At 38.4% G+C, this 144179-nt stretch overlaps 8 protein-coding genes and 1 long non-coding RNA gene across 13 annotated transcripts; 4 read left to right on the forward strand and 5 right to left on the reverse strand.

Annotated features, from left to right (window-relative positions):
- Positions 1-252: 252 nt before the first annotated feature.
- gprc6a (G protein-coupled receptor, class C, group 6, member A) lies at positions 253-4629 on the forward strand (the record flags this gene model as incomplete). The annotated part of the gene is made up of 6 exons (XM_084386031.1): positions 253-449; positions 986-1283; positions 1366-2121; positions 2208-2405; positions 3133-3253; positions 3590-4629. The coding sequence occupies 6 exons, from the start codon at positions 253-255 to the stop codon at positions 4627-4629; spliced, it is 2610 nt and encodes an 869-aa protein (XP_084242157.1).
- Positions 4630-11866: 7237 nt separating this feature from the next.
- Positions 11867-23368, reverse strand: kpna5 (karyopherin alpha 5 (importin alpha 6)). The gene is made up of 14 exons (XM_084385222.1): positions 23267-23368; positions 19411-19544; positions 19125-19226; positions 18337-18436; positions 18162-18256; positions 17941-18072; positions 17744-17832; positions 15975-16074; positions 15646-15809; positions 15474-15552; positions 15252-15377; positions 15037-15164; positions 14212-14390; positions 11867-13746 (listed from the first exon to the last, which is right to left on the reverse strand). Exons 1-14 carry the CDS (start codon positions 23268-23270, stop codon positions 13559-13561), a joined length of 1620 nt encoding a protein of 539 aa, XP_084241348.1. The 5' UTR covers positions 23271-23368; the 3' UTR covers positions 11867-13558.
- A 25-nt stretch (positions 23369-23393) lies between these two features.
- zufsp (zinc finger containing ubiquitin peptidase 1) lies at positions 23394-27907 on the forward strand. Its single transcript, XM_084385221.1, has 12 exons — positions 23394-23489; positions 24098-24644; positions 24722-24823; positions 24945-25004; positions 25086-25193; positions 25349-25458; positions 25599-25767; positions 26101-26286; positions 26360-26522; positions 27014-27177; positions 27310-27530; positions 27720-27907. Exons 2-12 carry the CDS (start codon positions 24107-24109, stop codon positions 27765-27767), a joined length of 1869 nt encoding a protein of 622 aa, XP_084241347.1. The 5' UTR covers positions 23394-23489; positions 24098-24106; the 3' UTR covers positions 27768-27907.
- Positions 27908-30249: 2342 nt separating this feature from the next.
- Positions 30250-33559, reverse strand: rwdd1 (RWD domain containing 1). The gene is made up of 7 exons (XM_084385762.1): positions 33166-33559; positions 32763-32828; positions 32502-32632; positions 32224-32376; positions 30802-30934; positions 30659-30721; positions 30250-30549 (listed from the first exon to the last, which is right to left on the reverse strand). Exons 1-7 carry the CDS (start codon positions 33236-33238, stop codon positions 30437-30439), a joined length of 732 nt encoding a protein of 243 aa, XP_084241888.1. The 5' UTR covers positions 33239-33559; the 3' UTR covers positions 30250-30436.
- A 5845-nt stretch (positions 33560-39404) lies between these two features.
- Positions 39405-42186, reverse strand: LOC311275527 (calcium homeostasis modulator protein 5-like). The gene is made up of 2 exons (XM_084384617.1): positions 41494-42186; positions 39405-40349 (listed from the first exon to the last, which is right to left on the reverse strand). The coding sequence occupies exons 1-2, from the start codon at positions 42049-42051 to the stop codon at positions 39960-39962; spliced, it is 948 nt and encodes a 315-aa protein (XP_084240743.1). The 5' UTR covers positions 42052-42186; the 3' UTR covers positions 39405-39959.
- A 758-nt stretch (positions 42187-42944) lies between these two features.
- Positions 42945-44986, reverse strand: calhm6 (calcium homeostasis modulator family member 6). The gene is made up of 2 exons (XM_084384616.1): positions 44405-44986; positions 42945-43680 (listed from the first exon to the last, which is right to left on the reverse strand). The coding sequence occupies exons 1-2, from the start codon at positions 44942-44944 to the stop codon at positions 43252-43254; spliced, it is 969 nt and encodes a 322-aa protein (XP_084240742.1). The 5' UTR covers positions 44945-44986; the 3' UTR covers positions 42945-43251.
- Positions 44987-49327: 4341 nt separating this feature from the next.
- On the forward strand, positions 49328-66948 carry klhl32 (kelch-like family member 32). 5 transcript variants are annotated; one of them, XM_084435509.1, is made up of 12 exons: positions 49328-49514; positions 50169-50397; positions 52863-52975; positions 54118-54298; positions 57929-58036; positions 59174-59272; positions 60210-60425; positions 63201-63927; positions 64062-64120; positions 65281-65473; positions 65815-65909; positions 65993-66948. In XM_084435509.1, the coding sequence occupies exons 3-12, from the start codon at positions 52953-52955 to the stop codon at positions 66152-66154; spliced, it is 1863 nt and encodes a 620-aa protein (XP_084291635.1). In that variant the 5' UTR covers positions 49328-49514; positions 50169-50397; positions 52863-52952; the 3' UTR covers positions 66155-66948. The 5 variants fall into 5 exon arrangements, with proteins under 5 accessions (XP_084291635.1, XP_084291636.1, XP_084291639.1 ...); XM_084435510.1 differs by having other exon boundaries at positions 49360-49522; XM_084435513.1 differs by having other exon boundaries at positions 49360-49514; positions 52914-53031.
- A 2390-nt stretch (positions 66949-69338) lies between these two features.
- mms22l (MMS22-like, DNA repair protein) lies at positions 69339-87102 on the reverse strand. Its single transcript, XM_084384618.1, has 25 exons — positions 87027-87102; positions 86483-86680; positions 86271-86396; positions 86126-86178; positions 85951-86038; positions 84970-85147; positions 84071-84164; positions 83835-83965; positions 83626-83739; positions 83374-83550; positions 83229-83291; positions 82949-83068; positions 81582-81817; positions 79280-79789; positions 74616-74803; positions 74193-74343; positions 73967-74097; positions 72890-73029; positions 72656-72812; positions 72346-72515; positions 71971-72182; positions 71648-71814; positions 69894-69990; positions 69645-69812; positions 69339-69523 (listed from the first exon to the last, which is right to left on the reverse strand). The coding sequence occupies exons 2-25, from the start codon at positions 86656-86658 to the stop codon at positions 69448-69450; spliced, it is 3723 nt and encodes a 1240-aa protein (XP_084240744.1). The 5' UTR covers positions 86659-86680; positions 87027-87102; the 3' UTR covers positions 69339-69447.
- Positions 87103-122832: 35730 nt separating this feature from the next.
- On the forward strand, positions 122833-139475 carry LOC311275804. Its single transcript, XR_014624989.1, has 3 exons — positions 122833-123011; positions 133470-133580; positions 139376-139475. It is a non-coding gene; the product is annotated as an uncharacterized lncRNA (long non-coding RNA).
- Positions 139476-144179: the final 4704 nt, after the last annotated feature.

Genomic DNA, 144179 nt, shown 5'->3' on the forward strand with positions numbered 1-144179 from the left:
CTATAATAACCCAATGATTGTTCTTTCCTGTACACGTGTGTATTAAGAAACAACCTGATTTACAGGAAGATACCTGCTTTTTTTTAACAGAAGTTACCTCAACTTCCTATAAGGGAGGGACTTGAGAAACATGTGGGAGGTCTGCATGTTTTTTTTTTAAAGCTATATGAAGCGTGTATTATAAACAAAGATGTATGAGAGCACACCTGTCATTTGCCCGGCTGAACTCAGGGAAAACAGCCTACAGCAGTGATGGCTCGTTTGGATTTGACGATCCTATTACTCATGTTGTCTGTGCAGCTGGAAGTCACAGATGCCTCTCTGACACAATTCCATGGGGCAACAGCCCCTGGAGACATCATCATTGGAGGTCTTTTCCCCATCCATGAGGCAGTGACGGCAGTGAACTTCAACAACTTCTCTTCTCCTCAGCGTCCCACCTGCAGCGGGTGAGTGTTCATTCTGGAGAATCCAGTTATGAATGTCAGAAAAAAGCGGACTGGACTGAAAAGATCATTTTTGTGTCTGTAAATATATGTTGGACAGTAAATGTTTTTTTTTTGTTTTTTTTTTTATCTGTTAATAGGGAGATTTGTAGATGTAGAATTTTTTTTTTTGAAAGACGTATGTCTCTTATTTTCACCAGGTCTGCATTTATTTGATCAAAATACAGTAAAAACAGTAATATTGTGAAATATTATTACAATTTAAAATAACTGTTTTCTATTTTTATATATTTTAAAATCTAATTTATTCCTGTGATGGCAAAGCTGAATTTTCAGCAACCATTACTCCAGTCTTCAGTGTCACATGATCCTTCAGAAACCAGTCTAATATGCTGATTTGGTGCTTTCCCCCTAAAAATATATTAGATGGTGAATAATCATCATTATGTACATACTAAAGTCTTCTCTCGAGTATTTTATATGCTTTAATCTGAAGAATCTTGTCACAATCATCTCGACGTGGTTTTGGTTCTCTCTAGATTCTATACAAAAGGTCTAAATCAGGCTCTAGCTATGATTCATGCTGTGGAAATGGCAAACAGATCCCCCGTGTTGAGCAGTTTGAACATTACTCTTGGATACCGCATCTATGACACATGTTCTGATGTCACAACTGCACTTTGGGCCGTCCAAGATCTCACACGGCCTCTCTCAGTCTGTGATTCACCAACAAACTCTTCTCAACCTGTCCGGCCCATAACGGCGTTAATTGGGACCTCTTCTTCGGAGATCTCCATCGCAATTGCCAGAGAACTCAACCTTATGCTGATTCCACAGGTAAGCTCTTGCAAGTTCTCCACTCATAGAGCTCAAAATTAGGATGGGGTAATATATTGTTGTCTGTTTATCTGTTCTGCAGATTAGTTACGGATCTACAGCTACGATTCTAAGTGACAAAAGTCGTTTCCCAGCTTTCATGAGGACCGTCCCCACTGATGAGTACCAAACCCATGCCATGGTAAAACTTCTGAAGGACAATAAATGGACCTGGGTTGGCATTATCATTACAGATGGAGACTATGGACGTTCTGCCATGGAAAGTTTTGTTAAGCACACCGAAACCGAGGGAATTTGTGTGGCCTTTAAGGCGATCCTACCAGACTCCCTAGCAAACCAACAAAAATTAAACGCCTCCATCAACAAGACCGTGGACATCATTGAAAAAAATACGAAGGTTAATGTGGTGGTCTCATTTGCTAAATCATTTCAAATGAGGTTGCTTTTTGAGGGTCTACGGAGCAAGAATGTTGCAAGTAATAAGGTATGGGTGGCCAGCGATAACTGGTCAACTGCTAAAGATATTCTGAAAGATGTAAAACTCTCAGATATTGGAACAGTGCTGGGCTTCTCCTTCAAGAGTGGAAATGTTACACCCTTTCATCAGTACCTTAAGGATCTACAGTTTAAAAGTAAAGATGAGATGAACAGTTCATTCCTGAAGGAATTTTTTAATCAATCTGATATAGGAAATGCTACAAACGCAGTACAGAAACTGATCATGAATTCGGCCTTGGCCTTCAACGTTCAGATGGCGGTCAGTGCTATTGCTAATGCTGTGGCTGAACTTTGCGTAATAAGACAATGCAAAACCCCAACAGCTTTCCAGCCCTGGGAGGTATTTTACCACACTAAAAAACACTTGCTGCCAAATTCTTGTCACAATTAACATCCTAAAAAAATCATTGCATGTTTGTGTTTCAGCTCAGTAGACAGTTGTTCAATGTCACTTTTGAGAAAGAAGGAGTAATGTACAATTTCGATGAGAACGGCGACATTAATTTGGGCTATGATATCCTCCTATGGGGTGATTACGAATCTGAAGGACATGGCAAAATTGCAGAATACAATTCATTCTACAGCAATTTCACTTCAACAACCAAGAATCTAAGTGATTTTAAGGTAATTTGTACTCTTTAATGATCATTTTTATAGAGACAGATTTTCTACTGAAGTAAGCTGTTTTCTGAGACCAGCTAAAGTATCATGACACGTAGTATCACAGTATTATTGGGAAGTGTTGTTAGGGGAGGATTTTTGTATAATTCTTTACAGTTTACACAAATGTATTACTGTTATTAACTTTTTTATTATTATTGACGTCACGTCTCAATTTTCCAGTGCCTTTGAGCATGTTTTTACATCAGTGAAGTTTCACAGTTTTATCCAGTGAAACTTTGCGTTCGCTTGCAAATTTTTTGAGTACTTTGCGAGTGAGCGCAAAGTTTCTTGAGGAGTTCAAAAGGTTTGGTAAAAGGTTCTTGGAAAATAACAAAAGTCTTTCAGGCGAATGCTGATTTTCCCAGGGGAACGTAAAACTATGAGAATGCAAAAGCATTGAAATATAGATTTTTTCATATCTAATTTTTTCCCCCATCACCATGCCTGTTTAGGGGCTCCGTAGTACCGGAATACTATGGAAGGACCGTTATACCATTTAGAACGTGTTCTGCTTCTTTTTTTCTTTTTTTTACTGTTCGCACATTGTCCTCTCAGAGGAAAGGTGAAATGCCTGGAGACTCTTCCATTCATCAGCACTGTGTTTTTTAACCGGTTTTGTGTTGAATGGCCATAACGGTATTTTCTAAAAAGCATTCTCTAACGCAGTCTTCCACTTGTTTTTTCTCAGGTGGTATCTAAGTGTTCAGAGAGCTGTTATCTAGGGCAGTACAAAAAAACAGCAGAGGGTCAGCACACTTGCTGTTATGAGTGTCTCACCTGCGCGGAAAACCAATATTCCAACCAAACAGGTTAGTTCCTTGGTATCAAGTTCCTTACTCTAAAAGTGAAGTCACATTCACCTTTGCTGGGCGAAATTTCACTGTAAAATTCAGACATTACAATCAGAATGAATGTGAGGGAAAATAATTTCACCACACAGATTTCACTCATGTTCAAGGTGGTCATGCAAACTTGATTTGAAAATGACTTCTGTGTGAGCAATGCGTCATAGATCTCTACGCTATCGACAATGAACAATGCACGAAAAATTTAGCTAATTCGACAGCACCTTTAGGATGAAAATCTTTGATCTTCATTTTCAGTTTAATCCCAACAGTCAAAAATGTTTTTCAATTGTCTTTCAGATGCAGATGCATGTTTCCAGTGTGACCCCAAGAGTATGTCAAACCAAAATAGGTCACAATGTCATCTCAAGCCTTATGAGTACTTAGAGTGGAACGGTGGGTTCGCTATCGTTCTGTTGACGCTGGCTGCCGTCGGCGTCCTCCTCCTCTTCTTGATGTCTGCACTGTTCTTCTGGAAAAGGCACTCTCCGGTGGTAAAGGCTGCAGGCGGACCCCTTTGTCATCTGATCCTTTTTTCGCTGCTGGGAAGTTTTGTCAGTGTCATTTTTTTTGTGGGTGAACCGAGTAATGAGACGTGTAGGGTGAGGCAGGTCATCTTTGGTCTGAGCTTCACGCTGTGTGTCTCATGCATCCTGGTCAAGTCCTTGAAGATTCTTCTGGCATTCCAGACGAACCTAGAGGTGAAGGAGCTGCTGGACAGGCTCTACAAGCCATATGTGATCATCTGCATCTGCACGGGGCTGCAGATCATCATTTGCGCTGTTTGGCTGACCTTGTACACGCCTTTTAAAAACGACGCAGTGCAGCCCAAAGTCATTCTGCTGGAATGCCAAGAAGGTTCAAGTGTGATGTTCGGGTTAATGCTGGGATACATAGCGTTGTTGGCACTTATATGTTTCACGTTCGCTTTTAAAGGCAGAAAACTTCCGCATAAGTATAATGAGGCCAAGTTCATCACGTTCGGTATGCTCATCTACCTCATGGCCTGGGTCATCTTCATCCCTGTGCATGTCACCACCAATGGCAAATATGTACCTGCTGTGGAGGTGGTTGTTATTCTTATTTCAAACTACGGAATCCTGAGCTGCCACTTTTTGCAGAAATGTTACATAATTATTTACAAAAAGGAGCACAATACCAAAGACGCATTCATGAAGAATGTATATGAATACGCTAGGAAGAGTGCTGAGAAAATCAGGGGCTTGAATGGAACTGAGCCACAGAGTAAAATGGAGAATTCAGCCTACATCATATCCAATCCGTCACTTGTGCCTGAGGAGGAACAAGTTTCTGAACCAAAATTAGATACCACACCTTAAAATAGTATTAAGAATAATTGGATGCAAGAATTCAAGATCATGAGTCAAAGCAACCATTTTGATGACATGTTGTCTTCATTTAACTTAAATAGACTGAGTTAAAAGAAATTAACATAACATTATGATGATTAATCTGAATGAGGATTAATACTTTAATTTAGTTATGGAAAACTAATAAAATGTATGTATGTATTTATTTGTAAAATATGTATTGTGTATATACTGGTTAAATTGTTTAATTTTCAAAAATGTAACTAATAACTTAAACTTTCATTGCTCATGGTTAGTTCATGATACTTAATGCATTAACTCGTGTAGAATTGAACTGTATTGTAAAATTTCACCTGTTTAATTTTGCATATCCACCATCATCTGGAAAGAAAAATGTATTTGTAAAATGTACATATTTGTTAAATGTAGCTATATATATTTATGTGTATATACTGTTCATTGAAGCAAAATTTCAAGTTTCATTTGTTGATATTAGTCAATGCATGACAAACAATCAATAAATCGTCATTTTACAACATTATTGATTTAATTAATAAACTTTATTAACTTTAGAAATGTAGTAAAGTTAATTTTAAATGAGTTTCATTACATTAAATAATGTTAGTTTATAGGCTATTATAACAAATATTTACATTAATATCAAATAAAAAAAATAAAAAATAAACTGTTGAAAATTGTTTATTTATTCAAATGAATTTTCGGGAAGCTGGCACTTTAGTACTTCCAGACAACAACATCATCCATATCCTTTTCAGAATGAATCATTTCTGTTTGCTCTTCTTTACATGTATTTCACGTGACAGAGTCTCTCTTGGCTAGACTCAACACATCACTGATGATACTAAGAGAGAGACAGTGAGAGTGCCAGAGGCTTGATGACAGCCCCAAACTCTCGTCTCCGACAGGGAAATAGCTCAAGTTTCTTACGTCATGCTGAAGTAAAACCTTTTTTCCTCAATCACCTGCTTAGTAATTGGCTTTTGTTTGATACTTATAGCACTATGTCCAGCTCAGGCATTCAGTTGCATAAGACAATAAACAGAAGATAATAATGTTACGCAGTGTTTATTCAGTCATATATCACTTTGAATGTAGCATTACATTTTAAATTGGATAATTTGGATAATTTTAATTGGATGTCTTTCTCTCTGAAGGTTTGTGTAAATGCAAAATGTTTAGGTTTTCTTTTTATCTCTCACCCTGAACATAATATTACAGGCTTCAGTATCAAATGTCACCCGGTATGATAAAGGTCTTCCTCGAAATATGAGAAATGGGAGCAAATATGCAATGGCTCAGAAGGGAAACTTTTGCAGCGGTTCTAAAAATGTGACGAATCAGTTCTTTATTGTTGCTTGAGTGAAACGTCACCTTTACACTCGTAAACGCAGACAGTGGAGCGATTATTGCCTGTGGCATGCAGTCAGATGTTGTTTTGCGGTATTCCCCTCTCTGAACAAGCATGTCCAGTTTTGTCACCAGCACCACCACAGACGTCTTTCCGCTTCAACACAAAAATAACAATTATTCAGAATTTTTAGATAACGTTACACTGAAGTCGTAAAGATGACAATGTCGAAAGATAAAGCTGCGCCCATGTTAAATATTTGTCGAGATGATTATGATGATCTAAATACACAATCTTCAAGAATGATACCCAGGTTTATGTAGACAAGTAAACGAAGTTGTAAAAACCAAGACAAGTGGCAGTGCATTAAGTGAGCTTCTCAACACTCTGTTTAGTGTTTACTATATGCTGTTTAAAATATCCTTTCCATAAATTAGGGGTTTTCAGTATCACTCATAAACCAATGCAAGGATAGAGTAAAACCTCAAAGAAAAAGTAAATTAAACACACACACACACACACACACACACACACACACACACACACACACACACACACACACACACAAAACGGCCCCCCCTAAAACGGTTGCAACAATATCATTAATTTTTATAAACGTCATTACATTGCGACATAGAATGTTGAATCATCTTCACTGGAATAGCCAAACAGGTAAATCAGCTCTGAAAACAAACAAACAAACAAACACAATTTGTTCATGTAACTTCAACTTCATGCATGAAGTCATCTTCAGTGACCCATTAGTCTCGAAGAGAATTTGAAAAGATTCCATAATTCAGAAAATCACATTTATATATTCTTTCATTCATTAAGACGTCACTTATTTTTAATGTCCCCCAACTGAAAAGATAGATTTTCTCAGAGAGAGCACGCACACCTTTCAGTGCTTCAGATCTCATCAGTGGGGAAAAAAATGATTTCCTGTATCTTCCATAGTTGTGGGAGATAATTCCACCAATTTATAGTAAAGTATGGTACGTAACAGAATTGACGCAAGATTTATGGACATATTTTCATAAGATAAAAGTTATTTTGAAACAATTTCATGTTGTAGAATTTGGGCAAATACCATTTAGGGATTTTATACATAAAATTAAATATTACCAAAATTAAATATTTTACACAATGGGAAAAATACACTGACTAATTCGGAAAAGAAATCATGATTTTCAGCTATATAAGACACTTTTTACACAACATATATTGTTATGGCCTGTAACATCTTGTGATCCATGACAATGATTAACAAATGATTAACTAACAAGCACCGCCCAGCTTCAGTTAATGCAACACAAAGCATTCATGTAATCCAACACAAACGGATTAAGTAATTTTATATTTTACATATAGCAGATTGAACACAATCAAATTAAATTAGGACAAAATGTATAACAAATGTGTTGTTTAAGCTCATTTTAATTAAGCAATTTGAACAAGCAGCAAAAATAATTTTGTTCAGGGAGGGGCCTCGATAAAATACTGCATACAACCTTAAAGCCTGTTTTATGCTTCTGCGTCGAACTGCCGCCGTAGCTACGTCGTAGGCTGTGTGTAGCGCGCGTACCCTACGGCGTACCCTGACGTGCACCTCTCCAAAAATGTAACAACGCGTCAATTCTACGCGGACACAAGCGCTGTGATTGGTCTGCCAGAACCCCTCCCTCGGGGTTTCACACGCTCCCTAGGTACGCGTCAACGCGGACAACGACACAGAAGTATAAATTAAAACCAACACGTTGCCTACGGCGTATAGGCTCCGGCGTAGGTCCGACGCAGAAGTATAATGAGGCCTTCAGGCCTCATTATACTTCTGCGTCGGACATACGCCGGAGCCTATACGCCGGAGCCTATACGCCGTAGGCAACGTGTTGGTTTTAATTTATACTTCTGTGTCGTTGTCCGCGTTGACGCGCACCTGGGGAGCATGAAACCCCGAGGGAGGGGTTCTGGCAGACCAATCACAGCGCTTGTGTCCGCGTAGAATTGACGCGTTGTTACATTTTTGGAGAGGTGCACGTCAGGGTACGCCGAAGGGTACGCGCGCTACACACAGCCTACGACGTAGCTACGGCGGCAGTTCGACGCAGAATATAAAACAGGCTGTAGGCTGTGTGTAGCGCGCGTACCCTTCGGCGTACCCTGACGTGCACCTCTCCAAAAATGTAACAACGCGTCAATTCTACGCGGACACAAGCGCTGTGATTGGTCTGCCAGAACCCCTCCCTCGGGGTTTCATGCTCCCCAGGTGCGCGTCAACGCGGACAACGACACAGAAGTATAAATTAAAACCAACACGTTGCCTACGGCGTATAGGCTCCGGCGTATAGGCTCCGGCGTATGTCCGACGCAGAAGTATAATGAGGCCTTTCACACATACTCCGTGTGCAGTGCGTATGCGGTGCGTGTTGCAGTGCGTATGCAGTTCACTATTTGTATTTCAACTTTTATTTAAAAAAGAGTTTTTTCATTATGTTGCCTTGTTGAAGTAAATTGTATTTTCCCTTGATTTACGCCGGTCTTAACGTCTCAGCATTGCGATGCTCTTTACACTCTTTAATAGACGAATGCACGTTTAAACACAATTTAAACAACGTCAGCCTATTATTCAATGCATTCTACTTATATTAAGTTGCTCAAGCAAGTGGTCAAATATTTAACCATGTAGGCTACTTATATTAAATCGCAAACATTTTAAATTAAAACTTAAAATTGACAAAAACAGCCGACTCTCATGCCTTTTCTTTTTCATTTAAATTTTAATACAATAAATCTTGCATGTCACAAAGAACTTGTTTTTCCACCTCCACGAATGAGACAAGTGTTGTTCATTATGTCGCCTTGTTGAGGTAAATTGTAGCTTTCCTTGCTTTACCCTGCATGGTCTTAAAGTGAAAAAAGTAGTATTTAATTACATTTATGGTGAGATTACTATATTTAATTTAATTAATCGCATTTACGCCCGTTTCACACATACTCCGTTTGCAGTGCGTATTTTTTTCCGTACCCATGTTAACAGGTTCAAGCTCACACTGCACGCGGTTGCAGTCCGTCGATCCGTTCCAGTTGCGGTGCGTATACAGCAGTGCAGCGATCGTTTCCGCACCGAGTCTATTTTTGCTGTGCTGCACACGCTGAATTAAAGTGACAGCGCATGTTTCATGGTCAAAATGAACACAGAATGACCTAAAAATGTAGTAATTTCACCATAAATGCGATTAATTAAATAAAATGTAGTAATCTCACCATAAATGTATTTAATTAAATACTATTTTCACTTTAAGACCGGGGTAAAGCAAGGGAAACTACAATTTACCTCAACAAGGCGACATAATGAACGACACTCGTCTCATTCGTGGAGGTGGAAAAACAAGTTCTTTGTGACATGCAAGATTTATTGTATTAATAAATGCAAAAGAAAAGATATGAGAGTCGGCTGTTTTTGTCAATTTTAAGTTTTAATTTAAAATGTTTGCGATTTTTATATAAGTAGCCTACATGGTTAAATATTTGACCACTGCTTGAGGAACTTAATAGAAGTAGAAGTAATGCAATGAATAATAGGCCTATGTTGTTTAAATTGTGTTTAAACATGCATACGTCTCGTCTATTAAAGAGTGTATATGTGTACAAAGAGAATCGCAATGCTGAGACGTTAAGACCGCAGGGTAAATCAAGGGAAAATACATATTTCAACAAGGCAACATAATGAACAACACTCGTCTCATTCGTGGAGGTGGAAAAACAAGTTCTTTGTGACATGCAAGATTTATTGTATAAAGATTTAAATTATGCAAAAGAAAAAGTATGAGTCTGCTGTTTTTGTCAATTTTATAGTTGTAATTGAAAAATGTAGGCTATGCGATTTTAATATAATTACATGGTTAAATTTTTTACCACTTGCTTGAGCAACTTAATATATAATTATATAGAAGTATAATGCATTGAATAATACGTTGTTTAAATTGTATTTAAACGTGAATACGTCGGTCTATTACAGAGTGTATATGTGTACAAAGAGAATCGCAATGCTGACAAAAAAACTTTTTTAAAAATAAAAAGTTGCTAATAACTTGAAATACAAATAGAGTATGTATTTTGTACAGCCGCGGATCAGTTACGCACTGCAAACGCAGCATATGTGAAAGCACTATTGCGCGTGCTGCTCCTGCACCGCATACGCACTGCACACGGAGTATGTGTGAAACGGGCGTAAGTTCAAATCTATGCGTAGGCCTACGCACGTTTTATAAATGAGGTGTCCACATTCTTTTTGCAGTAGTGTTCCAAGACCGCATGCTTGTTAACTTCCTTGACATGCTTTTATTAGTGCACAGCACAACAATCGAAGTCCCACGTCTACTTTTGTCTCTGTGAAATTTAAGATGCAACACATGACTCATGTTTAATCTAAGTTCTTGTCTGTATCTTGCCAGTCACACACCCCCACCTGTAAACCACAGAGAGAGTGATTCAAATGTTATCTGACGTCTTTTCGCTGGTATAAATATTGTTTTTGGACTTTACGTCTCACGGAAATAATGTGTCTCACTTACATAACACTTATAAAAGAAATAGTGTTACAGTGTTAATTATACGACATAAAAAAAAAAGAAGTAAAAAAAAAAAAGGCTCTTGTCTTGGCATCTGACTGACCGTGTCCTTTTGTATTCAAAGCCATTAATTTGCAGTTCACTGCACTGCTTTTCTGTGCAAATATATGGACACCTTTGATACGCATGAGCGTTGTCCATAAGCACAAGGGTGATTCTACAATTGCAGGTAACCTACATTTGGTGTCTTTTTTCAAATGTTCTTTTTTAAATTTGTAATTATTTCAATAATTTGTTAATCATTGTCATGGATCACAAGATGTTACAGGCCATAACAATATATGTTGTGTAAAAAGTGTCTTATATAGCCGAAAATCATGATTTCTTGTCCGAATTAGTCAGTGTATTTTTCCCATTGTGTAAAATATTTAATTTGGGTAATATTTAATTTATAAAATCCCTAAATAGTATTTGCCCAAATTCTACAACATTAAATTGTTTCAAAATAACTTTTATCTTATGAAAATGTGTCCATACGTCTTGCGTCAATTCTGTTACGTACCATACTTTACTATACATTGGTGGAATTATCTCCCACAACTATGGAAGATACAGGAAATCATTTTTTCCCCACTGATGAGATCTGAAGCACTGAAAGGTGTGCGTGCTCTCTCTGAGAAAATATTTCAACCTAAAAAGTTCTTAAGAGTTTTGTAAAATGTCAAAATTGTTAGCACAGCATCAAAAGGAAAAAATAAATTTATCACAGATCACACAGTGGGTTTTAATCATGATTTCATTAGTGCCGTGTGCTCTTAGCATTTATACTAGCAGTTTTTGGCTACATTTTTTTTAAATTGTCAATTCTGTTACCGGCAAACCAAGCTAGAGTAACAATGTTGACAGTATGTAACACAATTGACAGTAACAGAGTTGATTGTTTTTGTTACATACTGTCAACATTGTTACTCTAGCTTGGTTTGCCGGTCTCATCTTACAATAAGATACTGGAAAGAATTTCTTTTAGTGAACAGTTTTTTCCTTAACTTTTTGAAATGCAAAATGTATCTCAAATTATAGAATCACTCACAAGGTGTTGACCTTGTGAGTGATTCTATAATTTGAGATACATTTTGCATTTCAAAAAGTTAAGGAAAAAACTGTTCACTAAAAGAAATTCTTTCCAGTATCTTGGTTTAAAACCGTTTTTGGTCGTGACTCGAGGCTGCGCTTCGCAAGAAAGCAGACTATGTTCAGCAAGGACTTCTGCACCTTATTGCTCAATTAAACCACAGTGCACTTATTTAAATGTGTAACAGAACATTTTATTTCCTACATTATTTCACACAATATCAACATTTGTCCTCGAGGAAAGCAATGATCTCCTCTCTCCTCTATACTGAAGGGTTGTACCAATGATAACTTAAAACACAGATGTTTTTTTTTTGTATGCAAAAAAAACCAACAACCCAAACTTAGAAAACATTGTACAAACATGATAAATTTTACAAAACTATACACAATTGAATGTGCTTGATAAAGTTTAATTTTACAATCTCAATGATTTTTTTTTGTAAATATACCGACTTTCCATTATTATAACTCTTATTTGGATCAAACTTGTTTCAAAGGAAAATGGGTGAAAGTGATTTACGGGCAGAACATGAGGAAGTAAATAATCACACCAAAAACAAAGGAACTTTGTGCCAGACAGGTTTCATGACAAAGGCAATCTTCTGCATGTAAAAATTCAGTTGAAGCGATTAAAAAAAAAAAAAAGTATACAAATTCCTTAAAGGAATTTTGAGCACTAGTGGGGGACATATGAGAAAAAGTTCTTCGAATGAAGAATGCTATAGAAGACGCTTTCCTTATATTAGTATTTCACTGCACACCAAGACCATTTCGCTGAAAAACTTCTTCCTCCTATCCTCAATGTATATATAATATACACATTTCACTACATCTCAACACTTTCTAACATGTGACATTAAATAAATCAAATTAAAGCCAGTCAGCACAAAAAGAAACACCTTCAGGTGAGATGAGAAACCCAATGATATGCATACATACAAACAACTGCATCTTGGTGATCACGTGACCACACTTAAATAATTTCATGCGACGCTTTTAACGCTTTAACAGCATTAGCAAAGTGGGTGCTGAGAGGAAGTGGGCTATGTGCTGGTCTCCCAACAGCCGGAGCCCACAGACCGGTTCCTTCCAAATAGCAAAATAAATACGGCTATGAATCTCCAAGGTCAGCAGTTTGCTGCTAGATAACAAAACGCCAAAATAAATAGTTTAACTAGGCTTGACATGCCATCAGGATGGATGCACTGTGAACAAACACAGTGGGTGTGATGGAACATGAAGGCAAGGAATACATCCAATGCAAATGTATCAATGCAAATACATTAGTTACTCTGTCTGGCCAAACACTACAATAGACCTTATGGTTTCTGCCACCTCAAAATTACATATTTGTTTGCATAGAAGCATTTGCTTAGCAAGATAAGAGAACTGTCAGAGCTAAAGGCTGGGTGTTTGTCAAACATTTTGTTTTCTGATTGAAGAGGTAGTTTCACATTTCTCAAGGGACATGGAGTAAAGTTTACTTTACAGGACACCAGTGGCAATGTCTAATAATAACAACAACATCAACAACAATAATAAAAGCAAGATGCTTTCTGTAAGTCTCAAATGGACTTAAACTACAGACTCTGAGCTTTGCCCTCCTTGGTTCACCTCACAGATCTTCTCTCTCTCGATAAAAGAGCTTGGAAGATGGGCAGGATGGAAATAGAAGATTTAGTGGGTTGGGTTTGGGGGGGGGGGCGCAGGTGTCATCTCTGCTGTGAGTAGCAGGCCCGGGCCTTTGTGTCTTGGAGCGAGGCTGGAGCGGAGGTCCTGCACTGCAGAGAGGGAGGGAGAGGAGACTCCAAGCAGGATGGAGGAAGCAAGGCCTGAAGATTGGCCAGTAGCACAGGTGTAAGGGTTAGAGCTGGAAGCCCTCCATCGGTCCCTCAGGCTGCTGGAAAATGTACTGGCCCTGATTCTGATCCACCTGCGGAACGATGCTAGCGTCCTCCTCCTCCACCCCGAAGTAGTGCTCGATCAGGTCAAAGGCCTTCTGGTAAATCTCCTGGTTCTCGTGACTCTGCAGGAACTCAATTTTGTCTAAGCCTGAGGGGGAACATCAGTCAAAATAGAAACAAACAAGTGTTTGCATGAATGAAAAGCATGACAATTCAAAATGTTTACATAATTAAAAAATAAAATAGGCCTGCAAAAAACAGCAGCTAATCAAACACAAATATGCTATTTAATAAAAATATAATTATAACTAACAACAATAATGTTTTCAAGTATAAAATATAATAATATCCACCACCACCAACCTGATAATCATATGTTGTTCCAACACCTCTTTTAGTTTTCCAGTTGTTTGAGATTATTGGATAATGATTTTTAAATCATTTTCTAAAGATTCAATTGCTCACAAAAGTAAATATTTTAGAACTTAATTACAAATATTTATAATGTTGATAATTATTTATAAATACAATTTCTAAACCTGGAAATCAAAATTCTCCAAAAAAAAAGAAAAAAATGCATAAGGTGACAAAGTATGAGGTGACGCATGCCTACCGTAAGCCTCTTCAATGAGGGCACAATAAGGGTTGAGGCCCGATCCGTTCTGTTTGGACTCTTGTTCTCCCAGTCTAAGAATGTTCTCCAGACCGTTCAGAGCCACCTGCACAATCTTGGAGTCCATCACCGTGAGCAGGTCACACATGGGCTTTATGGTGTTGAGAGAAACCAAGTACCTGTGTGTAAAACAAAACATTACAACCGTTTAAAAAGTATGCTTTAAACCCCAGAACACATAGCTTTCACTCCTATAATGTACATGAAGGGTTACGTATAACATATCTAAATGAGAGGGGGAAAAAGTATTAAATAGTAATTTAGGACTTCAGATAAAAAAAAATATCTCTTGGATTTTGTTTTCCTGCATTTTAACATGATTAATAGTGTTCATGTTTTTATTATTAAGTGAAGTAAATGACTGTGTTAAATTGGCAGCCCTAGTATTTACATAAGCACAAAAAATATTGTATAAAAAAAAAAAAAAAAAAATCACCTTAATGATGACTATTACTGCCATCTACAGGCCAGAAATGTATCATGCACTTTGATCCTACTCAGTGGTTTAATGACTGTTATTAGTCTAACTCAAATCCCTTCATAATTACTAAGCTCTTCGAATCCTGTCTTAAAACAGATTATGGGTAGATGATAACCTGAGGCAGCATGTGGGTGGTTTAGCATGCGTTACATAAGCAAACTAAGATCAACATTCTCAGAACATTCGAAAAATAATGAGCGACAATGAGTCCTCCTCAATAAGAATGAATCCTTTCAAATTCCTAGAATGAGGTAAAAAGCAAAGCAAAAGAGCCCACAGTGCACCTCATCTGCTCTGGCGTGCCTCCCGAGGTGGCGTTGGTTATTGCCCACGCGGCCTCCTTCCTGGTGCGGAACTCTGCTTTTTGCAGAATCTCGATTAGCACTGGGAATATGTTGGCATCGATCACCGCCTGCAACAGAAAGAGCATCAAGACACAGGTGTTCAGATACAATGTGTTGTGTAATAATCTTCTAGTGTCACAGTCTGGCTGAAGCACCTGGATTTGCACTCTGTTCCCAGCAGTGATATTGGAGACTGTCCAACAGGCCTCTTTTTTGATGGATTCCTTCGGACTGCTGAGTAGATGGAGCAGGCAGGGCAGAGCGGAGCAGTTCAGAATCACCTGACACAGGACAGAGCAGCACAACAGATCAGAAAACTGCTCCTAATGTTTGACTCTATGTGGACAACTTAGCATGTCACAAAGGAGCTACACTACCTGGGTCTGAATATCATCTCCTGTTACAATGTTCCCCACCGCTCTCAGTGCAGGAGACACCACTTTGTAATCACTGTGCCTGTGAATGGCCAACACACATGGATTTTATGCCTAAGTCAGTGGTAAAACAGATACAAGGTTTATTGCTTGTGTTAGCATGCCTGTTCCTCACATGAGCAACTCCACCAGCCTGCGGCACACGCCCGAGTCAATTACTGTCTGGATTTTGTCGTTGGGTCCATCTGACAGATATGAAAGTGCCCAGCAGGCATCTGCAAGAACATCAGGATCACTGCTGAAGAGCAATCTGGAGAGCACGCTCAGACAGGGCGACACCTGTGTAGCAGGAACATTTGCTTGTTCAAGTATATGTATCATGTTTACAGAGGAAAAATCTGCTTGTTCTCTTGTTAGAACAAAGAGTGTGTTTATGTGCATGACTGAAATGTGATAACTATCCATTTAGAATGTGGTTTCTCTAGAACTGGTTTGCGAACTCACCTTTGCAAAGTCCGGAGGTGGATTTTTCCCTCTGCACAGGTTGGACAGCGCCCACACGGCGTTCCGGGTGGTAGTGAGCCGATTTGATTTGGCAAGCAACCTGCAGAGACAAGGGGATTGGGGAGAAATAAAACCGATGTACTTCACAATCAGACCACTACATGGGGGTCATTGGAAAAATCTTATGTAACAGACAAACTACCGCTGTAAAAATGCCATAGCACAGTGAAACATAGGCACGCCATCTCAAGTAACAAAGCAGCACACACCAGCAATTTGAGAGTGGGAAACATCAGAATGACATGAGGAAGTGAGGTTTAATTATTCAGTGTCAGCTGTTCTTATAAGGACATGGCTCGTAATCAAAAGACTTCAAGATTTTAATTCTTTGAACACGGAGAGATTCCACGATTTTTAACCCTTTTAAAATCCATACAATGAGAAAAAAAAAAAGAAAAAAAAAAAAAGTAAGAACAGGAAGGGTTTTTTGGGAACCTAGGAAATAAACCAAAGTGTTAAGGTTTGAACTGTTAGCTTGGTCCAGTTAGACATCTGGGGGCGCATTACAGAAAGATACTAACTTTAGAATCCTATCTTATGTTTGGAAACCATAGCAATTTCAGTTAGGCCCTCATTTAGGACAAAAGCTATTACACAATGACATTTCTTAAGTGCATAATCTTATCTTAACTACTGATAGGAAAAGGGTATTACAGAAGCATCCTAACTCCACAAAAAAAATCCTAAAAACGGTCTTAACTTTAGGACGACGACGACAGTGGAGGACGAGAGAGGAAAAGGCCTGGCTTATTTTGCGTTATGCTTAGTTTAGTTTATGTGTGTGGCAGTCAGCTGTGAGGGGCTGCCGCCTTTACTGTTGTTTTGTTTAATTATTTTATGATTGTTAAAGTTGTTAATTGTTCTCCGGTTCCCGTCTCCTTCCCACAACAACATACCTTCATTACAACCACTTATTTTGCTTCTTCATTTTAATCTCTAGACTAGAGTTTTTCTAGTCTTGAGTTGGAGTTGGAAACATGTAAGTAGCAGCCTAATGTTAACATGGCCGATCGCTCTAACATTAATGTTAACCTAGATAAATGTGCGCTTTATTTGTGTTTGTGCGTTGTGGAAGCTAAATTAGTACCACGTTTACTGCATGCTTAACTTAATGTGCATTTCCTATACTGTGGAGATGACGAGTCAGAAATCACTAGTTTATTAATAAATTGTTCAAACGTTCAGTCTCTCTGCTGTTTTTTCCAACACATTCATAATGTTCAGCAAGCTGTGTGTGCACGCTTGAGTGCCTAATTTATATTTTAAATGCTCATTATTATAGTTTAGTGAGTATTTCTCTGTAATGTAGAACAATGTAACAATATTCTTTCTCAGCTCAAAAACTGAAATCAGTTTCCGATGCCACTCCATATATACAAGTAATCAAATTAGATCATAAACGTCAGACTAGAAAACTTTGTAGTCGGTGGCAGCCCTAGTTAACGGTGTCCATTTGTTTGAAGGGCTCTTTTAAACCGACTTATATTTTCCATGTCTATATTTAACATCACAGCTCAAAATATTTGCTTGTTCAGGGTTTGGAACTGTGTGCGTTTATGCCATTTTCATGACATTAGGGATCGGCAAATATGTAGGGACCTGCGCTATTGAGATAACGAATAGCTTCCAGCAGGTATTATGCACTTCTTTAAAAGCAACGAATATAAACGCATGCAATTGCAGTTTTGGGATGAGAAGAAGGGACTCACTGCTGAAGAGAGGGCAAGATGCCACAGTTGAGGACATAGTCTCTGCACTCTGCATTATCCCCGGCAATATTTCCTAATGCCCACACTGCCTGCAAAAACAGTTATACACAACAGATCACTTTCATGGTGCTGTGGAGATCTAATAAACCAGCTATTGTCTGAAAGGCATGAACTAGGTTACAATCTGCAAATATCACCTGCTCTTGTACATCCTCATACTCTGAGTTGAGCAGCTCTATGAAGATAGGCACGGCCCCCGTCTCAATGACCACCTTGGTGTGTTGGAAGGTCCCTGAGGCAATGTTGGTCAGGGCCCAGGCTGCTTCAAACTGGTAAAAACAAGCAACAATACCATCTTAAAGCTTGGCTGTAATGGCAATTTAGCTTTCAAAGGGCTTGTAATATGACATGTTCTTACCTGCAGAGTGCAGTTATCACTCCTTTTTAGGAATTCAACAAATCGGTTGACGACACCAGGTGTGAGGATGACCTCATCAATGGGAGGATTGGGCTCTGAGGGAAATTAATAACATCTTAATCTTTAAATGATTGTAATCCTTGAATCTATGAGACTTAGGAATGAAGACACCAACCTTTAGAGAGTAACTTTCTGAACTTCTGAGTGGCTATGAGCTGCTGGTCTGGATCCTCAGAGAACATCATTTGAATCATGTCTTGGGTTATAACTCCTTCCTGCACAGATTGACACAATAATGTTCATACTAGATGTGCTTTTTTTAGTTAAAAAGTTTTAAAATGTACCAGGAAAATGGACAAAAATGTGCCAGTATTGGTTTTGTAATGCAAGATGTAAATGTGTTTCCACAGAAATATTAAGCAGCACAACCGTTTCACATTTAACACTGGTATAAGAAGAACATTTTCTTGCGCACCAAATCAGCATATCAAAATGATTTCTGACAGATCATATGACATTGAAGAGCCATGGCTGCTGAAAATTCAGTTTTCCCATCACAGGAAAAAAATTTCAAATATAAAAATAAAATAAAATAAATCAACATTTTAAAATGTATAAAAATGGAAAACAAACTCATTTTAAATGCAGCCTTTGGAGTATAAAATATATATGACTTGATATGATTAATTTATATTAATATAATGATATAATTTATATTACATAATTCTATAACATGCTTCCTTATTACACAACATTTACAGCTGTGCTAGATTTAAAGTGCTGTATAGTCAAATCAATATACTTATAATTATGATAATAATATAAATATTAAAATATAATAAATATATAAATATGGCAACCATGGCAAAAGTACAGACACTTATGTCTGTTCTCTGTGAATTTGACTGTAATCATCTGTGTAAGGGAAAGATTGTTTAGATATTGTTTGACTGGATTACTTACACCTGATACAGGTACAGTGGAGCTGATATCAGGGTCTTGAATGGGGCATTCAAGCATGGACTCATCACCAGGTGGTATACACACATTCCTCCTCTTGAACAGCTACAGAGAAGATATAACAATTTAATTTCCTATGTACATAGAACTGATATGTTAAATAAACAAATCCAGTAATATAACCCTTCAATATACACAGTTTTATTCCATAATGTACAATCAATCCTTCATAAACACAAAATGTAATTTAATGTGTTTGTATAATAAGGAAGAAACAATGATGGCAAACCTGCTCCTCCCTCTTCTGTTTACGGAGCTGTATCCCCTCCTCCTCTCTCCGTCTCCGCATTTCCTGGGTGTTCAGGGCTTTATTCTTGTAGCTCTTCATTCGATAGTTTTCTTTGCCCGGGCTTGCCATTGCATCTTCAGATTAGAGAAAGGAATGAGGTCAGATGCACATTCTGATACTCAATTTCTGTTATCTATTATGCACATCAACTTTAGAAATGCATACAAGATACATAACTGGTTGAGCCAGTATGCAATTCTCCTCATAATTTGAGCCAAATAGCATGTGAAGACCAAAGGAATGGTTTATCTGAAATCAATTATGTTTGTCACATTAATATTGTCACATTGTCAATACAAGCATTTCCGGTATAACACCAGTGCTAACTGACACTTTGCATGCTGAACTTCCTTCATTATCCGTTTAATGTTCTTCTTGTTCAGCTTCTTTAAGAACACAGTTCAGAACAGTGTTGGGTGTAATGCATTACTAACTGTAATTAATGTAATTTAAAGGAATAGTTCACCCAAAAATGATAATTCTGTCATTATTACTCACACTCATGTCGTTCCAAACCCGTAAGACACTCGTTCGTCTTCGGAACACTAATCTTTTTGATGAAATCTGAGCGATTTCTGTCCCTCCATTGACAGCTACGCAACTACTATTTTGAACTACTACTTGACTATTTTGAATGTTTTATTCCAACAGGGTTTCTGCAGGTATCTTCAATTTAAATGTAATGCTTTTTAATGCCATTTTTTTCATTTTTAATGCCATATATGACCCATGACTAACCACGGATATTTTATATATCCTTTTTCCGTCGATTTGTGGCTGTCAGATTGCATATGAGATTTTACGGTGTTGATTCCCATTGTTGCTACCCAACTTAAATACCTTTTTACAAACGCTGCAAAATCCTTCTTTATTTTGACCACCAACAGGCTGCAACCATGTCCTAAATTGTTTGTCTTCCTTGCACTTTCCCATTTTTCTTGTCTAGTTTTATTCCCGTTGTTCCTGCTGTTCAAAATCCCCGCGTCATCTCCGCATCACGGCAATTTTGCTTCGGCCGGAGGCAATCAACAAACTGGTTCCACGTGTTTTTAATCACACTAACGTACATATTTTGTGACAGCAAATAAAAATTATTAATTATGAAGGCTATATTCAAATAAATTGATAATATAAAATTTTCGTCAAAACGATTTTAATGCCTGTAGGATTACAATTTAATGCTTTTTAATGCCACTTAAGGCCTTAATTATTGCAAAATCCATTTAATGACTTTTAATGCTTTTTAATGCCCCGCGGAAACCCTGTTCCAAATTCTCTGAAGAGACACGATCACTTTATATGATGAACAGATTGAATTTAGGGTTTTATTCACATAAACATTAATCAGTGAACATAAACAGAAGCTCAACCGAATTTGTACGAGAACAAACCTCATTGGTTCTTGCGGAAGCTCAAACATGCTGCGTAACCAAGCGGCAACCTGCTGTCTGTTAGCTCTGTTAGCCTCAGCTAATTGACCCTTCGCTAAGCCACGCCCGAAAACCGCCACAGGCCAATCGTGGCTTAGCAACCGTAACTAGGTGCGGGAGGTCTGGCAAGCTTTCGAGCGAGGGAAACATGCCGAAGCGTTGTGCGTATGGATTGTGCAAATCTGATACCCGGTATCCTAAAAGTTTGGACGGGGGGTGGAATATTTTCCCTTCCCGAAACCTAAAACCTAAGGGGAGAAATGCCGAGCGTGGATCAAGCAGTTTGGGAGGCCCCATTCACAACTAAATGTCGACAGGATTAACAAAAACACCGACGTTTGCTCCACGACGTGTGAGCAGTAGCCTGGCGTGCTAAAAATATAAGCGGGCGAATGTTATCATTGCAAAGTGGTCAGGCTAATGTCTTGTGTTTATTCCACAACATTTATGGATAAGCTGTTTGATTTATAATTATTAGATTATTTTCAAATTTCACTTACCCTGCTGTGCATGAACATAGCTGCCTGAATTTGTGTTTCCCATTTGAATGGTCAGCGTATGAGGCGGCTGCTGCTTGCACTGGGACCTATAGGCCTTAGCTTCAATTGTGATAAAATTATTCTCCAACCGGTTGCATATTATGTCGTGGATAGGGCGGGGCTTAGCGAAGGGTCAATTCTAGCCGGTTAGGGCCTCTTCCATGTTTTATTTTGGGGGGGATTATTTCATACAATTATCAAATAATATGGCTTGCTATGCAGTTAACTGTACTAACAGACCATCCAAGAAGTCCGGGCTCCATTTTATCCAGTGAGTGAAATTCTAAGATGATTTTATTTATTAATTTATTTATAATTTTATTTAAAACTTTACTACAATTCAGAATGCGACAGACACTGTGATTAGCTGTAGGTTGAAACCATAGACCGTATACGCTGTCATATAATGTTACGCATGCATTTCATAATAGAGTAACATTTACTAACACAGACTATATTGGAAGTATTTGTGTTAATTATTGACATGTCCTCAAAAATGTGTGTAGGAAACAGGCCTGTAATTACCATAGACTGTATAAAACGAGACACCTCAGCTCCACCCACATCCCGCCTCTTTTCCCATTTCCAGATATACTGGAGTGAGGGACTGCCAAGATAGGGACAGCCGGGTCCGCCCACTTTGGGCTTCAAAAATGCTCTTCAGAAACCTACGGGTGATGTCACAGACACACCATTGTTTTATACAGTCTATGTGAGTAACACAAGAGAATGAACCTCATTGGTTCTTACGGAAGCTCAAACTTACTGCGTAACACACGGAAATGAACCTCATTGGTTCTTGCGGAAGCCCAACGTAACACACGAGAGTGTACCTCATTGGTTCTCGCACATCAAGCGAACATAGTTGCGCTTACGTTTACCACAACTGATGTGTGAGTTGATGAATGTGTTATGTGAATAAAAGCCTAAATTCAATCTGTTCATCATATAAATCAATCGTGTCTCTTCAGAACATTTGGACAAAACCGCTCAATTCATATGGATTAGTGTTACGATCTCTTTATTAACTTTTTAAAGCGTTAAAGTGGTAGCCTAGTTGCGTAGCTGTCAAAGGGACAGAAAGCTCTCAGATTGAATCAAAAAGATCTTCATTTGTGTTCTGAAGAAGAACGAGTCTTACATCTTTTGTGTAACACAGTGGAAGAAAGAAAATCATTCAGGTTGTGATTGGAACAACATGAACACATGAAGACAGCGGTTTCATATTTAGGAAAAACTTTCTATTTAAAGGTCAAACCATACGTCCATCTTCTCTACCTTATAAATACTCGGTTTAGACAAATGCAGCACTTGTAAACAATGCTGTTTTAATCGGATCAGCTTGTCATGTATGAATATGGGAGGACTTGACTAATACTACACATAAAATTTTACCACACACTACATAACCAATCATGGTGCTCATTAAACGTATAAGCCTGAGTACCAACATTGATACCACACAGTTTATTTGGCTCGTCAAAAAACTACATATTCCTGGTATCCATCTATTTCCGTTGCGCATTAGAACATAATTTAGTGTACAATAGCTGGACAGTTGGAACCAAGACCATACAGGTCACAAATCAAATCAGTCATATAAAGCCACAAACACACTTTTAATACGTTAGAGGTTTATAATCACTTAACTCCAGCAGGCTTTTACACTTTCATCCTAAACTGTGCTCTATGCTAACATGCTAACCGTGTTGTGCTAGCTTGGCATAAACGTCAAAATGTTTAATTACTCTGTCTAAGGGCCATGTTACCTCATTCGCTCCCTGAAAAGAAAAAACATTTACATCTTAGATAATGTATGTTTCTCACCCATTTGTCGTGGTTCGAAGAGGGAAACGCTGGTCGTGTGTTTTTAAATTTCTCTCAAGACCCTCCCGCGTTCATCCAGCTGAGGGCAATATGGCGTCGACTGTTGGCGTGAACGTCACTTCCGCTGCTGTTTCCGGTTTTTTCATGAGCGGCCTCATTCAATAAAAATAAATGGAAAGCGAAACGGGTTATTGTTCAAGTCAACATTTCTACCTCTAAAAAGGTAACTTATGTTGCATTCAAATAGCGATTTCGAGATAGTTTCAGAGTGGATTTTTGTTGTTGTGCAGTCAGTAGAAGAAGACTTTTACATGTTATATATGTTATTGTTTGTGTTGCAGCTTTATTGTCCAGTTTTGTTGACAGAATCGATGCATGATAATGTCGCGTCTGGAGCGTCTTAGTAAAATCCAGGTCAAATAGCCGCCTCTTGGAGTTTTGCTATTAGCTGATAATGACATTTTAAATGCGTCCCTTACAAAAATATACCAAGCTAAACATTTGTTTCAGGTATGAGCTTTTGGCTGTCGATTGTCACACAAATAAATGCGATTATAATTTCCTTTATGGCTTTATAAACAAACGTTGCACAGGAGTATGATAACATGAATTATACATATTATATACAAATAATTGTTTAATAGTATTTATATTAAAATATTAACAGACGTTTACCATATTTATCTTTTTCCCCCCACCACTTTAGTTTTATTCCACTTGCCATTCACACTAATGTTTTTTAGAGTTAATTTGCCCCAGTTTTAGTGTGCTAACAAAATCTGTTGTAACTGAAATTTTGGCTGAAACTATTCTTCCGTTCGTTTCATCCAGGCTAGTGTGATGCCTGTGTGTGACATCTGCTGCGAAGAGCTCCCGTCTGAAGCAGAGATGAGAACCCATCTCCTCCTGAGTCACATGGAGAATGTGATGACCTGCCCGTTCTGCTCTTTGTCCGGGGTCTTGTACGATGAGCTGAGCTTCCACATCAACACCGCACACATAGAAAAAGACTGCAAGGACATGAATGCAACAGTGGTTGACAGTGGACAGAAAAACTCAAATGACTGTTTTGCTCAAAGTCTCAATACTTCAAGGACTTCCAATGTGAAAAATACGCACAAGGTATCTCAAGTCTCACCCCCGTCATCTGGCCACCCTTCACCCTTTCAGGTAAACGGGATGGCCATTCCGATTACAGGGACCACCCTTTCTCAGGAAACCTCGACTAGTTTGAAGAGTTCACCACCTGCCGCAGCCACAGCGAATGGTGCAATAAAACTGGTCAGGACTACACAAACACCCAGCACTTACCCCAGAAGAGAGAGTGAAGATGGGCATCGGAAATCAAAGCAGAAGCGCTTGTCCTCACCTAATAAAGGTGCTCTTGACTTTACAACATAAAACTGATTTCACAGTAAGCCATTAGGCTAATACTTTTCCCTTTGTATGTTGCAGAAGGGCAATTTCCATGTCCAATGTGCAGTTTGGTCTGCAATGACTGCTTTATTCTGCAGGAGCATGTTGAGCTTCATTTACAGGACCAAGATGTGACTGAAGGTGTCTTAATTTAAAATATCAAGAATATTTGCATGTTTACAAAGTAACAAATTGTTTATTTTACCCTGTTTTTATCACTAACGGTCTATGATTGATGTCTGATATGGTTTGCCCTCTTAAGGGGCCGATCCTGATGTTGGCACTTCAACAGAAGCATCTTCTACAAGCAATGGTAGATCAGGTGAGTTAGCAAGGATATGGCAGCTCTGCTCATTCAAAAAGTGAATGACCAAACTAAACTGTGTATAATTGGAATCTCCAGGTGTGATACGTTATGAGTGTCCAATGTGTTCTTTGAGCTGTCCCAGCAGCACCTCCCTGCAGGAGCATGTTGAGCTACACTTGGAATACGGCTCAGCGTCTGCAACAGGTATGTAGATATTATTAAGTACGCAAATGCATATGACATTTTTCATGGAATTGTTTGTAAGAGTTGCAACCTAAGTAGGTTGTCTTCACAAGTACAATCCATCAAGAAAGACACTATTGGCACAGCAGAACTTCATTTGGTTTGGGTGTTTTAAGGACATTCGTCTGGAGACCTGAATCTGGCTAGGAAGCTTCAGGAGGAAGAGGAGCAAAAGTGGAGGGAGCTAGAGAGCAGACGGGAAGCCGAGGACTTTAAGAAGCTCCAGGTAAGCTAAAGACATCTTCACTATTAGAATTCAAGGAAATGTGCACCCAACATATTAAAATTCTGTCATTTACTCACCTTCGTGTCAAATCCACCACAAAAAAACAAAAAGCTTTATTTTATCTTCCTGTGATTTTTTAGAAGCAGTTTGGACTTGATAACAGTGGTGGTTATCGCAAGCAGATGGAGAGGAATATGGAGAGGGCTGTGTCTCGAGGTCAGATGGTTCCTGCAGAGTTCCACAGGAAAAGAGTGGAGATGCTTGAATCCCTGGCCTCGGGGGTGGATGATGGCAGAAGCAAAACATCAGGTCTGATAGGGACTGCATCATAGCTATACCAGTAATCTACACATATGAAAATCTGTCCAGTTCTATATCTTTATAAGTTCAAAGTCTTTATATGTTCAAAAGTTTGAATTATCTGATGCTCATCAAAACTACAGTAAAAACCATAATATTATGAATTTTTTTAATTTTTTTTTATTAATTGTACATGATTCATTTTTTTATGAATTAATTTGTTTTTAGATGTTTTTTTTATTGTATAATTGTTTTATTTAAATTATACAGAAACCTGTAGAAAATGAAACTGCATAAAGCAACTGATGGTTTAGATTTAGCTGGTTAACCTTCCTGTTTCAGGACTTATGGAAGCTCTGTATAGGTACTACCAGAGAGACGCCTCCGACTGTTCGCATGTGTGGCTCTGTGCTGAGACTGATCACTACTCCTCTTCGGAGGGGGACAAAGGTTGGGGATGTGGTTACAGAAACTTCCAGATGCTTCTTTCATCTTTGCACAGGATGGAGCAGTATAACCTTTTACCTGGTACAACATCAGCAACATCATGTATTCTCTTAGCTCTTTGTTGAGTAGTACCTATCATAAAATGTTCCTTCAGTTTCAGTTCCCAGCATCCCGAGAGTGCAGGCCATGATCGAGGAGGCGTGGGCTCAAGGCGCAGATCCTCAGGGTGCTTCACACTTCAAACATCGGCTGCAGGGGACACGGGCTTGGATAGGAGCTACAGAAATCTATGCAGTCCTCACCTCCCTTAGTGTGAAGTATATATGGAAATCCCAAGTTTACATTCACACATACACTACCATTTAAAAGTTTGGGGTCACTAAGATTTTTGTTTTGAAAAAAAATTATACTTTTATTTAACAAGGGTGCATTAAATGTATTAAAAAGGACAGTAAAGACTTCAAATAAATTGTTCTTTTGAACATTGTATTCATCAAAGAATCCTGCTGTTTCCTCAAAAACATATTTCTTGAGCACCAAATCAGCATATTAGAATGATTTCTGAAGGAACATGTGACACTGAAGACTGGAGTAATGATGCTGAAAAATCTGATTCGACATTACAGGAATAAATGGCATTTTAAAATATATTAAAGTACAAAAGTTACTTTAAATTGTAGCAATATTTCATGAATGCAGCATTAGTGAGCACAGAAGACTTATTTCAAAAACATTACAAAATCTTACTGACCCTAAACTTTTGAACAGGACAGTACATTTACATCTTAAATTTCCTTAACATTTTTAGAGCCCGAATTGTGGATTTTCACAAGCCCACTGGCCCAGGAGACACACACCTCAGAATGTTTGAGTGGGTAAAACAATATTTCTCACATTCTGCCAGTAGGAGTGCAAGACTGCCGCCCAAAGTAGTGCAGACAACATTACCACCTTTATACCTCCAGCACCAAGGTATTTCAAGACTCGGGTTTCTCTTGTAAACTACAGCACTTGTCCCTCATGAAAGTCTAGATAGCATTGACCTCACAGGAAAAGAATCGCCTTTGTAAGATGACGTACATTTTGTTCTGTCTTTATGATCAGGCCACAGTCGCTCGATTGTAGGAGTGGAACAGAAAGTAAATGGCAATCTGTTTCTACTCCTCTTTGATCCGGAGTTTGCACCTGGGGAAATGAGGAGAGTGTTGTCACAGAATACAGTAGCTACTATGGTACGCCGTATGCGCAAATTGCCCAGTGGCCTGAAACACAGACAGTATCAAGTGGTCGCCGTAGAAGAGGTGCTAACACCCGAAGAGAAACAGGTAATTTAGACCTAAAGCCTTAGGAATTTGTTGCTTTAGTTATTTATTTGGGCATTATAACTGCTGAAATTAACTATTATTTATTTATTTGATTAATTAACTCTTAATCTTAACTCTTCATCTAGATATTTTTGTATGGTTAGTCTATGTTAAACTGTTCAACTACTGAATGGCGTGTTTGTTTTTCAGAGCCGCATTCTCAATTCAAGATCACTATGTGCTGAGAAAATTCCTTGATGGAGTTGTGCACATCTGCTGCAGTTTTATGTAGTCCCAGCTACTTTTATCTACTAGTCTCTTGAAACAGACTATGAAACACTGTATTTTTGTATAAATGTCAAACAATAATAAATAAAGTTTCATCTTACTAGCTGCATAATAAGTCAGTCATCATTGTCTCATCATGTGTGTGAATCTTCAGTTCTTCAGATTTTGATTCATTGAATTAGTTCATTTTGTCTTTCAATTACAGTTTGATGCACGTGGTATCCATTGTTGACCCTATCAGTGGTCAAGGGATGTTTGTCAGCCTTTAGCCTAACGCACTCTTGAGTCGATCTGAACTATCAGTGTACGACTCTGCTTTTACAACCCCGGAGGTGAAATTCTAATCATTTACAGAACCTCACTTCCTTTCTCTGTTTTATGACCAAAATATGCTTCCTGATTAAATTAGGGCAGATGACCTGCAAGTCACAGGACAAAGAGAAATCTCACGGTCACTCCAGAGGAGAGAAAGATAGAGAGAGATGGCAGGTAACACAGCAAAACCTTAACAGGTAGGCAGCAAACCAGGGTTTAAGAAATTCTAACACACCCAATGTGGTTTTTGTACAAAAGATTACCGGGGGGGAACCAAAATTCTTATGCTATACTTAATAAGGAAAAACAATATTTTTAACATTAAGCTTTTTCACATTTATAACTGTTATACAGAAAATCCTTAACATGGCTTAATGCATGTTTAACCTTAAAACAGTGGTTTTGATTGAAATAAGAATTTTACAGTAGATTAAAGAAAAAGCATTTTGTTTACCATTTCCTTCCATGAATTTCTCAGAAAAATGTATCAAATGTTTTGGGGTCTCTAGCATATTTGTGAAAATGGAAGTAGGACACCAAACATCCTTTGGATTTCTGGCCATATTATAGATGACCTATGGGTCATTAGGAAAAGTGAAGAGACATTAGTCCGATTTTTAAGGAGATTGCAAATGCAACACTGTACACTCTTAAACCTTTCAATGGGACAAAAGGGTCTCTATAGTGGAAAAAGGTTCTTTAGGTTATTGTAATGTTCTTCACACTGAGAAAAACATGCTTCTTTTGAGAAACGATGACTGAAAGGTACTTTGAGGAACCCAAAATGGTTCTTCTATGGCATTATTGTAAAAAACACCTTTTGAACATTAGAATGACTTATGTTGGTATGGCAGATGACACACAGATCCTAGGGGAGGAGAAAGAAACAAACTGTTTCTCACAGTCTGAAACCTCAATCCATGGTACGTGCTCAGAATAGACTTATTCTGCTGATTTTGATCCTGATTTAGAAAGTTATACAGGTGTGGAAAAACATGAGGGTGAATAAATGATGACAGAACCTTAATTTTATAATCATGAGAAGTTTTTACTGATAGTGAACTTTATACGACACATTAGCTGTGTGCTAATGTTTGGGTTGACTATATCTCTTTACTTAAAGTACCTCTTGAATGTTTCCACCCATCTTATCATTCCTACAGTGATTATATTTGAGTAAATTATTGTATACAGATAAGAATTAAATCTGTTCTAATTGTGTACTGTTCTAAGACAGCCATTAATCTATTCGTAAGGTAGGTCATTTTTGGAGAGGCTAGTAGCAATAGCAAGCTAGCTTTGAAATAAGATCCAACCCTCCTTTTACAGAGGAGTCTACAAAGCCACGCCTCCTCCAAAACACTTGAATGCACAGAGCAAGGAGGATTTTATGGTCCTTCGCCTTACACATGACATACATATTAAATACATTTAGACCACTTAACTTAGTGATTGCAATCAGGATGTGAAGAGACTTTCATTTAGCATAACAAAACAAGTCACCTACCTTGCCTTTAACTTATAGATTATATAATCTCACTGCTTAACTGAACAGGAACTGCTGGTGACTAGAAGGCTACTTCACTGAGAGATTTGACAAAGTGTACCAACAAAATGAAAGACATTCATGTGAAGTTAGGAGTTTTTCTTTTGCTATGTGAGCAAATGGGAACACAAAAAAAACACAAAAAAATAAATGTATTTAATGTAGTCTCTCATTCACCGCTATAGAAGTTTACCCAACTATGACAACTAATGCTTCTAAGAAACCCGGAAATGTAAAAAAGGTACGTCTATATTATAAAAAGCCATATATATATATATATATATGAAAGATAATGTTAAAACAGCTGTTTAACCCAAATGCTAAATAAAGTGCATTTCAAAACATAATATTGAAAGGTAAAGAACCTCTGAATTAGAGGTACTTCACAAAGATTTAATTTTACTCAGTTTTTCCTAAGTGTTTTTTTTTAATAAGCTTAATAGCCTTATATGAAGTAGGAAGAGACAGTGGAAAAAGAGGTAAAGGATTTTACTGAAACTCAGGTTGCACTACCTTGCCAGGCCACATTCCTGGGAAGCCTCAACTTAACATAAATCTTGTGTAAATTAAGCCATTCATATGAATAAGAGAACAAGTCAATGGTTTTTAATGACAATAATTGTACAAATGAAAATGTTTGAAAGTTTTCATAAAATATTCTGCACCATAGATGGTAGTGACTGAAAAGTTTGTGTTTAGCGTGGATAAGCTGAAGTCCTGCTCCACAGGAGGATATTGGCATCTATACCATTCATATCAGGTTGAGAGTTAACACAATTCAGTCTTCATCGCTGCCCAAGTCCAATGGGTTGAAATCAGGGTCATCCTCATCCAAGTCCAAATCATCCATGTCTTGGAAGAGCGACTCATCCACTTCCACACTGCTCCCAACTACACGGAAAAAGCAGAGAAGGGCCATTTTGAACTACAATCGCAAAAAAGCAAATGGGAGGATCCTATAAAACTTGTATTTAGAATAATAACAATTGACATTTCTTACCATCCTCTAAGAATTGGATATCTGATGTGTCAAGATTATGGTCTGTCTCAAAGAGCTGTTTTCCTGTAATAGAAAAAAATAAATGAGCAGAATGTGACAACAGGTGGTAAATCAGAGGAGAAAATATCAGATTAGTAATTCACCTGTGAGTTTTACTTTTCCTGCCTGCTCCTCTTCTTTCTGCCTTTTACTCTTTAGTTCTGTCATTTCTTGCTCAAATTTTGCTTTCCATGATAAGAAGTTCTCAATTGTGACCACAGTGCCTTGGAATGCAAACTGTGAAAAACAAAACAGAAAGAAAGATAAAAAAAAAAAAAAAAAAAAATTTTTCCATTTTAATATAAATTGTAGCTATGTACACTGGAGGTCAATTTCTTTTTTATAATTAAGATATTTTATGTCTTTGAAATTAGTCTCTTACCAAGGCTGCATTTATGTGATCATAAATAAAGTAAAAACAGTAATATTGTGAAATATTAGTACTTTTTAAAATAACTATTTGAAATGTATTTTAAAATTGAATAATTAATGTGATGGCACAGAGTGTCTACAGTCTTCAGTGTCACATGATCTTTCAGAAGTCATTCGAATATTCTGATTTAGTGGTCAGTTATCAATTATTATTGAAGCTCAATAATTAATAATGTTATAATGTAATAATGTTAGGTTCTTATTTTTTATCAATGTTGAAAACATTTTTGCTGCTCAATATTTTGTGGAAAATGAGATACATATTTTCCAGGATTCTTGGATAAATTGATTATTTATTTGAAATAGAAATGATTACTTACCCCAAACTTTTAAATGGCAGTACATCATGGTTACCACAAAAATATTAAGCAGCAGAACTGTTTTCAACATTGATAAGAAATGTTTCATGAGCAGCAAAACTGCATATTAGAATGATTTCAGAAGGATCATGTGACACTAAAGACAGGAGTAATGATTCTGAACATTCAGCTCTGTCATCACAGGAATTAATTACCTTTGAAAATATATTAAAATAGAAAGTTTTTAAATTGTAATAATAATAATAATAATAATAATAATAATAATAATTCACAATATTACTGTTTTATACGTAATTATTCCACCTTAACTTTTAACCTCCAGTGTAACTACTAACAAATCTACCATTCGAGACAATAACATTCTTTAAATTATACAAAAGCAACATTGCCTCAGTTGGGATGGACTATTTCAACCCAAATGGTCGAACTTTTGTTGGTTCTTATGGGCCTCTACTGGCAGATGCTGTAATTACATCTGGCACAATCTTGCTTCATTGACAGCACAGTGCTCGTGTATTCTGGCTAAACAAATGTTATTGAAAGTAAAATGTAAATCACAAATCTTTCATTATATAATAACAGTCTTATAAAACAGTCTTTCCATGGCCAGTTTTCGAATGGCTCTGAAAAAGTATGAAATTGACTTTGCCCTGTCTGTTGAATTTCGTGTAACAGTTCAAAACAGTCAATATCCTGAGGGTAATTATAAAAGATGCTTTTGGATTTCATGATTAATGTTACACTACACTCAGAAGGTACATGCTCACAACAAACCTTCTCAGCTTCTTCGGCCTCCCTTTCTTTTCTTTCTTTTCTTTCTTTCTCCTCTTCTCTTCTGCTCTTAATCTGGTCTACTATTTCATTAAGTTTCTCCTGCACAGCTGTAACTAATGTGAATATCATGACCATTCCCAGGTTTTCTTCAGCCTGCAAAAGAAAGAGGTTATTAGAAAGGGCTACAGGACAGCAAAAGAAGCATAAGCCATCATCAGTATGTGCGCTTTATCAATTGTTAATGTGTTTTTGCTGGGTATGATGTCAGGTGTGCAGACCTGTTGCTTCAAAAGCGTTAGAATGCCTTCAGCGTCTGAATCTTCCAGGTTCTCCTGTGAAAAGATCTCCCAGAGAGGGGGCTCATCTGGATATTTCTCCAAATATGTAAACTTCAGGGTCGCCTCCACCGCTGAAACAGACAGAAATCAGTGCTGGTGGTGTTTTGAGCTAAACTTTAATGATGGTAAAAAAGATACAGTAACATTACGTGCACTGACATTGTTCTACTTTTGATGAGATAATAAGGCACGTGAACTTACTTTCATCATTTTCTCCCGCATCAGAAGTAACTGTGATGGTGAAGCTTGTGGGCTTCTCGGAAAGCACTATATGAATATAGATATTGCAAAGAAAAACAAACAATCTAATGAAACCTTAAGAGATCACCGCTTCCATGTTCCGCAAGTAAACATAAATCTGATGTTTAACATAACAGTTAGCCAGTCAACTTCTGCCTGACATGATATCGTTGGCCATCGGTTATCGTTTGCATTGTTTCTTAACCTTTGACAGCTCAATCTGCGGCTATAAAGAAAGATATCAAAGAGATGACTGAGTCGCTCGTATGATTAACTAACTTTGTTTCATGAAAAGCTAGGCAGCTAATGGAAAGCGTAACGAAGTTATGGACATAAAAACCAAATACTTTGCGCTCTATCTTACCTGTAAATGAGTCTGGGTAAATGGACTCTATTGCTTCTAGTTCATTCCTCTGCTCCTCGCCGTAGTCTGTCATTTTACGTTACAAATGTCCATAGATTAGAGCTTGCATGGAAGAAACGTGTGCTAAGGCCTGTCCAGCATCGATGTCATCTGGGATCATCAATGATGTCTGAGCTTGTGTCTGGGTGGCGTGAGTAACACCCCACTTTTACTCGTTCTGCTAAACATTAGTACAATTGTAGTAATTCGTGCTATCACGCTATTGAATCTGTTGCAATGGATTGTATATACAATAAACAATGGATAAAAGAAAAACAAATATAAAAAGGCTCGAATCTGGCATGGATTATTATAGCCTGACGGTCCAGCCGCTTTCCTAAAACTGCCTCTCTACTCCACTACCAAAGCAAGTTTATATTTATTTAATAAATGTCAACTTATATCTGTAATAATATTAGATTTAATCAGTTTTAAATCATAACATCCAGGAATTCATTTATAATCGTTGTCTTTTATATTAGGCTACTTCTTTATTTAAAGTGTAATTTTAGCTGAGCATGCTGACCATTTAAAAACCCCTTTTTAAATCCCTTTTTTGAATTAAATAGACGCTGGTAGGTCAGAGGTAATAAAAAAAATAAAAATAAAAAAAAAGATAATGATAATAATAAAAAAAAAATATATATATATATATATATATATATATATATATATATATATAGTGAGGAAAATAAGTATTTGAACACCCTGCTATTTTGCAAGTTCTCCCACTTGGAAATCATGGAGGGGTCTGAAATTGTCATTGAAATTGCATGTCCACTGTGAGAGACATAATCTAAAAAAAAAAAAATCCAGAAATCACAATGTATGATTTTTTAACTATATGTATGATACAGCTGCAAATAAGTATTTGAACACCTGAGAAAATCAATGTTAATATTTGGTACAGTAGCCTTTGTTTGCAATTACAGAGGTCAAACGTTTCCTGTAGTTTTTCACCAGGTTTGCACACACTGCAGGAGGGATTTAGGCCCACTCCTCCACACAGATCTTCTCAGTCAGGTTTCGCAAAAACTAAACCAACGAGCGAAATACCGGAGTGAACATGGCTGTGAACGACTTTTGCAGATTATGTGAAGTAAATCTACGCATCCACCACGGTACAATCAGAGTCTACGTCATGGCTCTCAGCCCGCCCTCTGTTCGTTGATTGGCCGGCCGTCTGAAGGCCAGTGGAAAACTGAAAGATAGGCTGCTATCTCAGACTGACTACAGGAGCGAAATGAAATTAGCGGAAGTAGGAAGTCTGACGTAGTCAGGCTAGAGACTGGCTAGGCCACGCCAGAACCTTGATATGCTTCTTACAGAGCCACTCCTTGGTTATCCTGGCTGTGTGCTTCGGGTCATTGTCATGTTGGAAGACCCAGCCTCGACCCATCTTCAATGCTCTAACTGAGGGAAGGAGGTTGTTCTCCAAAATCTCGCAATACATGGCCCCGGTCATCCTCTCCTTAATACAGTGCAGTCGCCCGGTCCCATGTGCAGAAAAACACCCCCAAAGCATGATGCTACCACCCCCATGCTTCACAGTAGGGATGGTGTTCTTGGGATGGTACTCATCATTCTTCTTCCTCCAAACACGTTTAGTGGAATTATGACCAAAAAGTTCTATTTTGGTCTCATCTGACCACATGACTTTCTCCCATGACTCCTCTGGATCATCCAAATGGTCATTGGCAAACTTAAGACAGGCCTTGACATGTGCTGGTTTAAGCAGGGGAACCTTCCGTGCCATGCATGATTTCAAACCATGACGTCTTAGTGTATTACCAACAGTAACCTTGGAAACGGTGGTCCCAGCTCTTTTCAGGTCATTGACTAGCTCCTCCCGTGTAGTTCTGGGCTGATTTCTCACCTTTCTTAGGATCATTGAGACCCCACGAGGTGAGATCTTGCATGGAGCCCCAGTCCGAGGGAGATTGACAGTCATGTTTAGCTTCTTCCATTTTCTAATGATTGCTCCAACAGTGGACCTTTTTCACCAAGCTGCTTGGCAATTTCCCCGTACCCCTTTCCAGCCTTGTGGAGGTGTACAATTTTGTCTATAATGTCTTTGGACAGCTCTTTGGTCTTGGCCATGTTAGTAGTTGGATTCTCACTGATTGTATGGGGTGGACAGGTGTCTTTATGCAGCTAACGACCTCAAACAGGTTCATCTAATTTAGGATAATAAATAGAGTGGAGGTGGACATTTTAAAGGCAGACTAACAGGTCTTTGAGGGTCAGAATTCTAGATGATAGACAGGTGTTCAAATACTTATTTGCAGCTGTATCATACAAATAAATAGTTAAAAAATCATATATTGACTGTCAATCTCCCTCGGACTGGGGCTCCATGCAAGATCTCACCTCGTGGGGTCTCAATGATCCTAATAAAGGTGAGAAATCAGCCCAGAACTACACGGGAGGAGCTTGTCAATGACCTGAAAAGAGCTGGGACCAACGTTTCCAAGGTTACTGTTGGTAATACACTAAGACGTCATGGTTTGAAATCATGCATGGCACGGAAGGTTCCCCTGCTTAAACCAGCACATGTCAAGGCCCGTCTTAAGTTTGCCAATGACCATTTGGATGATCCAGAGGAGTCATGGGAGAAAGTCATGTGGTCAGATGAGACCAAAATAGATTTTTTTGGTCATAATTCCACTAAACGTGTTTGGAGGAAGAAGAATGATGAGTACCATCCCAAGAACACCATCCCTACTGTGAAGCATGGGGGTGGTAGCATCATGCTTTGGGGGTGTTTTTCTGCACACGGGACAGGGCGACTGCCGACTGCACTATATTAAGGAGAGGATGACCGGGGCCATGTATTGCAAGATTTTGGAGAACAACCTCCTTCCCTCAGTTAGAGCATTGAAGATGGGTCGAGGCTGGGTCTTCCAACATGACAACGACCCGAAGCACACAGCCAGGATAACCACGGAGTGGTTCTGTAAGAAGCATATCTATCAAGGTTCTGGCGTGGCCTAGCCAGTCTCCAGACCTAAACCCAATAGAGAATCTTTGGAGGGAGCTCAAACTCCGTGTTTCTCAGCGACAGCCCAGAAACCTGACTGATCTAGAGAAGATCTGTGTGGAGGAGTGGGCCAAAATCCCTCCTGCAGTGTGTGCAAACCTGGTGAAAAACTACAGGAAACGTTTGACCTCTGAAATTGCAAACAAAGGATACTGTACCAAATATTAACATTGATTTTCTCAGGTGTTCAAATACTTATTTGCAGCTGTATCATACAAATAAATAGTAAAAAAATCATACATTGTGATTTCTGGATTTTTTTTTTTGGATTATGTCTCTCACAGTGGACATGCACCTACGATGACAATTACAGGCCCCTCCATGATTTCCGAATGGGAAAACCTGCAAAATAGCAGGGTGTTCAAATACTTATTTTCCTCACTGTATATGCCAGATTATATATATATATACACTACCGTTCAAAAGTTTGGGGTCATAGATTTTTTTTAATGTTTTTAAAAAAAGTATCTTCTGCTCACCAAGCCTGCATTTATCTGATAAAAAACAATAAAAAAAACAGTAATATTGTGAAATATTATGACAATTTAAAATGACTGTTTTCTATTTTAATATATTTTAAACTGTAATTTATTCCTGTGATCAAAGCTGAATTTTCAGCATCACGATGATTTGATGCTCAAGAAACATTCAGAAACAACAGTTGTGTAGACATTTTTTTCAAAATTCTTTGATGAATAGAAAGTTCAAAAGAACAGCATTTATTTCAAATAGAATATTTTCTAACATTATAAATGTCTTTACTGTAACTTTTGATCAGTTTTACTCATCCTTGATGAATAAAAGTATTGATTTATTTTATTTATTTCCCCCCAAAAATAAAATAAAAATTCTTACTGACCCCAAACTTTTGAGTGTTTAATGTTACAAAAGCTTTAGATTTCAGATAAATGCTGTTCTTTTGAACTTTCTATTCATCATAGCATCATGAAATAAAAATGTAAATAACTGTTTTCAACATTGATAATAATCATTAATGTTTCTTGAGCATCAAATCATCATATTAGAATGATTTCTGAAGGATCATGTGACACTGAAGACTGGAGTAGCTATAAAATGACTAGGCCTACATGTGAGCTTAAATGTTAAATTTTCTCTACCTTATCAAATGTATAAACTAACTTCACAACTTTTACTTGCACTGATATAGCAAGACTAGACAGCTATTTTCTTCTTGCTGTGTACATTTGTTTAAATTCTTTATATTTTTCAATCTCGTAATATTAGGCTTGTTCGAGATGAGCAAAATCTGCGCAGAACCGATCACCGATGATCACCGCGAGATGCATGCCGGTTAGAAATGTCCGAGTGCGGTCCGACTTGCTCTGATGTCATGCTGACGTATCGTATGTAAAAAATAAGGCTTGTTTGAGATGAGCAAAATCTGCGCAGAACCGATCACCGGTGATCAGCGCGAGATGCATGCCGGTTAGAAATAGGCTTGTTTGAGATGAGCAAAATCTGCGCAGAATCGATCACCGGTGATCAGTGCGAGATGCATGCCGGTTAGAAATGTGTCCGAGTGCGGTCCGCCTTGCTCTGATGTCATGCTGACGTATGTCAAAAATCTCTCGCGAGCGCAAGGCGCACCTGTCGGATTCTGCAGTCGAGCGCAGTTGCTCTCCACTGACTGCGCTGATCAAAAGCATGATGGGAAACGACTTGCTGACGACACAGCTTGATGTTCATTGGTTTAAACAACCGTGATGTATTGTTCTCTTTTAAAATGTTTGATTTTAAAACTCTGATATCATGTTTTATGTGTAGCTATACGTTATGTGGTAATATTCCCAAACTATCTCAGTGCGATCTCTATGGGTTATGCAATGTAATTTTTATTTAAAAAAAAAAGAAAGAAAAAAACAACACATGTCTGTATTAAAAAAAAAGAGACTGATAAACATGTAGGCTATTTGGAATGGAATTAAATAAGTAGGCTACTTTGGGTGTCTTTTTCATTATATTTATTTTCATATAGGCTAAAAGCTACAGAACTTTACAATTCCATCCAGTTTATTAGCAACACTGTGCACGTGCGTGAATCCGGTAAATCCCGCGTTATTCATCTATGATCTCGCAGGTGTCAGATCCACTACGAGAAGAGAGAACTGTCCGGCTTGCCTGCGCTTTTTTCACTCCTCCTCTCACTGCAGCCGCCTACTCTCGCATACATTTCAGGCGAGGCAAGGCGCATCTCAAACAAGCCTATTCAGTTTATTACCAACACTGTGCACGAGCGTGAATCTCGTGAATCCCGCAACATCCGCCTTCGATCTCGCAGGTGTCAGATCCACTGCGAGAAGAGAGAACTGTCCGGCTTGCCTGCGCTTTTTTTACTCCTCCCCTCACTGCAGCCGCCTACTCTCGACTACATTTCAGGCGAGGCAAAGCGCATCTCAAACAAGCCTATTCTGTAGTGAATCGCGCTACTTCTCTCGCGAAAAATTAATCTCAGTTTCACTCTTTCTCAGCATGTGATTGGTTGTTAGCTACTGATGTCACACCTAAACTTCTAAACTCAGGATCAAAGCCTGAGTTGACAGAGAAAGTTGATGATCAGCATGGTAGGCTACCTACAAAGCCTGGTTGGATTGGTTTGGTTTTGTCAACTCAAAACTAATCCTGTAACCCTGAGTTTGTTCAACTTACCATCATGGTACAGGCCCCAGGTTTTGTTAGTTAAACTTTTTATTGTTAATTTCAAAGTCCTTTTTTTTGTGTGTGCCATATTTGATAGTGAAGAGAGACAGGACAAGACTATGTTTTGTTACTTCTAATCAGTATTTTTAACTTTTCGCATACAATGAATAACATATATTGTTGTTATTATTATTGTTATGTTTTGACTTGCAGTCCACTGACCAACAACCTGAGTATGTGCTTCACTTTCACAACAGGAAATAAACACCACAAACATGCCAGAAACCAGCATTTTACCATGTGTAATAATTTTGATATTCTATAGTAACTGGTAGGCTACTGTTTATGCTTTTTGAAAAGCTATGCTAATAGAAACTTGTTTTGATCAAAGGGTCCCTATTCAGATATGTGGGTCAAAATGACGGCAGAAATGTGTGTCGGGGACTCTAAATGTGGTTTTCCTGTTTGTCAAAACTTAAAACATGCAGAGGAAATAAGCAGTGTGGTTTACATGTTGTATATTATGTTGGGTGGCAATGTGATAGAAAAGTACAATGTACAAAGCAAAGTACAAAGTACAATGTGATCATATTGTACATTTTAATCAATATTGTTCAACTGGATAATTACATACCAATACTACATATACAAGAGGTATACACTGCTTTATAAGAGCTCTTGATTCACAGAGAGCCTAAATGACAAATGACCTTAGAATAAGTGTGTTTTTCCTTTCCTTGACTTTGTAAAACCTGAAATGCAACATTCAAACAATATGCAAATTGGATGTTGTTATTGAAAACACAGACACTCAAATCTGTCTGAATTTTTAGGGTCTGAGACCTGTGTTTGTTCACTGAAGTATAAAATGCTACATAAATATTTTGTCTGAATTGCGCCAGGACCACCTCCTAAGTGGACAAAACAAAACATCCAGTTACTTTACAGGTTGTTGCTACCAAACCAAAATCTAATTCTGCTTAGATTCATAGTGGTTTTTCGTCTTCAAGGTCATATTCTTGGCTATTCAGTTATCAGTCCATGCAGCTTTGTGCTTCTAAGCCATCTCTATGCCATCTTCCCCCTCTAGAACAGGACGCTTCTCAGGGCTGAAGTCTCGATCTGTGCGCTCCACGTATCTCTGCAGTGTGCTGTAGTACTGTTCGCTTTTTTTAAAGGTGTATACAGTAGAGACTGCCTCCCAGGCCTTGTGATTTGGAAAGTGAAATTCCTCAGGGCATTCGTTGTCAAAGAAACTCTTGAGGTTTCTCTCTGCTAGTTTGGTGGCATAGTCTTCCGCAAAAGTCTGAAACTTTTCATTTTCCTTCTCCATGTAGATTCTCTGGAAATTTGATTGAAGGTAGCTTACTTGAGAGCGACAGTTCTTAAAGCAAGTCCCGATCAGCGCTACTATTGCTGATATGATAATGATGGACCAGCCGAGCATCTGCGAACATAAATCAATCAGTTGAATGTTATAAAATATTTAAGTTTTTGTCATAATTATTACACAGCTCTTTGGTAAACTTGATATGAAATATTACTAAGTTGTGATAATTCTAAAATGTTAAGATGCGGTCACATTAGGCTACCCAAAATTTCCAGGCAAAAAATATAAATAGTATTTGTCAATATTGTAGCAAAGCATAAAGCATGGTGCACACAGAAGTCACATACAAATCAGTTACAAACTGTGGTGAATCCACATGACCAACTTAAACCTGTTACTAAATCTGCGGAAATCTTTCGCTCCCACCTGAAATTCTCAATTCGTGGATTAGAAATGACAGCATTTCGTCGGTGAAAATTTGCAAAAGACAGTTATTGTGACCATATCTCTAAAGCTTTCCTTAAAGCCCCCCTGTGGTGAAAATCAAGCTTTTAATGTTGTCTATATCTATGTGGTGTTTTTAATATGCTCTTAAAGAAAACAATGTGCAAATTCATAAGTCAACACCATTGCTGAGTATTTTCTCCTTAAAAACTGCAGTGAACCAAAGATCACAGTTTGAAATCGCTGCTGTTTTTGACGTCACAAACTACCTTGTAACCAGTCAGGGGTGCGTTTCCCGAAAGCATCGTTGGCCAACTATGGTCGCAAGTTCATCGCAATGTCCATTGAACTCTATTGGTAACGACGGAACTTGCGACCATAGTTGGCCAACGATGCTTTCGGGAAACGCACCCCTGGTCAACGTGTGATCATCAACGAGTGGATCTCTGAGCTGGGGCGAGTGAGTGGAGGCGGGGCTAATTTGCATATACATTGAACCGCTTATACTAAATGAGGCAAGGGTGTGGAGTTACATTCAAGCTATTTTAAGGCAGGAATAATTTTTAAAGGAAAGGAAAAAAGGTTTAAATATGTAATTTTGGTGATGAAAGATGAGTTTTAAGGGATAAAATTATTGACTGGGGGACTTTAAGAAAAAATAGTCCACTACACTGAGCAAAACAAATAGCTTAGCCATAAGACGAACACTGCAATACACTGGCCTTTCGTGGAATGGATGTTAAAGGTTCATGTAACCATAAATGCTAATAAAGAACGGAGAACCTTTATTTTTAAGAGTGTAACAGGCTGTGCTCACCTGTGACTGGGCTCGCAGCATCAACAGCAGTTCCATATTTTCATTTGAAGGCAACTGGGACTTGCCGCAGGGAACTCGGGGCAACTCTTCCCGGCATGTAGGTGTCTTGTTTTGGCAGAAAATTTTCACCACCATATTTTCATCCAGGCCACTGACAGCACACTCATAAAAAGTTCCATTTAACAGTGCTACAGTAAGCCACATAATAGGAGCAATGAAGGCTCCAGTTAGCACTTTCACAAACACTGACAAGCATCCCATAATGTTACCCCTGGGGCAAAGTTTGGTAGGGTTGAGACAACATCCAGTATATAACCGCCAAAGACGTGCACTGACAAAGAGACCAATCGTCAACAAGACGACTGCAGGGCCCAGCAGGAAAGCTAATCCATAGGCAAAATTCTGTCCTTGGTTGCACGGACACTGGAAAGACACCATGGAGAAGATTCTTTCACTACCTATTGTCAAAATAGCCATGAAGCTGTAGCCAATAGTGCTCTTCTGATTCGTGAGGAACTTCAGGACAGTCTTAAAAGAATCCATAGCTGGAACAGACATAGCTGGTTAACACTCCAAATGAGTTGGTAAACTGAGAGAGATGGATTCTGCTATGGCGCTCCCTTTTCTTTCTCTATTTGAATTTGTTTTCCACACCCTCCTTTCTCTTCTCCTTTTCTGTCTGGCATTCACCACAGCTCATCAAATCCCTCCCCTGTCCATCCTCCTCCCCTATCAGTAAAGGACTGTGACAAAAACCAGCTCATCAGGTTCTGGTGGAAGTCAAAACCGGCTACAGATGTGTATAGGCACATTTACCCATCATGCAACATCAGTCAAACAAACAAAACCCCAACGCTGCATTTTGGATTAGAGAGGTATAAAACTGATCTGTGGAACTGACAATGAGCTTATTATTATTGGAATTCTGGAATCTGGAGGATGGAATGTGGAAATCTAGAGGCAGGAAATTACCCGACATCTTTAAAACTGAAGATTAGATCAAATAAAGAGGTGTACTGCAACATAATGCTTTACATTAGTAAAAAAGGGAAGCAAGTTGTTCTGGGTGTGAGGAGACAGTTTCTGTTCTGCTCTTGTTGTGCCCCAGTGTTATGCACTGCACTTTTCACATGAAGTCTCCGCTTTAACGCTAACCGCATAGAGCTTAATGAATATTGATTTTTTTTTTTAAGTGTGCTTTTAGCAGTGTGATTGTCAAATTGTACATGATTACTTCACGAAAAAAGCCTCAAAGTGCTGCCTGTTGAAATATGAGATCACTAATCATCATGCGCATGAAATAAGTTGAAATGACACCAAAAATCGAACATTATAATGCAACTACTTTGTAGTCCCTTAAAAAAGGTCAGGGCACAGCTGTTCAAATAAATATGGATGTTGTTCATTTTCTAACAAAAAAACATCTTTGTTGAAAAAGATTAGAAAAATCTGAAAACTTTTATTTATTTATAAAATTATAAAAATACTTTTTATTTGCCATACTGTAAAAAAAGGTTGCATTACATTTTTAAGTACAATCAACTTGGATGTTTATGTCAAGATTATACATTTTTTTACAGTGCATAAACAGTTTTTTAATATTCATATGAAAAATGATATTGAAAGACAATAAAAAAAAGACTTAAAAGAACAATGAATTGACACTGTAAAAGGCACAGAAAATGAAGCGATGCAATTCATCTTTACGGCAGTATTTACCCAATATGGCATGAGCTGTCAAATAAACAGCATGCACGTCTACAGGACCAGTTTGCCCTCGTCCACAAATGCAAGTGCTGCTGGGTTTGCAAATTCATTTTCAGACTTCATTGAAGCCCTCACTGCTGGATTCTCAAGGTCCTCACAAGTGCACACATATTTGTGCAGGATGCTGTAGTATTCGTCCATGCTCCGGAACTTGTAGAAGGAGGAGATCTTCTGCCAGGCCTGTCTGGGAGGACTCTTCATAGGAATGGGTTTGGTTAACTCAAAGAAACTTGTTATGTTTCTCCTAGCTAGTTTTTCGGCATGCTGAGATGTATAGCTGTCCAAAAACTCACTCTCCTTCTGAGTGTACATCCTCCAAAACCTCAGCTGCATGTAACTGATTGGAGAATAGCATCTGGCCATGCATGTGAGCAGAAAGGTGAACATCATGACAGTAGCTATCAGGATCCATCCAAGAACCTAGAAGTATGGTCCAGATATTAGCCCAGAGAGGTAGGTAACTAACATCAGATGTGTTGAAGCACAGACACTAAAAATCATTTTAAGATTAGGACCTTATGAACGCAAATGACAAGATAGTGAACTGCTAAAAATAACCCTTTACAGGCTACCTAGAAAAATTGCTATAGCACTTTATTTTACAGTCCTGTTCCACATGTTCATATACTTATTAGCAATTACAATAACTGGTTTATATACATCATAAACAAATATGAGTAGCAAGTTATGATAACATATGTTTTTACATTGCTTTAACTCATCAAAATAAGTTAAGCAATTTTCAACTTTGTATATAAGTTATAAAAGATTCAACTCATTTTTTCAAGTTAAAATGACTTAAACATCCAAGTTGTAACTAAAAATGTAAGGCAGACTTTTCTATTTTTATTTTATTTATTTATTTACTTACAGTGAACCTATCCCTGAACCTATCCCTAAATCTAACCCATAACCATGTAGTTAACAAAACAACAACAACAACAAAAATATTTAGGCACCACTCATGAAAATTTGCTTTCAGAAGTCGAAACCTCTGAAAGTGAAAATTTGCAATCAAGCAATACTCAAGACAGAATACATTTTTCTGAGTTTTATTTGATATCTACGCTATTTTGACCTGATTTAATTTAAACAGATTTGATTTTCTTGGACAATGATACCAAAATTCCTACCGCCTGCTCACCTGCGACTCCGCGCGTATAATGGACAGAACAGCCGCTCTCTCAATTTGTGGAATTGCGGTTCCATCACAAGGGAATTTCTCCAGCTCCGTCCTACAGTGGGGATACTTTTCGTTGCAAAGGTGGCTTCTAAAGAGTGTAATGTTGGCGCCAGTCATTGAGCACTCGAAATACACGCCTTTGAGCAGAGCAACTGCGATCCAGCTGAGAGGTGCGACCATTGCAGTCATGGTGATTTGAAGAAAAACGCACAAAAAGCCAAATGCGTAATTAAAACGACATAGTTTCGATTTCCTAAGGCACAGACCTGTGAACAGTTTCCATGTTTTATTGCTCAACATATAACTAAGGATGAGCAGTGCAACTGCGGGTACGAGTAGGCAGACGTTTCCATAAATGAAATTCCAATCATTGCAAGGACACTTAAAAGCAAAGACCGAGAAGACGTGCTCGCCACCCGCAGTTATAAGAGCAATTAATCCGAATCCTAAATTGGTCTGCTGTTTCTGAGTGAAGCTAAGCAAAGGTTTTAACTTATCCATGCCTGCAGCTGACGGCCGTAAGCTCTTTGTTCATGAAATGAAACTGTTAGTTCCGTTATGAGACTGCTGAGGGTTTTTTTTTTTAACGTGTAGCCTAATGTCTGCTTTTCAGCTGTAGTGGGAGAATTAGGGGAGCGGGGGGCACAACCTAACGCGGGGCTGGTTGTAACGCGCTTGTTTTAAATACTTCAGCACTTGGATGACGAAACTTTGTGTATTTACTAGTTGCCATATCAACACTATATAGAAATTATTTTTTTTTTGGAAGATATCCATAGACATTTATTAAACCATAGCAAAAGTAAATTTCTTACTTAAGTTAATTTTTCATCTCTATTTTTTTGTGTTTATTTAAAATAAGACAAATCTGATATTATTTTAATCTCCAAGATGTTATTTAACAGTTGAGATAGTTATTTAATGCTTCGCTAACTAGCAGAAGACACTAGCAGGGTTTAAATCCCAGTTGTGCAGGCGGGGGCATGTTGTAACACTGCGTTACAATGTGCCCCTATTAGAAATATGCTATTCTATTCTATACTTTTATTAATTTTATTGAGAAACCGTGAGAAAAAGGTGAATAAAGACTGAGAGTCAATGTTCAGAAATGACTAATTATTTATTTGTTTTGAACTATGTTGTAGCTGTGTTTTCATGTGTTCATAGTCCAAACTCAAAAATGAGTTTATATTTAATTATTAAAAATTGCCATTATTTTATATGAAAAAGTTTTTTAATTGTATTTTATTTAGAAAATATTTTAGTTTGTTTTGTATATTTTTTTTATTAGATCAGATAACATTTTAAGCTGTCATATGGTCATGTTACAATATGCCCCTCGACATGTTACAATGTACCCCACCTATGGGGCATGTTGTCACATTTCACTTCCATTCTTTCGGGGTATATCAAGAAAAAAGTACATACTGTATTAATAAAACAAAAACACAAAATTGTAGTAGACATGTGGGAAATTAATGTGGGAAAAAATAAATACTCTGAACCATAAGTAGATTTACACAAACTGAGAAAGTCAAAAAGCGTTACTTTGTGCCCCGCTTTCCCCTACTTTATGAGAAATGGAAATAATAATAATAAAACAACAACAACATAATTTAGCCTATAGTGTTATTTTTACACACCAGTTAAAGGCATTGTAAACGGCAAAACATGTAATGCCTTTAGTGACGTGTGAAGGCAATCTGCATTCAAGCACAACCAGTGCTAAATCTAAACCAGTGGTTCTCCTCCAGGGGGCTACACCAAACTTCCAATGGGGCCTCAACATGACTTATTATTTAAGTTATTTACATTTTAATTAATTTGTGATTTTTTGATCTGGAAAAGTCATGTAAATAAATAAAATCTTTAAACGACATAATGGGCATTTTTATAGGCTACAGGCCTAGCCTTGGCCTAAATATATATTATGCCTTGCTCAAAAATATTCTACTCTCAATTTTTACGCAATTAAATATTTTTCCTTAATCATAAAAATTAAGGGGGGTTAGGCCACATAGGCCTACTGGGCGTTTCTTCAACTAGGGGCACTTTTAGGCTTGTGAAGTTGAATAAAAAAAACTTGTTCAAAAGTCACATAACACAGTCTCATAAGTTTAAATAATTTGTCTAGTTTTAAGGTTTGTAAGACAAACTTAGATTACAAGAGAAATTGTAAATATTTTTAATTTTTTCCGACCTGCAATGAACAAATGTCATTTCCACCACATCTCTACATACAGCTGTTATTTAAAAACAGAATAACTTACGCCACTCAAGAATAGTCTAAGATCATTTTTGTAACTAGTTTTATCAGTTTTTCCACAATGTACAATAATTATACATTTGTCAATGAGATAAATTAACTGCCCTAAGGACCAAATGGTGAACTGTACACCTGTCACACTCTGAAATTTAATATTGGTTTGGGCAAGAGCTTATTAGAAAATAAATAACTTGAATTTTTATATTAAGTAGAGCATGATCTCGTAAATTGTGGATACATTTTTAATGTGTGATGAGAACTTTTTAAATGTTTTTAAAAAATGTGTGTGGTGATGGAAATGACAGGGTGGTGGTGGAAATGACAATGAATTAACGTGAATGTAGAGAAACAGTAATATTTAGAGAAATATTTATTTGAAAAACTCTTAAACTCATCACACTCAGTAAACTCAATTCACAAAGTCAATCTACTCTTGCAATCCTTATCAATTGTACTTTGTAATCATAAATGTCATTTCCACCACATGCTGTCATTTCCACCACAGAGGGCAGTGTGGTGGAAATGACATTTCTGTAGTTTTTTGTGAAAAAATGGAAGATAGCTTCACTGATCAGCTTTGAATTAATACTCAGCATTTCATGCATGCAAAATACTCTTATTTAACTTAAAAAAATGTACTTTTTAAAAACACCCTTGAAGGTACAGCATGTTTCCACCACATGCTGTCATTTCCACCACAGAGGGCAGTGTGGTGGAAATGACTGTGGTGGAAATGACATTTCTGTAGTTTTTTGTGGAAAAAATGGAAGATAGCTTCACTGATTAGCTTTGAATTAATACTTAGCATTTCATGTATGTAAAATACTCTTATTTAACTTAAAATTTTTAACTTTTTAAAAACACCCTTGAAGGTACAGCATGTTTGGAAATGACGTAGAATAAATATATTAACTGATCAAACAATATTTACCTTGATTTTTCTTGTTTTGTTCTTGATGAAAATTTAAAATTGCCTCCATGTCCAACATGTGCTCTGATGTCTCTGAACATTTCCATAGAAACCACCTAAACAATCTTTCACACAAACTTTTTAAAGGGACATTACAGTGTTGTGGTGGAAATGACACCAATACTGTGCGACAGCTATATTTTGTATAAAAAGTAATATTTGATGGTGGTCTCACATTAAATACTATAATGTATTTTAATTATTTTACTAGTGCTTAATTTAGGTATATTAATAGTTAACAGATAAGTCATACTTTTAAACTGTATTTTCATTGTTGAAGTTAAAATGTCTGGGTGTGCGACAAGGATAAAACAGTGATTTTGACACCTATAAGGAGGATGAAAAGTATGAAAAAATCATAATAGAAAAAGGTTTTAAGGAGGTTTTATTGTTAGTTTGAAAAAGAAAGAGGATTTTGTCCAAAATTGTATGTATTTTTAAAAATATGACCAAAGTAGGGTAGAGTGGGGTAAAACGCCCCCCACCTGTTTTTCCCAAAATAACCACTAAAAGTAGTCAATATAGGTTTTTACTGTTGCTATGCACTACGTTGATAACGGGGATATACAAATCTCTATGGAGAAGCTGACACCAGCGACACATTTGAAGAGAAGAGGATTATGGTAAATGCTATAATTTTCAAATATTAGTAAATAAGTGTTTAAGAGAATATTGTTCTGCAGGATATCACAGTGATGTATGATAGATGAATAGTGAAGTCTGTAGTTTGAGATCATATATTATTTATAAGGAATATAATTATATTTTAAAAATTAAACATTATTTTAAAAAACTCATAGCTTGTGGGGTAAAACGCCCCCTACGCTGTCGCTGAGGGGTAAAACGTCTCTATCATAATTACTATAATAAAATATTTCTGTCTATCAAATCCTTTGTTTTACACTTAATGCAGTATAACTAGGTGGTAAAATCAAAATATTTGAACAAAACATGAAAAAAATACCTCAAGTGAGCATTAACTAGCTAGCTTGCTAGCACAGTTAGCTCACTGATGGAAGGTAGTTAATTTTGCCTATTTTGAACATTTCTGAAATAAATATTAATATATATACATGTTGATACATTACTTGCCTTTTACCTTTAGAGATTAAAAACTATTGTCTGTTAATTTTGCTGTTTATCTATGAAGCAAACTGGTTGGTAAGAAAGGGGGCATTTTACCCTACCTTGGGGGGCGTTTTACCCCACCGCTGGGGCAAAACGCCCCCTTTGTACAAAAATATTTTCAGTGGAAATACTAATTAATTATGAAGGCTGAGCAATTTTAATATTTGGTGAATAACTCCTGCCATAGTCACTCAAAACCGGGATGGCAATTCTAGTCACATTTATGTTTTGTTTCACTGTAATGTCACATTTTCCTTAAGGGGGGCGTTTTCCCCCACTCTACCCTACCCTACATAAAAGTGCCCATAGTTTAAAATATAGCCTAATAATTCCCTTTAAAATAATTATACAGATATTCGTATTTAATAATTAAGTTATAAAACAACATATCAAATATCAACATATGCCTCATTCTGATTCAATAAGAAAATGACAGAATGTTTTTGCCTATGGTTTGTACTTCATATTCGGCGCCTCGTGGACACGCATGATCCCGGGCATGTGACCGCAAGAGGCGGGGACTGATTAAGACTCTTGCGGTTACAGTAGCTCAGACGCATCGGGCATAGACATAGCGAGTTACACCCACAGTCTCTGGACAGTTTTCTCCTGGGGGTCGATATTTTGTTTGGGTCTGTCAAAGTTGATAAGTGACCGACGTCGGATAAAATCAGTTTGACCGAGAGAAGAAGACACTGGACGCGAAGGTACGTACGTACGTGCGCTTTTTATCCGGTGAATGTTTGTATATTTACGACATGTCTAACATACAGAAACGTTTAGACTGTTTACAGATGGATGCTGAAGGGATGTACCGAAACGGTTCACAGCTAAATGTCATGAGGTTGCAGTTGGGCGGGTCTTCAGTGAGGATTACATTTATCGTTGCCCAAATATTCTTGGTTCTGCCCTGTTGCTAGGAGACCTTAGTTGAGGTTTTAAAGTGATTGTGGAAGCCAAGGACTCGCGACCAAGCATTTAGTGACAGTTCTTCTTTGGATCCGTAACGCAATTAACTTGTCAAAATAATATCATTAATAGACAATATATCATCCGCCTACATGTTGTTATTATTATTATTATTATTTTAATAATATATCCTACACGTTGATTTTAACGCGACGGTAACGTTACCTTAAACTGTCATTCAGTCACCTTTAGTTTGATGGATTAAGGGTAGACTGACTCTGGTTAAGTAGGTCAGTGACGGCTAGAATGATGGACGGGACCATTTGAGTGACAGACCAGTTCTATTAAGAAAATATCCAGTAGCAGCTACTACTGTATCGTTAGTTTTATTTCTCTTTTTTCCCTCCTCTTTTCTCCACCATTGACCATGGACTACAATCTGCTGACTGAAGGTCATCTTGTAATCAGATCAATATGTGCTGGGATGGCTCAGACACAATGGGCCATTAGGCTCCAATAAGTCCTGCATCAGGTCGCCTAGGCTAACGTTACTCTCATCAGTCTTGATACCATTTGACCATCACATGAGGCTCTATGAAAGGAGATGCACAGACTGATTTTGGATCAGAATGAACTTTGCCTGTAGCTGTTTTGTATCCAAACACATTGCGCATCAATAGGGTGAGTGGTGTTTTTAATATTTCTTCTATTTTGTTTTCTTCTGCATGATGAATCTCTTGAAAAACATATTTCATATTTTTATTTCTTATTTATATTTCATATTTTTACTCTCCTGCTTTTCATACATTAAATAATGCATGTAATTAGGATTAGTTCATCGAAAAAGAAAAATTCTGTCATTAATTAACGTTACTCACCCTTATGTCGTTCCAAATCTGTAAGACTTTCTTTCATCTTCGGAACACAAATGAAGATATTTTTGCCACGCAACTAATACTTTGATGCTTCAAAAAGTTCATAAAGAGATTGTAAAACTAATCCATATGAATGGAGCGGTTTAGTCCAAATTTTCTGAAGAGACACGGTCGCTTTAGCCTATACGATGAACAGATTGAATTTAGGCTTTTATTCACATAAACATTGATCAGAGAACATAAATAGAAACTCAACCGAACCTGCTTGATGCAAGAGAACAAACCTCATTGGTTCTTGCAGAAGCTCAAACTTGTGTAACATACAAGAATGAATTTCATTGGTTCTCGCACATCAAGCATGCATGCGTGAGCTTCCGTTTACCACAACTGATGTGTGCGTTGATGAATGTTTATAAAAGCCTAAAATTCAATCTGTTCATCATATAAAGTGATTGTGTCTTCAGAAAATTTGTACTAAACCGCTCCATTCATATGGATTAGTTTCTCTTTATGAACTTTTTGAAGCGTCAAAGTGGTAGTTGTGTAGATGGTCAATGGAGGGACAGAAATCTCTCAGATTTCATTCAAATATATCCATTTGTGTTCTGAAGATGAACGAAAGCCTTATGGGTATGGAACGACGTGAGGGTGAGTAAATAATACTTGGATGAACTAACCGTTTAAGAACTTTTTTGCCATTGTACCGTTATTTTCATGGCAGTTAGGCACATAATCACCCCAAAATTATACGTAATTTAATTCGTACTGATGTTTTAATTTTTGGTTTGTATGCAATTGTCATTATTCTCAATTCTTATAAGCTTATCTTTATTGTAAGATAGTAATAAAAATTGATGATAATTTTAATGATTTATTTTATTCTATATATTTAAAAAAGTAAATCAGCATAAAGCTAGTGCAACAGTTGCTACCATAATGTATAAATGCAATTTATATAATGTATAATGAATTTTTTGTAGTACAGTATCTGGGGAGGAAATGTGTATAATTGTCATAAAATGAATGTCAGACTTCACTTTCAGCCTAGAAAGCTTATAGCATGTAGCATATTAGCTTAGGCCTATATCGTGGGGCAGTTGGGACACTTGTGGCCTAATGGTTAGAGGGTCAGACTTGTAAACCGAAGGTTGTGGGTTTGATTGTAAACACCGGTAGGAAATGCCTGAGGTGCCCTTGAGCAAGGCACTCAACCCGCAATCTCTCCCCGGGCACATAAGTGAATGGTTGCCCGCTGCTCTGGGTGTGTGTGTCCACGGTTTGCTGTGTGTGTGTGTTCATTACTCACTGCTCCTAATGTGTGTGCACTAACTTGGATGGGTTGAATGCAGAGGACAAATTCCGACAAAAATCACTCAGATTATTAGGATCACATCAACTAGAAATACCAAGGGTTCACTCTAAGCATGGCGAGTCCGCTTTTAGCTATTATGCCAGCCGCAGCTGGAACCAGCTTCCAGAAGAGATCAGACGTGCTCCTACAGTAGTCACATTCAAATCTAGACTCAAAACACATCTGTTTAGCTGTGCGTTTACTGAATGAGTACTGTGCCACTGTGCGTCCGACTGATTACACTGTATTTTATTTCTGCATCCTCCTTTTGATTCTAAACTCAAATGGCACTGAAAAATTGGATAAGAGACAAACATAAATTACTTAATTGGAGAAATTGAGAGATGAAACCATGCTGATGATCTGTGGTGGAGTAGTGAGTTTGATGTGTCAATTAAACTCGAGGTTCTGTGGGGTGCGGACTGGATCGACTCCATTCCTAGAGCTTCTGAACAAATGTTTTTTTTGGGGTGCGGACTGATGGGGCAATGCAATTCTTAGGCGCACCGAATAAACACCACAGACACAGTGTACGAGTAAAACTATAAGCAAAATAAGATACACCGTTTTTTTGCCAGATGAGAAGTTTATTCTATGTATCATCTTTTTACTACTTTAATTAATTTTACAAATTTTTTTTTTATCTCTTTTAATTCCTTTTATAACTGTTTTAATTTCCCTTGCTTTTATTTTGTGCTTATTTTCTATGCAAAGCACTTTGAATTGCCATAGTGTGATATTTTAATTCCTTTCTATTTCATTCCGTTTTGTAAAGGCGAATCATTTAAATCTTTAAAAGCTCTTCATCTCAGAATCTCCATCGGGATGCTCAGATATTCAGGCCATCATAGGCTTCTCAGATATACAGGCTGTGTCCTTATTCACTCTCAGTCTTTGCTGTTTCTGTTCTCTCACTGTAGAGTGCTGCACATGCTCAGTCGGGCCTGTCTGGTGTTTTGTTGTATCAACAGGAAGCACTCCTTCCTCCGCCTCCTCTCTCCTCCAGGAGCATGCCCTCTGAGCCTCCTCCCAGGTACATTCTGCACACCTCAGTCTACCTTAAGAGATGACCATGTCCTCACGTCTTTGGTGAGTTTTAATTTGATGTAGATGCTGTTGGATTTGATGGGAGATGTTGTGACACGGTCAGCGTTATTTAAAGAGCTCTGGAGGATATCTGAGGTCATCCGAAGCTTTCTTCTCCCAGAGGGCTGTACTAATCTGTGTAAAACTAATACTGTAAAACATTTTTGTTAAATTTACTGCAAAAAAAAGAATAATAATATTTTATACAATGATGATGTCACTGACATTGTGGGAGGCATTTTGTTGTCTATTTTGTCCAATTCTGGCTTTGCGTATAAGATTCAAATAATATAAGAATAATATCAACCAGTATTCAAATCTGTTGGTTACTGCAAAATACAATACAATAATGAAACTAACATGAATGAAATAACGTACAAAAAAGTATGAAATAAAATATCAACAAATGTGATGGTTCATGCAGGAACTTTTGTTAATACCGATATTCATATAAATTCAAAGGAGGTTCATACTTTTTACTCATTGCAGATGTAATTTGTAATGTTGTAAAAGTGTATATATTGCCTTGTTAAAAATGTTGTAAATATAGAAATTAAAATTGTAATTTTATTTTTTTGTTATTGTATATAATATAATACATGAAATATATTTTATTGAAATATTTGAAAAACAAATGTATTTTTAATACAAATATGCTCAATAAATTAATAATATCAAATCTTTAATAAATACATTTAAAACATTTATCTTTAAATCTTGACAGTAAAATTACATGTGGTGTTTTATTAATCATATTTTTTTATGTGGTAAGGTAACTTAAACTTAATCAATTAACAGGTTTTTACTATACCATTTCTGCAGTCTTTTTATGTTAAATGTAGTGCAGTGTACAGAATTAGAGCTAAATCTGAATGTGTTGTGCTGAAAAGAGCTATTCAGGGCAATGGGAGCAGTGAGAATCAATGACATCTCACATTGTGAATAGGCGTATTGATAGATCTAGTGAACAGCAGGGAAAAAGACACACACACATACACACTTCATTGTTTCTGGGCACAGGCTTCCATGATGAGTTGTTCACAAACTCCAAGCATGGGCTTGTCTTGCAGTGTTTCTCTTGTGTCTCAGCTCTCAGGACATGCTGACAGGACAGAGGCTGTGTCAATCCAAATCCCACCAGGACTCTGTCCTCTCTGCCCTTAATCAGCAGCGCAAGGACGGACTGCTCTGCGATGTCACCCTGGTCGCCGGGGAACAGAAGTTCCATGCTCATAAGGCGGTCCTGGCAGCCTGCAGCGATTACTTCCGGGTGAGATAGTACACTGTGCAGGTTCCATGTCGCTAACCCCAGAAACATGATCAGTGAGAGTGTTTGCCACACAAGCTTATGCTGGTATCTATTAAATGAACAGTTCTCTCAAAAATCTTGTCATTCCATATCAATGGAAGCACATTTCCGCCACATAGGAAAGAAATCATGCTTTGGTAAATCATAATTATGACATAAAAAGTCATAATCCTGAGATATATAGTGAAAATGATGGCATACTAAGACAAAATGTTGACCTTATCTCATAATTACGACTTTTACTGCTACTTTTTATTTTATAACAATGCTTTACCAAAGCATGATTTTTTTTTTCCTTTTGTGGTGGAACAGAGCTTCCATCCATCCATATCCATTCTTTCTTGGAACTGAAGAGGAGATGTTAGGTACAAAGTTCATGCTGCTCTTCTCCATAAAATAAAAGTAAATGGGGATGAGTGCTGCCAAGCTCTGAAAATAATACATTCAAATGTGGTGTGTCAAAATGTTTTATAGCAGGTTTGAAATCAGTGTGAAACGAAGGGAGCTGTACAGCATCGTTGTCTTTGTTTATATGGAAAAGAGCAGCGTAAACACACTATTGAATATCTCCTTTTGTGTTCCACAGAAGTCATACGTGTTTGGAACAATTTGATAGTGAGTAAACGACAACAGGATTTTCCTTTCAGCGGCACAATCCTGATGCAAATATGTACAGTTCACACGGGAGACAAGAGAGCAACAGACGGGAAATGAAAAGTCAGCAGAGGTCTGAAAACCGTATCAGTGAGATTTGATTTTGGTTTGTTCAGAAGATTACAAAGAAGAAATACATCCGGCCCTGCAACAGAGGGAAAGATTATGTGCACAGTTCAAAGAACAGAATTAAATAGGGCAGGTATATTTATCTCTATACGTCTCCTGGCAAGCTCTCCACCTCTGTTGGGCTGGAATGATAAGATATAATCCCTTGTTTTTGATTTTAGCCCTTGGTTTCTAATGAGGACACCTTCTGCTGTTGTTAAGGCGAGTCATAGCTTATGTAAAACATGGGCTGATCCAAAGCTTTAGTCAATCAAGCTGTTGGCTCTGTTTGACAGCTACCCTTTGACATAGTATGCCTGCAAGGTTTGTATTATTCCTGATTTCTATTAGGTGGAACGGTTGAATAGGTTTAAATAGACAGGAGTGTACACGTGTGGATGAGCATGTGTTTTATGCCCTATCGTGAATACCAAAATGAGTTTTGTTTTGGAAATTAATAACAATTGCCAGTATTTAACTGACATAATGGTCCTGCCTGGTTTGTGAATTAATTATACCTCCAATTTTAGGGCTTGTTGGAGAGAGGCGTAGTATTCATCATCTGAAACACAAGTGGGTGAAAATCCCTTAGGTGGATAGAGAGAAGGAGGGACGCAAGTCATATCTATACACATGAATACAGTATCATAGAAAGGTGGGCTATTTTGACTCGGTCCAGTAAGCAACGATCATACAACCACCCAGAACATCCAGAAAGAGAATTTCAAGAAAACCTCTCAGAACCCATAGCAACCACTTAGTTGTTTGAATTGTGGCAGTGAGGTTTGTACGGTCAAACGCCAGTCACATTTTCTTTAGAAAATGTAAAAATCACACCAGTTTACCCAGTGTCACCTGTCTTGTTCCATTTTTAGGCCGGATGTCCCTGAGAAATGAAAGGATATTGCACCCTTTCGAGATTTAATACCTCAGTGGCACTAATGAATAAATGTGAAAGGTGTAATCTGCGCCTGTGGCACTGGCACAAACACTGTAGCAATGTTAGAGGATCAGGGAAGAAGGAGGCGGGAACCGGCGAACGTTCAAACTTTTAATTCCGTAAAATAAACCAACAACAAAATGAAAGTAAAAGCGGCAGCACCTAACGGACAACTGCCGGACACACATAAACAAAACATAACATGTCCAGGCCTGGTCCTCTCTCGTCCTTCACTGTCGTCACTCCTCCTTTTATGCTTTTGAAGGTCCTCTGTGAGAGATACGAGACCGGCGCGGCGTGCAGGCTCTCGGCCCTACCCTTCTAAACACAGTGACATTACACATTTGACCAGAGAAGTTCGTACTGCAAATTTCTCTGAGTAAACACAAACGATATATACTTATATACTGTAAATATAAATGTGTAGCAAATTTGTATCTTTAACGAGTAATAACATCAGCAACAATCATGAGTAATGATACTTACACAAGCTTGCTTCATTTACTGAATATAATGATTAGACCGACTGATTAAAACTGTTAATACATCTTTTTATTCATTAAAAAATCATGCATAAAAGCTCATAAAAGTAATTTGTTCGGGAATTAGACTACACTGGCAGTGTTGTAACTATATTGTTTTTGTCTGCAGTCCATGAAGGCAACTCAATTTTTTAGACATTTCCTGGCTTTAATTTTGTGGTACACAGTCTTTTTATTCTATTGCATTGCACTCGCAGTCACAGCTCATGTGGAATATGATTTGTTTTGCATGGTGCGGAAGAGTCAGCAGCTGCTGCTTAGATTCGCGGTGCAGCAATGCCGGTAACACTGATCTAAGGCATTGAATCATTCTGTATTTTCATATGGCTCAAAAAGCATGCATTGTAAACTAATTAGCTCACAAAGCTGCTGTCTGACCAGCCTGCATTGCTTTTCCAAGGTCAGAAGTCACTCAGCCAGACATGTGACACAGGACTGGTCATGCTTATTACCCACATTCCCCCTCCAAAAAAAACCCTAAGTCTTTCTTATGGGCAGTGGTGTCCCAGTAAGGAGCTCTCTGAGTAGCTGTCAACAATCCAACAACCATCAGCTCTAATGAGTCCTTTAAAATATCTAAATGTGAGCCGAGGTCAGTCATTAAAACGTACTGCTCTTTAAATAGAAAATAGAAAAACGCGGTATACTTTACCAGGCACTTTAAATGTGACATACTACTGGGGGAACAGTTTCTGAGGGTGAGGTGACAACGATAAAAGATGATAAACACTTTGCATCTATTTTCAGCACACGGCGGCTTCAGATGGAGCTAAGACCTGCATTAAATGTCTATTGATTCTTTCAAAAGACTGTTGACACTAATTTCAATCCAGAACCAGACTTAATCTGTGCCTGAGAGTTATTACTCTGATTTTGGGAGGCATGTGTATATATATATTAAAATAGATAGATAGATAAGATTATTTTATTTTTATTTATTTTTTACGCTGGAAGTTCATCATTAGGAGCAGTTAGGTTTGATCAGTGGAGTTGGTGTAATCATGATCCAATGTCCTTTGACTTCCCCTTCACCATGGGCTTTGATCAATGACCATCCTACACTCGCTCTGTGACAGCAGTCAATGCTTTTGATTAGTGTACTCCTGCCAGAGAACACAGCGGGACAGCACTGGCCTCTTGGTCTCTTTATTCTGCGCGCGTGTGTGTGAGAAAGTACAGTATGTACTGATTGATGGCCATGGACTCACTTTCATTCTCAGTGTGAAACTCTTTAGACTTGAATGAACAGTTTTTTGACGTTTTGCTTTAATAGCTATTTACAGGATGCTATATTACTGCTGTTCTGTGGTGCATCCTGCTTATGAGTTTGTGTGTGTGTATCTTCAGGCCATGTTCAGTCTGTGTATGGTGGAGAGTGAGGCAGATGAGGTAACTCTCCAGGGTGTGACTAGCGTCGGACTGAAGCACGCACTGGACTTCGCCTACACAGGCCAGGTAAATTCAGCATAGCCCACTCAGTAGCATATGGCCCAGAACATGCACAACAAACAAAATTTGCAGTGCCTCAAGCAAAGACAGGTCTCTAGATTCTGGAAAGACCCCATTATGAATCATATGTAGCAGATAAGTGAAATAATTTATTCTGGAGCTTCACAAATGGGCTTATTGAAATTCTAAATCTGGTTAAATGTAATACTAGGTTATCTTATTTCATGTTAGTTTGAAGATTTCACACTATACTATTGGTAAACCCCGAGTTTATGTTCTTAGTTGCATATTCATGAAGTCACTAACACTGATTGAACAAATACAGATTGGAACAAGCATGTGATTTCCAATTGTGAAAATGTCACCATGTAGGCCCACTCTGGCTGTTTTAAGTAACCCTGAAACATACAAAAGCAAAAACAAATAAAGCAATGTCTGATTTACACCAGTTAATGCTTTTGCTGTCACCTTTTTGTCATGTCAGTTGTTTAGTTTGATTGGTTGTCTGTTGCTAAACAACTTTTACATTCAAGCACTGCTAACAGAGATAACCTAAGGGATATAGATGGTCCAATATTATATACATCACTGTTGTAAAGTTTGGGTTCAGTAAGATTTAATAAAAAAAAAAAAAAATTATTCAACAAGGATTCATTAAATCAACCAAAAGTGACAGTAAAGACATTTATAATGTTACAAAATATTTCTATTTCAAATAAATGCTGTTCTTTTGAACAAAGAATTCCTCAAAAATAATAAGAAGCACTTTTTTCAACATTGATAATAATAAATGCTTCTTGAGCACCAAATCACTGTATTAGAATGATTTCTGAAGGCTCATTAGACACTGAAGACAGAAGTAAATTCAGTTATTTTAAATTGTAATAATTAGCTTTGCAATCTAAGCATCATACATACAGTATGTAAATACCTTTAATATAGTAGCTGCTATAAACGTCTTTTATAGAGCAGGCTTATGCAACACGTTTATACAAGTTTCAACACAGGGTCCCTGCTCCGTCTCTTTCTTCATTAAGGGGTCCTTGGCCTGAAAAAGGTTGAAGGCCCCTGCTTTTAACATGGAATTAGGAAAGCAAGGTTGCGGTTTCTTACAATAGTCTTACTCAGGTTCTTTGTCTGTAGATCATGCTGGAGCCAGGTGTGGTACAAGACGTCCTGTCTGCTGGAAGCCACCTTCAGCTGCTGGAACTGCTCAGTCTCTGTTCCTACTATCTCATTCAGGTGTGTTTACAGGTTATTTCTACCTTGAAAACTTGCAACGTTTTGATAAAGCTTATTTTGTGTTTTCAGCAAGTACTACATATAACGTTACTGTGTAATCAGTAGTCATTTTGTAAAGTTCTACTCATTTCATGCGTCTTACATGCTCATATTTATAGGAATATTTCTGAAAAAAATCTGTCATCATTGATTCACTCTTCATTGATTTGAGTTTTTTTTTCTTCCACAGTTTTACATGCTCTTTTCAATTTGATTCCAATGAACGCATACTTCTGGAGCCTTTAAGCTTAAAAAAGACACAAATAACCATAAAATTATCATGATAGTAGTCTCTATATGACTCTGTGTTATTCCAAGGTTTCTTGAAGCCTTTGTGCAAGAAAACTATTTATCATTCCCTAATAATTTTTCCCTCTTTCTGCAGAATTCCATAGATTTCCCCCATAATTCAGCCCAGAAAATTTGAAAAAGATATGCAGATTCCACCTTCACTGCTCATCACTGCCTTTAAAATGTGCTTGTTGTTCATTTTAACCAGTAGATGGCAGTCAGTCTCTGTGTGAAGCGTCTTTCTTCGTCCTGCAGATGTGGAGCATCCTGACTAGATTTGTCTCCGTTGTTCCTTCTTTTACTTAAGGTTTTCCAGTCTTGGATATTGTGGACTTTCATGAGATTTAGCTCATTTGAGCTCCCATTAATCATTTATCATAACTTAATTTTTTATCATAACTTTATTTTTTATTATTTACTGTATTACAATTTTAAATGACTGAGTGTGTATTCATGGGGGTATCTATTATTGTATGTGTTTGTGTGCTTGTATGTTTCAAGGCATGTACGATTTCATTTTAGACTGTAAGGCTCAACTAGTTTTCATGCATGAATAAAACACCCCCTCTGACCGTGAATCTGTTTGTATTTATATCTGTGCCTGTAGGAGCTGAACAGTTTTAACTACCTGGACCTGTACAGGCTGGCAGACCTCTTCCACTTGCCGGCCCTGGAGGAAGCAGTGGTGGGCTTTCTGGTGGATCACCTCTCTGAGCTCCAGAAGAACAGGCAAGAGGAAGTGCTGCTCCTACCTTATCGGCTCCTCAGGGAAGTGCTAAAAAGCGACCGCCTCACCTCCCTCAGTGAGGAGGAGATATGGCAGGTGTGTGGGCCGCAAATTCACAGACTTTAACTCTTCAAAACATCTCTGAACTGCTTTGGTAGCTTACATGCTTTAATGCAAAATATCAGCATGGGGTTTAAAATTCTGAAAACTTTACAACAAAGAACAGTTATGAAATATGTAAGTTTCTATATCATTTCTAGTTCATGCTCTTTGGAACATCTCAAATCATGTTGGACAATGTGATCATCAGGTTTTGCACAAACTTGCAGCTCAAGTGCTGCTGTCAAAAAAGCAAAAGAAGTAATTTTTTTAGTTCAACTTTACATTTAATATAATTTGGTAATGTAATTTTTTTAGTGGTTTTTTTTTTAGAAAAGAACATCTCAGACTTTTGAACCCCATGACAATCTCTATAACAGCTACCAAACACAAAGCATCATTAAGTAAATCTGAATGCTTAAGGTCATATTCACACAAACTCTGCCTGTTTAATTTACGGTGTAAGTGAGAAAAAACGGTGTACGGACAATGTGAGCGCGTGTGTGTATGTATGTACACTCGGGCGGAGGCTGTAGTCAGGGGGCTGTGGTGTGACTATTCATTTGCACCAATCAGGCGCCCCCCCACCACCCCTCCCACAACCAGGCTCTCTCTGATTAGGCCCACCGCGGCTCCATCAGCGCCTCAATCCCCCAGCTGTCACTCCGGCCGCCCTACTGATTGAAAACAATCAGGCCTCTGATGGCACAATTACCCTGACCCTTTAACCAGTCGCTGCTGCCATAATCAGGCCCTGATTAGGCTGCTTTGGGCCTCCTTCACTTTGCAGAGAAGGTTAATTTGGGCATCAGACGGAAGCGTGATGGGCACAGGGGCTGGTGCTGCCGTCCGCCAGTCCGAACGTGCGCCCGCCAATACTACCCTCGATATAGTTTGGCTGTCAATCATCGTCATGCAGAGTTCTCGGAGTCTCACGCTCTGGAAATCACATTTTCTTCCTCTTTGTTTTTTTTTTGTTCTTTTTTTCTTCTCTCGCACTCACTCTCTGTCTGTCTTTCTCCGTGCGGGAGTGGGTGGGGGAGTTCATTTATTTTCTGCCCCGAGGAAGTTCTCTGATCCAGTGTGACCTTCACAGTCAGCAGACGCTGCCTTGCTCACACCTCACTCTCTCTCTCTCTCTCTCTCTGTCTCTCTCCTTCCCTCTCCCATTTTCCTCTCTCACTTATTCTCTTTCTTCTCTTCTGCTGGCTGTGAAAAGGAGGAGAGTTGAAAAAAACAACAACTAAAATTCAGAGAAAGGAAGAAGGCGAAACAGAACCTCAATAGAGCGTTGCATGATTAATGATGCCAGGAATGGAGGGTTTTGCTGAAATCTATGTACACTTAAAGCTTAAATGTGTAATTATGTAGGAATGCACACTATATAGGTACCATAAAGGTTATTGCTCAATATTACAGACCTTTTCATTTATCAGAATCGGTCCATTTCGGATATATATTGGCTGATAGATTGTCCATGCTCAATTGCCATGTAATGCTCACTTGAAGTTAATCAATGTTTAAAACATTAAGAATTGAGTAATCCATAATAATACATGAATATCCATTTTTCATACTGCACATTATAATGTTGTGATGCCTAAATTAACTTGTAGCATTTAAACTGATTATTTTCTAGTGTTTTTTAGATAATATAATATGAAATTTTATATATCAGCAAATTATTGCTCATCAGCCATAATACGATACTCACCTCGAGCATTTAGACTGTTTTATTTATTCATATTTTTTAGACAATTTAGTGTACAATTTTATATACCAACTATTTATCTTTTATCAGCAATAACATAAAAATAATTATAGGCTTATTGGTATTGGACATCATTTTAATATTAGTAAAAAATGTAAGCTTTTTTTATTTAATTTGAAAAACTACTTAATCCTTAATATGTGCAATTACACCATAAGTAGTTTAATGGTCTCTAAAAGGAACTTTGCTCTATTTGAGCATCTAACAGAGCAAAATGATCTCAACCAATAGCGTGAGTTTTGGGGCTGGATTACCTATTAGAACGACCAATGGCAGATGGGGAAATGTTATGGAAATGTTAGGGAAACCTGTCTGACAGCGTTCATTATCTCTGCAATTCGGTGCTGCTAATAGCACAGAAATATCACAGTGTACCGTCCTAAAATTAGTGCACTGGGAATCATTCTGTGTAAGTACAATGAAATCTAACCATTTCACAGATGAAATACTCCCAAGAAAAAATATATTGCAAGCATTTAAATTTGCCATTTGTGTGTAGGAGACAGCTGCGGAACGTCTAGAGGTGGTGGCCCATGATCTCAGGATGCTATAATAAGTTCTCTGTCTCAGGGCTGATTGTGTTAAAAGCCACTTTGTTTCCACAAGAGTGGCATCGCTTATCTCCAGCCATCTCCGCCGTACTCGCATGCCTCTGCAGCTAAACAGTCTAGATTGCTCTCAAGTTCAATTAACTCCCCTTTGTCTAACTCCCTTGGCTGTGCCGGAATGTGTATGTGTGTATGCTTCACACGCACACCTCATGACTACGTGTGTGTGTGCGTGTTCACAGACCCCCCCCCGTCTCATCTGCAGCTGTCTTCTCATCACTGTATAGAGACACAATATCTTAAGCATTAGCATGCAATGATACAAAGCGTTGGCCCTGCGCAGACAGACAGTATTGTGTGGATGATGTGAGCTGCAGCCTGTAATATGAGCAGTGTGATCTCCTGATCCCGAATCGGTGCTGAATACTGATGAGCCACTCTGCCCTGCTGTAGTTATTGGTGCGTTGGCTGGAGCATGACTGCAGATACCAGTACATGGAGGAACTGCTGCAAAACGTGCGCTACGGCCTGATGGAGGTCTCCGCCCTGCACCACGTGGCCAGTAGCCACCCCTTCCTCAACTCCAGCAGCACCGTCGCCGCCCTGGTGGAGGAGGCATTGGACTACCACCGCTCTGTATTTGCACAGCCTTTACGTCAGACGTCCCGCACCACGCCACGCTTTCAGTCACTAACATTATATATCATCGGCGGACGCAAACGGGAGGTCAGCCGCGTGCGGGAGCTGCGGTTCTTCAACCCCGCCACGCAGGAGCACACGCGTGTCGCCGGGGGTTCGAACTGGAGTGAATTAGCCCCCATGCCTGCTGGACGGAGTCACCACTGTGTGGCTGTCATGGGCAACTTCCTGTTCGTGTCTGGCGGGGAGGTGGAACACGCCACTGGAAGGACGTGCGCGGTGAGGACGGCGTGCCGGTACGATCCGAGGGTGGACCGCTGGATTGATATTGCACCAATGAAGGCGTGCAGGGAGCACTTTGTGCTGGGAGCTCTGGGACAGTATCTCTATGCCGTCGGGGGGAGGAATGAACTGAGGCAGGTTCTGCCCAGCGTGGAGCGCTACTGCCCCAAGAGGAACAAGTGGACCTACGTGCAACCTTTCGACCGTTCGCTGTCCTGTCATGCAGGATGCGTGGCTGACGGGCTGCTCTGGGTCTCAGGTAATAATAGATTCCTTCACATTTACCCCACTACTCTGTATATATGAGGAATCTCCCAATGCATTTCTAGGCCCAAGACTTAAAAGCATTACTAGCATCAGTTTAACATAAAAAGATGTCTTCTTCTGCTGCAGGTGGTGTCACTAACACAGCTCAGTACCAGAATCGACTGATGGTGTATGACCCAGGACAGGTAACATTTTGCATTTATGTGGTTATGTGAGAATAATGTGGCTGGTTAGTGCATCTTTCTCATCTTACATTTTTTTAATATTATAGATATTATATAATTATTATATACATTATTATATTGATTAACATTATAATAAAGACATTTTTAATGTTACAAAATCATTATTTTCCTTGAATGCTGTTAATTTGAACTTTCTATTAATCTAGAATCCTAAAAAAATGTATCACGGTTTCCACAAAAATATTAAGCAGCACAACTGGTTTCAACATTGATAAAAATAAGAACAATTTTCTTGAACACCCAATCAGCATATTAGAATTATTTCTAAAGGATCATGTGACACTGATCCTTTGCTATCACAGGAATCAATTATATTTTAAAATATATTAAAATAGAAAACAGTTATTTTAAATTGTAATAATATTGAACAAAATTACTGTTTTTTATGGTATTTTTGATCAAATAAATGCAACAAACAAACAAAAACAATACAAAAAACCCCAAACCCACACAAGGGACTTATGTCCAATACAAATCCTCTACAGACCAATTTATTAATGTTACATGTAAAAAGACTTACAATTAAACATCGTATAACTTCTGTGGTCAGTGCAACTGTGTGTTTTTCAAAGAGAGAGATATAAAGAAAGAGAGGAGGAAAGAACAGGAGGCAGAGGCTCATTGGTATTCAAAGTGGCTTTGCATTCACCTGCCAGGAACAGCAACCCCCCACCCACAATACCCTCAACAGATGGTCGCCAAACACACATGTGTATATTCACACTCTCACTCACCACTGCTCGTGCAATCTCTGCATGAACACACACCTTTAGCAAATAAATGCACACGCACCGGAACATGCAAAAGAAATGAATGCTAAACGTTTCTTTTGACAAACTATTGTTTTTAAATATATATATATAAAAATGTAATACTTTGTCAAAGCAAACATTTTACATAATTGTTTTTTGCATGTTCCGGTGCGTGTGCAATGTCAAACTATACAGTTAACCAGCAAAAATGATTTTCCCATATATTTGTTAAGCTCTTTTCCTGGTTGATTGTATAGTTTGAATTGACGTGTTTTTAAGAATCATTGAAAATGAGAATAATTCTGTTTTTATGCTGTTCTTTCTTTTGTAATTTCCTCTCCGTAATAGAATCAATGGCTAGCGCGCAGTCCCATGTTGCAGAGGAGGGTGTACCATGTGATGGCGGCAGTCAAAAGGCAGCTATATGTGCTTGGGGGGAACGATCTAGACTACAACAATGACCGCATCCTGGTTAGACACATCGACTCTTACGACATGGACATGGACCAGTGGACACGCTGCACCTTCAGTCTCCTCACAGGTCACCACACGCACTACAACTATGGAATAGATATGATTATTCACCTATTTACCTACACATTTATTTTTCTCTTTAAAACTTAGCCTTACTGTATATACTGTATTTTTTTCTGTATTTATTACTGATTCTAGTACCCCTTACAAAAAGTACTAAACTGGTAATGTGTGCAAAAATCAATCTAGTTGAGCTGGTAAGACATTTTTAGAAGTGATCCAATCAAAACATTTTCACAAACTGTAAAGATTAATACTTTTTCACAGTGTCCACTGTGCCTGAAAGGGTTATTAGACCATGGTAATGATTTTTTTTTTGTAAGCGTAATCTCTACATTCTCCTCATAGGCCAAAATGAGGCAGGAGTGTCTGTCCATGATGACAGGATCTATGTGGTTGGTGGATATTCCATCTGGACAAATGAACCCCTTGCTTGCATTCAGGTGAGTTGACTTGAATGGTGCTTATGTTTGAATGACATGTTGAATAATTAATGTTGAGATCCTATCATTTGTCTATTTGGCAGGTGCTAGATGTGAGCACCAAGGGTAAAGAGGAGGTTTTTTATGGGCCAACGCTCCCATTCGCTTCGAATGGAGTGGCGACATGTTTCTTGCCTGCACCGTACTTTACCTGCCCCAACCTGCAGACCCTACAAGTGCCACATCACAGGATAGGGGCTCTCTAACCTAGGGTATTCCCACAAACACACTATGAACCAGTGGAATCATGTAAGAGCCTATTCTACTCCCACAAATTGTTGACGGGTGGATGGAGTGGAGTCATCGTTGATCATACGTTGATCATGTTGAGCCAGTATGAAGTGTTCTGATGGATGTGGAAACATTCAAAAAGAAGTTCAAGAGTTTTTTTATTGTCAAGCTTGACTGACGTTCATGCATTTCTGAACTGGATATGCTATGGTGCTGCACCATACTAATCCAGTTTAACAAGCAGTGTGTAAATCTGGCTGAATGATTTAGACACACTTTATGGCCCAGTCCAAAATGGTACACTTGTAGACTGTAGGTTGTCCAATTTGTCGTTTTAACACTCTTTTACTCAACAATCCATGCAGAATTACAACAAGGGAAAAATGCAAGGGCGGCATTTGTGTCAGGGACCTGTTTTCATAGATTCTAGAATTCAATCCACTCTCCTCTCTGACCTTAATGTTCTGGGACTATAATGTTAAAATCAGCCAAACGTGAGTTTCCATTCCATGTCATTTCTCAGCCTGTGACAAACTGTACTTTCTATCAAAACTCAGGATGAAGAAGACCGTATTGTTTACTGAATGTGTATGACCACAGCTGACGACAAATACACACACAGCATCTTCACAATCTGCGTCAGCAGTGGCATCTTGACTGTTCTCCATCCTACCACCAAAAACTGCCCATTCCATAAGAAAACATGTAAGGGCACACTTTTTTTACATAATCTATCTAATAAATTTATGCAGTTGTGCAATAATGATTCAACTGGTCTTTGACTTGACCTTATTGCATACGCATTTGTAGGAGTTTCCCTTTCAGACGCAAAATGTTTGGGAGGAGAGTATTTAAATGAATCACGCAAGGTGATTTACTAAGGTTTGCGCTCATCAGGTAACTGGTATTTGCGTATTTGTGTTGCACGTCACCACGTAGGCTCACTATTGGGCGACGCTGGTCATGTGTGTGATACGTGTGATGATGGCCCAGAAGCGCTATGCTTAAACACTACGTGAACTCACTCAGAGGCCCAAACAGAAGAAAATGAATAGTTTAATAAAGTCGTTATTTTTGTTTGTTTTTGCGCACAAAAAGTATTCTCGTCACTTTATAAACTTAAGATTGAGCCACTGGAGTCACTTGGACTATATTAACGATGTCTTTAATACATTTTCTGGGCCAGCAAGTTATAATGCCTTAGAAGCCTATGGAGGAGTGAGACAGCTCTCAGATTTAATCAAAAATATCTTAATTTGTGTTCCGAAGATGAATGGAGGTCTTACGGGGTTGGAACAACATGAGGGTGATTAATTACTGACAGAATTTTCATTTTTGGGTGAACTAACCCTTTAACTCAAGATGTGCCCTATCTGAACCCATTTGTCTTGGTTAAACTGCCTAAAGTTGACAACGCTCTTAGTTTGGATCTCTTACAAGCGTGCAATTGTCTTAATCCTGCTTAGCTATGGAGTTTCTAGACTGGCTGACACCACAATGACAGGATCTTCTGATATGAGTGTTGACTCGGACTGTCTGTGGAATTCTGCTTCTTGGTTAGTTTGAACGAGTCATTGCTGTCTGAATCACTCTCAGTTCCTAGTCCTACACTGGATACAAACAAGAGACGAGCAATAGCTTTATTCCAAAACCTATTTACTAGGTTCCCACTCTACTTTTTGACCAGTAAAGTTTTCCAGTCATTTGTGATCGCTGGCAGTGTTGGAGAAAGTTACTTTTAAACATAGTGCATTACAATAAGCTAATGAACTAATTGCAATATTTAGTTACTTTTTTATGGAAAGTAATGCATAACGTAATTATTGCTCATCTGGACTGGGCTTGCTTGTTTGTTTGTTTTTTAATAACAACAAGTTCTATTTTTGGCAAATGGAAATGCCCTTTAAGTGAAATGAATGAGCCTCAGGCTGAAGAAAATGCGAACAAACCTTTTAGCCGTGCTGCCATTCTTGACTGCAGAAAAATAGGACACAGGAGAAGAAAGTTCAACAGTTTTATAGCAAAAACACAAAAAATGAAGTTTCACTAAGGTCATTTTTGCTTATTAGTATGGTTGAATTGGATCATCATGGAAAATAGTTGAATTGGTTAATAAAGTGAGATTAAATACATAAAGTATTTTTGTGTAATTTAACATTTAATTATTGTAAGTTTGCATAATATTCACATTGACAGACCTACAACCATCATGACACAACTGCACTCTACACTTATTTCCAAGTTCTCAACATGGGGACAGAAAAAGTTTCAGGCAATAAAGGGAAAAACAGTAACTTGTGTTACTTGTTTGAAAAAGTAACTCAGATATTTCCATGTAAATTTTTAAATATTGCGTTACTTTTATAGTTGAAAAAGAACTCTGATTTGTAATGCGTTACCCAAATACTGATTACTGGGTAAGGATGTTTGTTATATAATTTTTTTTTTTCTATGACTAATATTTTAAAATCCATTTTATAATATATAAAGTATTTCACTTTAAAAAAATTCTGTGACACTATAATTTTAACCTTTTCTCCAAAATTTATTGGAGAAATTCATAAAATATGGTCGGGGAGAAAAAATGTAGGCCCTACTTATTTTGTTCAGTTAGCTCCCTAAATTTTGGAACAGTGCTAATTTGTCACCATACAATAATTATTATTCTATTTGGTCATCTTAGGTGGTGGAACTTATCTAATAACTGTTAAACCATAAAATAGTTACTCTGATTAGCTCAGAGAATGAAAGAGCGATGTGATGGAGATACACAGTGACTGGGTGAGAGAGACAACACTGCTCATTTGATGGCTCTGCTCTAATGAAGTGGGATGCCTGTGCCACATTGCGGGGCAAGGTGCGAGCGAGCCGAGATGGAAATGGAAGGAATGATTGGGATGGAGGAGAGGGGAGGAAAAATAAGGGTAGAGAGTAATGAGAGGCTCTAGGCATGGAGATTGCCAACAGTATAAATAGTTAAAGGAAAGGTTTTGTGTCGAGGTGATTGAGGGAGCCATAGGTGTCATATTTGTGGTTTCATGACTGATTTTGATTATTAGTCTGTTCAGTTGTCAGAAAAGTGCACTGTCCAGAAGTGCTGTTTGATAACGGTAGACCATATGACATCTCACAGTCTGATAGCAAAGCACAGAACACAAGGGTATTCAAACAAAGTTTATTCACAATATCCACACATGAATCCACTATCAAGTCTACATCATGTACACAGTTTACATCAGAGGATTGAGAGTTGATGCATGCACTGAAGTCAGTCTTCTTCTAAACTAATCATCTCAGCCTGCCCACTGTCTCCAAGCAGGGCCAACAACCTCCTATAGCCATTCCTAAAACAGTAAGAGAGATTTTTTTTTAAGTAGGAAAAAAGCAAATGGGAATGGATAGCACTGGCTTTAGCATTAGGTTTCTTCTCAGTTCTCAGCTGACATGTAGTTACTTTTGCCTTACCTGAGTGAGGTATTCTTTCCCAGACCTCTCTTGCACTCTGTCTTTCTAAGGCTCAGTGACAGAAAGGGAATAAGAGCCGTCACTGTGGAGGGGTGAAGGACGGCTAAAACTTCTAAAACATTATACACCTGCTGGTCGTATACGCCTTCATTCTCTTCCATGAAAGCCCTGGGAAAGAAAAAAAAGAAAAGGTAAGTCAGAGTGAGAGAACAGTCTCTAAAGCAGCACTGAGTAACGTGGCTACCTTACCGTAGAATAGTAGTGATGTGTTCACATGGTTGCTCTCCTACTGCAGCGGTGCACCTCTCAACAATAAGCTGCGTGATCTCTGTGCTCAGCCGCTTTACTGAAAGAAACAACAGGGATCTGATTAAATGAAAACAATGAGATATATTCCATTAAAAATTTTAGCAGCAGTTAGGAGGTCTTTTTCAAAGATGATCTCTCTAATCGATGAGTTACAATGTTTTAGCGATGACTCGATGCTTGCTTGTTTTATTAATGTTGTGGTAAAATAAGGTTCAGGCAATGCTTATGTGTGAGTGCTATCTGACTTCTTGCATTAAACTGATCTATGGTGTCAACTTGGATCAATTTGATGCAAAAAGTCTGATATGAACTTGATCGATTTCGATTTCAAATAAATTATGTTCTCTTGAACTTTCTATTCATCAAAGATTTCCACAAATCTATCAAAGGGTTAGTTCACCCAGAAATGAAAATTCTGTTATTAATTACTCACCCTCATGTCGTTCCAAACCCGTACGACTTTCATTCATCTTCAGAACACGAATGAATATATCTTTAATGAAATCAGAGATTTCTGTCCTCTGACGCTTCAAAAAGTTCATAAAGAGATTGTAAAACTAATCCATATGAATTGAGCGGTTTAGTCCAAATTTTCTGAAGAGACACAATCACTTTATATGATGGAACAGATTGAATTTAGGCTTTTATTCACATATAAACATTAAACAGCGAACATAAATAGAAACTCAACCAAACTTGCTCAACAAACCTCACTGGTTCTTGCGGAAGTTCAAGCGTGCTGTGTAACACACAAGAATGAACCTCAATATCACGTCAAGCTAACATGCTTGAGCTTCTATGTGTGAGTTGATGAAAGTTTGTATGTGAATAAAAGCCTAAATTCAATCTGTTCATCGTATAAAGTTATTGTGTCTCTTCAGAAAATTTGGACTAAACCGCTCAATTCATATGAATTAGTTTTACAATCTCTTTAGGAACTTTTTGAAGCGTCAAAGTGGTAGTTGTGTGGCTGTTAATAGAGGGACAGAAAGCTCTCAGATTTCATTAAAAATATTTACATTTGTGTTCTGTAGATGAACGAAAGTCTTAAGTGTAAGGAACGACATGAGGGTGAGTAAATGATGACAGATTTTTTATTTTTGGGTGAACTATCCCTTTAAGCAGCCCAACTGTTTTCAACATTGATGATAAGAAATGTTTCTTGAGCACTAAATCAGCATATTAGAATGATTTCTGAAGGATCATGTGACACGAAAGTAGGGATGCACCGAAATTTCAGCTGCTGAAAATTATCAGCTGAAAATGGCATTTTCGGTTATTGGTCGAAAAGAAAAACGCCAAAAATATGAGCTGAAAATATATGCAGTCCCACCCCTCAGTGTTCAGTGCTTTCAGTGTTCAAGTTTTTCTCTCGCTCTAGCCATTATCACTGTGTGTTGTGACGCTCTGCTCAATATTCCTCTCTATACACATTCACTAGGCTCAGTTGCTCACGGCCCATGCAAACGCTCCACTCATGCACCACACCGGTATTAAATAACGATAACAGATGAACTATATCCTTTTTCAATTACGTTCAGAGCAATTTTTTCAGCTGATGAACAAAAAAACATTAACAGACAATGACTAAAAACAAAATGGTGCAGTTATGTTGACAGAACATGACTCCAGCACATGTGAAAATACTATGGTTATTGGTGTCAATGGGCCTTTATATGGTTTTTCCTGCCAACCTTGTGGCTCATTGACCAGCATCAGTGAGCGTAGCACCAAAGGAAGCGGTATCGTGAGTAAGGAAGGATCTCGGTCACTGTTCCTTTTCAGGAGCTCCAACAGGAAAGAGAGAACGGCAGCGAGTCGAGGGGGAGGAGCGACACCTTTAAACTGGAGGAAGTTTTCTCTGCAGAGACAGACAGAAAATTGTATTCATTATAACAGCTATTCCTGAAAGGTTGGACTTCTTTTATACTCAAGACTATGTGAGAAGCTACATAGGATTTACTTATTGTGGTTTAATTTGGTATAAATATGAAATCAACAGAGAAAAGACTTCTACTTCAGCACGTGCAGAATGCTCCTTCTGAGTCTTTCCCCCTGCTGGGTGGCTGTTGATTCGCAGGCTGCCAGCAGGACAGGATGATTGACCACCGCTCCAGTAGAGGGCGTGGCTGGGAGGAAGCGGCTCAGGTACTGGGAAATGACACGGTGCAGCTGCTGCTTTAGGTACGCCCCCTGAGAATGGGACACACTCACTGACATGGACAAACCCTGAAGATGCAGATAAAATCTTAGTTATGACAAAGTCAGGGAATTCACACATGTTCTACAATCCTGAAATCAACAATGACCTTTGGATATAGGATATAGTTTCAGCAGTCTAAACACAGAGTACAAATTGGATTTGCACAGTATGTGAAGGAGGTGCGTTAACCTGCAGGAACAGAGGCAGGCTGTCTTTGAGGGCCGACAGCATTTGAGTGTGCGCGCCACTGTCCTGCTGGAGGAGAGCGTGGGGCAGTAAGAGCACATCTACAATGCGAAAGAGCAATTGCTGGGCTTTGGAGGTGGCCAACAGCTGACTCCAATGCTTAACCAAGCAGCCTGAAAAATGCACAAAACCACCATAAACAGAGTAAACAAACATGAAGTGCTGTTCGCAACCCATTTTACTTCAGTAATAAGATTAATTTACAAGCAAAAAAAATTACATTTAACAAGAAGAGATAGAGTACACTACAGACCTACGGTCCAGTATGCCAGCTGTAGACCCTCTCGGCTCTTGTTCAGCAGGTAAGGCTTGATGTATTTGAGGATGTCTCCCACATACTCCAGTGCTCGAGACACCATTGAAGAACGCTCAGAGAGGATCTGGAGCTCACAGTATGATCGACCTACAGCCTAGTAAAGCACAAATGCACAGTGTTGGCAATACAGTATGGCTTATATATTAGAGCATCTGGTTTGAGTGTGTGTACCTTGATGAACACAGCCATTGCAGGTTTGGGATCTTTGATAGCACCAGGATGTAGGCCTGCTCTCTGCAGCACAGACTCCACTTCTGGAAGTCGTAGGACCTGTCTAGTTAACTCGGCCAGCTGTTCATCCAGACTTCTGCCTGTACACACGATACCACAGCTGCTCGCTCTGACACCCAAATCATATTAAGAATACCGGTTCGCTACCATTTGTGAGTGACTTGTGGTTGAAGGGTTAATTCACACAAAAAAGTAATTTTCGTTATATTTATTACTCGTGCCATTCTGAACCTGTATGGTGTTTTTTTTTTGTGTTGGGTCAATTTGATCGCAGTATATTGTGACTAACTTTACTGATCGTTTGTGTTCCAGACGGTGTTGGTGCAAAACATCCTGGTATTTAAGGAATTTTAACGGTAAAATCGTGTCGGCTGCCATTGCTCTTGTGTGCCATACAGTCCAGAAGGAAATACATCTTTTACATCAAGAGAACCGCTACCGGACTGAAGAAAATACTGTATAAACACACCACGAGGGTTCACTCTTATTACTATGAATGGGAAAAATTGGTAATCGACAATTGTTGAAGCCATCATATCATTGCAGCTGCTGTTAGATGCTCTGGTTCCCATAGAAACAGTGTCCTGAGACGCACAGAACTGCGCATTGGCTGGATCTGAAATATATGCTGTTTATTCACTATGTGGGTGTAAAAAAAACATTTATGGGAACATGTCAGGTTGTGTTGCTGAATTAAAAGATGTTATTTAAATGTGTTCAGTATTTCCCCATTCAAGTAGATAGGAGTTGGTCTTGCATGCTTAAAATAGCTGCCTCTAGGTGTTGCAAATATGTCCGCTGACTTTCAGTTTAAGTGCAGGATAGCCACAATTTAACTGTTCAAATTTATTATACATCAGGTTGTTTTTAACAAAACCAAAACCAGAAAGTCATACAGGTTCAGAATGACATGACGTTGAGTAAAAATGACAGTTTTTACAGTTTCATTTTTACATGAGTGATCTCTTTAACCACATGCCATATCATGCCCGGAATGACTTGATGAGATCTTTGTACCTGCTCTTGTATCTGGGGCATCTGGGCTTTTATGGAGGTACTGTTGTAGAACACACCGGATCCAGGAACGCACACACAAAGCCTGGGCTGAACCTGAGCCTGGCCCAGAGCTAACCCAACTGACCATCTCTCTGTGAGAGAGAAGAAGAGTTGAGCTCACTCTCACAGTAGAGCCAGTCTAACTACACACAGGAAAAAAAAGAGTAAATGGAGAAAAGACACTCACCCATTTTGCAGCAGATGATTTAGATAGTGGGTAACCAGCAGGGGGTGAAGCATCTCATCCCAGCCGAAGCTCTGCATAATGGACTGGATGGGGTGGGGTTGTAGGTTTTGAGGGGCAGAGCCAGGCATGTCTAATCCCAAAAGTGTGAAGCCTAAAAACATCAAATACTATTAGCTTTTACACATTCATTCCCACATTTCTACCCTTAAAAAGAGCTGTACTTCTCGAACAAGAAAGACCCCCACCCACCAAAAACAAAAACATCACACTGATGAGTTGTTGTGGATGTGTGCATCAGAACAGCTGCACATGCACACAGTTCCCTTCTATTCAGCTCTTTTAGAGCATAGCCCACAGAGAAAAGGCAGCCATGCAAAGAGAGCCCCTGAGAGAACAAGAGTTCATTTTCTCCGTTTCCCTGACCTGCTGCGGCGTCCGCGAGCTGTGGCGGGGGGGTCTGGGAAAGCCTCATGCTGCACAGGAAGGGGAAGAAGTGGGACCAGAGTGCAGCTGCCACCGCTTGGTGGCGCTCTTTAGCCACGCTGGGGAGAAGAGCCCAACCGGGAGAGTCTACGGAGTGAGACGGCTGGCCACAGTGCTGGTGAACTCTCCTAAAAAGAAAAACAGAGGAACAGATTAATGCCAAGCGCACACTTCAAGACTTGCAGTTTCTCGGCTGTAGTGTTGGTGAGCCCTTTGTGCTACCAATTCCGCCAGAAACAAAAAGATTGGGTGCTGAAAACCTTGAATAGTGATTTATAATAAATTGACAGCAGCTATATACATTTTTTTATGTTTCTGAAAGAAGGTTCTTATGCTCACCAAGACTGCTTTTATTTGATAAAAATATATTGTGAAATATTAACCCAATTTAAATGAACGGTTTTATATTTTAATGGAAAAGCTGAATTTGCAGTGTGTGTGTGTGTGTTCACTACTTACTACTCCTTATGTGTGCCACTAACTTTGAAGGGTTAAATGCAGAGAACAAATTCCAAGTATGGTTTGTCATACTTGGCCTTCACATTTGACTTTCACTGTTTTTTTTTTTTATATATAATTATTTAAAATACTATTACACATTATACAAATATAATATGTAAAAAAAAAAAAAATATATAGAATAATAATTAAGTTGATAATATATAATAGTTGAATGGCTAATATGCCTTCCAAAACAGTAAGTCTGGACACTGTACTGTTCTTGACCTTGGTTTCAAACACCAAACTTCTTCTTACAAAAACTTAAAAAAAATGCTTGATGACATGTCAACAAACAACATGGAAGAAGGGTTTGCAACAGCTTTTAAGTTCAAAAGAAGAAAAGGAGCTTAAAAATAAAAAGAAATTAGATGGTTGAACAGATGCGAGGAGCAGTTTGATGTTTTGTCTCATTGCCATTTCCATTTTCCCCCCATAATCAGGACAGTGCACACACTTGACGACAGGTCGCCAGATTTGAATCAAGTTTGAAATTTATAGTAGTGTCATTAACTTTTTTTGCAGACTAAAAACAAGCATTAAGAGCTTGAAAATAATTGCCCCTCTCTTCTTAAATTCAGTCAACCTCACAAAAGTTCTTCCGTTTTATTCCCCCATCTCATCTTTCCAGATTCATCCTTATTACAGCCTTCTTACATTTGACTGCTGCCTTTCTCACTGTCTGTATTATCTTCGTCCCCCTCTGCCCTCTCTTTCTCTACAAATTCTCCTCATCTCTCTGGACAGAGGGATTAGATGGTGTGCGCTGGTGTGGGGCAAGTGGTTCCTCCGTGGCCTGGCGGTAGCTGTGAGGTTGGGTCTGAATGGAAGGCTGAGAGCACGAGTCTGGCTCTGCAGCGGCTGGCATTAGCTCAGATAAGCAGCTGAAGGGGCTGTAATCTCATTTAGACTGGAGATGATCCTCCTGTCCTGTCATTCTCAGCGATGAAAGTGAGAGCGCCAGGAAAGGGCCGGGGTGAGCGTCACGTGTGCGCGCACATGCACACACCTTTGCGCCTTCCAGCAAGGTTGCATCTAATCCACAGAGAGCTGAGACAATCGATTAGAGAGTGAATTCATTAGCTTCGTTACCGCGGCGGAATGGGCCTTTCACACCCATCAACCCTCATTGTACAAGACATCGTCAGAGACCCCACTTAATCCTCTCACCGAGGCATCTTACACGCACACACCCCATACCATCTGAACACTCGTTTAATCTCTCCCTGGACTGCGGCACAGATTTTGAACACACACCTCTGGAACATACACACAGACTTACACGATCATGCCGGGCACCCTCGTGTAAACTGACACACAGAATCACACACTCAGATAAGCATCATGAGCACGCCATCTGACACAGTGCGTAAGCTCTGATATCTCGGTATCGCTCAACACACACCCCACGTTGATGGAGGACCACGTCCTTCACTGTGACATTAAGCAATAGTACTTATTTCTGACCATGCATATGTTATAGTATCGTCTAATATGCCTTTCAAAATAGTAAGTAGGTATACTAGAGTGGGGTGGGGGTGGACCCCATGAAATTAGAATCAAAGTTTTGTGGCTTTTAATCTATGTCTATAAGCTTTAAGGCTAATCTATATGCTAGTGTGCTACCTAAAGCAGATGAAAACATTTAGCTTTCCATTTCAATAGTAAATACGCCAACACAAGCTCCCCCTGTAGTCAATAATTTTCTCCCTTAAAATTCATCTTTGATCACCAAAATGACATATTGAATTTATTATTATTATTTTTTTTAAATATAACTTTACACTCTTGCATCATTTAATATATGCGGACTCATGAATATTCAAATTAGCCCCACCTCCACTCACTCCTGCTCAGAGATCCACTCGCTCAACTTACTGAGGTAAACGCATGGGTAAATGCTGCACAATGGTATCGCTCTTCTTTACAGCGTCGGAAATAACGGTAATTAATATGATTAGCCTTTTGCATGACTACCTATTAATGTGTTGCTAATGTTACACAAACCATGTTCCCGTTCGTTCACCATCTCAGAGTCAGACAGATGCCTTCTAACAATCAGTATCCTTAGAAATGCTTTGAACAGCTCAGAACGTCAGAGGAGAAAGGCATATATTTCATCACACACACTATACTGCTAAATCTACCCGATTTTTCATATCAACAGAAAAATATACCAGGATAACCTAGCTTCTTCAAAGCGGTCATAGTTAATGATATGCTAAAGCCCACTGGCATGTACGTGATTGGTTACAAGGTAGTTTGTGACGTTCGAAACACCAGCGATTTCAAACCGCGTTTTTTAAACTATCTTTAGATCACTGCAGTTTTAAAGAGAAAATACTCAACAATGGTATGACTTATTAATTTGCACATGGTTTGCCATATTAAAAACACCACATAGACATTAAAAACTTGATTTTCACAACAGGGGGACTTTTAAACTGTACTTTCTTAGGTAAGTACACTGTAAGTACAGCAACCGAAATTCCCATCAGTAAGGCTCTAGAGTCTAGAGAACATTTCTGTACAATTAATGTAATTTAAGCAAAATTAATCATAGCTAAGTTTCCAACGTAGCATTCAAAGATCTCTTGAAATCAAAATTCAAGTTGTGTGTTAGCTTTGAGGCCATCTCAGATGCACTTCATTTTTTTTTCACTATTTACAACTTTCTCTGAAAACCCTTGTGCAAATGTACTCCTAAACATAGACAAAAATCATTTAAAATGTCATTCTCTTCCTAGAAACCAAATCAAAAACGCAGACGAGTCATGTTGCACTACACAAATGTTTATCCACACAAAAGTCTGGCCCACTAATACCAACTGCAACTGACTAGCAAGTAGCAAATCATAGTTCACAGCTGTGATGTAACTTAACTCTATTTTAAGGCAAGTCAAAACTGGTTTGGGTTCTTAAATGAGTTTGACAAACAGCCCCTGCTGCGTTGAACAGAAATAGAGAAAAACAGAGATAATGCTAACCACCTCCCTTTCTTGGCCTCAGTGTCACCACGCTCTCTGTTTTCCTAAGGGGAGATGGGGCGCACGGTTGAAAGCGCAGTGGGAAGGAACCAGATTAATCGATTGACTAGAACTCGATTAGTCACTTGGCAAAGGCGCCACCGTGCTGCAGGGGTCACCATTGCGATCTCACTGCCCACACACACAGAGGATCGTGGCAGGGAATGCAATGAGGAGAATTAGAGCGTGACTAGAGCCTGGCCTGTGTTATCTGCGTGAATCATCCGTCAGTTACAGTCTGGCTTACATCGCCCTGTAGCCGCATGCTGGCTAATTCACGTAAGGCTTGCACATGCCACCTCCAACTTAACAGCCGTAATGAAGACAAGGTTTAATTTACCAGACCACATAATAACACATTAATTGTGTCAGTGAAAACGCATTAATAAAAGCGATACAACAGAACCACAGTGAAATTAAGAGTAATTTGTGAGGACACGTTGAAGAGCGCCCCGTCCCTTTAAACTGGGTCAGTGGGATCTTAGTGCCACTGCTAACGTGAGCCCGTTCGGGAAAAAAAGTTTTATCGCCCATTAATGTGCAAATGAGTTGCCCCCCACCCTGAGACCCTGCCTCAGAATTGTGGGAATTAGCTGTGTTTAAGTGATTCAGAGTTAGATTCTTTACCTTGGAGGACTGTGTGTGCGCACGCTATCAAACACGGACACCTTACTTGATCGCACCCTAGCCACCTCTGACCGTGTTAGCCGTGTAAGGCACACCGATGTCCCTGCCATGAACTCGTCCCTCCCTTCAGCTCTGCCCACACTCGGCCGTCTCCATCCAGGACCGGACCCATGGGCTGAAACTCAACACAGCTCTCTTCCAGCACCTATACCGGCTGACCTGGGTGCCACAGGCCCCTAGAGATGCTTACAGGGGCTCTGTGCACAATGGATAAGCTTATCTCCACGCTGTGTTGTAACTACTGCACAATCAAGCCATTGTCAACATACAAGGGATGCAGGGGAGAGATTTGAGCTGCACGGGGGCCAGGGTGCCATATGTATAAGCTTCTGGGATCACTATGTGTTTGTGTGTTCGAGGAACTGCCATATCTTTACATGTGTGTACTCTCACCGTAATTGCGCCAGCACTGTCTGCAGGAAGCCCAAAGCAGAGCTGAGCTCTGACTGGCGGCAGGCGGGCAGCAACAGTCCAAAGCCCTCGTTCAGAAGCCTCTCCTCTGACAGCGTAAGATTAGAACTCGTCTCGAACACCTCGCTCACCCCCTCTAGGTACGAGCTAAGTGGCGTCCAGAGAGCTAGCTTGCGAGAAGGCTCGGTGGTCTTCAGGTAGAACTCGCGGGCCGCTTGGCTAAAGTAGGCCGCCAACTGCTCCGCCAACGCGCCAGCATCCAGTCCCTTCTCCAAATACAGCAGCACGAGAGCCAGCTGGCCTCTCCATTGCAGCGCACGCAGGGCCGGGGGAGTGGAGTCGGCGGGCAGCATAGCGAGTAAGTCGCACGCTCGGCTGGCCACGTCCTCCAACTCTGCACACTGCGCCAAGACCAGGAAAAGCAGCAGGAAGTGCAGCAGGCCAGTGTCAGAGAGCTCCATCATCCGCCTCTGGTGGAACTTTGAGTAGAGTCTGTGGAGACGCGAGACAGACATGGTCATGATGTGGAATAAAAACTGCTAATAGACATTTGTAATTATCTTACCAAAAAAGAAAAGAAAAAAAGGTTAATTGATTGTTGCTTGAATGGAGGCAGATCTGAATGTTAGCTTGCAGTTGATTGTAAGAAAAAGGTGGGGTAGCAGACTAAATTATTTGAGAAGTCTGGCATACGTCACCAGAGAACTCTGTTGTTTCACCAGAAGATCGAGTTATGACAATTTGATCAAGCATTATGAGGTCAATGAATGGATGAATCATTTACACTAAGACTTTTACGTTTGCAATGCATAAAAATGGGTGTAAAATATCAATGAATGTAAAATAGTCTCACCGTGGGGCATTTTTATAGCTTTTCCCTAAATTATATTATCAAAATAACCAAATTTTAATTTCCCGGTGTAATTCCAGATTTTCCAGATTTTGAATACTAGATTTTCAAAGTCGCCCCAGACTTTCAGGACTTCACTTTTGTGAAATATGTATTGCGATATGTAGTTGGCTATACTCTGCCCTAATGTAAATCAATGTCTACAATACAAAATTGTCCTTATGGACTCACTGATCAATATTTAATCCATTCCAATGATATTTCCAGCACACAAATGCTGCCATACATATAAAAAGCTGTGAAACAGGTGTTGGGGTCTTTCAGGATCAAACATTATAACGACACTTTCACTCTAACCTAAGCACTCAACTCATCTCTAACCTCCTCCAGACGTTCAGTTATCCTGGAGAGCTGTGTGCCTGTGAGCAGCGTGTGCAAGTTTGCTGCTTTGTGTGTGTGTGTGTGTGTGTGTGTGAGAGAGAGAGAGTGTTGTTTGATCCTCCGGGCACCACGGTGAAATGCCTTTAAAAGACCATGTTAAATGTCAGAAACACTCAGGCACACAGTGGTAGCTGCACTGTCGTGTGTGGCTCAATTTGCTGCAGCACAGGAGGAGAAATCAATATTGAAACCCTCCACTCCCCCCTTCTTTCTACTGTTGACTGTTTGGCCCAAACAGAACCCTGCAGGTTCCATAACAAACACACTGCACTACAAGCAGGCCTTTGAGCATCCGTTTAATGTTTGGACAAAAACACATCACGCAAGGCTGCGGGGAGTCGGGCCACATCCCGGCTACACATAGACGCAGAGCAAGAAAGTGTGGCGCAAGCTTTTAGAGACTGACCCGAGATAGAGAATGAGCCAAAGACGAACGGAAGGCTGTCGAGATATTGTTTGCGTTTTTCGCCTGTCTGTCTGGTTGTTTGTTTGTTTATCACGGACAGCTTTTTTTTGCGCCTGCCACGAGCAGATGCTGCTCATTCCCAGAGTACGAGCTTGAACGCGCTCCCTGCCGATCTCATTAATGCACCATGCGCCGTGCCTCCCACCGAGCGCGCTCCAAGCCCGAGTGCCATCAGCACACAGCCCACACCTCCCTGTGTGGCACGTATGTTTGTGTGTGTGTGTGGGGAGGAGGAGGAGGAGGAGGAGGTGCTCCTGAACCAGCCAAGTCAGCCCCCACCTAGCCATTGCTGGAAGCCAAATGCCTACGTTAAGGTGAATTAACTGCTATGCTTGTTAGCTAATTAGCCTTCGCGGTTGCAGCACGGCTGAGCACGGTCCAGACAGTAAATTTATTATCCACATTTTGTTCGTTTCAGCGTCTCACCAGAGCCACACCAGGCAAAACGGACTGATGACAAATCTGAGATCAGCACTCAGAGGTGACAAGATCTAAACTTTGAAAATAGTCCCAAGGCACATTCTCACCTGCCCTTAATCTGTCTCCAGGGGGCCCCGCCAGCATGTTCTTGGCTCAGGTGAAGGGCTAGAATACGCAGAAAGATATGGAAGGAGTTGGTTGAGCGGTAGAGCTGCGTGTGAGAGCTGGAGCCGACAGAAGCAGGGCTACAGCAGCTCTTAGCCTGCTGCAACAGACAGAGGGGAGTCCTGCTGATACTGCCCAACCCCGACACACCTAACCAAGGCACAGTGAAAGAGCCGTTCTGCGTGCACATGAAAAGAGAAGAGAGAGTTCTGGATTAAGACCCCAATATACTCATGGTGTAGTTAATTTTCATTAACAGAGATAAAAATAAGTTCGAAATATGTGCCCAGCAATATACTATTAGCGAACATGCTCTGCAATTCGGCACTCCAGTCAAGTTACGCCATGGTTATTCATGTACCACTTTATACAATAGACTGCTTAAAATCAAGAAGCTTTACAGTATTAAACATGAAAAAACATTTAAAGAAAAAACTTTAAATTAGAGTGACAACTTCAATATAAAGTATAAAGCAGCTCTCAAGTGTATTTTTTTTTACCCGTGAACATCTTTCATATTTACTTATCTTGAAAGAATGAACCGGAGATGATTTCCACGTCAAAGGAGGCGGGGCCACAGAGCCACACCTACGTATAACTTCCGCGCCATAGACTAATAGTAGTTCGAAAGGGTTTACTAGCCAGAGCAAACTTGTCTGGAAAGTTTGCTTTGGCAAGCTGTTTCACACCCCTGAAACGAACCAGATTGGCCTGATTTTGTTCGAAATTACATCACATCAGTTTGTTCTTTAATTTCACTTGAAGTATATTGGGGCCTTTATAAGTAGTATAGAAGGGTCTCTTTATATGCTGATCTAATCGAAGCATTAAAGTCAAGTCTATATCAAATGTTCTTCATTATATTGAATGTATTCTTCAAGCCCATTACTCTGCAAAATCTGATTCAGCATGGATATCAAAAGCATAATAAATTTTTATATTATTTGTATTTTTATATTATTTGTTATGTTATTATAATTACATTATTATTATTATTATTGTTATTATTTTCACACAAAAAAATTCACTCTTCTGACTTATGGATCTCAATGAATGTCATGTTACTGAAATAATATTTAAATGTGAATGTGATCTCAGTAATGAGTAATAATATTATATTATACAAAATAATAAATCTATTTAAATTATGAAAACTTTATTACCATTTCCATTTATATTTCATTCTAAACTAACTTAACATAATTATTTAGAGAAAATATTGGAAAAAATTTGGATGTCACTATACATCATGCTTCCAATAACTAAAATAATACTTCAATGTGAATGTGATCTTGCAGCAACGACTCACTATATTTTTGCTGTAATATTCCCAGAGTGTTGTGACAGCACTGACGTTTGGGCCCCACATTAAGCTGAGGCTGAGGCAGCAATGGACCACCATTCGTATATGCTCTTCCTGTGCAGCTTTCTGAAATGTAACCACATTGAGATTTACCTTTCAGAAGACATGTGTGTACAGTACAAACAATATCTACTGTAATGCTACTCATAAACATCAGACAAGATAAACAAGCATATTAACCAATTAACACATAATACACAGGAATATGCAACATTATTGTAATCACCTTTGGATCACAGCTAGACTTCAGCAGCCCGATCACAAAACTCCAGTTATCCTCAAATTGTTTCTGAAACAACAAACTTACCATTATAATGTTCATCTACAATTAATAACATCTCACCATGTGACACTAGTTAGTGTTGATCTACCTCCTGTTGAACAGTGCCATTCCGGTTGTGCATCCCAATCTGGGCCAGGTGTGTGAGCAGCCACCAGGAGAAGCCCTCAGGGTCTTTACAGTGCATGGGGAGCCCTGGGTCACGGTCTCCTGGAGGCGTCCCCTTCAGAACCGTCTGCAGCAGGGCATTTACATAACTCCAAAAAGACTGGATTGAAAAGTAAAAATAGAATCAAGAATCATACGAAACTACCATCTATGCAGAGATTGTGTATGTGCTAACCTGAGTGTGCATGCTTTTGCTCCTGTGCTCCAGTAAATGCATGAGTAGAATCCATAATTCTTTTGTGCAGAGGCAGAGATAGTGATGAGTGTTCAGAGTCTCTGTTGGTCTCACCTAGAGAGAGAGAGAGAGAGAGAGAGAGAGAGAGACTAAAATATTCTACCTCCTAAACTTTACACCACAATGTTTGTTATTGTTAAAAAACAAACCTTATTATATTTGTTCATGGCCAGACCAATGAGATCACAGAGCAGGTTGTTGACCTGGTCCTCAAACAGACTGATGTTCGTGAGCGTCTCGCCTGTCAAATTCACGAACTGGTGCGCGTAAACTACCTGACCTTTCATAATCATCAGGACCCAACACTCATTAGTATGACAGTCCCAGATTCAGGGTCACAAGTGTGATTTACAACCTCACCCCATTTTCAGCTATTGCAACATACCCATCATCCTTTGCTCCAACAGGTGCAAGATCTCCAGAACAGACCAGATGATGTCCAGGTGCAGATGCAATAATTGCCAAGATGGAGGAAAGAGCTGTAAAGTGGGTGACACAGTTAGTTTATTTCCGTTATGCCACTTTCTTTCGCTACTATGGTGAGTAATATGATAAAATATAATTGTTGCAGATCTAAACTGAACCAACATAGTGTGTATCGTATTCACTTTAAAGCACTTTGTATTTGGCCAGTGACCTTCCAAAATTCCACCAAAGTAGGCCAAAAGCGTGAATATGAAGCATTACGACAGAGATATTGTAATTGCAAAAATGCTGATGAAGTTCTGGTTAATTTCTGATTACATTTCCATGAAATTCTTTAACATTTTCTCTTTTAACAAAACAATCATTGCCATCACAGTAATAAATTACATTTTAAAATAGAAAAGTTAAACTGTAATATTATTTCACAATATTGCTGTTTTATTGTATTTTTGATCAAATAAATGCAGTCTTCTAAAAGAGCCTTTTTCTTTTAAAAACATGAAAAAAATATTACCAACCCCAAACTTTTGAATGGTAGTTTATGTATAGGTAAATATTGCTTATTATTACCGGTATGATGTACTGTTATATTTGTTCATATAAGCAAAAATTATCAAATGTCACTCTTCCTGTATTGATTCATTTAGCTACAAACAGTGCTTTGATTATTTTTTTTATTTTTTTTAAATGCATTTAACTGCTTTTGCATTTTACTGCATTTTTAATCACCTTGACAACAATGGCTGTTCAGTCAAACAATGGTTTCTCTGAAAAATAGCATCAAAAGGCTGAAAGGTATAATTTTACATTATTGCACAGCTCTACTTGCTATTTAATGACACACATGTTCTGCAGTACCTTCCCCTGATGCTGAATTGTAAAAGCACTCTGGACATTGGCTGGCAGATTTTTGATTCGTCCAATAAGCTGCGTGATACTGAAGAGCTCCTCCACCAAGACTGAGGGCAGTTGAGCCTCCGTGTCTCTAAAGGGGTGAACAGGACCTTCATCTAGGGATTGTGAGGGCTCCAAAAACCTGGAGATCAAAACACAACGTGAAACCCATTTCTGATATTATTACACTTGTACTACCAAGCCACAGCACATTTTGACACTGACAGAGCAAAACATTGAGCTCTCTAAGGCCACTTCTACATTAATCCGGATACATTTGAAACTGTGTCCACACTAGCATTTTCAAACATTTTCCAAAAGTTTCTCATCCACACCGAAGCATCTGAAAATGCCAACTTCACCATACTGCGCATGCGTAAACCCTCACAAAAGCTCACTGAGATGATAGAGACGGAAAAATAACTAATAAAGTTATCGCGCAATTCTTCTGGTAGGATAATTTTCTTTAGCAAAATATCTCATCATTTACTGATGCGTCAAAGTGGCACTCAGTCACCATATGTTTGGTCTAAAACGCAACTGCTCTCATGTATTGCCGCAGGACAGCAAATGCGAGTAAATTTTCTGTCATATTTGCAGGACTGTGATGTGAAGAGTGTGCAAAGTAACATATTTTAGCAACTGTGTGAAAGTGAATAGCACATAACAGGCACAATACCGGTATAAACATGAATGTCTATGGGTTCAAAGTGCGTCACATGACTAAACTTACATCATCGGTTTTAAATACCTCCATTTTGACAGTCCGCACTACAACGCGAAAACTGCGTTTTCAAATTTATCCACGTTGGAGAGCGTTTTCAAAAAGCTTTGTTTTCATTAATAAAAACGCAGTCTCAGTGTGGACGGAAGGCCAAAACGGAGAGAAAAAGATGCATTTTCAAACGAAAACGTATTAGTGAGGACAAGGCCTAAAATGTGTACCTGTAAATGAAGACCTTGATATAGCTGAGGAACAGCACACACTCCTGTCTGAGTTCCTCCGCCTCATAATGAAGACTGCTTGCCTGACCTAAAAAGGGTCAAAATATACTTATTCATATTTCAAAGGCAAAAATATTGTCAAAATGCAACACATTTTCTGTCTCCAGATGCTTACCGAAATCATGCGAGCTGGACTGCACCAGCGTCTCCAGTTTTAACACCTTTTGTCTGAAAGGAAAGACAGATTGTCAAATTAGCAGACTTCCTGTTTCAGCAGACAACATGGCAATCCTCCAGAGCCAACACACCTGCAGTCCTACCTGAACAAGCCAAACAGAAGTTTGGTAGATTCCACCAGCGCTGTTTCCGTCACCCATGGGAAGTCAAAAATATCAACCGTGTCCCCCTCAAAATCCGCAGGAGCTGGATCGAGCTTTAACACCAACCTAATCATGGAAAAATAGGATATGAGTGTAATAAACAGGTTGACACAGATTATATCATCATTATAACATCTGGACTAAGTACGTACCTCTTTAGGGCTCCTCGGCTGATGTAGCCATTTGATGACAATCGTCCTGTCTCTTCTCTACCTGGTTCATAAGCACAGGTGAAGCAGGGAGGCTGACTGGGAGCAGATTCACCATAATGATCCAGAGCAGACGGGGACACAGGTGGGGTGAGGGACTGTGAGAATTCACTCTCCATGTCAACAGGGTGGAACAGACCACTGGGAAGAGTGTTGAATAGAGACAATGAAAATAATGAAACTACTCCATGCGATAAAGCCACTTTTAACAACAAATTAGACCGAGTAATGTAACCAAACAACCATTTAATAAAACTTATAAACCTAAAAATCCAGGCTGTAAGACAACCTTGAACCAGAAAAGACGAGCAAATAACTGAGGCTGCTTTAAGTTGTCATTTTCAGCAGTGAACACTTATCTTTCGAACCGCTAAATTGCCAGCAATCGACCTGGAAATTGTGTCAATAGAAAGAGAAACCAATCCTTTTTAACAGACACAACTATATCAGTCATTTCAAATATAACAACTTCTGTAATAGCACTTACTTCAACACTGTTGACAACAACTACGTCTGAACGACCTTCCTCCCAGTGTATCAATGCTCTCCCGCGCTACAGTCACACCAACACTGCGCATGCGCACGGACGTGTCGGTCATCCAAGCCTCTCTTTGATTGGGCAGAAGTTCTCGGGGGCGTGGTCAGTAACTGTAATAATATTACAGCATTGAAAATCTTGAGAAGTTTTTGTGCGCGTGCTTGTCATTGTTAGTAAGAAAGCGTATTAAAGAACGCGGAACAAATACAACGACAATATATTGACATTACATGCAGGAAATGTGTTATTGTCGTTAAAATCACAGCTCCGCGCTGGCAGTAAATAAATAGGAGAGGCAATTTTGAATCGTCGCGTGCGTGATCCATTCATATGTATTTTAAGTACCTTGATCTGCCCCACATTACTCCAGTCTAATTAAAAAACAGTCACTGTTAAGTAAAACTGGACCCAGGGTTATCCTGGTTTCCATATGCAGATCTATCTCCGCCGGCTGCAGCTTTGGCCATCACCATGCATACATTTAAAAGCATCCTTCCAGTCCCCGCATCTGAATGCAGATATCTCGATTTGATAATCTTTTATTCGCCGCTCAGGTCTTATCGGCTAGTTTTACATACGGATGTAACGGTAGCCTATGTATGTATGGTTTGGTAAAAGCAACATATGTCGTCCGACATTTTAGCCATTAGACCTACGACAATACGACAACAAAAAAACTTTTAAAGGAACAGATGTGATTTCGTTGCCCCTTCATTTTATCCTAATTGTTGCGTCTTGCCGTACGTACGTGGATTTGTGCAGCTCAGCGCGCGCACGGACAGAACAGAAGGTAAGAAAATAAAGTCATGTTGACTCTAACCATTGTTTTCGCTGACCGAGAGGGAGGAGAGCTCTCACTATAACGCTCTCCACCCTCTCTGGATGTGATTTTGTCATGTGTCTTAGAACAGGACACTGAAATGGATGTCATTTGCATTTTTCATATTTTTAATGCATGCATAGACGGAAAAAAAATGTATATGAAGAGAGCTTGTGTCTGAAAACCTAGCAAGCCCCTACTTAGACAGCATTCCAGATTGGCAGATTTTCAGACAGTCAAAATGTTCAAGATACTTCCATTTTGTAGCAATTTCTTTTAGTAAAGTGATTAGGTTATCCTAGTGGCTGCCGCCGTCTGTCTCAATCTATTAACTCTGAATAATTTACGTCCTTAATTTGTGAATGAAATGATGTTCCTGTGTAATCAGAGCAAGAGGACGTGTCAGGCAATATGCTGATTAGCGTGCATGAGCTCACTGCATTTGTAAAGATGAGATGAGATGAGCTTATATGTTGGAACATATAGGTAGACAGATGTATATTTCTTATTATTATCAACAGGTACGGCCCTTGTCAAAAATAGAATAGTTTAAGGGCAAATACAAAGTATTAATGCAAATAGGCAAAAAAATCATGCCAGCTTGAAGGACATCTTATGGCTATTTAAAACAATTAATGTATGTTAAACTAGTTATTTGACCTTTTCATGAAGTGCAAAAACTATTATTTTTTTAGTTAACTAATAAAAGGCAAGGGACATAAAAATACTTAGGCTACATTTATTTATTGCTATTTTTAATACCCCCCCCCCATACCAAGTCACTTGACCTGAGTAGTTAGGGCCCCCCTCTTTTTTCCCACTTACTCATTGCCTGGTTTATCCCTTATAGGCTACACCCCAACATTAAAAAAAAACAACAACAACAAAAAAACATGAAAGGTTAAGTATAAAACAAGTAGCCTACTCAACAGAATAAATCCCTGACTCTAATAGGTCTACAATAAGCGTACCTTAAACGTGACATACAGTTAAAGCTCCACAATGAGTTTAAGTAATGAGTAATATTTTACTCCTTATTGGGTTCCTTCCAAAAAAAAAGATTCCACCATTGTACTTCAAAACGTTCCCGTCTCTTTTATCTGAAGGTGCCCCCCCATGGCTTCGTCTTGATCAATTAAACTGCTGAAAGGCCCTTTCCCTCAGCCTTTTCAGCACAGCACTTTGGAGAAATATAAAGTTATCAGTCGTTCTAAGCGATATGAGGGAAAAAAATAAGTAGTTTGTCTATAAAAATGTGGAGGTGCTTTATCAGAGTCCCTGTAGGCCTTGGAGCCCTTGTGCTGGATGTTTGCTCTGTGGAATGGATCATCTGTATGGCAGACCCCTGGCCCCCTCCTTCCCCACATCCTCAGGCCGAGCAGCTTAGTGTGAATACGTCCTGGCTTTACTGAAAGATTGACCGGGTGATTTTGAGGAGCAGGGAAAGTCCATCCGTACTGAAGTGCACAAGGACAGAAATACAGTACAGTATTATCCGTTGTCAATCAAACAATTTGAGTAATCCAAAATCAGTCCATAAATGATTCGTATTAACATTAATTTCTTTGTTATAATATTAGACAGGAAAATTTCTAGAGCTAAATATTCCTCTAGCTTAATTTAAAATGTTTTGTCTTTGCTTCCTGAACTCTGTGCAAAGAATATAGTTGAGCCCTGCAGATGGCGAGTGAAGGTAAAGTTAGATAAATGCATCGTTTGCATGCCAAGAGCAACTAGCGTTAGCACTGTGACTTATTGCTGAAGACATTTGCATCGAAACCTGTAGATTGAGTGTGTAGGAAGAGGTAGTGTGGGTGGTTGTTATTCGTTTCTGTCAGAGAACAGTGACCTAAGGTGATGGACTTCAGTTTTTTCTGCTGTGGCGGACAGGTAATGTTTGTATGAAAGAAACTTAACATATCTTTGCAGCTAGGGAAAACTTTCAGATCAGTTTGTAAAGTGGAATGTATTTGTAAAATGTGCTGTTGTTGTTGACAGTGTAACAGTGAAATATTTTTTGGATATTTTGGATATAGTCAATATTACATTTGTACACTGTTAAAAATTATTGTTGGTTTAACTTAAAAAAGTAAGTTACCTGGTTACCTACATTTTGAGTTAATTGAAATTAAAAATTTGAGTTAATACAATGAATGAGTTTGGTTTAATAAATAGAAACTCAAAATATTATGTTATCTGAACCACATTAATTATCTAAGTTGATTTGACAAAAGCTAAAAAGTTGTGATAACAAATCATGAAAATATTTTTGTCAAATCCAGATTTTATTTGGTGTTTTACTATATTTAAAAATCAGATATTTTCATTTCAGTGAAATTAAACATTTTACATTTATTTAACATTTAGATTTTTATGTTAAAGTTTACACTGAACTTGACATGAATGAACACTGATTCATTGTATTATAATATTGTATCTAATATTTGCCAAAAATAAAATTATATTTTTTAAGTAAACTTTCTTGATTCTGAAAGTAAATTTAAAGCCTACCCTTAATCAATTAGGCTATTATTAAATAGCAATTCAAATATTTGTTCATGCTGTAATTTACTTTCTCATAATTATTTTTTTTAGTAATATTGTTACAAATATTTAGCATTATTTAATTCTGCCAACACACCATCAAGTTCCCCATTGATTAGCCTTTGTATTCATACCTGCATGTTACTAACAAATATCGCTCTTTCATCTCTTTACTTTGCTGAAACATCCTCTTTCAATTCAGAATGTTACTCTTGCTCCTTTGTTCCTCTGTTTATTATACGGGGCTTTACATGAAATATGCATGAAACACAAATGGACTCTCCAGTTCATAAGCATTTTCATAAGTGAATTTGCCCAGTGCAGATATTCATGTGGACAGACAGACTCTCACTTTTCAAACCATGGTTTTGGTTTTGTTGCCTGTTAACTGAAAGTGTTTTCAAGAGCAGAGTATTGAAACCTGTAGACTAAAACAATTCAGACTGAATTGTTTCAGCTTATCACATACCACTGGGTCTAAATCGCTTTGTATTATATCGCTTGTCAGTCAATTACGCCTGTTTGATTGCTGTTTTTCCCTCGGAAATGCTCCTATCATCAACGTGTTTATATGATGCGATATTTATTTTGTTATGGCACTTTCTTGTCCCATTTCCTTTCTTAACTTTTAGTACATTTGTTTGAAAGGGTAAAGTAGGGTTTTTGAGGCAATCAGCTACAAGTTAAGAAATTCAAAGTTTAAGTAAGCAGTACATTATATAACACTTAATTTTAGCATTTTATCTCTCTTTTGAGTGTCATGAAAAAGCATGCTGGGAAATAGAAAATAGTCTACATTATAAAAAAAGGCTCTACATACTTATAAAAGTAACTACAACGAATTATTATAGTGTTTTAGAGTGTTTTAAGTGACATAATAACAGTCATATCAGTCTTTTATTATTTTATATTTGAATCAATACTTTTTTGTATCATTGTTTATTTGATTATTCGAATGGTTGTTTGTTAATTCATTCCCTACAAGGTTTAAAAGTCCTCAAAGAAGATTTAAAAAATATTGAGAAAACTAATGGGAAATATGCTTCAACCTATTGGGCAAAACATGAATGCTCATTGTTCCTATCATATTGCTTGCCAGGTTTCCAGTTAGATTTTTGTTCTCTATTCAGAAATTTTCCATGCACACAGTTTGAGAAACCCTGGTGTAAAAATAAATTGTTTTTATCGTGCCTGTCTAGTTGGCCCATATTAGTGACAAATGTAGGCTATTTTTCAGCCATTTAGCGTAAACCTGTTAAAGTGTCACATTAACATTGAGCTTAAGCAGGATATTTTCTTGAAATAATATGACTCAATTTCAATGGGGCTTCTTGCAAGTGTGTAGCCTACTTTTTGTTCAGACCCAGCAGTGACACCCCCCTTTAACCAATCAATGCATTTCAACCAGTCATCAGTCTTTTTGAACTGCTGAAAGGCTTCAGTAAATGTATGTAGCCTATTTAAGAAAGAGAACAAGCAGTTCTTAATTGATACCATTGTGAATGGCAGGGCATGGTTTGGAGAGGTCCGCTGTGCTGTTCCGGTTGCCCACACACTGCTGCAGTGGCGCGGTTGGGCCGCCGGAGGGCAGCGCGGGACCGAAACCAAGTGCCAGTGGAGGGAGGGATGTGCGGTCGCGAGATCGCTTTTGGCCGTGCAGCACGGACTACAGTTCATCTCACGGGTCAGCGCATATTTTAAACAGCCTTTATTACCCTAACCCAGACCCCAGTTTCCCCCCTCCCCTTTCTAAATCCGTTTACTGAGGGTCTTTTATAAGCAGAAATGTGAAAAGTGCTGACTGCTATTCCCATTTTGAGGATATCTGACTTCATCAAATTACAGTTGGGTTTTTGAATATTTCATACGTGATCAAAAGCCCTTTACAAGCGGCACACACACTCACGGGCCCACATGGGGCATGATCAATTTTTAAAACTCCAATCATTATGCACACATTGACCCACAATGCCCACTTTAATTCAGATATTTATTAAGAAACCTTTGCACCTTTTTCACTTGTATTATTTCAAAGGTGCCTAAAGCCTTTAATGAAAGCCTATTGTGCTATAAGTTTGGGGCTTGCATGTAAACCGATTCATGCTCCCTTGTTTCTATCGAACCGCACAATGCTGCCGTTCCCCTTTTAACCCCACATCTAAAACACTTTAAAATGGCCATCCAGGACGAAGGCCAATATTGGCCTTGGCTGTACCTTGAATAATGAATAATTCATCTGTTTGACCTTTAGCTGAAGTTTATTGGAGGGTGAAGGCGTCCTGCTGGCCTGCCTGCTGCCTGGCCCAGCTTGAGCTCTGTTTCCCCTCTCAGTCATGTCCCCTTCGATATCCTCGCCTTTTCTCGCTGTCGCCAAATGAGGTGTGAGGACACAAGATGTCTTGACCATCAAAGTTCCTTGCCGTGTCTCGGTCTTGTGTTTTGACTTGTTTTGAAGGTCAGGTTTGTTACGTCCACCTATATTAAACATAACCTATGAACCACCGTAAGCTCACTCGGTATCATGGTATCTTCCACCTGCTGTATGTCTACATGGTAAAACATACATCCAGTGTGCGGAATGACAGTGAGTGATTGCTCTGAATTGGTTGTGCGTTTGTAGAACTACATTCATTTTCAATTAATCCTCTATCCCAGCGCCCCTTCAGTCCCATGAGCTCTTTCGCAAAGAAATGGCTGACTGGACTGTTTTACCTGTCGCCTTAGGCTGGTGCTAAATGTCATTGACATTAAATTCCCTTTGTTAAATCTGATTTAATTGTGTCACTGGTGATTTTTGTCCTCAACTGGCCAAATATGTCAAGTTCTGCTCGTTCCATTTCCCTTAGCTTATGTTCTCAAATGGTTTATGTCTGCTCATCCTGTTTTGCAATATTAACATGTCCTTCACGGCTAAAACCATGGGATTGAGTGGTTATCATAATGGATACGTTCAAAATCTCTATATATTGATAATTTGTTTGAAAACATTTGCATCTGAAAGGTTTTATCCCACAAGGATCCCCACGGGCACCATCAAGGATAATTTGTTTCCTTCTCAAAGAAATGCTTACTTTTCCCCTATATTATCCAGAAATCCAACAAAAAAGAAGTAGTTAGAGTCAAAGATTTAAAGATGTAGAAGTTTTTGTTGCAACGGTTCTCTGGAATACTTGCTTAATTTGGTAATTCATTAGCTCAGATATTTCCTAGTATTCACTGTCACCCATGGCAAAGTTCATCTGTGTTATTAGATAACATACATTATTTTCATGTCTCTCATGTCACACCACAGACTTGCTGGCTATGTGCAACAGTCAGGTTCTGGAGGCAAAAATCCCATTCATTTTCTCAAAAGGTGAATTTATCTTTAACGATAACTTATAAATCTTTAAAAACAAACTTACTGTGAGCTACAAAGCTGTTAATCAATGGAATATGATATCAGCCCACATTAACTTTGTTATATAAATTTACAGTCGTATTTCTGGTGGAAAAACTACCTTCACCAATTTGAGAATCATGACAACCAAATCGTGCCGAAAGAACTCTTTAGCGCCCCCCGTTCCCATGAAGCACTGCGAATGATGTAACAGAGTCAAACTAAATATTTGTATACTGTAGGCTATATACGTATATTTTGCAATAAATGTAAAAGGTTGTTTATATATAATCCACATCTAAAAATCAACAGTTTCATTTTCCTCTATAATTTTTTAATTCGACTATGTCATTCGCAGTGCTTCATTAGATTGTAGTTGTTTCCTTCATTGAAGCTGTTAAAGGCACTATGTAACTTTTCGCCCTCTAGCAGTTGAAAAAACAAAACTGCATAAATTTTGCAGAAGAGCATTGTTTTGGTTGTGCTTCGTTCTGCGTGACTGTGTGGATAAATTTGGTTATCCTACTGCTCATAAAACATTCGCTATACTAGGCTTAAGAGATATAACCAGTTTAGGTGGAAAGGATCTCAAGCTGACCAGCTGAAGATGTTACAGCTATACTCATTAATAGACATGATACTTCCTTGAAAATAAATTCCAGCAGAGCACTACAACAACACATAATGAAATGACACTTATAGCTAATGCTTTACTAAGAACTCTCTTAGAAAGCTACATATGGCAAATTATCTGTTCAATAATATACCTAACTGACCTGTTGAGTAATAAAAACGGCATCTCTGTGTCGCTTACATTTCAGATCCCTCAGTTCTCGCCATCTCCGAAAAGCCAAGCCGTTTTATTACAAGCTCTGTCACATTCTGTTTTTGCCAGCAGACTCTCCTCTGTTCGACATTTGTTTAAAAAAGGGTGATTTCCTGAAGGTTTGAGACTTGGCATGCTCCATGTCAACCTTTCTTGCTCGTTGACAACTAACCCACTCCCACACCACACATGCGTCAAAGTAGCTGGAGCAACTTTTCTATATTTACGGATATGATGACGCATGGGCGAGTGACGTATGTATGCAATTTCCCACGGAAACCATCCCTCTAGGTATAAATATATAGTGAATATTTAGTGAATCAGGGTAAGACAAAAACACATTTTGGAAGAAGAATTGATGATGCATTGACTTTTAAGTATACAGTCTTGTACCTTTGTGTTTTTGTCCAATTTTCAAATACTTTTTTGCTTCAAATTAAAGTTTGTAATGTTGTGATTCACATAGCTGGTTAATTTAGTTCATGGCTTATACATCTTTAATGCAGACTTTGAAAAAAAAAAAACCTTATGGAAAAAAATACTTCCGGAAACAAGGCTGCTGGAAAAGTGGGCTGTCACAGATGCAAGATGGTGGCAGTTGTATTTGTATGCATCAAAGTTCAATATTAATATTACTCAAATATTTTTGCAGTGTTCGTCTTGTTGGTAAACCAATTGATTTGTACATTGTAATAGACTTGAAGCTTGAAGATAGACCTAATATATGGATACTATTATAAAATACTTAAACTCAAATAAATATTTCATGTCTACTTATTTATTTATATATTTAAAGACTAGCTGTGTAAAAAGTGGGATAGTTTAGAGTCAGCCTTAGAGTCTTACTTGAGATCCTTTTTAAAAGGAAAAATTGCGGCTTTCTTTGACATATGCTGCTGCATTACATATGCCATGAATATCTTCTCACATTCATATGGGATTGACCAGCTGTGCCACTGGAAGAAAGATCATTTCTTGCCGTAATAGAGGGATTTGGCAGAAAGCGCCCATAGCATATATAGGCTGTACTGCCTTAACGCTGCCACCCCTCTGTGAAGCAAATCTTCATCCCATCTTGCTAACATCCTCTCACCATGTATTCGACCATAGCATTTTGCACTTAATGTCTGCCTCACACCTTTCAACGACGTCATGTGCATTTGAAGGTCATTACAATATGTTTGTGTTCTCAGTTATGGGCTGAAGCTGCTGTCGTAGTGTGCCTGCTTTTATTTTATGTGATTTATTATGTTCTCGGTGACATCATGTCACCATTTCCAGCCTCTTCAGTCCCATCATAAAAGGTCACTGATGAATCTCTTCATCTGCAAGGGCGATATTAAAATCTCAGAACGTAACCGCTTACATGCTGGCAGGCTAAATGAAACCCCCATTGAAACCTGCTGACGCAAAGCTTAAATAAACAGGTGTAGACAGAGGAGAGTTTGTTTATATGAAGGTTTTCTATGTAGTCTGAGACTTGTATCGTACTGTAATGCAATCTGTGTGTAGTTGTTGGTGCGTGTTATGAGTCAGTAATCGTCCTACAGTGCGGTAATGAGTGTCCAGGGACATGTCAGGAAGTGTTCCAGAGGTTGTTTGTGCATTGTTGGGTTGAAATGGGATATGTGTGTTGTGTGAGAATTGTGGGCATGAGCACGCAGATGCACGTCAGGCAGATAATGGTGGCTATTATGGGTTTGAGGTTTAATTTGAAGTGCCAGGAAAATATCTGACACCTTTGCAGCGCAGACGTACACATGCACTCTCGTGCACACTGCGACCTCTGGTGAGAGCCAGTGGTTCCTGAGACCTCCGCACATGCTCAAATTCATGAGATGCAAACCCTCACAATGGGCTAAAGTGCTATAAGAGGTCAGTGTTTGTGTTATTTGTGCGTCCTTGCAATTGTTTTTTGAGTGAAAATAGTGAAAAGTCCGCTTACAATGGAAGTCTGTGAGGCAGCAGAATAAGTGTATTTTATCACCATTTCCACAAGACTTAAATTTTATACACGTTAACACAAAACTAGTATGAAAGAATCACTTGCCCACATTCCCTCCATTTACTATTCATACATGAAAACAGGAAATCAAATCACACTTATAGATGTGCTGTAGTTTGGTAATACACAATTTACTAAAACTGAAAAACGTAATAAAGGGTGATATAGACTAGCCTGGTTCTACCAGACTCTCGTACATTTCATTTGTACAGAGAGTCTGGCCTCGCTCCATTGAGAAACGTTTACTTCCTTGAAGGCGGGTTCTCTGTTAAAGTTCAAAACTATTGGATCTGCCCAGAGTCACTCAGGATCTGCCATAACCAATCGCTAACGTGTGGTCGTCCGAATGATCAGAGGATTATGTTTAGAATAAGATGTCTGTCTTTTATAAAGTTTATAAAGCGACGAGAATACTTTTTGTGCGCAAAAAAAAAAAAAAAAACGACTTTATTCCACTATTCATTTCCTTCTCTCTGTTCCTCGAGTCTTGATAAAGCAGCGCGTCTGTGTGTTGTACGTCACACGTAGGCTCACTATTGGCCGACGCTAGTCATGTGTGTGATCACATCAACGTCATCGTTCTCAGCCACTCCCTCTATTCGCTGATTGGTCCTACAAAAAATTTGTTTCTGGAAACCTAAGAATATACAGCAGTCCCAGACGTAGTACTGAAGGAAAATGAAATTGAGCGGAAGTACGTAGGAGGGCGGAGCCAGGCTAGATATAGACCACTTTACAGCTTAAATAAAAAATTTCGTACAGTGGAATTAATATAAGTGCTTTAACAAAACTATAAGCTTCACATGCCTCGTCCTTCACATGTCCTTGCCCCGGATCTATTATAGTGCATTACACTACAAATGTGATTTACATTTGTTTTTATAAATCATGTCTATGGAATGTCCCCATAAAACATGAAAACACAACATGTCTGTGTATACACACTGTGTATATGGTGGGATAGAGATCTTTCCTTTCGTAAAGGGTCTAACTGAAATCCTGTCATACCTGTGATGTGTAACAGTGTTTCTGGATTAGCATATCTTAAGCTCATATCATGCATGCCATTTCCTCAGCACAGTTCGGGTTAGTGTTTATAGACACGGTATCACCTAATCAAGAGGTTCACCTCTTCATACACCTGTCTTTTACTTGTCTTTGATCCTTAAAGACCCCATGATATCAGTATTGTTATCAGTGTGGCTTTTAGCCAAGTTACTCACTTTGAATCTAAAAGATGACAAATTAAGCTCTTAGAGGATATTTTATATAAATGTTTAAATGATATAATTTTGTACATTTTTATTATTTATCTGCCATAACAGCTACTATAATTATTGGATTATCTGTATTATACGGGACTGGCATATGTATCTGATTCTGTGCATCCATATTCACGCATGGATTGACTTTTACTATTTTTTTTCTTCAATAAAAAGTTTTCCAAAATTTTCAAAACCTATCTGCTTCCATCTAACTTTTTAATTTTATTAACTTTATTTATTTAATTAAATTTACTTACAATCATCAATTGTTTGTGAAGGAACTGTGCCAGACTGGGCTTGTTAAACTTCCTGTTTCTTTGAAATTCATTTAGATAGGGATGAGAGCTGCACTTGTTAAACAATTACACTTGGTCTTTAATGACAGACCTCTTCTTAGTTTTTGTGTGTTTCCTCTTTTGTCTGTAAAAAATAAAATATCACTTATAGAATATTAGTACTGGCATGCATATGCCATTACGTCCACACACTCTATGTGCTGTTTGTCCGAGTGTAATTTGCATCCTCTGTGTTTTCATAGTTTATAGAGGCAGTTTTTCTTCAGTCTGCAGTTGAGATATGATCTGCCAATCTGTGTTTCGTTTCTCACATCTGTTTTGGCTATTTCCATTCTCCAGTTTCCTCATTTATCTTGGATGCGCCTGTCCTCTTTTTCTGATATCAAGTGCTGATGTGCATTTGAAACTTTTCCCCTCTTTTTTTTTTTTTTTTTTTTTTTTTTCAGGAACATTTCAATCAGTTGTGTCCAACATGTGAAAGTCCCACCATCAGCCTTTTTAGATTCACATAATATCCCATCAAATGCAGGGCAAATGTTGTGAATGCTCTGGTGGATGTCAGATGCTGTAAGTATACAGTACATATGGAGTGAAAGATGGGGAGTGTTCGTATATGTGTGTGTAATCATGTGGACACACGGCAATGCTCTAATGGTAGTGAAGGGAGCTTGTGTTCTATTACAGAGAGCTGTGAGATAGATACGGCTGTGCCATTTACTGTGCAGTGGAGATGGAGACAGGTTTAGGCCAGGGCAGAAAGGAGGGAGGGAATGCCATTACACACACACACACACACATGCACACATACACACACAGTGTGGTGTTTAGCCTCTCTCTCTTTAGCTCCGTCTGTTATTTTTGGTATTTTCACACGTTTTAATTTTCCCCTCGATATACTTGCTGTGTCTTCCCAGGGTTGAGGTGAAAAAGTGCTGAGGGCAACGCTTCAACTGAGGCTACGGAGAGACAGAAACATGTCTACATCTCTGTAGGCAGGAGAGATAGAGATAGATTTATAGACAGAGAGAGAATGAAAGAATGTGTGAGTGAATGAGAGAGAGAGAGAGAGAGAGAGAGAGAGAGAGAGAGAGAGAGAGAGAGAGAGAGAGAGAGAAAAGGGAGAGAGCTGATGCTGTATGCTCTCTGCAGGGTGAGATGATGTATGACTGGAAAGGCCACATGTTGGCCGTGTGATGGATTAAAGCACTTTGTAGGAAAATTACCGAGAGCGCCTCGCCACCCCCAAGTCCTGTCTTTAATAAAACTCTACACACACACACACACACACACACACACACACACACACACATAGATTGAAAGAAAGTGTGTAGTCCAGATAAACACATCTGGACTCGGGTAATGCACGTTAATCTACATAAATTTACAGTCATTTGTTTAGCATTTAATTCAATACACCTGAGCACCAGAAGAAAAAACTTGAATAATATAGTAGTGGTGGAAAGAATAGGCTGGTTTATAAAGATTTGAGAATAATATGTGGTTCAAGTCGACTTTCAAACAGCACCTGCAACTCAATTGACTTCTGTATTGTGGTGTATTTATGAGAAAACCAGGATGATTTTAACTATCAGGAATTTATTGGATATTGAAAAGTGGGTGCTTTCTACCAGAATGGAGCCAGACTTGAATGCGAATTTGCAGTCGATTGTGGAGGAGGCTGAAGGTCAAGTTGACTTGAGAGCATCTTAATATATCCTAAAGGTGATGCTTATTTTTAAAAGAAATCTAATGTTATTTGCTATTATTGTCTATAACTTTATTATAATAATGTTAATCTTTAAATGACTGTGCTAACTATAAAAAAGGCTGAATTACCTACAGTATTTGAAAATGGTGCTTACATTTTTACTTCCACATATTCTGGATTCATGATGCTCCACTCCATTACTATTACACTACTGTTCAAAAGTGTTGGGACAGTGAGTTTTTAATTTTGATTTTAATTAAAACAAAAATTCCTGCCCATGCGGTATTGGCCTGGGTTAGAGCCCGATAGCAAAGTTACACTACTCTTCAAAACCATAAGAGATTTATTTCAAAAACATATTCAAAAAATTGTACCGACCTCAAACTTTTGTACATGTTATTGTATGATTTTAGCAGTTTCTTCTCTTCCTTCACCTTTTCCTTATATAGCATTAAGTGTGTAATTTAAGAAGAGAGAACATCTTGCATGTTTCATTAAGGTTTGGATTGGAATTGTTGATTCAAAATAACAAAGTTTTGTCTTTTTGTTCTCACACAAAGCAAGAATATAATGTAGATGAGATGAAAAAGGTGCACAAAGTCACCATCGTCCTCTCACCTCCATGGATGAAAAGAAAATCATACAGGTTGGAAGTGAAGGTGAGTAAATTAATAACGTTTACCAGTAGAATATTAACCAGTAACCTGCATGGCATGTGTGACATAAAAATTGTTTTGATAAATCATACACAATAAGACATGGCTCAATAGTAAATGGAGTCATTTTTTATTTCATGTTTACTAAATGGTCTGTGATGCTGTTGTGGAAGTTGTTGGCTGATATGAGGTTTCCATGTGGTGGGCAGGAATTGAATTGGTCAGGGTTAGAGCCCTATAGCAAAGTTCTCCTTTCAGTTCACCTCCTGCTAAAGAATCATATAAATATTCCATGAAAGATTGAGAGGAGACAAACAGCAACAGAGAGAAAGAGGTTGAGGGTAGGAGGCAAAGACCAAAAGGCAAAGACCTTTTGCCCTCAACAGAGCTGTACATCAGGCTAACAATTCATCATCGTCATCATCATTACCATCATCATCTCTCCCTATTTATCCACCACAAAAAGAGTAGGGTTCTCAATTAGGTTAAAACTATTAAACTTAATCATATAAATGCACACTTAAAAAAAAAAAAAAAAAACTCCCTGATGCCTAATTTATATAACTGAATTAAAACCATTGTAATGAACAGTAGTGTTTAACAAAAAATTTAGACACACTTTTTATTAAAGGGGTCATGACATAATAATAATAATATTTTTAAAATGTTCCAGGAGGTTCACTTATAATGTTAATATTTTTTTTGTAAAAAATACTATTTTCAACCTTCATTCTAAACCTCTGTCTGAAATGATCCTTTTTTTTTAAAGGGGTGGCTCCTTTTAAGGCATGTCAGTATTCGGCCACTGTTATGATTGACTAACGCCATTGCATAGAAAACAGTATCAATGCCCTCTCGCTATTGCATGCGAGTAAGGTTTTTGAAAACATTATTCTATAAAACTGTAATTAACAGATAGAGCATTATGAAATCGTTTTCCTTACGGTTTGGGATGCAGCTGCTGTCAGATTCAATACAGTTGACTGCTTTGTCTGTCAACAAAAGTTTCTTTGCAAACTCTCCATTACAATCAATCTGCAGTCAAATGCTCCGAACAAACATATAATCCTTTGAAACGATTCGAGAAGCCATTAAAAATAACCCATCAACTTTTTCCTGACGCTGGGATCCTTCCGAGATCTCTACAGAGACTGTGTCAAAGAGAATGTTCTTTTACTCCTCCATTTGTTATCAGGAGACGCGTGGTATGTATGTCAGAAATTAAACATAATTCTGTCAAATTTACTTAATTTTTCTTTGGCAAGTTTTTGCACGCATATTGTTTAAGTAAGTTTCACATATGGAATTAAGGTAACTCTACTTAACCAAGTTGAGTAAATTTAACAAAGAAAATAAGTCATTTTAACTTGGCCAGTAATAGTGAGTAATATCTATTTAGTTGAAGTTTCTTTGCAATACATTTCACTCAAACAATATAATATTGAATTAAACCACACTTCTAAAATAAATGCTTTACTTAGAAACATCTAAGTAAATAATACAATAGATATTGTGTGAGACCACATATTAAAAGTAACACATCAGTTGAACGCAGTGAACTCAATACTTGGTACACAATACACAATGATGGTAACGTTTGATGGTTAGTTTTTGTGTATGAATTTGTCATTTTGAGTAGAAAACAAACTCCAAATGTCACAAAATGGCATGTTAAAAATCCTAACAACAAAAGCAGTGATAAAACAGTGTAAATACAGCTGGAAAACTGTGAAAAATCAACCTCATTAATTATTCAAGGCCCTGTGCATGAGAACACCAGTATCAGAAAGGTTGAGTAATTTTGCTTAATTTTGCTTTAATTTCTACACACTTGTATCAAGTACTAATATAGAATTTACTTAGTTTTTTTTATTCTTGCCTGAACTAACTTTTTCATGTAGAAATTACATTGTTTTTTCCTGTAGTATTTACTTCACCATAAAATCATTTTTATTAGTGTAAAGTGATTATAATCTACGTGCTTTTGACATGACGCTGGTGTTGACAGGTGTCAGCCGTTAAGCGACTGAACGATAGTGGGCGGGGCCTATGGGTCGATGATGGTGTCTTGCTCTAGAGACAGTCATATGCAAATGTATTTGTCCCTATGACATCACAGGCCCTGTTTACACCTGGTATTAAGATGCATTTTGGTTGATCGGATCACAAGTGGACAACGCTAAATACAGGTGTAGACTGGTTCTTAAACGCTTCAAGCTTGTCCACTTTCGACCACTTCCAGAGGTAGTCGAAAACGCATTCGACCAGATTACTTTCGTAGTGGGCAAATGCATTCGAACAGCCTCAAAAGACTCTCCGTCTACGGACTTAATGCCTAAACATTATGGAAGCGTGCTAGCCAGACGGGATTTAAACTCAGCTGAAGACCTAAGTTTGGTTTGAAGACAAAAAATGTACCAAGCACAATGTTCTCTCACCATTCCTGATTTTTAACATGCACTCACCGCTTTCGTCATGGTCTTGTTGCTATCAGAGCAGAAACGAAAGCTGCTGCTCTGTGTGTTTTTCCGTTGTCTCTGGTCTGGTCACATTCATATGTAAATTGCGTGAACTCATTTCGTCCATTAGATTGAAAGATCTGAAAAAGCCCATGCCATTTACCCATTTATACACGTATACATAGACCCTCCCCTTGAAGATATCAGGACAGAAGTGGTTGAAAGTGTACAAAAGAGAAATGGATATGTGTCTCCCTGTCCCCTTTTTTATGCAAGTACATATAGTTAAACAGACTATATTGGGAGGTTTCCTGTACAGGGTAAGCCTAGAATAGTTAATCGTGGCTTAAAAAAATGGCTTTCTGAAACACATTACTTACATCTGGACTATGGAGTCCTGAACTAAAATAAACAAGATTCATTTAAAACCAACTGCGCTAATCTGAATTAGCATGACTGAGGTTCCCTATAAATCATGGAATGAACCAAGAAAATCTTAAAATTGTATGGAACTAAGAATCAAATCAAAGTAAAACAATGGCAGCAGGAAAAAAAAACTGCAATCAAAAAACTTCACGGAACAAAAGAAAAATATTTTAAAGCAAATAGCAAAGAAAAACTGCACTTGTGGATCACCTGTGGAATCAAAGAAAAGAAATGCATGGAAATCTTTTTGTAATTAATTTAATGCAAATGAACACATCTACAAGAAAAATACAACAACTTCAGGTTTAGCTTTATTACCTTACTGTTTTGTGAAATATGTGGGTTGACATTACAGTAGTTATTCAATACAGGTGTTCTGGAAGAATGTAAAAATAAACCACAAAAAATGGCTGCTGACGCTCGAAGAGAGAGGTTTAAAGACTAGTGGAGGAACTGCAAATAAAGATACTGACCAGTTGGATGAATTACTGACAGGTGTATAATTGAGAGTCAGTAACCTTTGGAGAACACACCAGATGACCATGATTTCCTGGAGGAAGACCAGAGCTACTCCAGGAATAAATTGAGGCTTAAATGAAACCTACCAGGAGTCAGGTTTAACTTCGGATTAATGCTGTGTGTTTAAAGAACACAGGCACACACAGTCGCATACGTATGTGTACTGTATGTATACGTCTATATATATTGATCTTCACTGACATAGTCCAAGTAATCTATGTGTCTTCTTTAATCACAACATTAAACTGCTTCCTGTTCCACAATTTAGTTCTGGAGTAGGTCTAGTCTTCAACAGAGTATATATGTACATGTTTTAATATTTAGACCACTTCTATTATTGGTTGCTATGAGGATGTGAATAGAGTTTAAACCGGTATAACAAAAAGATTGAATTAAAAAAATTGCCTATCCTATCTTTAATGACTTTAATATGTTGCAAAATATGCTACTGGAAATCTAGTTAAGTTGGTTAGCGTTACTACTTTGAGTTAGTTGCTGCATCTGACACTTTTTTTGCTAACCTCATGTTTTTCTTCTATTCTTTATCACACAGACATCCTTTTCCTGTTTAAAACAAAAACAGCACCTCCAGATTGTAGGTCCACAGCACCTCAGCAGCAGCAAGAGTGACATTAGTTCTGCCTGTGTGTGAATGTTTACAGGACGTGTATGTATTTATTACAGTGTGCACTGGAGTCCACAGAGCAGCCCCGTCGCACAGGCCGTGGCATCACCGTTTGTGTCTGTATGTCCCCGAGGGGACATGTGTTCCACATAGTTTATGATTATGGTTTCTGTGGGGGAACAAGATGCGGCGAACTAACATGTGAGTTATACACCAACAGCCACACTCTCAAAAAACACAAGAGGCAGAGACCGCACCATAGAGCTCCCCTTCTCGAGGTCTGATGTCTTTGTTTATTTTGTTGTTTTTTTCTCGCACATTCCTTCTCTCCTGTCATCTTTTAGATCTGACAGCAGGAGCAGCTCCTGGCAGCAGCTTGATAGACATGTCAGGAGTGTAAAATACCTGTGTGGTATGAAACGCTCGCACACACACACACGCAGAGTTCAGCTGTGCCGGGTTAGAATTATTCATCACAACCTGATCCCTGTTGGTCTCTGAACCGCAGGATAGCTGAAGCATTAATGCTGCCTGACTTACTTTATATAGTATTCAATTAACAGGCAGCATTTCAGGATGCTGTATTTAAGACCAAAAATTGGTTTAGGTGTAGTAACAAAATTGCATTTTTGGGTTGAATTTGTAGCATTGTCTGTGAGCCAGGTATTGATTTGTTTTTCCAATGAACTTTTCTTGGTGTTCAGACTGTGTTGTCTTAGAACTTTCCTAGAACAGTTCATTTGAGTAATGGATTCAATTGTTTATGTACAATTCAATTTCTGAGTTTGTTCATTCTGCAGAGATACATACCGAAACCAGGTAGTATCTATTGGCTTTTTGCCTTTGTACAACTCAGAAAAGTCAAGAGAGATAGGAAAAAGGGAAGAGAGCTTGGAAATTGGATCTGGACATATAGGTCAGGCTTTACCTGCATTTTTATTTCACTTTATTTTAGCTTGAAATGGCACATTTATAAAACTTATAAAAATAAAATTTTCTCTGTGGGGTACTTTACTGAACTTAACAAAAATGTAATGCTCCTAAGAACGTACCATTGTAATATGTTTGACATGTACTATACCATGGTAATGCCATGGTATTTTTTGAGGTTTGTTGGAGTCCCGTGTTGATAGCGTTGCTTATAAATATGGCATGTTTTTTTTTTTTTTTTGAAATGGCAATTTATTTTTGTATCATTATGTTAAAATCACCTATCCAAAAGGTAAAGGCACCCATTTCATCAAATGACTCATATAAATATGGCAATCATAGAGGTACTATGGTATATATCAAAGTACCATGAAATTATGGCCATTGCAACAGTACCTCTGTGTTAGTGATGCGGACCTAATTCATTCCTGGACACAACTAACATCATAGTGCATAATCTCAAAGTTCGCTTCGTCTAAATTTCATAATCTAAATACACTAATGTTTAATTTATTGCTAGAGATGGCTGCTAGACCGTGTGAATATAGAGTAATTTTCATGGCTACAATAACAACTAACGAAACACTCCTTAATTAATGTTGTGGGTGCATTTGCATTGTGTTACACTGATATGCCCATTTACAAGAACGTTCAGGCTGAAATATGATTATCACATTAAACCCAGATATGATTAGTGTGTGTGTCGTGCAGGAGCTGATGGAGATGATCAGTGTTTTGATGGCAGTCTGAGGGGCTGATCCTGACCAAGATGCAGAGACTGAAGGCGTGTGTAATTGATAGTGACAGTCCTCTTCTACATTTAATTGCTGACCATGAATCAGATTACTTCCTCAAACTGCTTTCATTAGCGCTGAGAGATCTGTGGCAACACAGCTCGCACTGGATTCTTATTGGCTTGTGGTGGATGGCTACCCTATGTGGGTGCTTATGATTCTCATATTCTTAAAGACGACTTGTTTGATTTGTGACATGATAGATTATTTTTGGTATTGGTATATCCATCCATCCATCCATCCATCCATCCATCATGAAGGATATTATAGTTATTCATATTTTCATACTTACAAAACAATACAATGCTTTTTTTTTCTTTATACTGTCTTTTGTAATCTTTTTTGCAGTTTCTTGGAGTATCATGCAGATAGCATTGAATATGAAAATGGTAAGCAGTATGCATTACTAATACCATCATTGTACCATCATGGGCCGAGTGGGGTACCACTTTTTCTACACTCCAGGTAAAAAGAAATGCATATTGATTTTAATTGATAGATTATAGGTAATGTTGATTTATTTAGCTTTAAAGTCCCCCTGTAGTCAATAATTGTATCCCTTAAAACATATCTTTGATCACCAAAATTACATATTTAAGTGTTATTTCCTTGACAAAATTTCTTCCTTCCCATTCAATAGCTTGAATGTAACTCTACACCCTTGCCTCATTTAGTATACGTGGTTTTATGAATATGCAAATAAGCCCCGCCTCCACTCACTCACACCAGCTCAGAGATCCACTCGTTGATGATCACGCATTGATGTGATTGGTTACAAGGTAGTTTGTGACATCAGAAACACCGGCGATTTCAAACCGCGTTTTTGATACTGTCTTTGGTTCACTGCAGTTTTAAGGAGAAAATACTCAGCAATGGTGTTGACTTATGAATTTACACATGGTGTGTCTTAAAAAACACCATATTATAGACATATAAACAATATTAAAACCTTGATTTTCACCACATGGGGACTTTAAAGAAATGCATTAATAAACTCTTCCCACTCTTATCATTTGCGTCTCTCAATCATAGGCAGCTGTATGGTCTCTTGACAATAAAATTGCACAGTTTTCTAGATTAGGGGGCTAGTACAGTTTGACACATCTTACCCCACTCCTACTGTAGTCCTCAGTATACTTACAAGTCTATTTTAGTCAGTCATCTCTGTGAGACAGCCTACTGTTACAGCCATTTCTGTGAGGTATACTGTCATCTCTGGGAGATACTTTTACAGTCATTTCGGACCTTACTTTAGTCAGTCATCGCTGGGAAATACTGGAGTCAGTCACGCTGAAATAGTATAATATACTCTGAGGATGACAGGCATGCCATTGAAGTTGACATTTGAGCAAAAACACTTTGAAAGCAAGCCTATGCTATTAGAATGACTCTCACAGTGGGGTTTATCAGCCGTCTTCGCTGTCAAATGAAAGTGTTTTCTGTTTGCTGCGAGTTCGTGCACAATTACGTACCGGCAAAGTAAAATAAAGCATGTTGGCTACGAATGTTCGATGATTTTTCAACCAGACAGCGGGAGCTAAATGGCATTAGTACAGGTTGAATGGAGACAGCCTTAGTTCGGTCCACTAGTGTTAGCATTGCGGCCACATGTGACCAGACTCGGACCCCGTACACAGCATGGGGGAGTGTGCTAGAGCTCTCCCTGCCGCTATCCATCAGCGCAGGTCTCGGCTAGCCCGAGCTCGGCTCCCACTGAGCGTAATGGGGTGTAGGAGAGCCCAGGGAACAGTGTGCGCTGCGCTAGGCTCGGGCCTGGCAGCATTATAAACTTACTGTGTGATTATTGTCAGAGCGGGACTCTAGCGCCTGGGGGTCCGCTGTGATGGGTAGTGTGTCAGAGAGGAGAGCGAGAGAGAGAACGCAAGCTGAAGGAGAGAGAGGAAGCAAGGGGAGGGGGAAGATAGATGGCGTGGTAGACAAAGGGAGCTGGAGGAGAGAAATACGATGGAAGAAAAATGATAGAGAGGGACAAGAAATGGAGAATCAGTTAGAAAGCAACTCTATGGTGAGAGAGAGAGAGGGATGGAAATTAGAGAAAATTGTTAAGAGTCTGACTGTGCCAAGATTGTTTTTCCCTTGTTTTTTTTGTTTTTTGTCGCCTCTAAATGCCGGAGATGTGGCCTGTCTCTGGCGAGGAGAGGGAACTCAATTTGGGACAATTTACTCTACAGTCTTCTCGCTGATATACCTTCGGGACAGAGAATAGGGAGCGAATGAAACTGAAGGAAGATAAAATCAGCGAGACACTGACACACACAAACACACACACTATCGTACCGCACACACATGGATTTCACTTAGTTAACTTGAACTCTCCCAGTTGGTCGATATGATTTGGTCTCTATGGCAATGAAAATGAAAAACCTTTGAAAGGGTCAAAGGAAAGCCACTGGATTTGATTTAGCTCTACCTTGAAGATTGATGTGGCTAGACAGGGTGTGTGTGGATGCAGGAGTGGGTCTGTTGTGGATATTTTGTGCCCTGCGTTTGCATGGCACTAACCTTATGCTTCCATTTGACCTTTAACCCCACATTTAATCATACAGGACTGACAAAAATGACATTGTGGAAGCAGCCAAGTGTTGGGGAAGCTACTTGTAATGACATAACTAAGTTACTAAAAAAGTTGCTAACTTTCCCCTTAAATAGCTTCAGATATGTAACCATACTTTAATATTATTTATTATACTATCAGAACCATATTTTTCTGTTTTTGAATGATTGAACTCATGAGAACCAATGAGGTTTATTCTCGTGTGTCAAGCAGGTAATACAAATAAAAGCTTACATTTAATCTCTTCGTCATATAAAGTGATCGTGTCTCTTCAGAAAATTTTGGATTAAACTGCTCAATTCATATGGAAGTGTCAAAGTGGTAGTTGCGAAGCTGTCAATGTAGAGTACAGAAGTGGCTCAGATTTTATTAAAAATATCTTCATTTGTATTCCGAAGATCGGATGAACAGTGGCACAGTGCTCATTCAGTTAATGCACAGCTAAACAGATGTGTTTAGTCTGGATTTGAATGTGACTACTGTAGGAGCACATCTGATCTCTTCTGGAAGCTGGTTCCAGCTGCGGCTGGCATAGTAGCTAAAAGCGGACTCGCCGTGCTTAGAGTGAACCCTTGGTATTTCTAGCTGATGTGATCCTAATGATCTGAGTGATATGTTAGGTTTATATTCAGTTAGCATATATGCAATGTATTGAGGTCCTAGGCCATAGAGTAATTTATATACCAGTAATAATACTTTAAAATCTATCCTAAATGTAACTGGGAGCCAGTGTAAAGACCTAAGGACTGGTGTGATATGTTCATATTTTCTGGTTCCGCTCAGAGCTGCAACAGTCTTGTGGTCTTTTTGGGAAGGCCAGTGAGGAGTCCATTACAATAATCCACCCTGCTGGTGATGAAAGCATGCACAAGTTTCTCTAAGTCTTGACTGGAAACAAAGCATCTAAAGACGTGCCTAGACGCACGTCTTTCACTGTTGGATAGTATTTATTTTGAAAGAGAAAAACTGTAGTTGAAACGAATTTGCAATTCCATTATAAATGCAATTGCTCGACTGAATGTCTCACCAGACTGGGTGGAGATTCGTGCTTGCGGTGAGAGCAGCCCGTCTCTGAACTAGCAGTAATAAGGTGAGATTGTGCCTCCGAATGTTTCCAAATGTCTCGAAAAACTGACAGAAGCACTGAAACAAACATTTCAGTTATCTGCTATTTTAGATTCCACCGTGTCTTTAACATACAATAGAAAAATGTAACACAAGCACTATATAATAAAATGCACTATGTAAATAAATGTAGTATTTATAACAGTTTGAATGTGCAACATTATTAAATGAATGCTGTCATTTAGTTTGTATCTATTTATTTATCTGTCTGTCTGTCTGTCCCTGTAGTTCTGCATGAACATGATGCTAACAATAAAATCACCGTTTTGATTCCCAGGGAATGCACATGCTGATAAAATATATAGCTTGAATCTGGCAAATGCATACATGTGAAATCTAATATCCATCATAAAGTTATTATGATGTGTTACCAAATATTTTTGTTTCTGAATGCATACAAAAATTGTGGCCCAAAAATATTATATTTTGTTTTTGTTTTGTAGAGATATAGATGTATTTGTATAATTGTCTACTGCCATTCACTTGATTTTATGGCAAGGGCACTGAATATTTTAGCAGTGGATGTGCTGGAAAGTTGGACAGTGTGCTCTTTATGCCCGGAGGCTGCTTTAGTATGCAGAGCAGGCTCTAAGGCTCTATTGATGAGCTATCGCACAACGCCCAGCTACCTCAGACTGCTGACATAGCGCTTCCTCTTTCCCAGCTCTCTCGTTCTCCGGGTGTCTCTCCTGAGCATAGAGATCTGACTCTTCTCATCTATAGCGTGCATGAGAGGAGGAGTATGAACAAGTGTGTTTGATCTGGAGAAAGAGAGCGAGGTCAGTAACATAGAAAATGCTATCTACATGATTTCTAAGAAAAATATAAAGAGATAACCTGTTTATACATTGGTCCAAAAGTCTTTATTTTTATTTAAATAAACATATATATTTTCTTTATTTTAGATTTTTTTATAATAAAACCAAGAAACGTTTAATGTTAAACAAAGAAGAAATATTTAAGATTCTGAAGTATTTCTGTTTCTAATCAAATTTGTTAACATCATGTAAACTTTGATCAGGTAAGATGCTCATCCTTACACTGAAGCACAAGATTATTTTTGGATTATTGAAAACATGATCATCAGGAGTTCATGCAGCTCAAGTGCTTCTGTCATTACAGCAAAAATTGGACATACCAAATTCAAGAAATTCTGAAATAAACTTTTCACTCAAAATGTTTTGCTGTTAATTTCATTTTTTTAAATGTATAAAATTAAACAATAATGCAAAATAGAAGCATTTTCACTAACAGTCTTAGATGTTTGAACCGCAGTGTGTGTCTGTCAATGTCAGATTAAAAAATGTAAACAATGAAGAGGGATTATTTTTTCCTAGGGACAGCTGCGCTTGGTTATTTATGAAGGGAGGGTAAAACACAAATTAAAAGGTAGAAACAAAAAGCACACAAATGGTTGAATGAATTGGAATGCTCCAATAAATCAAATCTTGACACATCGAAACAACTTTACACAGAGGTGTGATTTTTAATTTTATGTGGCATGTTTATGCAAATGAGTTTTTTTTTGTAGGGATTCTCAACTAGACCAATGCTGAGCTGACAGAAGAGAGGAAGCACAGATTGACATGTGTTTAGTGTGTGTGACGATTCTCCCTTCATCCCGTCTGTGTGTGTGTTTGCATGCACACGTGCACACTCTGTGGCACTGAGCCCCCCCCCCCTACCCAACCCGCCACACTGCTGCACTGGGAAGGGTTTCCAAGGAAACTGTCACCCATGGCGAGGTCCGGTGAGGGTGAACTGCCTCTTGCATGCATACCTAAATTCAGACCCCTAAAACCTACAACACGCCACCCCAGAGCGACAAACCCACCAAGTCAAAAATCACCTTGAATTAATTACTCCCCGTGTGAACCATTTTATTGCGCTGCTGTGTTTTTATTTTTGTCTTTGAGGTGAAAACTCTAAAAGTCAAACTCAAAATAGTCTATATTTATTATTTTATTGTGCTTTTTTTAACAGTGCAGATTGTTCCATGAATAATAATAACAAAAATATTATGAAAATAATTCACATTCTAATATAAATTGCCTACTTTTTATGACTTAATCGATTTAATGTACTTTTTTAAAATTATTGTTTACATACATGTTTTTACATGATACCTGCATACAATTTCATATGTAATTATTTTCTGTAATTACATCTATAATTACACCGTTGACCCTTCCATTACCCCTTACACCCACCCATACCTGCCCTAACCTTACCCGTATCCCATAGCAGCACAAGTGTTTTGCAATTCAACATGAACACAATAAGTACATACTTATTTTTTTATGTAATTGCATAGTAGTTAAGGACACCTAATTTAAAGTGTGACCTTTCACATTATTGAAGTAAAATGAGTTGTAAATGCCTTGCGAATATTGACTTTACAACCTATACTGTGGATTTAATAAACTGTACACCAACAATTGCCAACTCAGAAGCCCTATATACAGGGCCTAAAATGAACACTCAACAAGCGCCATATGTGAGTAAAAATCTGCGTTGGTGACAGCGGTGACACTCGCCAGTTGGCTGGTAACATATTTATGAATTCTAACAATGCATGAACGTGAACAAACGTGAACGCCGCTCGGGACAGTTGACGGGTCAGAGCTGCATCATTGCGAAAGTTTAAGCCTTGACAATTGAAATATTTAAGTGCAGGAAGACACACACATTCGAAACAAGTGCCCAGAAAGCCCAGAAAACTGAGCTCTCTTTCGTGTCTTCTTGCACTTGAGCGGACAAATTCACACAAAATTATGTCAATAAATAGCGAGTATCGAAGTAAACATAGTCGGTTAGGTCTTAAATGTACAGTGCTGCAAATACCCATTTAAGAGTCTTTATTTTTAAGATTGTGAGTCAGAAGTTTTGAATGTATGACTTTGTGACTTCATGCTTTCCTGTTTACTGGAGGTCTGTAGTTGTAATGCTGCACTGTCCTCACTGAAATCCTGCAGATGTGATCCTAATACTGAGGAGAGATCCCTCCGTTGAGAGAGTGGGGTTTGTTTGTATATAGAATTCATTTAATTGTGTTTTTGTATACAGTTAGTCAATATTGTAATAGGGTTAGGGAGCACTTTTTCTTGGCTGTCGCTGTGTAGGGGGCAAACACAATTAGTCTGTTACCTGGCTAGCAGCCAAAGCCCTCACTGTGAGAGCTAGACTTCCTCTGAATATTTCTCTGAATGTGATGGTGGCCAGTATACACTGCACACTAGCCTAAAGGAATATTTGCGTACAGTATTGGCTGTTTTTTTTTAACAGTATATAGCATTCAACAATGCTGTTGTTGCATGACCTCATTATGTTGCATGTTTAATTCAGTTTGGTATCCAATAATCATCTCACTCATAAATGATGTATTTATTAATATTTTGCAATTTGAAACCATTTTGTGTGACGCAAAGTGTTTAAATGATAAAATAAGTCAAGAAAAAGATGTTAAAAATTGTAGTTCATGTAACTTTCAGTTCATTCGTCACATTGGAATTCGTAAGGTTAAGTCGAGGGCATTGTATTGTGGGATACAGTATTCCACACAATATTTTGTTTTAGTTTTTGTTGCAGATTTCACAAATATAGGTCATCCGGTTCTCCTGGTTATTTTGGAAACTTTTTTGGAGAGGTTATAAGGATCAAAGGTCATTTTTTTGTCTTTTAATACCAGTGTGCACATTATATGTCTAAATGGGTTTTAAAATATTTCCAACGGATATATGGCAGGTTGCCGTGTATCATTTTAGACGGAAGGTCTGCTAATGAGCTGTCGATATCAGAGACCTCGCTGTCATACACTTGTAGCTATGCGAAGAGAGCTTTGCTTTTGCTTGTTGAGTTTCGCATTAGTAGTGAGTGTGGCTGAGCTATTATACATGAGGTGCTCTCACATATGTTTTGATACGGCTTTGAACCCACCTCCATGTGTTGGTGTAAACAGCCATTATCAGAAAAAGCATGTGAGGAAAAGGAGCGATACTGTGTGGGAATGCTGTCGGTCAGATGTAGGCACGCAGCCATGTTGAGTTGACCTGCGCTGGCCTCCCCTGAGCTCTCTCCCAATCAACCACAGTGCTAATTACAGCAGTAATTATGTAATTACCATGCCTCTGAAACACATCCAACACAAGCTGAGAAAAGTCAAAGGTAACATGGAGATATAGCCAGAAAAACACACTCATTCGAACACAGAAGCAGTTCTTCGACTGAAACGGTCTTTTTTTTTTTTTTTTTCTGTGACATAATTTCTCACTTTCCTTTTTGAATGACATGCACGAGCCAGACAACATGCGATTTCCACACTAGCACCAACACATCGGATTCAACGCAGTATGGAATCAACGCAATAACTGCTACTATCTCAGATGGAAAAGTTTTTCTTAAAACAGTTGAAATAGAGTTTGTTAGATTTTTTTTTCTTTTTCTTTCCTTGAGACTGTGACGTGGGGGAGGATGCAGTGGGTCCTCTCTTTATGGTGCTTCTCTTACCTGCATCACACCCCCTGCAGGCACACCGAAACCTCTCCATGACCTTTTGCTTACAAACACATAGAGTTGGACCCCCCACTAGCCTCTGACTTATATACGGGTCAATTCTAGAGCAGGGCACACCAATGAACACACACACATACAACAGCCAACTCTACTTTTGGAAACTGATAAAGCTATTTACAATTATTTATTTATTTACTTATTTTGGGTCACATTTTTTATTTATAAATTTTTTTATTAATAAAAAAATAATAAAAAAAATAGAGGTATCCAAATTAATATTTAAAAATTTTTTTTTTATGGTGCTACCTAATAATAGGAAATGGAGAAAAAAGCTGGTTGTCTTCCCTTTTGCCAAATAGGTAGCAACACTTCAACACCCATAATGCATGTTGCCGTCCAAGGCCACTTCCACCAGTCTGCTACTGCTATGGATACGCGTTCCAGAGTCTACTGCCTTGCTTTAGTAGGAGATACTTCTTCAAAAACTTTTAGTTATAATGCTGTCGACTTTTATTGTTCCTGGGTGCAAGAATTCAAAGGATAAACGTTTAGCGGGAGTTCTGTCAGTTCTGCCCAACCCCTGAAAGGAAAACGCCGTCGTGTACAGGTAAAAAAGCTAACTTAATAGTGTTCCATTTATGATGTTTAAAGAGTAGACATACTACAGACATTGTAACAATACAAAGCGGGTTGAAAATCTGAGAAGTTGCACTTTAAAGGCTCGTTGGTGCAGACACGGGCAGTGGAATAGGGAAAACCGCAAGGGCTGTTTTTTTAAAAAGTTGAAGTGATTTTAAGGTGAGCTCCGCGTTTCTTAACGGTTATACGCGTCACGCGTGTTTACATAGAAAAACAACGGCCCCGTGTGGTTTGGTGATGCGTTGTATAATGACAAAAACATGCTTTGCATTTTAGGTTAAACTTCAGTCTTAAAGGAACACTCCACCGTTTTTTGAAATAGGGCTTGTTCACTTTCTTTCCTACATTTAGATAGGTGGGCAAATGCATTTTTGTCTCAGTGCATGGATTGTTTTAGTTTGACAGGGTCGGCGCGAGCTTAGCTTAGCTTAATGAATGGAATCCTTTGTTGCCAGCTAGCATGTCCTGAGTAAAAGTGATTTACTTTTTTTAATTTACTCTCATAAATGATTTATGATTTACTCTCATAAAATCAGCCATGTTCATCGCCATTCATGTACTGTAGGAAAAATAGCCAGCTACTATTCACGCCGGTATGTTGACGGAAGTCGTGGGATTTCATGTGTTGCGTGATATCTCTGCGCCCAAGTAGCAGTGCTTCGCCTGTGCTTCCCCCTAATATAGTCAATATCTGCCTAGGAAATCGCCTAGTGTTAATCTGCATCGCTATTTGTACTGGTTGTGAATACGCAGGCCACAAGAAGTAATTAGGTGTTTTTTTGTTTTGTTTTAAATGACTTTTACTCCGGACATGCTAGCTGGCAACAAAGGATTCCATTCATTAAGCTAAGCTAAGCTATCGCCGACCTTGTCAAACTAAAACAATCCATGCACTGAGACAAAAACGCATTAGCCCACCTATCTAAATGTAGGAAAGAAGGTGAATAAGCCCTATTTCAAAAAACGGTGGAGTGTTCCTTTAAATTGATCCAAATGTAAAATTCTTAATTATGGCATCAAGTCTTTAGTTTTGCGTTGGGGCTTTACTTTTTTTAAATCACATTTTAAATCGACAGCCCTGCTTATTTTTTCATTCAAGTATGCGATTGTCCAAAATGACAACGTCGTCTGCCTAATTCTCCCTTTGCCTTGTGTATCATTTACGACATTTTCGGTTGTTTTTATTTTTATGTCATTCTTTTTCTTATTCTTTTTTTCTTTCTTTCTTTCTTTTTTTTTTTAAAGATCCCAGGCACATCCGCAATCCCGAGGCCCTATAAGGAGCTTTCACGCTTTTTGGTTTGCTTTAGATGTTTAATACCCCTCTCTTTTGTGTCAGGGAGCTGGAGAGGCGTTAAGAGGCGCTGATAAACCCACTTAGATCCCTTCCTGGCCCGTCACCCCGGCCTGCCAGGATGCTTTAGCGGGGAGCTGATCTGTGACGGCCTGCCACTCAAACTGAGCACTTCTGAAAGCTAGCACAATAGAGCGAGCACCGCAACACAGAGCGCAGGGAACCGACGAGGAGAAGGAGGGTGCGAGAGAGGGCACGTTGGATCCCCTCTCTATTTCATCCTTTCTTTTTTTCCTTTTTCCTACCTCATTCATTCTCCTCTACACTTGGGGGCGAGAGTACCTTCGACCTTTGCTTCTCTCTCCTTGTGTTCCTCACTTTCACTGCCCTCTGACCCTCTTGTCCTTCCTTTCCTCCTTTCAATCTCCCTCTCTCTTTCCCCCTCACTATCTCTCTCTCTTTCTCTGGCGAGTGACAGTGGGCCAGTGAGGAGTGGGGACAGAAGGGGTGATATGGATCAACGGTCTGTCCAGATGAAGGGACGCACGCTGCTCAGAAGATAATGGGGAGAAAGAGAGAGAGTGAGTAAAAGGAGAGTGACAGGCACAGGGAGATTGACAGGGATGGCTGTGGCGCGCTTGCTGTGATCCCAGGGGGCTGTTGGGGGTAGCGGAGCCCGAAATGTCAGCGGTGATATCTGCTCCTCTCGCGGTGTCTGCCTGAGTCCTATCAGAGCACTGCAGCTGGCTGTCCTCGCTCTCTCTCTCTCTCTACGTGTCTCTCTCTTTCTGGCCGTCTCACTCTGTCTCACTGCTTTACCGTTGCCACATTTTCTCTTTCTTTCTCTCTCTTCGTCTCTCTGTGTACATCCAGCTGTGCCCTACATCTTTCAGTCACCTTTCTCGCCATCTAAGCGCACACCTGTACACTGCCGGTCAAAAGTTTAGAATTTTGTAATGTTTCCGAAACAAGTCTCTTATGCTTACCAGGCTACATTTGTTTGATTTAAAAATACAGTAATAACAGTAATATTGTGAATTTTCAGCAGCGATTACTCTAATGATTCTTTTATGATTCATTACTCTCATGAAAGTTAATTCTAATATATGCTGATTTGGTGCGCAAGTAATATCAATTATTATTGGTACTTAATTATGAATAATGGTTCTTATTATTATCAGTGTTTAAAATAGTTATATAATCATTTTTGCTGTTTAATATTTTTGTGGAAACGGATACTTTTTTTGGAATTCTTTCTTTGATGAATAGAAAAAAAAAAAATCAAAAGAACAGCATTTAAAAAAAATAATAATAATCTTTTGTAACATTATAAATGTCTTTACTGTAACTTCTGGTCAATTTAATTTGTCCTTGCTGAATAAAAGTATTAATTTAAGAAGAAATGTTTCTTGAGCAGCAAATCAGCATATTAGAATGATTTCTGAAGGATCATGTGACACTGAAGACTGGAGTAATGATGCTGAAAATGCCTTGGTGAGCATAAGAGACTTCTTTCAACAACATTTAAAAAATCGTAATTATTCCAAACTTTTGACTAGTATATTCAGTAATAAATTAATCATTATTGTATTGTATTTTTGCCCGGTGCTGATAGTATAAATGGCCAAAACAATTAGACTACATGTAAATGTGAGTGTTGTACGGAATGCCGTTGGAAGCATTTTAAACCTTGTTTACACCTAGTATTATCATTGTTGTTGGATGGTCTGATCACATATGTGGTCATTTGAGACACATTATGTTTACACCTGGTAATAACATGTGTCTCAAATGTGTCTCCTGTGACCACGTGATTGAGGGGTTGAGTGGAGGGCCTCTGATTTCATGTCTTCATAAATCACTTATAGCATCAGTATCACTAGGTGTTGATAAAGCATTGAAAATTAAAACCTCAGCAAAAAAATATGGTATTTTACAGCTGTGACATTTTGAGCTAAATAGTCACTTTAGATATCCATCTTTCAAATTAATTTGTTTATTCATTTACGAGATGCTTTTATTCAGAGTCACTGCATACTGAAGAAGTTCTTTGCAGTCTGTATTAGGGATGCATGTTATATTGGCACCTGCAACACTATTTCAATAGTCCACTTTAGACATTCTACTAACTATAAGTAACTTTGCAACTATGTCAACTACCAGTCATTAGAGTATTAGTAGACTCTCTGCTTAATTTGCTTAACTGACATTCTACTGACTACAAGAAACGTTTCAAGTACATCTCAAATATTCTACTAACCTAATAGTCTATCAATACTATAATGAGAGTTGCAAAGTTACTTATAGTTAGTAGAATGTCTGAAGTGGAATACCGAGATAATGTGTAACCTTGTATATCGTTTCCTCTTTAGTCGTTATTTGCATGAGCTTTTCTATATTTCCAAATCCAATTTTCTATGTCCCATGAAACTGCCAAACTTTAAGACCCTTGTTTTAGTGCAGATAAGCAGACAGTCCATTTACACTATAAATGTAATGTGGTCCCAAATGTAGCTTGAGTGATTGGATCACAAAATGTTTCGAGCCTTGTTGTTTTCCACCTGTATTTTGTGCAGAAGATGTTTACACCTGGTATTAAAAGAACATTTCACCCAAAAATACAAATTCTGTCATTATTTACTCACCCGCATGTCGTTCCAAACTTTCTTTATTCTGCAGAACACAAAAGAAGATAGAATTTTGGTTACCATTAACTTCCATTGTATGGACAAAAACAATGAGATGTTCCTCAGAGTATCTTCTTATGTGTTCCACAGAAGAAAGAAAGCCATATAGGTATGTATCTACATGAGGATGAGTAAATGAACAGAATTTTGTGTGGTGATTTATTGCCTTGACAATACAATCACTGTTGCACCTGTGGCTAAGCGGTTAGGACTTGGTTTGACACGTTGAGCTGTGTTGCTCATTTAAGGAATGTGAGTTGAGTCCTGTCAATATTAAGGTCTCATAAAAGGCTGAAAAAAATAATTTGGGACACCCCAAATTTTGCCAAGGCTCCTAACGGCTCAACACCCCTAACAACAGAACCTTCATTTGTCTCATCTGGTTCCCACCCACTCCAGACACACGCTGATTTTATTCCCATCTGTAAATGTGTGTCTTAACCTCTCATGCATGTCCGTCTGTGTGTGTGTGTGTGTGTGTGTGACTGAGTGTGTCTGTCACCTCTTAATGATGTATGCCTGACCAGTGGAGAGGTCACTGTCATAGACGGGATGGTCAATTGCCCTTGTTCCGCGAGCAGCGTGTTGAACGCTCTCTCTGTAGACTCTGCCAATAAACAGCACTGCAGCCCGGCCCAGACAGAGACGTATTAGCTCTCTATCATTCTTATTGATCACTGTAAGGCACGAGCTTCTGTCTAATCAAATGGCCATTAGTCTGTGTGTGTGTGTGTGCGCGTGCAGTGCTGCTTTTTGTAGCCAGACAGACGGTGAGATCATGCTATTCTCACTCTGTGTGTGTGTGGCATAGAGAGAAAGGGTGTATTTGCTCATTGAAGGAGCTCTAATGTAGCTTAAGCAACATTGACACAGTCGCCGTTCCCGAGTCCTGGCAGTACAACGTCGTCTTTCTAATTCTATTTTGCATTCCGAAGAGGATCTCTTTAACTGTGGGATGCATTTGGATGTGGATGGAATTGAGTGAGCGCCGTTCCGTCTTCTGCCGTTTGGCCTGAATTGTGTTTATTGTTGGAATTCTGCTAATGGGTTGCTGTGGGAACTTAGCCAAATGTCCACAGCGCTGCAAGCATCACGGACCAAACCAATGGCTCTTCACATGAATTATCATGTCCTACTTAAAAAAAATAAACAAGCTTTTGGGCCTTTTGGGAGCCTTTCACACGTATAAGTTCAAACCCAAGAGTTATTGAGCACTCTAGTATTCTGGTGCTTTTGTTTTAAACGCGCAATCTGGAACTATGTGTACGTTACATCAGCCAGCACAACAAAACACTTGACATAATCTGCGGCGTAGAGCCATTATTACTGTCATTTCTAATTAAAAAGTGGACTATAGTATATCTCTGCCAGTTGCAATGCACACATGCAAAAAGACGCACACACATGATGAACGCAAAGCCGTTTTTAATGTGCGAGTTTTTGCTGTGTTCCAAACCCTAGTGAGATGCTTTGCTGTCTGCTGCCTTCAAAGACAACTGTCAACCAGCATGCTAATGCTAATGCTAACTGAAATGGAACCTCATAAATGACTGTTTTGAAATGTTACGGACAGCAACTTAAGTGAACATTTGACTTTAATAGAGTTGGTCAGCTTGTAGATGTTGTTAGCTTATGTTGTAAAATAGTACATACATTTTTTTAAATGTTTTTTTTATTCAACTTTCAGAAAAGCATACAATGACATTTAATATCAAACATAATCCAAACAGATATTTGGGGAAACATAACAGATCTTACATTGTACAGACTACAGAGTAAAACATTAAATAAATAGTACATATAGCACACAAATATTGAATATAATAATACATTTAAAATGTATTATTTTTTTTTATCCAAAACTTTTTGATATTGAATGAAATGTGCATTATGGGATTGCCTTCTCCATGAAGGATACATGCTAGGTGCAGACACATTTTACATTGTTCAGCAAATTATCAGTAATTTCAATAGGAATCTGCTGAAGTTGGTCATGTTAATTCATTACATTGACCAACAGAAAGCTGCTTAGTTTGAAAGTGACTTCTATGTGAGCTGTCCTTTATACATTGCTACACTATTGACAATAGTGCAAAAATTCTGTAATGTGACCTCACTTTTAGCATTTGGCCAAATCGTGGTACAGTTGGATCCGAAAGTCTGATACCACTAGTGAAAGTGCTTCAATTGTGATTTATATTTTAATATATTTATTATAACATTAGCATAACATAATTTGAGAGAAATTCAGAATGTCTCAGTTGCTGTCTAGGTAGGCAGCTTACAAAGGTTTGGAACAGCTTATGACTCTTGCATAAAAATAAGAGGAATAACACTCTCTCTCTTTCACTTGCACACTCTTGCTCCTTTGGCTGATGTTAATTGAGTCTAATTGAAAAGAAAACAAAAGAGGGAAGCTTTTGTTGCCAGGCTCTTTGATTGGGTTGTGGTGTAGAGCTTGTGTCAGCTGGAGAGGATGGAAAACAAACGAGTCTTGGCCTGGTCATCAACAGGGTCATTAAACCCACCTTCGCCTACTCGGGGTACTTAACATATCAAAGCTCAGAGCTGCCCTCAATCACTGTGTATGTGTGTATTTATGTGTGTAGGATGTTTATTTGGTGAGCGCTTGCTTATTCTGATCAGAAATTGTAGGTGTAAAATATCTTACATTACTGTAAGCATGCTGGTTTGTGTTTGCCATTAATGTTCTTAAAGGGATAGTTCACCCAAAAATGAAAATTCTGTCATCATTTACTCATCTTAAGTTGTTCCAAACCTGTATGCATTTCTTTCTTCTGTTGAACACAAAAGAGCATATTTTGAAGAATGTCAGTAACCAAATAGTTAATGGGCCCCATTGACTTAAATTTTATTTAAAAAAATTATATTCATGGAAGACAATGAATCAAATACATCAACTGTCCCTTTAAAAGTAAAATGATGGAGATTTTGGCAGCTTTTCCAATATTACAGGTAAAAAAAAAAAAAAAAAAAAAAAAGAATATATTTTATTATTTATTTATTAATTAATTTATGAAATGTATGTATATCAGATATGTAATTATTTATTCGATTTTTTTTTCTCTAATGAAAATATGAATCCAGTCACATTTATCAATTTTTAAGTGTAACTTAAGTAGTAACTTCAAGTTGCAGCTGCTGTATAGTATCCCACCACATCTCAAAGTGCAAAACGTAAAGGCTGATCTTTGATTAAATGATATTAACTAGTATTTATGTCTGTAGGATGGAAACCGAATACAAATTTGGTAGTTTTATTTTATGCCACTTGCATTCTAAAAAGTATGTGCATTTTAAGTGTGTTTGTAGAAGGCAGACCTAGGTACCGAGACATTGCATCATTCGAGGGGCTCCACACAGGTGTGCTACTAACACCGCAGGACTAAAAGAAACTCTACAACTGGAATTGTATTTATTTTTTGTTTTACCTATTATTTCTGCATATATGAGCGCTTACTGACAGCCAGTCACCAGGGTGTTATATTGAGACCAGGCTGTTTGTGTGTATTTTTTGCTATATTTTGGAGAGAATTTTAATAACATTAAGGCGTGGGTAACGGTATAAGCACCTGGGAGAGAATGTGTTTGTTTATTTCTGAAGGGTGTGCGTGTGTGTTTTTGTCTTCGCTGTTTTTCAGAAGGGTATGATTACTCACGTAGCTCTGCGGCGAGCTTCCATTCTCTGAGCAGACAAGAACGTGCCTGTATCACCCCGCCGGTGCCTCGCTTTCACTCTGCCGTTGCCAGCGTGGCTCTGCGTGAGAGGCAGAGGGAGAAAGACTGAGTGACGTGGAGAGAAAAAAAAGATGGAGAAACCGTAAAAGAGGTGAGGGAGGACGTGAATCTGTTGATGAGGCGATACCTTGTCCGTACACGCCAACACAAACTGTGCTGAGGTAATGGTATGGTAATGATATGCTAATGATATGCTAATCCAGCAGCAGTATTCTATATCAGCGGTGTGAGAGGATTTCAGTGAGGCCCTTCACCAGTGGGAGGAAAGGAAAGACCTCCTGATCTCACTGTACACACACACACACACACACACACACACGTACACATTCACCAAATGGATGCACTCACACACTCATTTTTCTGATTGTAGACAGTTTGGTGAGTCTAGGCAGTAAGAGAAAGAGTTGTGGAGAAGCTGAATACCCAGCCTAACTTCGACAAACCTCTCTGGCCCACACACACCTGCGTATTTCTATGTTATTCCCAGTCACACTTAGCCTGGTCCTACCAGACTCTCGTACATTTCATTTCAGAGAGTCTGGCCACCCTCCATTGGCAAGCGTTAACTTCCTTGAAGGTGGTTACTCTGTTTAAGTTTAAAAAAGCCACTCTAGATCTGCCATAACCAATCGCTAACGTTTGGTCGTGACGTAACCCTACAACTCAAACTAGCGCATGACATCAATGTCATCGTTCTCAGCCACTCCCTCTGTCCGCTGATTGGACCGCCAAAAAATTGGCCGGAGAAAACCAAAGAATATAGAGCTGGTAAGTCCCGCCCATCCGTAAAACCCCAAGTGGACCTCTAGGTTGAAAAATCGTCAATGCAAGTGAATGTGAGAAAATAATAATTTTCTGGTCCCGTTTGAATTGTGCCATGAATGTGAACATATGTTGTCTGTGATTTTTTTTTACACTATTTTGACAGTATATTGTATGATTCTTTGGCTAGCAGTTGTGGAAAAGACAACGAGAAAGACTACATGTCGCCTATGTGACGTCACCCCATAACACATTTTCCCTCCACTTGTCAAATCACGGTGCTAATGCTGCGATAATCTATGGAGACAGATCGAGATGCCTGTGTGTTTTGTACCCAAATGTCACCATTCAAACCAAATGGGCTGTTCTTTCTTCAGATTCCCGTCAGCGAAGCAGCGAAGAGTTGTAGTCCACAAAGTGCTCTCACACAAAGTCTAACCGTATCAAACTTCTACCCACTAAATTGTAGCATTCTTCACACGAAAAATTATATGAAAAATTCACAGACAACATATGTTCACATTCATGGCACAATTCAAACGGGACCAGAAAGTAATTATTTTCTCACATTCACTTGCATTGACGATTTTTCAACCTAGAGGTCCAGTGGGGTTAGCGGAAGGGGCGGGACTTACCAGCTCTATACCACAAACCCAGACGACGTACTGAAGGGAAATGAAAATTGAGCGGAAGTACGTAGGAGGCCGAGCCAGGCTAACTCACACTAGCCACAAACAGAAAATTACAGATGCTTTCACTACTCTAGCAATTCAGCATTCACACACATCACACAAGTTGACAGATTAAGCGTTGTGATGATAGGGCGACTGTGAGGAGGAGGAGGAAGAATGATGAACTGATTTAGGCTTGTCTGTTTTTATCTATTGCATTATTAGTTGTGCTGCACTCTCTCAGGTGGCTTCAGCCTGCAGCTCTTCACAAGTTATAATGCTCTTTGACTCATTACCACTGCCAAATGAAGAGTGTTCACTATGGAAAATTTTGCTTTGACATCACAGGTATAAATTACATGTTTAAATATATTAAAATACACTTTTAATTTGAATATTTATTGTAGATTGTAATAATATGTCACAATATTACTTTTTACAGTATTTTGATCAAGTAAATGCAGCCTTGGTGAGCATAAGAGAAAAACCGTACTGACACTAAGTTTTGAATGGTAGTGTATATCAAATAAAATTGAGTTTGTCTGTCCAAGGAATTAGGAGTCATTTACACAGAATGTGTTCTTGCACTTAGCACCGGCTGATACTATAGATGTTGTTACTTCATTTGGATACAAAAAGCTTATTTTATTCATTGATGGCCATTCAAAAGTAGCTGTACATTAAAAGTACTCTCATTAAATAATTATATTTTCAAGCAACATACTGTATATTATATAATTAATATTTCATTATACTAAATTAGGATGGTCACTAGTAAAAGGTTTGGGACTGTGTGATTTCTTGTGGTGCCATCAGCCACTCAACGTTGTCATGATGTAATTTCCTGTGACTCCAGAGTGAGAAGGCATTTATGGCACAGATGATTGATGAACACTTTTGCTGTCCCATCAGCAACAATGACAGATTTTATTAACTTTAGTGCCATGCAGATTCAGGCTATGTAGATTGAGTTATTCAGAGGGTCTTTTCTGGGCCTCTGTAGTGAGCTTGAATCAAAGCATCGGAGCTCAGCTGCATTGTAAGGGCTGGAATGTGCGAGCACTGTGGCCTGATCACATTCTGTGTGTGTGATAAAGAGAAAGCCATTCCATCACTGAAAGCTGATGTTCTACAGAAATGTGTGATTGACAGGTCCCTCACACACACACACACACACACACACACACACACACACACACACACACACACACACACACACACACACACACACACACACACACACACACACACACACACACACACACACACACACACACACACACACACACACACACACACACACACACACACACACACACACACACACACACACAAATTCCTTTTGGCACAGTGGGATCTTTCCTCCTGGAAGTGAATGGACCAGCTTTGTATTGTCAGTTGGGGTTTAGCTCACATGTTTGTGATGGACAATGTCAATTGTTTGAAATGTCTTTTTAAAAAGCTTGCAAGTGTTTTAGATATTATTATTATTATTATTATAAAAAAAATCTTTTTAATTATTATTATGCGTATTTATTACTTATTTAATCATTTAATAATTATTAAAATATAATAATAAGAATATTATAATGTTGCTATTATGATATATTTAAAACCACAGTAATGAAAACAATAATACATGTTTAATTTAATAATAATAATAATTCATTTTTACTTCAAATTAAATTGTTTAATTTATTATAAATATTATGATTAAATTCAACATTTATTGTTTTACTTTTACATTGTAATTTTAAATTATTAAATTGAAATTATTATTTAGGTTAATTTCTCCCCAAAAGTATGTACCCTCTAGCACTTTTGATATTTCATGGCTTAACCAGTTGCGTGAGTTTGGGGTGGGACTACCTGTTAGTCTGAACAGTAGTAGATGGAAAACGATGTTTTAAAATGTTTGTGATCCTGTTTGGTGTTGCTACTTGCTAGTGGTACAGAAACGAATGCAGTGTTATATTTCCTGTATACTCAGTAACACCCATTTGTTGTTGTACAGCGCACCGGCACACTACTAGGTGTGATTTTCAGTTCTCATTAGGTTTCATGAGATTTTGCATGTTTGTGTATTTGTAGACTTTGTGAAGTGTGAGGTGGGGGGGCACTCGCTGCTCCTGCCTCCCCCAGCGTGAGCCCCCTCAGTGGGTGGGTGAGGCTGTGGATTCCCCCGGGTCAGTCCCGCCGCTGGACGCTGGATCCATTCATCTGCCAGAGATCTTTTCTTCTCCACTACAAAGCAACACTGCTCCCCTGACAGCAGCTCCCCTGCTGCGCAGTATTTATCTATTGTGTTTAGTTAGACTCATCTGTGCTCCCTCTCCCTCTTACTCTCTTTCTCATTCTCTCTCTTTCCTTCCACTTCGCCTGATCAACAACAGTGCACAAAAACAAAAATAAATCTCCAAACACTCGTGTTAAATATCAGATTGGCTGGGTGCATATTGAAGGCTGGCATTTCAAGCGAGGTCCCTTTTGTCCCTCTGTGTTGTGCAGCTATTGTATTAGTTCAGAGAGTAGGTGCGGACTAATGTGTCTCTCTCTCTCTCTCTCTCTCTCGCGCTCTCTCTCTCTGTCTTTCTCTGCGTGAGGTTTATTTTGGAGCTCTGTTCAGGAGTGAAGACAGACAGCCCCCCCTTCTTGTCGAGCTCTTAAGTGCACTGTTTATTAGTGCAGCTGTATTGGCAAATAATAACCCACATACAGGTTTTGTACTTTTCTGCTCTGGGTGTTACAATGTTGTGTTACGATATTACTAATTACATTACATCGTTATTTTTTATGAAACATAATATGTTACTTTTTCTCACCTTTGGCTGACTGAGATTTTCTCTCTTTCTAAGTGGAAGCACTGTGATTGGCTTAGAGGCATTTTTTTCCTATATATTTATCCTATAGACATTGTATGCATACAATGATAAATGGGGTATAGTAAAAGTTTATTAGCTTAAGGACAGAAAATTCATAGCTTATCTGAGGCAACACCCAAATTATGTTACTTTAGCCAACACAAATAATAAAGCATTCAGGTTTATTTGTATTTGCAAGTATTTTTAAACCATTTGCCATGACTCTGTATCACTGATACGTATGACAGTCACTTTGTGCACTTTAAATATGAGGAAGGGAGAGGGTTACAATTGTGTTTGTCAGTATATTATATATTTTATATTAGGGCTGCACGATATTGGAAAAAACACATTGCGATATTTTGTTTTTCTGCGATATATAGTACAATTTCACCAGACAATTTGAATAGCCCTTATTGTAAAAAATTGTATCATTGTAGGATGATTGGGGTGATTTTGTAGGAGAGTGCATTTATTATTTATTATCAAAATAATAAACAAATTAAAAGCATAGATACAGTAACAGAACAAAAATGCAAATGGAACAAGCAGTGCTTTGTTTTTCAGGTAAATCTAACCAGGTACAGACAAGGGCGTAGATTTGGTTTGAACATTGGGGGGGTTGAAGTTTGGGTATGCCTCCTTTTCATGTGATCATGGTATAAACATTGGGGGGGTTGTAATGCATAGATTTAAATATTGGGGGGGTTATCTCCCCCCCAACCCCCCCACAAATTACGCCCCTGGGTACAGATATTGAATAATCAAATGTAAAAAAACACAGCATGGTCTTCACTGTATAAATTTAATTAAATTAATTTATATACAATATGAAATACAATGTATCTTTGTTAAAGGAGCATTGCGTAAGTTCTGAAATTTCTAACCGTTACTGACACCAGTGGCCGTTAGAGAAACTGCAGCCAGTCTCATGCTCGTTCTCGGTGCGCACGCTCGTTTTTTTTTTTTTTTTTACTTACAAGGAGTTTCCGTGGGTGTCTGGATTGTGCTGGAGGCTCTTTCCGTCCGCAGAGTCCATTTGAAACACTACTGCTAGCGATTGCCACTGCTTACTAATGGCTGCCGTACGGATGTAAGCCTGCCCAAGTAGACGAGAACGCGCATGACGTCACATTTTGTGAATTTTCGCGCCAATTCGGACCGACTCCCAGTGTTGCCAGATTGGGCGGGTTCCCGCCCAATTGGGCGGTTTTGAATTTGATTGTGCGGGTAAAAAAGGGTTTGGGCGGGTGGACAAAATTTGGGCTGGTTTGGGGTCAGTTCGGCGGTTTTCAAACATCTACATTTTAATGTCTAATTGGTTAAAAAACTAAACTAAAGTGTGCATGTAGTCCATAAAATCAGTCATCATGACATTACTGTACACACACACACACCCATGCAGAGTCAGCTGGCGTTAGTGTTGACGTCACCGACGTGCACGCACTCTTAGCCAATCAGCGTTCAGCAGGCAGATGCGATTTAGCGCAATAAGTTGTAGCTGTATATTCCGGTATATTCAAGTGATCGCTAATGCCAAAGTGACATAGCCTACTATACAGTAAGTTGTATCTACAGAGTGAGATAGTGCAACTCTATAAACGTACACATGTGGTGGGAGATGACTCAATCGATGAATATAACTGAGAGGAGAGCACAGTTGAATGACTTGAATTGAAATCAAATATGGGACGACTCCTGTCCATGGTCATGTCATGTGCACACGACTAGCCTAACCAGACATCTGCAACTCTTATACCATCCAGACTGCACTCGTCCCTGACAGCTGCTGAAAAAGGTTTGAATCAACGATGAATCCGTTTTGACTGCTAAATTCTGCGTTATGTTCGCAGTGTGTACTTCCGAGGAAAGTCATCGGTTCATTTCTTGATTGCCGTTTTGACAGTGTCTACCTGGACATTTTAGTCATATTGGCTAATTCTCCTTAATCATTGCCCTGTTTTGATCTGTTTTCCTGGAAAAAATATTTATTTTTTATTTTATTTTATCATCGTTATTTTGTTTTAAGGAGATACAAATTGTGCTTATCAACCTTGAATGACATGGTAATGAAATTATATCACATTATTTTGGCAGTAACATTTTGGGCGGTTTTTTCATGTAGTGGGCGGGTTTTGGTGAGCGTTTGGGCTGGAAACCACCGTCCTAATCTGGCAACACTGCCGACTCCTCCACACAGGCTGATGGAGGCAACCGTGGTGAACAGTCAAGGTGTCATTCTTTCTATTACATTATGGTTGGCTCATAAATGTTCAAATGAAAACTCTATCTTAAAGATTTTTTTTTTAAGTAAATAACCTACACATAGCCCCTTTAAAGATACAAAAGTGTTTTTCTCTTTCTTTTGTAGTTTGATTAACATTGGTGACAGACAGCTGCGGGTTTAATGGGCTGCTGTCACAAGACGAACGCACAGACCCAATATAATGATATACAAAATGCAATGCATTCATTTTCTTGTTTCCAATTCCAACACACTGGCTGTGTTTACGAGGACACTCGGCGAGACAGGTATATTTTAACTTTGACTTTTGTGTGTAGGCTACGTGTCCGTTCAAGGTCAAAAGAAAGAGAAATAGACCCGAATTCGGTGTTCACGTGCTGTCTGCGTGGCTCTATGTACCCGCACAGAAAACAGCGCGCGAATTCCAGTCTTCTTGCACTTGATGTTTAAACTGACAGGACTTAAAAACATGTGCAAGTGATAAACTATATGATGGTTAAACTTTGCCGAATCGGAACCGATCAACTACGATCCATGCTTGGCTTCCCACATCCTGCGTGCGATGTGACTATCGCGGATGCTCACATCGCGATATCGATGCTAAAACGATGAGTGCAGCCCTATTTTATACGTAGCATACAGTATATTATAGTAGTATAATAAATTACATTTATTAAATAAAAACATTGCAAGTTATTTATTTAAAAATAATTTAAAATAAATAACATAATTACCTATGCTGCTCATTACTTTTTAACACAGCTACCATAAACACGGTTGCCTAAAGCTAAACAACACCCCTCTATCATTCTTCAATGTTTTGCAGGTTCCTGTAGTTTCTCTCCATTTGTGAAGCATTTAATGAAGGCATCACAACCAGGAAGCAGTGAAAGTTAAGGTTTGTTTGACATGTGTTGTTCTGTGACAGTGTGAAAGATGTTGTGCAAAAAAGGTGGAAAATAAGGTGTTTTAAAAGATGCCTTCGTTCACGTGAAGACGTTATAGAGAGAGATGGAAAGTAATTTAAAATGTATCATGTGAAAGTGCGTCAGGAATGTTTTTTTGTCATGCATAAATGAGTAATTTTTTTATTTAAATCAGAATCATCAAAATGCAAAGATATCAAGAATTTTACAAAACATTTTCAGCCTTATATATTTACTTTATTAAACTGCACTTGCATTATTCCATTACAGGTACTATGTACATGCTTTTACATTTTTTAAAGTGAATAATACATTCCAAACAGTTATTTTCATGATCTCTCTAAAATATACACTATTTTCCTACTATACTTGTATTTTTGTTTTCCTGCTTTAACCTCAGGATTATGTCAGCTAATGCTCCCCCCCTCATTTGTTCATGTCAGATTGTGATTTCAAGGTTAATTTAGTCATTTCTGCAACATTAACAACCACCACTTTTCACGAAGTCAACCTTCAAATGGTTTACTTAAATTTCTCTGCACACCAAAGCTATTTTAGTCTCTTTTGGTCCTCTTCACGTGTTAATTTTGGACCCCTAGTAACCTCCACTGTCTCAATTACAGTTCAAAGATGCATAAATCCAGCCTAAGGCAATATTATAGACTGGATTAAAGAACGTCTGATTGTGAGATTGTTCTGAACTCTCAGTTCTGCTCATACGAAATCCCCACTCTTCATTTTCTGAGATTTGTCCTGCTATAAACTGCTCAGAGACCACTTGAATTACTTTATATATGTGTGGAACAGCTTGTTTGGACCATTGCACCTCAGAGAATTAGGGATTCGTACACATCGATCGTGTATTGTTACTTCTGAGTTTAAAAGGCAGGTTTTCGGAAGGATTTTGGAAAAGGAAATTTAAATAATTATACAAAGGGATAGTTTGAAGAATCAAAAGAGCTAAAAATTAGAACAAGCATTTTCTTCCTACATTTCTGTCTCTCTGTGTGTGTGTCTCTGCTTGAGTGAAGGTACATTTCAGTCAGCCTGATCTCCTCTCACTCACAGCACAATGAGAGCTGTGCCCATAATGGCTGCTGGAATATCAAGCTACGGGGGGAAATGAGAAAGCAGCATCTTATGGGCTCATTCATCAAGAACTAATTGAGGCCTGGGTACACTCAAGTGCTGATAAAGATGGAGGAGTGTGTGTGTGTGTGTGTGTGTGTGTGTGTGTGTGTGTGTGTGTGTATGTGAGTGTGTTTTCTTTTGTGTTGTCAGCTGGAATGCGAGTGTGCGCATTGCCAGTGAAGAGCAGAGGAATTCTGCTCCACAAGAGATGTTTTCCTGGTGGAAGTGACTGCGTGTGTGGCGAGCAGAGGATGCGAGCAGAGGACCAATGAGGTTGTTGGGGGTGCGTGGGTAGCTCTGCATACTAAACGGGTCGGGGGCTACGGAGGGAGCAAGGGGAGGGTGGGGGGCAGCATTAGACCTGCTTCACTGGACCTCTCATCTGGGGCTGGAGCTATTGTGCTACACTCCACCTCGCTGTATTGATTCCACCAGGCGGGAATTCTGCGCCTCTCTCTTTTTCTCTGTCTTCCCTCCCTGTTCCCTCCTTTTTTACACTCTCATTTGCTCTCTGCCACCTTTTCCTTTTTCCCTTTCCCTTTCTATTTACCTGTTCCGCTCTCTTTCTGCACCACTCGGCCTGTTTTTTCATCCTCCAGGGCCGTTTGACAGCAAGTCTTTGGAGCCTGAAGGATCATGTACACACACATCACCTTTAGCCACCTTTCAGTCGATGCTTATTGATTTTGATATCACAATGAAATATATTATTTTCCCTGCGCTGGCACTCTTGATCCTTTTCTTCCTCCATCCCTCTCTTTTCAGTCTAATGTAATCAAGAGCCAAAACTGTTCCACGTTCTTCCGACTCAATCAAATTTACCTGCCTCTCAAGTATTTGCGTTTATATGTACGTGTGAAGCGAGGCGACGCGTCAGTGTGTGTGCATGTGCTAATGTGTAAAAATTATTTTGGGGGTTTTAACAGAAAAAGTATCTAAAAATGCTAGCATTAAAACATGTTAATTGGTTAACTGCCACCATATATGGTGAAAAATATAAATCTATCTATGCTGTATGTTAATACCTGATATTTATCATTGTGCAAGTGGTTTTGCATGCACATGGCTGTACACACTTGTTTCTCTCAGGTGTATGAGCTAATATGTCTCTGTGTAGAGTGAACGTTTCTGATGCTTGTGGGTCTGTAGAGAAGGTGTGTGTGCATGCTAATGTTTTTCTGTAGGTTTGTGTCTGCTTGCATGTGAAGTGATTGTTTGTGTGTGAACAGCTTCAGGTTTTCCATCACTAGGTCTGTTATGTCTTGAATTTGATATTGATCTGATTTGATATGATGTCAATACGATATTGATTTCAAGTCCTTTTCTTTTCAGAAGAGGTGAGTGTATTCATACATATGAATAAGCCTGTAATTTAATAAGCTTTTGGCAATTGTGTCATTTCAAGTTAAAAATGAAAAGGCAAAGCAAACAATCCTTACTTTAATAACCAGTGACGCTCATTACTGTTGCAATTGTGTACTGTTACACATCATAATTTTATGCACAAGGGATAGATTAATGAACACATTAATCAGCTAATGGTTAGAGAGAGAGTGAGGCATTTTAGTTTCACATTGTCTGTGGTAGGAGATCACACAAACATCATTGGTGTGTAATGGAATTTAGATTTTTAGCCAAAACTCATGATCTGTCTGATGATGATTATTACACAGTTTCTAGTATGTATGTAACACCATTTACCTTACACTTATCAACAAGTGATGTAGCCTATGCTTATGTCAATATACTATTTAATAATAGCAAGTATATAAGCATATTACATGCAGCTTTTTTATTTTTTATTCAAATGTATTTTATTGGTCTCTCTTTATTTAATTAATTATTGTTTGTTTGTTTGTTTGTTTTTATTATCATCACTATTGCCTTGCTCAGCTTTTATGTGACCAGTTTTTGATGAGTTGTGTAATCTGTAATTATTCTGTTAATTTCCAGGCCAGACCCATTCAGGACGATTTCTGGACAGTTGCAAATAGCCTGCAACTCATTGATAGTCTCTAGGAGGCCTCCTGTCATGTGACTTTGCGCCTGCACAGTGAGCTTAAGGTAAGCTGCCTCACTCTGAAACTTTATCCACTGATGTCGCTGTAGAATGTGTGTGTGTGTGTGTGTATATATATACATTTCTGAATGGGCTGTGGCTGGGATTTAGTGAGTTTGAAGTGAAAGTATTTGATGAACTAGTATACTATGTGCAGAGAGCATTCACTCAATATTATTATCAAATTTTTTATGTAGGTGGCTTTTAGAGGCTTTTGCATCGGAGGTTTTCATATATATATATATATATATATATATATATATATATATATATATATATATATATATATACACACTGTACACACACACATATATATATATACACATATATATACACACGCATACATACACACACACACACACACACACACACACACACACACACATACATATATATATATATATAAAAAAAAAAATATATATATATATATACACATATATATATATATATATATATACACACATATATATATATACACACGCATACATACACACACACACACACACACACATACATATATATATATACAAACTTTGTATATGTATATATATATATACATATATTTATTTTTCCAAGGGGGGAAGTGGAGTCTTTTCCCCTCGGAGAGAACACCCTGACACACACACACACGCATACTTGCATTGATTTGCCAACCTGCTGTCACTGCTTGTCTGTACCGTATCTCTTAGCTACAAATCATGATTCAGAACAGGATCGGTACACACAAAGACACCCAGTGCAGAGACTCAGTGGTGTCAGTGGGAGGTGTGTCGTCTTAAGCTAACCTCCGCCCTTCAGGATATGACACTGGAAGACAAAGTGGGATTATCTTTTCTTTCTGATCTTCTGTTGCAAAGCCCGAACAAAATAGCAGCTAAAGATAAATAGTAGAATGTTAGATACACATTTCAATTTTAATGTTTTCATTTGCACATTGGAAGTAATACTGACACATGTAGCTGAAAGAAAATGGGCTGTAAGGAATCAGATAAGCATACTGTATATTATAATGTGTTCCACAGAATTTCCCAATTGATGATGTATTGATTTCATGATTTTGCTAAATTTGTCACTATTCAGTCATATGATTAAGAACTGATGAATTATAAATTTTTAGGGAACTATTTTTTGTTATACAATTGCTAAGGTGTTCTGAGAGGATGTTGCTGGGGGTGGGGGTGTTCAAAGTTTGAACTTTTTTAAAAAGTTCGAATAAATACTTTAGCAAGGACACTTGAAATTTATCAAAAGTAAAAATTAAAACATTTATAATGTTACAAAAGTTTAAAAATGAATTCTGTTCTTTTGAACTTTCTATTAATCAAATATTTAATTTCAACATTTATAATAATAAGAATGTTACTTGCAACAATCAGCCTATTAGAATGATTTCTGAAGGATCATGTGACACTGAAGACTGGAGTGATGGCTGCTGAAAATTTAGCTTTGCTATCACATGAATAAATTACATTGTAAAATATAAAAATAGGAAATGGTTATGTTGAATTATAATAATATATCCACAATTTTACTGTATTTTGATCAAATAAATAAAGTATAGGTGAGTATAAGAGACTTTGAAAATCATTAAAAAAATATTTTCCGCACAAAACCTTTGAACAGTAGTGTATTTCCTGATATACTGTACGTTTATTTCTCTTAATTTTATTTAATGAGGATAATGTGGTTTAAAAAAGAATCTTATTTCATTTTTTTTTTTTTGTATTACAAGTAATTTGTGACCCTGGACCACAAAACCAGTCACATGGGTCACTTTTTTTAAATTGAGATGTATACATCATCTGAAAGCTGAATAAATAAGCTTTCCATTGATGTATGGTTTGTTTGGATAGGACAATATTTGGCCGAGATGCAACTATTCAAAAATCTGGAATCTGAGGGTGCAAAAAAATCTAAACATTGAGAAAATCGCCTTCTACATTTATGTTCGCGATTGTGCTTTATGTGCTGCATTTATATATTTACGGTAGGAAATTTACTAAATATCTTAATGGAACATGATCTTTACTTAATATCCTAATGATTTTTGGCTTAAAGGAAAATCGATAATTTTGACCCATACAATGTATTGTTGGCTATTGCCACAAATATACCCGTCCGACTTGTGACTGGTTTTGTGATCCAGGGTCACATTTTGTCTTTTTTAGGGCAGTATATATTTTTACTGGAGAAGAAGACAAAAATACTAATTACGATAATAAACGATTAGAGCCTCTGGACTACATCACTGAAGTGTGATTGTGTATGTTCACTTGCGCTTTCACAGCTCATTGGCTGTGTAGTGTTTTGGTCAAAATGACACTCGCCGGCCACGTAAAAATTCTTGTGACGGAGGTGAGCGTCGGAGTCAGCACTTTTTTTTTTTTCCTTCTCTGTTCTTTCCTCCTTCCTCCCCCCCCGCTGTTTAATCCATCCAGCTGCTGTCACGGCAGGGGAGCAGCCAATCTATCACGCCATCGAGACACATTCTTCTCACCTGCTCTGTGCCGGCACCGTGCCGTACCGGCCCTTTAATGAACAGCCAACATGATCCCGGCTGACAAGCAGGAAATGGATGCAATAAAGATTGTTTCTGCATGCTCTTTGCATTCCTGATAAATCACCTTACTGTTCGACAGACACCAGCCAGCGCTGCACACAAATCTGATTTCACGCAGAGAGAGACACTGAAGGAAGGGGCATCGGGCCAGGAGGGGTCAGTTCAATTTAAATGCAGGCTGGCTCGGACACGGAGCCCATGCGACTGGTGATTGTGTGTGTGTGGCGGGAAGCCCTGTGTGATGGACCCGTGACATACCTCGCACCTCACCTCATTTCTTTGGACGCTGCGGGCAGCTGCACACACACACCCGCAGCTTCAAGTCCAGGAGAGGGGTTTATTCAGTCAAGCAGACCTGCTCTGCCCACTAGAACACTTTACTCGCTGCAGCTCTGCGGATGATACAGTCACACGCCGGCCCTGCAACCTTGGACACTGCACTGTAATGAAAGATGAAAGCAGACTAGGGGCACATAGGGCGGAGAGAAGAACAGGGAGGGGGCGTGAGGTGTGGGGGGTGGAGTGAGAGATGAGGAAGGGATGCAGATCTCTGGGCGGGAAATTTATGATCTAATCTTATGCAGCCCGTGCCTGCTGTAAGTCACACTAGGGAGGGAGAGAGAGAGAGAGAAGTGGTGTCTAAAGAAGTAAGGTTGTAGAGTTTCTGAATCTTGAAACTGAAAGGTTTAAATGGATACTGAAGCCTAAGAATGAGTCATTAACTCTTTTAAATGTAGCAGACAGAGCCATTTAGATTAGGTGCTAAACAAATCGGCGTGTATTTTTAGTTCCTAACTTACTTGCCTTATTGTTACCCTATTTACTTCCTTACAAAATGTAGCTACTAACTAGCTACTAACTTGCTCCGCATTTGAAATGACTGTCCTTTTCAGCTGACATCATCAAGCCCTCTCATATTATGATCACCCCCCTCCAACTAAACTTTTCAAGATCCAATCACTTTCTTAATGGATTTAAATGATCTTTTTTAGTATTTCACTCAGAAGTAAAATGGGTTCTGAAAAAAAAAAAAAAAGTTTATATATATATATATATATATATACAAATTTTTTACGTCGACATGGAAACATGAAACGTCAACATTCTCAATTTTAACACATTTTTAACACCGACGTGGAAACATGAAACATCAACATTCTCAATTTGTGAACGATTCCAATATTATTGTAATTGTTTTCTTAATTTTATTTTCATCATAATTTATAAGATAATTATAATAAGAAAATCATATTTTATTAACTCAATTTGATATTTTTTCAAACTTCTCTAATTTCATTCATAAAGAAATTGCAAATGTACTTTTGTAATCTTCCTTCAAACGTTTTTTTTTTTTTTTAATTACCTTCGTAATCTTTTTTTTTTTTTTTTTTTTTGTAATCTTCCCACATTCATCATGCCCTTTTCACAAGATAATAAAAATAAGTCTTTGATGTCCCCAGAGTATGTATGTGAAGTTTTAGCTCAAAATACCCCACAGAAATTTTTATATAGCATGTTAAAATTGTCACTTTTTGAGGGTGAGCAAAAACGCACTGTTTTGTCTGTCCCTTTAAATGCAAATGAGCTGCTGCTCCCGCACAGAGGACGGAGCTACAACGACTTGTGTCCTTTTACCTCACACAGACATGCACTGAAAATTTCAAAAACGTTTAGCCTTTTATGTTCAAACCGGAGTCAGACAAAGATGGAGAGACTCGAGAAGAAGTGACAACATGTAGAAAACATTTCTGAATGGTTAGTTGATGAATTGATTAGCATATTCTGTCATGATAATCTATAAATCACGTTCCTGGGGGTGGGGTTTATGTAAATTTTAGGGTTTGTGATGTCACTAACCCGGGAGGAAGCTCGTGTAGTCCCTACCAACCGTTTGTTGTAGTCCTTAAAAAGCAATTTCTTTAAAAGAAAACATCTCCTTTTGCTTTGAACTTTGAGCGTCGTAACTTTGCAGATGTTGTTTATGGTCAAACAGCAACATTACACACTAACTAAAGTTAGAAAATTGAAATCATAATCAACCACTCCTTTAAATCATTTATTTTTTAAATCTTACCTCAGTTCCATTCATTTAAAAAGGAATCTTGTTTATCTAAAGTGTTTTTGTATTCTTCCCTTAAAATTTCAAAATTGAAAAAAAAAAAATCTGTCATACAGAAACCTGCCATATAGACACACTTATTCATGATCCAATCAATTCCCAGTATATTAAATCAGGGTTTGCCCTATAGTTTTTTTTCCCTCATTGAAGATCCTGTCAGGAATACATCACATTACGGAAGTACAGTAAAATGGCTCGTGACCGCTGTTTCATCTTAACGAAAGGGTTAAAGAACCGCCCTCGGAGGACTGCATTTTTCTGATTTTGTGTCACCTCAGTGCCACAGTACGCCTCCATCTCCACTGTTTACATAGCGCACCAAATGCAGTTTTCTTTATGATTGTTTGTCATATGGAGAAAGGAAAAAGAGACACAGTGTTCTTTGTCTTCCTCAGAGTGCTGTTCTCTTGAGGAGCATTCAAGGAAATTGATATTGGCAGCACTGCAGTGTGTGTAACGGCAGCCATATCGACTGTGTGTGAGTGTGTGTCAGCGACTGGCAAGGTGGCGTGGGAGTCATTGTCACACTCTAGGGGCCTGGAGCTCATTTGAATGCATCCCGACACTATGACACCCCCCTTCACTGCTCACACACGCACACACAGTACTCCCTCTACCTGTTTGGGCTGCAATCATTTGCATGATATAAGATGGAAATGGAGCCCTTATTTATTTCAGCAGAAATGAACTGTATTATTAAGGGCACCATTGTGCAAAGCACCGGCCGCTATGATAATACATTACCCAGGCTATTTCTGGAGCGCTCCAGTCACACATACTAGCTAATTTACTCCATTCTACTCATACCGCTACTTTGAGGGGCTGCCGCTTGGGTGGATTCATTGGAGTGTGTATATGTGTGTGTGTATATGAGGGCTTGTAGTGTTAAAACAATTCTTGCTCGTGTGTGTGGGCAGCGCCGAAATGTCTGAGTGTGTGAATTATGCATTTCTGCTGTATGTTTGAACTGAAATCATCTCTAATTCAGTGACATCACCCTTCGTATCAGCCAATAGGGTTTTTCTTTTCACCTCTGTGGCCTGTGAACAGGAAGAGCACACACTCACCATTTCCTGTTCCTTCTCCTCCTCCTCATTAATGCTGACTTCTTTCCACTGCAGGAATGGTTTCAATTGTACACTGGCTGAACCCTGAACTCTTGGATGTTTCTCAACCCATGATCTGATATAGAACTGGCTTCTTTTACCTCTGATGTGCAGGTATGCAGTCCATCACTAGATATGTTTCCATGCAAGTTGTTTATTTTTTCACGCATCTTTGCGTTTCAATCCAGCATTTTTTTTCCAGCCTCAAACTTTGCATAAAAATACATGGATGGAAACCCGTTTTTTTTTTTTTTTAGACCAGGGATTGCGATTTATGTGACACCAGGGGCAACAGTTGGCATGTAAGCTATTAAAGCAAGAGAGATTAATTTTATTTATTTTTTATTTATTTTATTTAGTTGTTTAATTTAGAAATTATGTCAATTTGGCACAATAAAGAACAAGAAAAATACACAATGACCGGTGTGTCAAAAAGGTTGCTGACTCCTGGTTTAAACAAAAAGGGTTTACAGTATTTCATCTAAAGGGATATTTCACCCAAAAGTTTAAATTCTCTCACCATTTACTCTTCCTACTCTTTTTACAATGATAACCAAAATGATGTGGCTGCCAGCATTCTTCAAAATATCATCTTTTGTGTTCCACAGAAGAAAGAAAGCCACTATGAGGGTGAGTAAATGATGACAGAACTATCGCTTTAACATTAAGGTAACGGATATCAGTTCTCAAGGAAGTCATATAATTACCAATGAAATCAGATATGTTAATATTAAGGTAGCTAGCTATAAACATGCTGACAGTATAACTAGATTTGACTTACTCTGCAAGATTCTCTTTAAACTGCTGCTTCGCCATGTCAGTGACCTGAAAGAGAAAACTGACCAGAGAAGAATGGCTGCAGCATGAGAATATGGTGCATACTTGGTTGCGTTCTAACACATTTAACACACCGGCTGTGTATGCACACACACTGATTTGTGGCTGTTCATTCCTTTAAAGCCTTTCTAATGGAGTTTATTAGCATCTGAACAACATTTTAGAGCACATGAAATCTGTCCTTTTTGAAGGGTTGGCACTTTTCAATCTGGATCTAGAAAAATAGTCTTAATAGAGGCCTATTAAGCTGAGAACTCACATACACATTCACAAAGAGTTTGAAAAACATTACTTAATATTTTCCAAGTGAAATATAAGACATCTGTGATGTGATGTACTAATCTCTGGCTGACAGAAACAGCATCAACTTTTAAAGACATAATCTGCTCTTATACAGCTATTGGGCTTGTCTCATTTGATGTTCTTATTTGGTAAGTTCTTTTTTCCCATTAGTTCACATTAGTTCACATAAATGTATATGTTAGTGTGTGTGTGTGTGTGTGCGTTGCATTCAACTTTTGCCATGTGTTTTGGAAAAGAAAAAAAATCTTTGCTCATGAACGACACTTTCACTGTATTGATATTTCTGTGGCTCTTTCAACCTCTCTGCAAAATTCAGCCAATATCAAGTTATTACCATTGATCAGAGGCAATGGCAGATCTCACTGTGAAGACCATTGGATTAGATGACACACAGCTAAGCACCAAAGTCTTTACGCTTTCAAATGGAATATCTGGCTCGTAATTACTGTAATAGCCTAAAGCCTATACTAATGTACTGAGGTTTTTAATTGTGCGTGGACTGTTTACATGTAGTACATGTTGTTGTAAAAGGGTGCCTTGCCAATGCTTCCTTTTGTATTTCCTGCAATAATTACTAATTTACTAATATGTAATTTTGATGATGCTGCTTTTTGAAGGCACTTACTACAGGGACAATCTGAAGCAACCTGAGGTTACGTGCATTGCTCAAGGGTGATACCGTTTGAATCTACAGTCTGTCGGTAACTTCTAGATCTTTTCCACTAAGCTAGCCACACAACCCATTTAGATACAATATATGAATTAGGGCTGTTGAAGTTAACGCATGCAATTCATTTTTAATGTTTAATAGAACATTATTTATTATTATAATGTCATCGAACCTCAACAAACATGAAAACACCCACAAATGAAACATCTTTGTTATTTACTATGATTATATATGAAATTATGGCAGATTTGCATTTAGGTCAGTGCATTTCCTGTGAATTAAAAAATTAGTTTGAAATTGGAATTTTAAAAGTGCATTAACTTGTTAACAATAATTTAAAATGTATATTATGATTAAATGTATTATTATGTATTTATTTTTTAATTACTAATTACTTATATACCTTATATAAATGTGTGTGTGTGTGTGTATATGTATATGTTGCTTTTTTGTTGTAATAATATACAAAATTATTCAATTTTTTTTGTTATTATTTGACTTGTGGTGGTTGAGGAGAGATCCCCTGATATGATTATTATTTTTATGATTATGATTAAGCGCTTTGGGTGTACAGTAGTACATATGAAAAGCGCTATATAAATGCCTCATTCATTCATTATAGCTAAACAAATGAATTCAAGTGCAGAATCCAATAAAAAAAGTAAGATGATTATTATTAGGCACCAATAACTAGGATTTATTACCAATAGTATTGCATTTTTTATCCTATAGAAATGAATTAATTTAAGCTTTAAGCATTTGAGTTGACATTCCAGGTGTAAATGTATTCATAATATAATATAATATAACATTATATAATATAGTATAAAAATATAATATTTTAAATATACTATATTCATTTATATTATATACATATTCCATATTTTACTGTACACCCCTAATATAGATATAATATATTTGTACATACTGTATATAGATGTATATCTGTGTACATATCAAATTAATACACACTCAGAGGCATTCGTTTGATAACTGTTTTGCCATGTTTATCAATAATGCCATAAGTAAAGTGCTTATATCAATGTGCATGCATAGTCATTGCTTTATACATGAGCGTAGTGATGGATCGTGCCAGCTCTGTGTTTACCTAGTTGGTGATTTGGATGTGCTCGTGGCAGAGGCGTGGAGCAGGCCAGGATGGATGAGGTTTCCAGGGTTGAGTGAGTACACATGGTCCTCATGCACTCCATCATGGCCCTAGCTGCAGCTCATCGCCCCCCAGAGGCCGACACTAGTGCTGCTAATGCGTTTCTTAATTACACAAACGTAGGAAATTGTCATTACCGCACAATACGTCACTTAGCGGGTTGGGGTATTCATGTTCACTTAGTTTGCAGTTAAAGCATGCTCAAGAGTTTAATAATTGTGACTTTAATTGTCAGCAATTGTAAAAGTGTGATTGTACTGTTTGACATTATTAATAGGTGTAAAGTTCAAGAAAAAAAAACAAAGATGCAAAGTTCGCACAGGCTGTGCTCTATAGTATATACTATTCATTCTGTGAGTTTTAGCAGCGGCCCTGCTCTCAGCCATTACAGTGTGATTGTATCATAGTGCGTAATGTGTTATAGAAAGAGCTTGAGAGAGATTTGATGTGTGTGTGTGGTTTGTGTATGTGTGTGGCGGTAAGGGACAGGAGGGGCAGAGCAGAAATCAAATCACTTAATTGCTGCATTTTTCATCTCCATCTTTTGTTTTATGGCAGAGCGGGGCTCTAGAGTAGCCGCATGTGATTCATGGTTGTCAGGCAAGCAGTGAGCAGTGCCATCCCTCACCAGGCAGCGCCGGCCCTACACCGCACCAGCGCTATTACCCAGATGAATATGACTGCTCTGCTTCATACTCCCCAAAGCCCACACACCCAAAGAGCTAATGCTAACGCTGAGCACAGCTACTGGGACAACAAACTGTGTGTGACGGAGGAATGAACAGAAAGACAGAGAGAAATAAAGAAGGTGGGGATGGCAGAAAGACTAATTAAGACATTTCATGACAAGATTTGATGCGTGTACAAATAGGATAATTCGTTTGTAGGATATAAAACAGATAGTTCTGTTCCTTGATTTGATGCTGATTGGTCAACACTCCGACGCAAAACACCTGCTAGCTACTTAACCGGGGCGTCATGTATCGTTTCTTTTTGAGGTTTTATTAAGCATGACCTGGGGTGAAATCCTGACCATGTAGTTTTTCTAGTAAACAAAGTGAAATTGTAGCCAGTGATCCTCATGCTTTTTCATTGTAAAAAAAGTAGGTTTTATATTTTATTTTATTTTGTAGTTTGTGAGGCATGGATGACAGAATTTTCAATTCTCCCATTTTTTTTTTACAATAAAAAAACCTCAGGGGCCTCACAGAGGAGTGCCAGTTCACTAATGTCTCCAGGTATTTTGGTGCCTTCCCGTTCAAAGACTTAAAGATAAACAATAAATGTTTAAATTCGATACGAAAACGGACCGGCAGCCATTTAAAGCAGATGCTCTGCGCAAGGTGTGACTCGATAGGACTGACTTAGGTATGCACAATATAATAGTACTATAGACTATATCATATATTATTGACTCATATTAAAGCCAGTAAATATTGGACAAACATTATACCATTCAGGCTAATAGGTCCTTTAACTCACCTGTTAATAATCACATCGTTATCTATATGGCGCAGCTGATTGGTTCCTGCCGTATCAGTAGCCAATGAGTTCGCTGCTTAACCTTCAAATGCTTGGGTAGCATTTGCCGTAGCAGTGCAGCGCGCTTTCAGAAACCCTCCACCTTCCCCAGCTCCAATAGAGCTGCTACAGGTAATTCATGTACGCTATATTGTACAGCAGCAGCGTGTCTTACTTGCTCACAGCAGCGTGTCGTGCATGTATTGGCAGTTAGCAAGTCCCGTACTTGCTCTAGCAGAAGTATACTACTTCATGAATTTGCTCAATATTGTTTTAAAACAAATCTCAGATGGACTTTTTTATTAGGAATTAACAGTCTA

The sequence above is a fragment of the Rutilus rutilus genome (assembly GCF_951802725.1).
Source record: "Rutilus rutilus genome assembly, chromosome: 17".
NCBI classification, from domain to species: Eukaryota; Metazoa; Chordata; class Actinopteri; order Cypriniformes; family Leuciscidae; genus Rutilus; species Rutilus rutilus.

Bases quoted from the DNA above. Each gene is read 5' to 3' on its own strand.
- kpna5 (XM_084385222.1), bottom strand. The intron at 16,075-17,743 runs GTGAGTCCCTTC...TTGTCTCTGCAG, and splicing joins ATCTTGCCCTCTCTTCAGCA to GTTGCTTGCCAAATCAAATC. The intron at 14,391-15,036 runs GTGCACTGTGGG...TTTTACACACAG, and splicing joins GGCACGCCAGAGCAGATGAG to GTACTTGGTTTCTCTCAACA.
- LOC311275527 (XM_084384617.1), bottom strand. From the start codon at position 42,051: ATGTCTGTTCCAGCTATGGATTCTTTTAAGACTGTCCTGAAGTTCCTC. The intron at 40,350-41,493 runs GTGAGCACAGCC...TTATGTTCGCAG, and splicing joins TGCTGCGAGCCCAGTCACAG to ATGCTCGGCTGGTCCATCAT.
- klhl32 (XM_084435509.1), top strand. From the start codon at position 52,953: ATGCCCTCTGAGCCTCCTCCCAG. The intron at 64,121-65,280 runs GTAACATTTTGC...TCTCCGTAATAG, and splicing joins TGGTGTATGACCCAGGACAG to AATCAATGGCTAGCGCGCAG. The intron at 65,474-65,814 runs GTCACCACACGC...TTCTCCTCATAG, and splicing joins CACCTTCAGTCTCCTCACAG to GCCAAAATGAGGCAGGAGTG.
- zufsp (XM_084385221.1), top strand. From the start codon at position 24,107: ATGCCTGTGTGTGACATCTGCTGCGAAGAGCTCCCGTCTGAAGCAGAG. The intron at 24,645-24,721 runs GTGCTCTTGACT...TGTATGTTGCAG, and splicing joins CTTGTCCTCACCTAATAAAG to AAGGGCAATTTCCATGTCCA. The intron at 24,824-24,944 runs GTGTCTTAATTT...TGCCCTCTTAAG, and splicing joins GGACCAAGATGTGACTGAAG to GGGCCGATCCTGATGTTGGC.
- calhm6 (XM_084384616.1), bottom strand. From the start codon at position 44,944: ATGGATAAGTTAAAACCTTTGCTTAGCTTCACTCAGAAACAGCAGACC. The intron at 43,681-44,404 runs GTGAGCAGGCGG...CCATACTTCTAG, and splicing joins TTATACGCGCGGAGTCGCAG to GTTCTTGGATGGATCCTGAT.
- rwdd1 (XM_084385762.1), bottom strand. From the start codon at position 33,238: ATGACAGACTACGGCGAGGAGCAGAGGAATGAACTAGAAGCAATAGAG. The intron at 30,935-32,223 runs GTTTGTTGTGAG...TGTTTTTCACAG, and splicing joins AGGCCGAAGAAGCTGAGAAG to TTTGCATTCCAAGGCACTGT. The intron at 30,550-30,658 runs GTAAGAAATGTC...TTTTCCGTGTAG, and splicing joins TATCCAATTCTTAGAGGATG to TTGGGAGCAGTGTGGAAGTG.
- mms22l (XM_084384618.1), bottom strand. From the start codon at position 86,658: ATGGAGAGTGAATTCTCACAGTCCCTCACCCCACCTGTGTCCCCGTCT. The intron at 74,344-74,615 runs GTCAGGGAAACG...TGATGTTTTTAG, and splicing joins GCTCGCGGACGCCGCAGCAG to GCTTCACACTTTTGGGATTA. The intron at 72,183-72,345 runs GTTAACGCACCT...CTGCATCTTCAG, and splicing joins GCCTGCCTCTGTTCCTGCAG to GGTTTGTCCATGTCAGTGAG.